This window comes from Myodes glareolus, chromosome 23 (genome assembly GCF_982192425.1).
Source record: "Myodes glareolus chromosome 23, mMyoGla1.1, whole genome shotgun sequence".
In the NCBI taxonomy this organism is placed as follows: domain Eukaryota; kingdom Metazoa; phylum Chordata; class Mammalia; order Rodentia; family Cricetidae; genus Myodes; species Myodes glareolus.
Window position 1 is genome coordinate 45651545 of NC_142048.1, and position 144179 is coordinate 45795723.

Consider the following 144179-nt stretch of genomic DNA (forward strand, 5'->3'; position numbering starts at 1 on the left):
GAAAAACAACTGTGTTTAACCCTTGTAGGCTGGCCTGGCCTCATTCCTACAATCCACTGGCACACACCACCCTTAACCATGCTGAAATTTGACCATTTTCCCCACCATCAGGCTGCTATCAGTTCCCGTGACTGCTACTGAGCTGTGTCCCATACTGCTCCCTTTGTTTGCCTGAGCCTTTTGGATATGCTACATCCAGTCTGACTGACTGAGAAGCCAGCAGGGATTGTTAGATTTTCATGGAACCAAGAATAAGGGGCCTTGAGCAAGAGTTTGGGTCCTCCAGTTAAGCAAGGCGGCCCAGGCAGCTGGTAGAGAGCTTTGCAAGATTTACTTTAAATACCCAGAGATTTCCCTGCTTGCACACCTCGGAACGTACTAGAAGCCAGACTTCCAGTTAAGTAGGGGTGCTGCTGCAGTGGGTTTGAAGAGCTGTCCAAGCACTTTCCCCTGACTGTTCATTTTCAAGAATGTCATGTGTCTTACCCAACTAGCTGGCTCCCTGCATCGGATGTGTTATTGCCGTCACCTGCCAGACTACCTGTCACTGGGGTTTTTTTTGTCTGCGGGTTTCATGAATCCGGACCTTGTCTGACAGAGAACCCTCCCACGCCGAGAGGAATGAAGATCAAAAGCCCTTTCAGGAATATGTCCAGGTCCTCAGACTGAGATACGGAGCCCTGGTTTGAAGAGCTGTCAGGCTCAGACAGATGCAGTGACATTTGGAAAATAATTTGAATTACCAGAGGACCATGGATATTGGATGGTTGCTAAAGATGTCTCCCTCGCACCTGCTGTCAGAACCAATCAACGCCAGTCCAGCGCTCTCCAGAGAGGTACCTTGTCCTTACCTAAACTTTGGTGTCCGGTTGAGTTTTGTCATTGGGCCTGGCAAACCCCATGTATTTCCAGCCTACAGCTGGGATTATAGGCAGGCAAGGTTGTAGGGTATAGAAGGATGGCTCTGATGGGTTTTGTTCCCAGTAAAAGTTGGGGCGTGAGTATTTCCTTGAAGACCATCTCTACCATGTGGTGTTCCCCGTGCTCATCGTATGTCAACAAAATAAAAAGGGGCATTACCATCCTGTGTGACAGACCAGACAAGGTGTCTTTTCTGAGGTCATGAAGCTGGAAAGAGATATGGCTGTGGTTAGAACTTGGGGTAAAAGTCACACTGAAGATACCGTCTTCCTCTTCAGTCACCAGGCCCGGCTGCCCCTCCCTGTGCCATGGTCATTTTTTATAGTCAGAGTCCCACTCTCTCTCTCGGGAAGCATCAAAAGAGGGACACCTGATGCTTGCGGGGATGATGACAGGCCATGAAGGGCAGAGTCAAGACTAATGTTCCTCCTAAATGGACCAGACAGCCCCTTCCACAGTGTGTTGGGCTCTCATGGGCCCCAATTACTCTGGAAATACTATGGCTCACTCACTTCCTTCAGGTTATCTGAATCCCCCAAACTAGAGCTGGACTCCCCAGCTTCCGGCCCTTTTCAGGGCACAAAGATACAAATCGCTTTGCAATGATCCACTTCATGCTGTATCCGTTTGTTTGTCTGCTGTTTGGAGAAAATGACTCTCAAATATTTTTTGTGAGGGTATATTTTTTTTCCTGTTGGGAAGGAGAACAGGGAAGTGTGGACACTCTCAGGGGACATGTCCTCTGGTTCACAGAGAGAGGGAAGGTGTGCAGAGCAGCCACTGAGGTCAGCTGCATCTGGAATTCATTTGGGGATAACCATGAGGTTAGCAATCAAATGATCAGAAAGTAAATAGTCAGCATCTCCCAGAGCTTAGGAGACGCTGCAATAGATGTAGTCCTGGGATTCAGGCAATAGTTGGTGATTCCAGAGCCATAAACATTAATCATGACCATGTCGTCTTGATCAGTTCCTATTCTCAGACCAATTGCCATCTCTTTGGAACTTAAATCATCCAGCGTTTGGCAGCATTGCACACAAAGTCAGACTCAGTACATGCTAAGTCAGTATTAAAGATGCAACCAAGGCAGGCTGGGAACTCCAAGTATGTTTAAATATAGTGTTCAGCATGTGACTGGTGTAGCCTGTCCTGGCAGCTGCTTCCAAATAACCACTCTGAGGCTTGTATTAATTTGAAATGCTTGGCCAATAGCTCAGGTTTCTTACTAACTAACTCTTACATTTCAAGTCAACCTATGTTCCTTATTTATGCTCTGCCAGTTGGCTGTGCCTTTATTAAAACAGCACATTCATCTCCTGCCCACTCTGCTTCTGCTGGCGACTCCTCTGACTGTGCCCTTCCTCATCCCATCATTCTCAGTTTGGCTTTCCTGCCTAACTCTATCCTGCTCAGCGATTGGTCAGTCTGCTTGTTGATTAAACCAATCACAGTGACATATATTTGCACAATGTAAGGAAATATTCCACAGCAGACCGGTGAGAGGAAACACCCTCTGTTGACCCCAATGTCTTTGCAAACCAATGCAGCAGTCAGCAGGTAGGTTCACATGGCCCTCCGGCAGAGCTAAGCCGGCCATTCTGACACCTTCAATTCCAAAGCAAATGTCTACTTCTCTCCGCCCTCTAAAGAAGAAGAAACCAAATGACTCTAAAGTCTCACGTATGTCTTCGGCACCATGCCACATGTAGTGATTAATTGTTGTCAGATGGATTAGATTATGAAACACCCAGGGGACTAGTAAGACAGACGTGTGTCTGAGATGGTGTTTCCTACCATGTACTGAAGGGTCTAACCTAACACATAGACCAAGCTCTTGATGGGTTCATAACATAATGGAGCTATTAAGAATGGGCTCAAGCTAGGAGGTAAGAGAGCGATCAGGAGTGTGTTTCTGAGGCTATAGCTTTCCTCCCAGCTGACATGATAAGGGTATCGCCCTCTCCCAAAGACTCCTGTCTACAATTCTTTGTCTGAGTCCATGCAGCCAAATAGCCAGGCTGAATCCTCTGAAACCACGAGCTGAATTGCATCCCGTGTTCCATGTTTGTTAGCGTAGCAAAGAATAATCAATAACCACACCATTGCCAGCTCCTCCTCAGAGACCCTAAACTGGTTCTCTGCCTGGCTTTTCTGTGTCACCAACCTCTCTGCCTACTATATCCCTCGAGTACAGTTGAACCGGCCTCCTATTTCTGAGCTCACCTATGAATCTGTGGCTGTTTATCCTTGTAAAGCTCTCTCAGCCTGGAGGATGCTTACCCTGGCAGAGCTGCACCCCTGCGAAGGTCACAGCCTCATGATTGGTCTCTTTTCTGAAATGGTACAGTACTGGTGGGTTGTACCCGTCACTAGTACCTAGGGGGTGCTCACTGGTTTGATTGTTCTGAGAACAAGGTCTACATCTCACGTATTTCCTCTGAGCTATATAGCAAGGCACCTGGGCCGATCATGTTGTAACAGACACAGCAGTGTGGCAGGATGTCCTCCTTAGCAGAAACCTTGGATTTTAGATCATCTGGTGGGGCTTATGAAATATAGGTTCACTGATCAGATGGTAGGAAACCGCTAACTTAATTAAGCCCACCTCTGTTCGGCAGAACTTCTCAGCACCTATGAAGCATACAGAGTTAGCCGTTTGTTTATTTGATCATGAGACCTTTCTTAAGTGCCAGTTTACCTTGTCACATGGTCAGTAGTGGGGTGGAAGCAGTTTGTGCCACTTTATGAGAGACAGTCGTTACATTTCCAGGACGTTCACCAACTAGTGTCACGTGGGTGCTTTGTGAGCGGATGCATGTCACCATGGGAACTGCTAAACACTACAAATCAGAATTCTTCGACCCCACCGAATTCTGAGGACTCCAGCTCGGGAGATCCTCGCTCACAGGACCGAGAAGGTGGTGGCATAGGCCAGAGAAAGGAAGCGCACGGACAGATTGTCTGATAGCCAGAGGGGGCTCACGATCCTTCTAAGCTTTCCCTGGGGAGCTGTGTGCAGCATGGCTGGCGGGCCACCGAGGTGATAATGAAGATGATCAAACCTAACGGATGTGTTTTTCCACCCAACTTAATTTGTTCCTCGCTGCTTTACTGAGCCCGCTGCCAATTAACCAATTAGTAGCTAATTTAATTTCCTCATCAGGGTCGCAGCAGCAGGTTTTCTGATTCGAGTGTGAGGCATGCCAGGGCAGGTGCAGGCTCGCTTCTGGTCTGCTGGAGACAGGACTTGGTCTGGCCAGAGACTGTACAGCCCTGGGGAGACAGAAAACAGAGATGTTCATTTCCAATCCCACTACCGTCGGGCCGAGTGACCTTGGACAAATCATATCCTCTCTGGGATGAGTTCCTTGGCTGCAAAATAAGGTTACACCTGACAGTTCTCAGGTTGATCTTCATTTCAGGGCTTTATGAATTGTGCCCTTTACTTTCCCCGTCTCTCTCACTTGTAGCATTCTGAGAGAGCCAGGCCCAGCCCCACCCATGTTTTCTAAGACATGATGCCCACTGAGTGCGCGCGCGCGCGCACACACACACACACACACACACACACACACACACCTCAGAAATAACCACGTGAATGTGAGCCCATAGTTCCTCCTACAGGTAAGTGGGAGCCTTCCCTGAGTGCCACCTGCCTGTCCTATGGCAACTGAGTGGACCTGGCTCTCAGTGCATAGATTTTTCTCCTTAAACCATGGAGAATATTGATACATTATTCTGACTGGGAAAAAATCTTTTAAAAGAAACATAGACAGAGAGAGACAGAGACAGAGAGAGAGAGAGAGAGAGAGAGAGAGAGAGAGAGAGAGAGAGAGAGAGATAGTGATACTTCATTTGTATTTTGATAAATAAAGTTTGCCTGAAGATTAGAGAGTAAAACACCCCCACTGGTCAGTCTTACAGACCAGGCAGTGGTGACTCACACCTTTAATCCCAGTAGCCACACTAGTTGCCATAGAAACTGGGCGATGCATACCTTTAATCCCAGTGGGGCATGTCTGTAATCCCAGCACTAGAGAGGAATGTAAAACAGGAGGAGACAGCTCACAGTCTCATTCTGCAATTCCTGGAGGCAGGATAACCATTTCAGACTGAAGTAGAGGTAAAAAGCCAGTAGCTGGCTGTTTTACAAATTTTTCTGACCTTCAGGATAAACCCCTATGTTGCAGGAGTATCTTCCGCTGCCTCAGCCAACAGTCGCTGAAGCACAAGCCCACAGTGCGGCGGGGAGCGCCTTCCGCTCCGTCAGCCAATAGCCGCTGAAATACCAGCCCACTGGGGCGTGGTATATTTCTCTTTTAAAAAGAGCCACAGATCGCGGATCAGGCTCTCTTGGTTCCGGTGCTTGGTCCCGGCTCCTGCTCCAGCGACTAGGCTCTCTTCCTGACGGTTTATGGTGTATGTAAGTTTTACCCCCCCAAAATAAATAACCCCTTAAAACATAACTGGTGTGGGGTTGATTCGCCGATACCCCTATTTCTGACTCTAGGTTTTTATTAGTCATGCTACAGAGAGAGAGAGAGAGAGAGAGAGAGAGAGAGAGAGAGAGAGAGAGAGAGAGAGAATGAATCAACGATCTTAGGTAGGGTTATTCATTCTAGAAAAATGATGCTTGATGATGAAACCCTCCCCAGTGAGGTTAAAGCAGAAGGCAGTTTTGAATGCATGGTTGAGTGTGTCTCCTTTCTTTTGATCATTAACCACTAGTGACTGGTGGAATCCGACCATGTTCTCTCCTGACTAATTCTTCCTGGTGGGGACCTTCTTGTTTGTTCTGTTTCCTGACTGGTTTCCCTGCAGCCATGCCTCATGTCCAGTTTGCCTTCTCCAGGACCTGCCTGCTCACAATTACATTCAGATGCACACTAGCCCACACCCTGGTTCCTCTGTGCGTGCCTGACCCTTTGTAGATCTCACTTTGAGGACTGGGAATAGCTCTGCAACAAGAGGTTGAACCACTCCATGTCAAGGGGAGATTCCACAAAGGTCAGGCACAGGCATCTGAGGAGTAAGGGTCTGAGGACCAGAACAGCTACTTCCAGAGTGCACCAGGACACCGGCTTGCAAAGGCAGAGATCTCTGTTGTGAATAGTTCTCTAAAGTAGAAACTGCTTTTCATAGGAAAACACACACACACACACACACACACACGGACACGGACACACTTGCTTTGAAAGTTCTCAAATCTTAAAGGCTGAGTTAGACCTTTTGCTATGTTCTCATAGACTTTTATGTCATAATATTTTTACTGAAGAATATGTAATTCATGGTTTATAGAGATTACTTAGGGAGCATACAGTGGGTATTTTTAAATATATTCACACTGTTGAAAACAATTAAAATCAAGTTTAGAACATTTTAAAACTCTCAAAGGAAATCCAGACCCTATTAATGATCACAGCTGATTCATGACCCCATCCCATCAGCCCTAAGCAGCTGCACATCTTTCTGTATCAGCCATGAAGATTCGTCTTTTAGGGTTGTAATTATAAGAATTTCCTCCAGACTTTCAACTCTATTCCATTTACTATTGTCTATTCTTAACAAGTACCACATTAGCTTCATGACTAGAGACATACAGCTTTGAAGTCAAGATATAAAAATAATTTAACTTTCGTTTTCCTTTTTAAAGATTGTCTGGATTGTTTTATAGACACTGAAATTTTATATACATTTTAGAATCTGATTGCCAGTTTCCTCACAAAAGGCTGATCTTTATGTACATGTTTCGTTGAGACTCTAGATTCCTACATGGAATAATGTGATCTTAATAATAGTTGCCTTCCAATCCATAAAATGACATTTTCCATTTATTCTTCAATTTATTAAAAACAAATTTCCTGGAAGTGGAGACACTTTAATCCCAGCACTTGGGAGGCAGAGGCAGATGTATCTCCAAATTTGATCTATAAAGTGAGTTTCAGGACAGTCAGGGCTACTCAGAGAGACTCTGTCTCAAAAAAGAAAAAGAAAGAAAAAAGAAAGAAGGAAGGAAGGAAAAGGAAAAAATGTAGTTGTAGTTGGTGCTCAAAGTTGAAATTTTTTGTTAAGCTCACTTCCTCTGAATATTATCCTTTCATTACCATTATAGATGAAATTGTTTTCTTAATTTTATTTCTAGTTATTCAATGTTAGTTATAGAAGCAGAATGATTCTTAAAAGATTGCATTTTTATTTTTTTAATGGTTTATTTATTCTTTGAAAGTTTCATGCATCTGAATGCTGTATTTTGATCATCTCTACGTACCATTGCTTCCTTACAATCCTCTGTGGCCCCCATCCTGCCGTCCTTCCAAGTTCACACCCCCCCTTATTTGGTTGTTATTAATAACATGAGTCCAATTATATCTACCCATATGACTGACATGGGTGTAGGGTCATCCACCGGGGCATGGGAAATATACTGGCAGCCACATCCCCAAAAGAGAATGCCTCAGCAACGCTCAATCGCCAGTAGCTCCTCCGCCAAGGCTGAGGCCTCAGAGCCCCTCAACCACCCATGCTGGAATTCTGACTGGTTGGATCTGTGCAGGTAACCACAGCTGCTGTGATTGACGTGTGTAGCAGCTATGTCAAGCCCCAAAGTCCACAGCACCCATTTCTCTCATCCACCAGTTCTCACATTCTTTCCTTTCATTTCCCCACAACGTTCCCTGAGCCTTGGAGGGAGTGGTGAATACGGATGACCCATTCCCAGCTGAACACTCATGGTTTCCTGTACTTGGCACCTTGACCAGCTATAAATACAAATCTCTGTATTAACTGCTACTTACTACAAAAAGAGCTTGCTCTGACCAAAGTTGAGAGCAATGCAAATCTGTGGATATAAACAAATCCTTAGCAGTCAGTTTGATAGAATGGCCATTTAACATAACAGTAGGCTTCCCCACCTTGGCCTCCCAGACCTGTGATATCCTGGGTCATGAGCTTTTGACCAGGCTTACAGTACCAGAAATAAAGACATGGCATACAGTCAGTTCACAGTTTCCTGTATAATTATTTGATTCCTATTAAGTCAGTATTAATATTTCATGAATATATGAAATCCTATGTATCATGACTCAGAACCAATCAGAAAGTGGTTGGTTACTCTATAGTCTTCATGCCCACTATTGTACCAGTAGGCAGGTTGGTCCTAAAACACGCAGCGTTCCACACAGAGATCATTAATTTATCCACCCACCCACCCACCAGACACCTAAATAGCACCTAAAATTATTTTTTATATTGATCTTTCAATCCTGGGAAACTCATTTATTGGTTCCAATAGATTTTTAGTAGATTTCATGGGATTTTCTATGAGATTCTATTGACTAAAAATAAAAATAATTGCTCTGAAATCTAGATGGCCTTTGCTCCATCATTGCCTTGTCTAGAGTCTCTAGTACGATGTTGAATAGAAGCAGTGAAGGGTGAATGACATACTCGTCTCCGTCTTTAGGGGAAAATTTTCAGTGTTCGTTGCTGAAAATTATATCAGCTGTGGGCTTTTATGATGCCCTTTTTCAGTATGAAAAAGAGTTTTATTCCCAGTTTTCTGAATGCCTTTTATCTTGAAATGATACTGGATTTTGTCAGATGCTTTTACTGACCTTCCTGGGACGTTCCTGGGGAATTTGTTTTCATTCTGTTAGCATGGTCTTATTCCATTGATGCTTTTCAGATGTTAAACCAGCCTTAAAATCCCAACAGAAACAGAATTGGCCATGGTTCAGAACTCATCTACCTTACATGTTACTGGGGTTTGGAGAGGAATCCTGTATCTCTTTCACAAAGAATACTGGTCTGTTGTTTTGTTGTTTTAATTTGTTTTGTTTTTGTAACATCTTTGGTGTATAGTTTTTGTTTGTTTGCTTCTTGCTTTGCTTTGCTTTTGTAACATCTTTGCCTGGTTTTGGCATCAATGCAACACAAGTTCAAAAGAACAAGACCAAGCTTGGAAGTTGTTTTGTTTTCTTGTCTTGTTTATTTTTGTTTTTGTTTTGTTTTTTCATTACAAAGAATTTGCCATTAGTTCTTTCAACATTTGGTGAGATCTCACCGAGGAATACATCTACCTGGGCCTGATATTTTCTCTGAGGGAAGCTTCTGGATGCCATTCAACCCCTTCATGTGTCACCCTACCACATTTTGTCTGACTCGATTGCTCTAGTCTGTGTTTCTAGGGATTTCTCCATTCTGTCTACACTATCTATCCTGCTGGCATACAGTCACTTCACAGTTTCCTGAATAATTCTCTGGTTCTTATGAAGTCAATATTAGTATTTTATCATTTACTATAAATTTTCCTTTATTTTTCTCTCAGTTTTATTGGTAAGTCTGGGCTAAAGTTTTGCCATATTTGTTGACCTTTTAAAAACAAGTAACTTCATTTTCAGGTTTTCTCTCTATTTTATTGGTCTGTTTAATTTATCTTCATTGTAACTTTATATTTTCTCCTTCCTTGATTGATTTTCATTTAACTTTTCTCCCATTCTTAATTTCTTATATTTTTAAGAGGAAATTGCTCATTTTCTTTAAAGTATTTGTAGCTATTTCCATATGAGGATTACCTTAAAGACATTTAACAAATTTTGGCTGTGATTTATTTTTCAATCTATTGGTCACCTAAGAGTGTAATATTTAACTTCTACATACTTATTAATTTTTAAATTTTTCCTGTGCTGTGCCGTCCGTGCTACTATGCGCAGAGCCTCCACTATGGGATGGTTCACAAGTCTAGGGCAAGGGCCTGGAGATTTAAACACACAAAGACACACAGATACAGACAGGGACACAGGTCATCCTTGAAGCAAGAATGCCACCTTTATTGTGCTCAGGGGCAGCTTATATAGGGCTCTGGCCATGCCCCAGCTCTCGGAATCTTTCAGCCACAGACTCATCAGAAACCACTCCCCTGCCATCAGGGTCTTGTGCTCGGAGCAGCTGCAGGCTCCTCAGAGCAGAGGAAAATAAGTTGTTTACAGGAAATTCAGGGTCTGGTGGGCCACAGTCCCCAACAATGTACTATTGATTTCTGATTTAATTCCATCATGGCCAAAGAATACACTCTTATGATTACAGTCATTTTAAGTTTGAGGTTTTTAAATATTCCCTTTTTAAATTAAAATGTAATTATATGTTTTCCCTCAATCCTCTTTGCTTTCTCTATCTCCCCCATGATTCTCTCACCCCCTTGAAATTTCTGGTCCCTTCTTCTTTAATTATGTTAGCTACAAATAAATATGTATGAATAACTATATAAATACAACCACATGAGTCTATTCAGTATTGCTGGTATGTGCAGGACATCAAGACTGAACACTTAGTACTGGATAACCCCGGGACCTTAGCCCTAGGAGAGGCTAATTCTTCCTCTCTCTGCAGTCTGTAGTCATTTATAGTTCTTTGTCCAGGGGTGGGACCATGTAAGACTTTCCCCTTCCATTCTACAAAGCTTCTCCATCTGTAGTTTAAGAACCTGAACGTCCACATGTAGAAGAATGAAATTAGATGCCTATCTATCAACTGTCAGAAAAATTAACTCCAAATGGATCAAAGGCCTCAGTGTGAATCTCTGAAACCACTGAAAGAAAACCTAGGCAACACCCTACAAAATACAGGTGTGGGAAATGAGTTTCTCTGAGTAGGACTCTGTTCAGGAATTAAGGCCAATGATTGACAAGCAGGACATCATAAAACCAAAAGGCTTCTCTATGGCTAAGGAAACAATCACGGGATGAATAGATGCTTGCTCATCAATGTTTATTATTGCCCCATTCACAATAGCTAGGAAATGGGAACAAACATCCTACAACAGATGAATGGATGAGAATGGGATGCATACACACTATGGAAAATACTCAGCTGTGAAGAAGATGAGGTCATGAAACTGGCAGGCAAATGGATAATATTAGGAGATATTATACAGCACAAGATAACCCAGACCCAGAAAGACAAACGCTGTATACCCTCTCCCATCTGTGATTCTGAGCTCCAAATTCCTAGATGTGCATATGTAACACCTGAAGTGACTGAGGAAACCAGGACAGTAAAAATGCACCAGGCAGTGGGTAGGAAGTGCTGGAGCTTGGAAGGGCAGGATACAGCGGTATGAAGAGAGAAACAGGGGCAACTGAAGGTGGGCTTCAAGTGGGATGGAGGTCAATACAGAAGGAGAGGGAGGGAGGAGGGGGAATAATATTAAGGATGTTTGGAAAAGCCATAAGGAATCATTTTACTTTTCATGCAAAATTACATATAATTGTATGTGTATGTGTATATCTATACCTACACATATATAGATATAGTTTAAGTGAAGTTATCACACTTGGGCTTTCCACAAGAGCTGTAGACTATCTAACGAAAACCCTGGTATCTAAATTACCAGGCATGAGAACCCTTTAGAGTTGCTGGCCAGAGGAATCTGAGACTTCCAAACCAACACAGGCTATTTCTGTTGCCCTTGGTAGCCTCCCGGAGAAGGTAAGCTCCTGTTACTAAAGATACTTCTGAAACAGGATCCAGGAGTTACAAATTTCAGGATCTGATATGAAATTTGAGATTTTGAACAACATTTTACTACTGACTGTTAATTGTACAATAACAGTCCAGTTATAACAATTGTATAACTGGATTTTGAAAGACTGGTGTGCATGTACACAATTCACCCTGATCACCTTCATTCCCACTGCCCCCTCATAGGAACTCACATGCAGCTCTCTCCCTCTCTCCCAGCCTCCCCACCCCTTTGATGTATTGAGGGAAATTTATCAAACACAATTTATTTCCATGTGTTCTAAGAAATTTATTTCACTATAATACCCCTTTTCCTTCCTTTTTGGGCTATTTTGATACAGACTATATCCTCAGAATTACTGCCTTCTGACATTGTCTTCTACATTAAATAGAGGAAGAATGGTATAGGAAGAGCACATGTATTCCATCTTACATACTTATCCATGAACTTACTCTTTTAGCCTGAAGGAAACCCTTTATATTTCTTGTAGATCAAGTCTCCTTAGGAAACTGCTCCAAATGTCTTGTGACAAGGGGTTGGATTAAGTGGGTTCAGTGAGGTCTTTGATGGTAGCTATAGTTTCCTTGACTTCATGGCAGGAGAGTCCTGGATCATCCATCCCATGTTTCTTGGGCTTCTCACTGACTCCCCAAATAGCTGCTGTCAATGTCCCTCAGTTGCGGGTTTTCTTCTTTTCTTGCGCTAGAAGAGAGAAGACTCTTTGGATCTCTAGGTATACTGTAAGACTTCAAATGTACCACTGTCCTGAAGGTGCCTCTTGGTTTGAGACCTGAAGGACCTTCTTCTTGCTGGGTCCTTTAACTCAGAAGCCTCCTGCTAGATGGGGACACTCTGTGTCAGCCCTGGCCTTGACCCTGATGATTCCTAAGTCACTGACTACAGATGATGCTTGAGCAGGTAAATCCTTCTACATGCACTTGCTCCGATTGTCTCTTTGATGTGGAGGTTGACCATATTCTTCCCCCTGATCCAATGGACTTCAACATTTGGTGACTGTGATAGCTAACCTTGTCTTTCAACTTGACACACCTAGCAAGAGGGAGCCTCAGCTGAAGAACAGTCTCTATTGGATAGGTCTATGTCTGTGTCTGTGAGACTTTTCTTAATGGCTAATTGTGTTAGGAGGCCCTATCCCGTCGTGGGCCATACCATCCCTAAGCAGGTAGGTCCCCACTGTTTAAGAAAGTAGCTGAGCAAGCTAGAGAAAGCAAGCCAATGAGTAGCGTTCCTCCATGTCTCTGCTTGAGTTCCTGCCTTGGCTCTCCTGATGATGGGCTGGAAGGTATAAGGCAAAATATCCCTTTCCTCCCCCAAGTTTCTTTCGGTCATGATGTTTGCCCCAGCAACACAAGCCAAACTAGAACAACAGCTGTATAGACTTCCGGCCTTCTGGATTTCTGAAGAACAGGTTTCCTTTTCCTGATGGTGAACTGGCCTTTTCCTAGAGGACTTAGAAAGGCACAGGGGGCGGTTTGGTTTTCACAGGCCCATTGGGGAGAGTGTGGGTCCTCTCTGTGCTGTGTCATTCACTACAATGAATGACTCATTGGGATGAATGTGTATCCCCTTTATTTCCAAAACAGGGTTCACATTTAACCCTGCAAGGAGTCTGCCCACTTTGAGGGGCTTCCTCTGCGAGGTGCCCAGAGATCAGTACAATGGTCCATCAACAAGTATTTTCCTGATGAATGAATGATTTAAGTTTATTATGTACAGAAAAGCACACAGACATATGCCACCTGTGAATCACATTTAACAGACGCTTCCGACTCTAGCCATGGTCAAGATAAATTTAGACAGTGGAGATGTGTGCTTATATAAGGAATTCATACCATGGCATGGTGGAGATAATATAGAATTTTGAAAAAGAAGACTTTTTAAAGTTCAGTGGGGTAAAGATAGAAATTCACTTTTTCCTTCCTGGCATTAAGTCTTCCTAATGCAAATCATTTAAATATGCAGATCCTCAAGCCCTGCGATTTGCAGTCTTTATATAGAGAGCTCAGGGGGAAGGTGGGGGGGGGGGGGCGGGAAGGGATGACTCCCTGCTGTGTGGCTACAGAACACGGGTGGAGAATGGCCCTGATTGGAGCCCATTAGGATGACCAGTCTAGGGGAAGAATCAACAGAGAAACCAGAAATATCTCTGTCCAACCCATCCCGCCATGTTTCCTTTCATCACATTTTCTTTTCTCTGGCTGTCTTCACTCCAGTTCTGGGTGCCAACGAAAAGGTGTGCTTTCTAAATTAGGGCTCATAGGCAAAGACTTTGAATACGTACCTCCCCCCCCCTCAAGTCCCAGGGAAAGATTTTCATATAAGAACTTTCACATTTCATTAAATATAGTATATTTTCATAACAAGCATTTGTCGAGGTGGAGTCTCATGGGTCTGCGGCACATGCTCGTCCTGAACAAAACACCCTCCAGGCTTCACTCCCATCCACTCACCTAAGGAAATGGCTGGCCGTCCAGCCTACTCCCTCAGTGAGCAACAGCAAGATGGGCGCTTCCGGATGTTCTCCCCTTTTGATGTTCCACAGTTGGACATCCAAAGTCCTGCCTGCCTTCTCCATGTTCTTGTTTCTGCTCCTGCCACACCCCTGAGACATTCTGGTACTTACTCTGGATGCAGAGGGCACTCTGTGCTTCTGCCACCCGCACCTGTCCTCCTCTGTCAACTCTGGTCACTCTCATTCTGTTTCCTTTTCACAGCCCATTAACCATAGCTCTCAGAAGCTTTCGAGGTTACCCACAGCCCTGACCCCTGGCCCTAGGTATCATGTAGAAAGAGACCAAGACTTGACAAAAAAGAATGAGCCAACCTTTGCCTCTCTCCGTCCCCTGTCACCTTTCCAAGAGATGATTCTTGAAAGGGTGGAAAACCCCAAGACATTTCATACATATATATTTTTAAGTTAATTCTGCAGACTGCTGTGTTGGTGACATTTCCTTCAAACCGCAATAACTAACCTGTCACAGCCCTACAAATGCTGACAATACAGCACCATGTGGGGTTGACTTAATAAACCTCATTTACATTCATTTTGATTCGCTCAGGCGTTGAAAAACATTTCACGGGAAAAACTAGGAACCTCTCCAAGGCGACATGATGTTTTGCTGATACTATATGAACAGACTTAATAGGCAGCATATATGAAAACATGCATTTCTTAGGTTATTAGCAAACTCAGCTCTTACTTTTTTTTTAAAGCACTTAAAAAATTATTCCTTTGAATGCTAGACTTCTAAGCTGTGAAAAGTGTCAACATTTACAGTTTTCTTGTTGAATAGGTAGATAAGAACATGGTTAACTCTTTCCTTCGATCTGTGAATGTGGACAAATGTTTGTCCTCTCTGTATCTCAATTGCTGTATGTGTTTCATGGAGAACTTAATAATGCCTGTTTACCTAAGTGTATTAGTAATTATTGCAATGATGCTGAATAACAAATATCTTCTCAAATTAAAGTGACATAATTACAAGTACTTATTTCTAGGTTACAGATACCTTTCAGCTGTAGGTTGGGAATAAGTCTCATTCTCCTTGAGTCAGTAGGTTCTTAGTCATGTAACTCTAGAAACAGATGATGAAAACATAGGAGACAAACCAAATTACAGACGCATACAGGGAACCTCTGCATGTCTCTTTTCTAAACACTACATTGGACAAAGTAGCAAGGCCAAGGACAAAAATCAATGGACGAGAAGGTGTATTTCCTTCTACTCTGGTAGGAGCTACTTCAAGGCCACATAGGAGAAGGAAGGAATGAAGAACTGGGACTACACATCTAAGTGTCTCACTGAGTATGCTAAGCACAGATGATGTATGTGAACGCTCCATAAGTCACTGTTTGGCCGAGGGTAGACATTGTAACATCCAGGTCTGATTTCTTTACCTTCCTGTAACTGGTCTGTATGATACCTTCCTCCAGCTACCCAGACTTCTTGTGATCTTACTTCTTCCTTTCTTTCATCTGCTATGTTGTATCAGGAGAGAAGGCTCCGTCTAGAGAGGGCAATTGCCTGCTTTTTCTGCTTCAATTTCCTTGTCCTCCCTGACTTCAGATTTTCCCAATCTCTGCCTGCCCTTTCTCTTAACCAGAGGCCTCCTTGCTCCATTGATCCTAAACGCCACCCTTGGATTCTTTTCCTTAGCCTACAGCTTTCAGCACATGGCTTCTCTGTCCCAAGTCAGATAACCAAATGCAAAGGCTGAGACAGGGGCTTTTGTACAAGTGATTAACAGACAGAGGACTCTTAGGAGTCTCTTAGGGACTCTTAGAGAGGACACAGGGAAGCTTGGAAGAAAGAGACAGACATGGATAATGGTTACAAGGAGTCTAACCTTCATCTAATCCCAGAGGGAGCATAATTTATACCAAGGAAGTTGTTCTATCATGAGACAGGAGCATAGTTGCTGACTTCCCTTGCAGTGTGTCCACAGAGCATCCACTCCCAAAGCACAAGAGCATCTTGAAATGAGATTCCCTGTGTGAGTCAGTAGCAGTGTGACCTGTATCACCAGAGGAAGGGGTGAGGACTGATCTAGCAGGGAAATCTCCGTGAGGCACCAGAAGTATCTGCCACACCTTGATTATAAAAAAGTGTTCATTATTTCCTCCTAAGTGTCAGGGGGCTTACTTGTTACTTGGAATGTTCCATCCTGAACTGCCTTGCTTTTATTTCATTGGCTCCTCCCATGAAAATGTGGCTCTGACTAAATCCAAATGCTTATTGTCTCGGTCTCTCGACCTTTAATTGTGTGACTGCTCTTCCTTGAAATGTACTTCTACCCTCTCCTGTCCAGCATCAAGTTTTACATCTCTGCGGGATTTCCAGCTTCTCTGAGAGGTTCAGAGAGAGAAAATTTAAAAATGGAGGACGAGTCATCATCGTACATCATAAGAGGAAGTATGAGGACAGAAGGACACGTCTTCCTAGAGTAAGAAGACTTGCCAATTATATCTGATAGCTTAAATTTTAGAACAGCGAATGTGAAAAGAAACATCCATATCAGAAGGCTACACAGGACGTTAGAAGGCAGCCAGAAGATGGTAGCAGGAAAACACCTTAGCTCTGTGCTGTTAAATATGCAACACAATGATCAACTCCAAGATATTCAAGTGCCAAAAAGTCAGCAGACCATCAGAGAATGGATGAACAGAGAAATATGTTTGCATCCACGGGCAGCTTCTTCAATGTGTAAGACACAGAGAGGGAGGTGGGAAGCTTCGGATACATTGAGGGTAGAAGCAAGGAGAATTCAGGGGGAAAAGGAGGAGAACACTTCTGGAGTTCACATAGAATTAGGGACAAATTTAAATTCTTTCCAGCTATTTTGTCTTTGCTTTCTTTCTTTCTTTCTCTCTTTCTTTCTTTCTTTCTCTCCTTCTTTCCTTCTTCCTTCCTTCTTTCCTTCCTCCTTCCTTCCTTCCTTCTTTCCTTCCTTCCTTCCTTTCTTTAATTTATTTTTTAATGTGGTATACTCTATTGGTTTGTGCATGTGTATTTCGGTATGGAAACACGTGTGTGCACATGGGTATGGAGTGGGGAGAGGCCAAGATCTAAATAGGGTGTCTTCTTCAACCCCTCTCTACCATATATTTTGAGACTGAACCTTGAGCTCCTCCATGGAGCTCCTAGGCTGGGTGGTCATCAAGACCAAAGGATCCTTCTAGCACCTCCTTCCTCACTCTGGGGCGTATGTTGTCACTACTGACTGTCCCGGTGGGTGTTGGCAATCCGAACTCAGATCCTCATCCTCAGGTGGCGAGCGCCTTCTTGACTGAGCCGTCTTCCCAGTCTCTCTTTTCCTTTTTTGGTTGTTCTAATTTCTGAGAAACTTCTTTGAGGTCTTTTTAAATTTGCGATTATATTTTAAATTTATAGAGTCTCTTGATTGTTCTCTGTTCCTTTGAACTTGTCTCCTCCCTTTTATTATCTTGATTGAATTTGCCTAAAACTTCTTTATCTTTTAATCTTCTCTTTTAATCTTTAAGCGACAATCTTGTGTTGCTAATTTTCTCTGTTTCATTTATTTCCCTTCAATGGGTGACAGTTCATTTTTTATCAAATCTCGCTTCAGAATCCACCTTCTATTTCCCCAAGTGTGACAGATGCAGACATATACGTACCGTGGCAGCAGACATGACAGCATCTTTGTCAGTAGAGGGGGCTGAAGGGACAGGCAGGAGGAAGGGGTTTCCCTTGCTTACACCGTGCTTTGCCCTCTGATTTTGGTGACACTCAGCTGTTCTCAGGAGGACCCATCACTAAAAAGATCTGACAGGTCCTCGGCAGGGACTTCCCCTATGGCTTGTGGGTGCTCCAGCTGAATTTGAGTGAGATGTTCACCAACCACCACCCCAGACACCTTCCAGAATACTCTATGCATTTGGTAGGCAGGTTCTGCCTTACAGTTGTGGCTATTGGTAGATTCTGGGCTTTCCTGACCACCACGGGTTTAGTCCAAAGACTGCGGGGCGAGTTGTAGCTGTGGATAACCTGGCAAACTCCTGTCTGTGTGTAGGCGGAAATTTCAGCCTCTTCAACCTCTGAATTTCACATCGGAGCTCTTTGTTGATGGGCAGCCAACCAAGTCGATCTTGATGTATGGAACAGAACAACTTGGCAAAACCAGACCTCACAAATCAGAAGTTTCATTACCAGACCTAAATTCATACACATATTCCAAGCCTCTTGAAGGGGACACTGGGCCACTTGGCAAAGGACTTGCCTACATTTTCACAAGTGGATGCTGTTAATCTTCTTCCAATTTTAACTCAAAATGCTCTAGGGTCACAGAAATAGAGGAAATACAAAAAACATTTGCTAATACTAAACACTGGGCATGTCCTGACATTAACTCTGGAGAACACAAACATGTCTCTGATCTACTGGTCAAGGTAGAGCTATGGTAAACCAATAATAGCTGGAGTCTTTGCTGATATTTGAATCGCAGATGGCCTTGTTCCCCCTGCAGCTCTGCCCAGTGCATTATAATTCTTGAATGAATCACTGAATTCCGTGTTCTTGCAAACCAGAAGGATTCTCACATTAGCTCCTGGACTCATGCAATGAGGACTGTCATTGTTGGCAGGGCTAAATAGAACCTCATCGCTCCTGGAACATCTCCTCGGGTTGAGGTAGTAAATCACAGGCAACGTTGCATTTGGGGTGAAATTTTAAAGATTTATGCCACCGTTCTCGTACTCAAAGGAACGGGAGTGGTAATAGCTACCACATTCCTATTCAATTCACCTGTTTGGCCCATGTTGCAGTTGGATGGATTTGGGAGAATAAACTGACTCAGATAATGATCCAAAGGCAGCTGCCAAGTCTATTGTTGTATCTTGACTAGAGCAGATCAGCCCCATTCTTGGCATTTGGTTCATAGTATTGATGTGGGGTTGCTTTATTATTTTCCTCTGCACCAATCTGAAGGACCACTAGTTGACTTTCCTCTGGCAGCACCAACAATATATTCTTACACTGCTCCCACTACAGCTCTGCTGTGACACACTTAGCTGTGATCATGAACATCTTAACCTCCTACTGAGCATCTCTTTTGTTTGGCTTTGTTGACTCCTGTGGTGCTTTGGATGTAATCGCTCTCTCCCCATAAATACATAGGAAGTGGTACTATTAGGAGCTGTGGCTTTGTTGGAGTAGGCATGACCATGTTAGAGGAAGTATGTCATTGTTGGGGGTGGGCTTTGAAGTCTCCTATGCTCAAGCTACACTCAGTTCAGTGTTGATATAGTTCACTTCCTGTTGCTCTGGATCAAGATGTGGTATTCTCAGCTTTTCCTTCAGCACCATGTCGGCTTGCATGCCACCATGTCCTACCATGATGATGATGGACTAAACCTCTGAAACTGTAAGCCAGCTCCAATTAAATGTTTTCCTTTATAAGAGTTGCTGTGGTCATGGTGTTTCTTCACAGCAATAGAAATCCCAACTAAGACAATTCCCTTAGTCTGACTATAAGCACAAGTACCTTAGAGAACTAGCAGGGTACAAGAGGACCAGATGTTGGGTTCACAGCACTTTCATAGGCACCAAATTCATAATTCCCTTGCTAGCTCTGAGGCCAGTTTCCCGCCTACAGCCTCAGCCTTTGTGTGTTCCTGTTTACTAATCTGACTCCTGGGTTCCATGCTTGGCAACTCTAGCTCAACATGCGAGACAACAATGGGTTCATAGAAACATAGAGAATGTCTTTAGTGTCCAATGGCCTGACTGGCACTTCTCTCTCTAATGAGGTCAGAATCCCAACTCTGGGGATGAATTCTTCTATTTTTGTGATCTCCTTGGGTGGTCTTTTTAAAACTTTAGGCACCCTCTCACTTTTCATACAGTAGGTAATTTCTTTCAAATGGCTTATAGCTATTTATATTAAGCATTCATTGCTCAAATTACTAGGATTTTTATTTCAAATGGACCACACCTAATCTTATTTTTATCAGTCTCTTTCTTATTTCTTTGGATTAATTTGATCCTTCTAACTTGGTTTCTCAATTTCTTCATTTTTGTAGCCTGCTTATTTCCTAACAAATTTATAAATTTCCTTCTAAATATTATTAATTAATACTGTAATGTTGGCAGGCAATTCCTGTATTATTTAGCTCTAAATATCTTATTCAATCTAAAAAAATTAAAAACAGTAATTATTTAGTAGTACACAATTTAGTTTTCAAACATACAGAATTTGAAAAAAATACATTGGTTTTGCTTTGTTTTCTTTAGTTTGTAATTTATTCTTTAAGAGTGTTATATCTGACTATTAGGATCATACCCATCCCTCTGTCCCCCTCCCGTTCTCCTAGACCTCTCCCATATGTCCCCTCCTGAACTCCATGCCCTCTCCTTTTAAAGATCTTTCATGTCCTTATATCCCAGTGCATCTCATTAATGCTGCCTGTCCATGGGTCTAGGATTATCTACTGGAGCATGGCCACACCCCCAAAGAAAAATTCCTGTCCTTCCTCCTGCAGCTACCAACTACAGCAGCTCCTCAGCTAAGAGCGGGACTTGATGAACTCCACCTGCCCATCCATCCATGCTAGAATTGTGAGTGGCTTGGTCTTGTGCAGGCAACCACAAATGCTGTGAGTTCCTAGGTGCCATAACTGTGGAATGTCCAGAAGACAGCACTCCACAGCATTCTTGCCCATTCGATAGCTCCTGCAGTCTCTCCGCCTCCTGTTCTGTAGCAGTTCCTGAGCTTTGGCAGGAGTAAGAGGGATTACAATAAAAATGTCCCATTTAGCACTGAGACTCATAGTTACTTATTCTCAGGACTTTGACCAGTCAGGAGCATCTGTATTAACTGCTGCCCACTGCAAAAGAAACTCTATTCTTGACCAAAGCTGAGAGCAGCCCAGGTCTATGGTCATAAACATGGTGACTTAGAAGACAGTTTGACAACATGACTGTTTAGCAATAGAACATTAGCTGGTTTTTCTGTAGGACCATGGTCTCCCCAGCCAGGAGTTTTTGACCAAGTTTACAGTACCAGGAATGAAATCCCCCCTGTAGATCAGGCCTTAGATCATTTGAATATGGAGAAGCCTTCTGCATCTGCCTCCCAAGTTCTGGGATTACAAGCAAATGGCTTATTATTGATATAATTTTTTCCAAGTCAAATTGTATCCATCTTTATTATATTTCATAAATGATAATGGTATTTGAGGCATGACATGGGCAGACAATCATTAACGATACACAAGACCTTCTAATCTCTCTTTTGTACAGATCACCAAGATCAGAGGCCACTGTAAAACCCAATGGAGTCTTCCTTTGATGCTTTGAAACAGGGACGTCCAGAGTGAGGGCTGACATTTCACACTGAGGATGCTGTTTAACTACTTTTCACAAGCTGACCCCAGCTTTCAGGACAGGAAATAAAAATGGCAGAATTGTCAGTCTGAAGAGCCACAGGCTTTTAGAAAAGGAACCATGGCTCTTTTGAGGAATACTTAACAATGTCACTGCTAAGTCCAGAGGGGCTCACATACCGGCAAAACCAGTGTTAGGGAGTCAGATTCCATCGGGTTTCTGATTATAAGGGAGTTAAGTCTATGTTGATAGAGAGGGCTTGGGGGATATGCAAATGAGAATGCTTGCATATGTTCACTCCACAAGGCATTTTGTGCCATGGTGGCCTTGTGTGTCAACATCAGGAAGTCCCTTCTGTGAGCCAAGAGGGGTCTTTCGAAGTCATGGGGAAAGGTGTTTGCCCCTCACCAATCCTGCTTGGGAGATATTTTGTTAATGATGCATGTTCCTTCTCAGAACAATGAAGTACACTGTGTGCTAACAGCACAGGTTTTAAAAGGAAAACAAATCTGTGCACTTGCATAAGACTTAATAAAAGGTAGCTTTTCAAACTGTATGTCACCAGAAGCACACAGCTGTCAAAAGGGCACAGTTCACTTGGCGTCTCAAGCACCCCGAGTTTTCTCTACCTGGTCTGCTTCGACATCTACATTCTCTGCGGGATCGTTCACATCCCTCCAGCATCAGCCTCCCCCACTCCCCTTGGGTACTTTGTTAGAACCACTGTTGTTGTGACTGTAGAGCATGACCGAAAGCAACTTGGGGAGGAAAATGCTTATTTGGCTTACTCTTTCACATCGCTGCTAATGGCTGAGAGAAGTCAGGATAGGAACTCAAAGCAAAGCAGGAACCTAGAGGCAGGAGCTGATGCAGAGGCCATGGAAGAGTGCTGCTTAGTGGTGTGTTCCTGCTGGCTTGTTCAACCTACTTTCTTATAGAACCCAGGACCACTTGCCCAGGCAGGGCCTCACCCACGAAGGGCTGGGTCCTTCCACATCAATCGCTGATTAAGAAAATAACCCACAGGCCTGCTTGGTGGATCTTATTGAGGCATTTTCTCAATTGGCGCTCCCTCCTCCCGACGATGCTAGCTCGTACTAAGCTGGTGTAAAGGTAGCCAGCACAGGTACCTGTCTGCCAGCAAAGGCAGAGACCTTGGGTTCTGGCTGCGGAGGAGCGGGTTTAACCTACAGTCTTACAGATCCTCCCTGTGGCTCAACCTTCACCTTGACTTTATCTTCTTTAGCATCTCCTCAGCCTTTCTTTGGGGCCTAACAGCTGCAGCAGGAGGATGCAGGAACTGGATGCCAGGATACACCAGCACATGACTTTTGTCAGTTCTGGAGTCAAGGGGGAGGGTCCATTTTCCCTTCTTCATACTGCGACTGATTTAAAAATAATAATAATTTTTTTGAGACAGGGTTTCTCTGTGTAACAGTCCGGTTATTCTGGAACTCACTTTGTAGACCAGGCTGGCTTTGAACTCAGAATATGACTGCCTCTGCCTCCCAAGTGCTGGCATTAAAGGTGTGTGCCACTGCCACCCAGAAAAAAAAAATAATGTATGATCACTTTAAAACGTAACTAATATAATAGGAAAGAAATTGAAGTTTATTAGGTTTACTCTATGGTTCGATACACAATTTAGATTTATAAACATTCTGCCTGAAACAACGATTCAACTGCTCATTTGCTGTGGAGTTCTGTGAGTGCTTAGCCTTACAGTCTCCATCATTGGGATGCACTGTATTCTCCATCCATGCCATTTGTATCCTTGGCTTAATTGTGGTCAAATAAAACAAAATAAAACTAATAAAGCCTTCAACTTCATTTGGTATGTCTCTTTCTCTAATCTCTGTCAGTTGTTGCTTTTAATATTTTTAGAGTGACTGTTACATATGTTTTGCTGTTGTTGTTGTTTAAAGTGCTTAGTGCGGGCCCAGGACCCAGCAGTGGTGGCAGACATCTTTAATCCCAGCACTTGGTAGGCAGAGGCAGGCGGGTCTCTCTGAGTTCAAGGCCAGCCTGGTCTGCAGAGTGAGTACCAGGAGAGTCAGGGCTACAGGGAGAAATCCTGTCTCAAAAAAACCCAAACTAATAATAATAATAATAAAGAGCTTAGCATATGACACTGATTTTGATCCCTTGATGTTTCATGGATAGATTTTATTTACTTGAGTTCTTCACTGACAGCTTTATAGTAAGTTCTACTATCGAGGCATTTTTTTTTTCATTTTTCACGTTTTTAACCTTGCTTTGTTGCTGTTGTTCTGAGTATGCTTTTAATAGAGAATGCATTACTGAGTCAGTGTTCAAATTCAACACGAAACTTAAAAGTTTAAACTGAAAAGGATAAAAATTCCTCTGGTTGGTGGGCTAAACCTACTTCCATTCGAGGCCCTGCCTATCATGTGTCGATCTGTTGCGTCTTGCTTCAGATTTTCCAAGGCTCTGTTGGATTCCATATGAGGTCTTTTATATCTTTTAATAGCAGAAATTCATCATTTGTGGTTTTTATTGTAAAGTACAGCATACTTATGTATAAACTCATGAAAAGCATATATGTATAGTTTGAAGACAACAAAAACAATCTTCCCTTAGGCACTCCCCACCTGGATCACAAAATAGAATATCAATGACTCCCAAGCTCCACAAGAGGATCTTCCCAACATGCCCCATTCTCCCTCTTCCTAGAAATGATCGCACCTTTAATTACGTTTGAATTATTTGTTTTTATACTTTTAAAGCATCTTATCTGCATCCACAATACCATTTATTAAGTTTTAATAAATTTAAAAAATTTAGTTTTGCTTATTTTTGACCTTGATATAAACGGGCTAATACTGTAATATTTTCCTTAAAATAAGTACTTAAAACCCTATGTATTTGAAAGCTGCTTGTGTGAAAATTCCGCCTGTACTCAACTTTTCCCACTGCTGTCTACTCTGTGACAAGCCCACCGTTTATTGACTCATTGCCCTGCTGATAGGTGTTCAGTTGGCCAGGCTTTCCCTCATTTCCTCGTGTGCATGCCTGGCTTTTCTATAGTAGACGACAAGAGACCATGGCTAAAACGTAGCTTACACGCACACTGTACTTTGATCTGTCTAGTGCCAAAGCATTTTCCACAGTAGTTGTACCAGCTTAGAGCCCACCGTTTGCATATATGGTCGTGCACTGTTTCACATCCCAAGCAGCACCTGAAGTGATGTTAAACTTGTTTCAGGTCTTCGTCATCATTCAGGTTTCTCCCTATGTTATTCATGGGTCGGTCCCTCGTCCCCATTACTGGCCACTTCTCTTAAACAAGTTTCTTAGAGTTGAAAATACAATTTTCCAGCTCATCTTTTCTAAAAAGGGTTTTGTTTTGTTTTTTTTTAAATTAAGTCTCACAACTTTTCAATTAATTTCAGAAGGAACCCTTGTAAATTATTTCATATATTTAATTCTTATATATTTAATTCTTTATTTTGCTCTTGTATTTCCAGACACACTCAGGCCATTTCTACTTTTTCTCAGTCCCCATGCCAACAGCACTTTGGCACTGTCCTGATTTGTGTGGACACACGGGGGGGGGGGGGGTCATCTTTCACTGTCTTTCGTGATTTCCAGTGTGATTGAAATAGTGAGAGCCACTGAGTTTCTCATGTCTGCAGGTTGTGTGTGTGTGTGTATGTGTGTGTGTGTGTATGTGTTCATATGTATATGTACTGTGTGTGTGTGTGTGTGCGTGTGTGTGTGTGTGTGTGCTTGAAGGGAAGGGTGTAACAGTCTGAGCTGGTTGCTGACTTGGTGAGAACTGGAAATTTATATCAATCTCTAGGACAATGGTTTCACAACGCCCACAAGGGTCCCATATCAGACGTCCTACATGTCAGATATTTACATTATGCCTTATAATAGTAGCAAAATTACAGTTATGAAGCAGCAGCAAAATGACGTTATGGTTGAGGACAGCACAACACGAGGGCCACGGCATTAGGAAGGTTGAGAACCGCTGTGTTAGAGAGTAGCTAACCTAGTTTATGACTATTCTGAGAAAGGAAAACTGGAGACCAACTTAGACAAAATCCTAAAAGTAGGAGTAACCACTGCAATTTGGGGAGCTGATACAACGCTCTTCGCGGTGCCGCCCATCACCTTCTTCCACATCGGCCCCCGAGTTTTCAGTTACTGCTATGTCCCTACCAGGTGTCAGCCTGCAGTGTACTCATAGAGAGGGATGATTGACACCACAGCTGCCGATCCCATCCCAGAGTCTCTAGTCCAGTTGCATTTCTGGCCAGATCTCTGGTGAGATGGACGCTGTTGGCCCTAGAGTGACCCTTCAGACCCCTGTGGCAGCAAAGGAGGTGCCACCAGGCAGCCTGGGTAGAAGAGGCCGTTGTGAGTCCTGGTTTCAAAGACTTAATCGACCCTCTCTCTTTTACCTTGGCCCTACGCCCCTGCATTGGAGGTGTTTGGTTTTCTGGTTCCTGAGCTTTTAGCGCTGCATGTGAAGCGTCCTTGTTCTTGGGGCATCTTTCCTGCCGGCACAGAGTTCAGCTTTCTCTTGTGTGGCATGCCTTTTGTCAGATATGTTTTCCTGCTTCCAGAATTTTATTGATATTCCTTGTCAGCTCAACCTCCCCTCTGGTTTTCTTCCAGGATTTGCCAAAGGTTTGTTGTTGTTCTTCTTCTTGCCATTTTAATGACATTTTCAGAATCGAGCACAATAAACTGTGCATCTCCATCATCTGCCTTTTAAAATGAATGAATGAACTTTGACACAGTGAGGATCGATCACAGAGTATGAAGTATGACACAGCTCCACCTCAGTTGAAATGTCTTGTCCCTGTGACATCACCTAAAATTTAGACACGGATGCTGAGTTACCGCTTTGAGCGTCTTTCCGAGTTTAATTAAAGGTCCAGGCTGACCGGCAGGACTTGAGACAAATCTCATTGTCTGGGGGTAAACTGGAAGGTGAATCTGAACCAAGAGAGTGAGAAAATCCTCCGAGTAGCCTATGAGTCCCTCACAGAGCTTCACTCAGACAGGAAGGGATGCACAGAATCAGAGCCCAGGGCACCTGAGTTACCTCTGTGCATGGCTGCATCCAAGAAGAAGTTGTAGAGATTTTTATCAGGCTTTTTAGGCAGAGACGTTAAACTGACTTTTTGCCCCTTTATTGACTGTTACTTCAGACGTGACTATTGGCTTTTCAGCAACTAGAATTATCTCTCAAATCTAGAATGGGGTGCGGTGGGGGGGGGGGGCAAAAACAGCTTTAAATGTGCTTATGACACTGGGTATTTCCATACAAATCAAATCAATGGGTATTTCCATACAATTTGCAATGATCAGAAAATGGAGTCATCTAATTTGCATTAAGTCAGCTCATGAAAATTTGAAATGGCAGTTTTCATAGTATGAAAATATTCAGAATTCCAGGGCACAGAATGGCCAGGATAGTTACCACTTCATCTGCCACTCCCCATACCCACATAGATGATACCTTCAAACACTACATTAATTTCCTGAGGCTACCATAAGAAAATCCTGTAGACATATGACTCACACAACCAAAGCTTACCTGGGGACCCAAGAGCCAAGATCAAGGCTTCAGCACCTTTGGTTCTCCTGAGGCCACCCCTCGGCTAGTACTCAGGCCCCTTCTCTGTGTATCCTTTCCTGGTCCTTCTTTGTGCACACCTCTTAGGTCTCTACTCTGTACATACCTCATGTCTAAATTCCCTTCTTTTAAGGACAACAGTCATGTGTGGATCAGGTCCTGGCCTCATGACCTCCCTTCAAGTTCATCATTTACTTTTCAAAGCCCCCATCTCCAAATGTAGTCACATTCAGTGGTCACAGAGGCACAGTCTGACTCTGTAGTGAGGGGCAGGGGAAGCAGAACACAGCCGTCTCACAGGCTTCATTTCAGTGATGAACACAAGTCACCTGGCTGGGGCGCCCTGACTGTCCCCTCCCTGGGGTCATCTTGGGGTAGCAAAAGACTCACTTGGAAAAAAAAATGTAGTCCATCTAGTGGAGCATCCCATGGCTGGGACCAGACAACAACCGATGAACTGGTTTTTGTATCCATTCAATGCCGTTTCTGCATCATTATCGTCGTCATCATCCTCTGAACCGACCCCTTTGGGTACCACTGCTTTCCTGGCTTTTATTCCTCGTTCTTTTGATGGAGATGGTGGCATGGGGGATGATGCATGGCTTCATGGTGCCTGTTGATTTTTCATTCCTTGAAGTGTTTTCAGTCACTTGAGTTGCCTGCTTGCACCCCCCCCACTTCCCTCTCTTCCTCCCTCCCTCCTTGTCTTTCTCTCCCTTGCCCACTCCTCCCCTCTCCAAGAAAACCAAGGGAAATTGACAAGCAGCAGGACAGGGGAAATTGAGCTATATTATTTCTCCTCTGGGAAGCTCACTTTGCTGCCTTTATCTGAAAGCTATCATTTTCTACATCTCTTGGCATGAGTTCTCATCGACCCGTGACCCCTAAATGCCTATGCTGATCAATAGTCCTAGTATCTTATTGACATGCCCATTGACAGCTCTCACTGAGCACAGGACCCGGGTCTGGCAGCCAATTGTAATCTGTTTGAGCTGCTTGAGAGGCAGGGAAGGCCTGTGCTCATATTGACACTGCAAATGGAGACGGTTTACTTAGCACTCAGGGAAGATGCATTTGTTAAAGGGGAGCAATAGATCTCATTACTATTGGAGGGCATAGGTTCTTCTGACAGTTCGGGGGCTTGCTTATATAAAAACTCTCTCTACTTACAGAGCTTGGTGAAATAAATCTCAGGTGATCTGCTTCCTTCTTACTCCCTACAAAAAAAAAATAGAAAGAAAGAAAAGAAAAGAACCAGTGCATGGAATTGCATGCAATCAAGAGCTTGGTACAGAACCAAACAGTGGAAGGCCATAGTTCGTGGTATTTTAGTTGTTGGCTAGTCAAGAACTCAGTTTCCAGGCACTAGAGGGTGGCAATTATCTGTCTAGGAGGGTTCTGGCTCCTGTATTTTCATTCAGCAAGGGCAAAATCCAGATATACAAGCGCTTCAACCAGGGAGAGACTTCAGAGCTCACCTGCCCTGGCACGCAGTAATTCCTGCATCCTCTGCCTGGGGATGTGCCTAGCTTGCATTTCTTTGGCTACTGCCAGTGACATGAAATTCAACAGTCAAGAAATACCCTGTCTCATCTTTTGGTAGCAGCAGCTGAAAAGGTCTCCCTTCCTCAGGGCTGAAATCTGTCTGCCTATAGCGTCGACTAGTTCCTGGATCGATTTCCTGTAGCCCCATTCTTCTCCTGAAGACAGAGCGTGGCATTTAGCATTCTTTCCTTGCCCTGCTGACAGCTCCTCAAGGAAGATGTGCTGCGTACCTCCTCTGTTGTATGTCTTACAGATGGGAACACCCTAGCTCGGTGAAGTTCGGTCGTTGGCGAGGCGCGGGGTTGGGGTGTGGCATCCCCCTTTCCTTTTAGCTTCTGCAGTACTGTTTGGTCTTCTCCAGCGGGTCTGTGCTGATCTCCCATCCCAGGCTTTCTCCATGAACAATAGAAATCATCTCCAGAGAGCCATATACCCCTCCCCCAATTCTCAGCAAATGATGTTTTTCTGTGGTTTGCCCCTTTTGGATCTGTTTCCAGTTCCCGACAGGAAAACACTGGGAATTTCAGGATCTCCACCTCCCCAGGGGATATTACCAAGCTAGCCCACTACTCAGAGTGCTGTGGCCAGGCCTTGCTTATTCCGGCCCTTTTCTACCTCTCTGAACAAAGGAGAAGGTGGGTGTGGCCTGTTCACCCCACTTGCTTGAGCCCGCTAGGAGGAGAAGCACATGGGGTGTGATGGTTATTTTTCTTGTCTCTGTGATGGGAGGCCTGGCAAAACCAAACCGTAGTAGAAAAGTCTTACTTTAGCTCACTGTTTCTGAGGGGTTACTCCATGGCAACCTGCCCCATGATCGTCAGCAGAACGCCATGACAACAGAGCGACTGGAAGATGAGAGTCTCACCTCATGGACAAAAAAATGGGGGCAAAACAAGAAGAAGATGATATCATGGACCCTTTCCCAGTGATTTGCTTCTTTCAGCCAAGCCCCAGCCCCTAAAGTTTCCAAACCCTTCCGAAATAGCCCCACCAGTCGGGGGTCAAGTGTCCTACTCCTGAGTGTATGGGACATTTCTTATTCAAACTGCAAGAAAAGGGGAGTTAGGGGTAGCTACTAGAAGCAAAAGCCTTCCCCACCACCCCCTGTAGTCCAAAACAAAGACACAGTAGAGCCATAATGGAGAGTCAAGGTCTCTCGAAAATCCTGGGAGACGGGCCAAGCCTTACATGAAAGATGGGGCAATAATACAGTTTGGAGGTGATTCTGTTCCATTCTCTTGCTATGATAAAACACTCTGGCCAAAAGCAATTCAGAGAACAATGGGTTTATTTCAGTGTACAGGTTACCATCCAACATTGAAAGAACTTGGGGCAGGAAATGAAGTACCACGCAGACCCTGGGTGTATAGTACTTGCTGGCTCTCTTACCAGTACATGCTTAGCTAGCTACCTGGGTTCACTAGCCCACCATGGGATGAGCTATATAGATTAGCAAGCCAAACAATTTCCCACAGGTATGCCCACAGGCCAATCCAATCTACTCAATCCCTCAATTGAGACCCCATTCTCAGGTGACTCCAAGCTGTATCAAGTTGACAATTAAAGCTAATGAGAACAGGGGATGAAGCTGAGAATCATTTGTCAGGCCACATCATTGTGGAGGCTACATGATAAAGAAATAGCTCAGGCCAGAGAGAGTTTAGAGTAGAATCCAGCTCCTTGTTGCAAATCTAAGAATCTCTTTCATGGATACATCCACCGTGACAGTCCGCAGAGGGTAGCAAAGCCCCAGGTGTCTGAGTCTCTAAGGAGGGAAGGCGTACGGAGAAGTCTGGCTGCCCAGGGGATGCTGAACAGCTCTGCCAATATGTCTGTCTTTGGACACAGCAATAAGAGGCTTTCATGAGCCCCACTGGAGCAATTGAGAAGCAGTGAGTGGGACCAGAAATAATGAACAAAAGTAGCTGAGAAGCAGGTTTTTTAAGTTAAATTATTCCCAGGTGAGGGCCCAGGAGAAGCAAATTATGAATGAGCTATGGTGGGACCACGTTCAAAGCTAACAAACTTGGGCTTAAAAGCTGCAATATTAACTTATTGTCTGCTAAAGCAACCGTAAGTAAAGAGTACCACGGACCACAGGTGACTTAAGTCACTGGAGAAGCTGGGCCCTCTACACCGGTCACCATAGCTTACCGTCCCGTCATGCTGCAGGCCAGTCTTTCAGCTTGCCTTCTGACCACACAGCTGTAACCCTGGATGCCAGCCCACCACTGGTCTAGCCCGTGTCCTGCCACAGGTCCCACACGGCCCTGGTCAATCACATTCAATCGGCTGTGTGTCCCAGAGCGTCCCAACACTCCTGGGCCCTGTGCATTCTTTCCTGCTGTTCCTTTCCTGAACAAGCTGTCTTTACTTTTTTGGCCTGATGCATTACTACTCCCCAGCTGGGATCTGCCCCCAACCATTTACTGTCTGCTCTCACCCTGACTGAGCTTGTGCTAACTCCTGAGTGTTTGATTCACCCCCATTGAACACAGATGGGCTTGGATAGCTTCAGCTACTCGTAGAAACTGAAAACTGCAATCTCATTGGTCATTTCATCTCTAACCCCCCCCCCCGACAGCTGGCTTACACACATTGTAAGTCCCCATCATGAAGAACTGAAGGCAGGCACTGGCTGATGACCCAATGATTTCTCTGAAGCTCTGTGGGTTAGAAGGGGATGCTCAGCCACGCCCACACTCTCCTCTCCTCTGGGACCTGCTGTCCACTTTCCTGAGTTCCTGGGTCTTATGAACTGGCCAGTGTGATGTGGGAAGTGAGGAGTGGATGCCCTGAAACCTTTCCCAGCAGGAGCCAATCTTTCTTCTGTATTGAAGAGAAAAGGCTTCAAGGACCTACAACTGCTGGTTTTGAGTAGAACAGTGCAGTCTCGGGATGGAAGGCACATGGGGTTCTGAAGAGCTTTGCAGTCGCAGGGGCCCTGCCTGGTAGGAGGAATAAGCACTTTTGCTGCAACAGCCAGAAATGTGACTTTTTAAAGCCAGCCCACCCCACTCCACTGACCAGTTGTCCTCACGATGCTTGGATGTGCCATGTGTGAGGAACTGGACGAAAAAGGTAGATAGAGATTTAAGTTAGGGCGGGAACCTATGGCTAAATGCAGCTGCGTAAGATAACTCATCTTCCTCCAATCTAAACACTTTCGCCTTTTCTAGTATAGTTTGCAAAGAAAGGTTTTAATTTCCCGTTATCAGGCTAGTACTTCATCCCTAGAAGAACTCTCTTGTATTTCAAAGACAATTCAAAATGCAGCCATGGAGTGGGTGGGGCCCTTGTCGTTTAGAGGAGTTGGCCTGTGTAGATTTCACTCCCGGTCTCCCCATATACCAACCACCCGGACTCGAAATTTCCTCGGTACAAAACAGGGTTAATCCATAGTCCACCCTTCATATTTCAAAGTGAAAATATGCAAACTTAAAAAGCCACAGGGAAACGGAAACATGCCACTGTGTTCCAGGTAACCCCTAGAAATTCGTAATGACTTTGTTATGGCCACATTACAGGGATCAGAACTTCTGTCATAGATGGACATCTATAAGCACAGAAAGGAAGTTTGTCACTTGTTCTGTGTAACATCCCAGCTGGAGAATAAACTTTACTTTGAGGGAGCCTTATCTACCGTCGCAGTGATGTATCTGTTACAATTTCGAAGTCATTTTCATGACGGGTTGTTGGGGGGCTTCCTCTCTGCTTCCCCTCCTTACTCAGTTCTACTTTCAAGACATTGACAGATAGGACCCCGCCATGGAGCTTTGTTTGTCCCTTTCTTGTCATTTGATTAGACTCAGTCCTTTATCCCAGCTTGTCATAGTTGTTCTGGATATTGAATCTGTCGTCAAATCTATTTATTATCCAATTTGTCTTCTCGTTGTTTGGAAATTTGATGAATTTCCCATCTATGTCTTGGTCTAAGTCATTACAAAAGTTCTAAAAAGAAAAGAACAAAGGATAGAGCCCCCAACATTCAGTTTTAGAAACCTTTAGATGCTACCTGCACTATTGAGTAAATCTTCCCGTGTTTATGGGTTCATATTGGTGTTAGGTTGACTCAGTCATTCATTTATTCATCTACTCTCTGCACTGTTTATGAAAAGGACCAAGTACTAATGATCTTTTTTGGGGGGGGAGAAATGTAATTTGTTGTAGCTATTAAACTCTGTTTAATTGTTTATGTGCCTTAGTTACTGTGCTATCACTGCAAAGAGACACGATGACCAAGGCAACTCAGAAAGGAAAGCATTTCATTGAGGGCTTACAGTTTCAGAGGGTGAGTCGATGACCATCGTGGTGGAGAGCAGACAGCATGGTCCCAGAGCAGCAGCTGGGAGCTGACATCTGATCCATAAGCAGCAGGCAGAGAAGCAGAGGTCACGGGGTGGGGACTGGCCCTGGCATGAGCTTTCTGAGACTTCAAAGTCCAAGGTGACACATCTCCTCTAACAAGGTCACACTTTCTAACCCTTCCTAGACAGTTTACCAAACACTGAAATGTAGAAGGCTATGGAGGGGGTTCTTATTCAAACCCCCATTGTGAAAGTAGTACAGATAAATATAACTATTGAGTGTATTTGTGTTCCGATAAGACTTAACATCAAAGAACAGGGTATGAGCTTGGTTTGGCTCATGGATGTGGTTTTCTGATTCCTGATCTAGGAAGTGCTGTTCACACCTCAGTGAGTTAAACGCTCAGGAGCCACCACCCATGGCTGAGAGAGAGCAGAAAAAGGTGTTATGTGTGGAAGTCAGGATGACTCATCACAACTCCAACCGCAGCCTCGCACTCCATTGGAAAGGTAGTCATTCTAAGAAATCAGCAAGTCTGCTTTCCTGTTGCTTTGACAAAACGCTCTGACCAACAGAAGCGTGGGGAGGGAAGGGTGAAGGTGTCTTACAGGTTACAATCTATCCTCTAAGGAGGCCCAGGCAGAAACCTGGAGGCAGGAACTGAAGCAGAGGCCATTGAGGAATGCTGCTGAATTGGCTTGCTCGCCATAGCTTGCCCAATTTGCTGTCTTAGAGAACTCTGGACCAACTTCCCAGGGGTGGTACTGCCCATAATTGGCTGGGTCCTCCCACATCAATCATGGATCAGGAACTTGCCCCAGAGACATGGCCACAGACCAATAGGATGAAGTCAATTCCTTAGTTGAGTTTCCTCTCCCCAGGGAACTCTAGTTTGGGTAGTAGCTGGCAGTGATGTTTCTGCAGAGGGAAGGAATACACGCACTCTGGGCATCTTAAGTCACAGCTCTCCAAGCACTGAGACAATAACAATAACAGTTCTGGCCCTGGGCCATGATGACCTACTGAACACAGTTCAGGAAGGCAGCCTCTACTTAGAAAGGAATGCTGTAGAAATCTGAGAGATGCCCAATGAAACTTTGACCCCAGCTTCTGACTTTCGAACACCCTTCTATAATATAAGAATTCCATTTTTTAGATGACTGTTGGACTTCCTTTCCTAGCCAAGCATGCTGTTAAGTGTCCCGCGCCCGTCCCTGGACACTACATGGCGCATTAGGATGCTAACAGTGTCAGCCACAGCTGAATGGGCCATTGGGAGGTACGGCCTGACTAGAGCAAGTGGGTAGCTAGGGCATGGTTTAGAAGGGTTTCTTATTCTTCTCTACTTCTCTCTGTTCCCACCTCAGGACCACCCCAAGGAGGGACAGATTTGTTCCTCCATACCCTCCCTGTCAGAATTTTCTGTTTCACCACAAGCCCACCGCAGTGGAACCCAACAACAATGCATGGAAAGCTTTGAACTGAGCCAAAGTAAACATTTCTTCCTGTATGCTGCTTTTCTGGGGAAAGTTAACACTGATTTTTATGGCCGCCCATTGTATTTCTCTTGCATCTTGCGTAAGGGAAACACAGAGAACTCTGGGATACAGTGCCATTTATATTCAACTAGCTCCAATTTAAGTAGTCAAGGGTAGTGTGTGTGTGTGTGTGTGTGTGTGTGTGTGTGTGTGTGTATGTGTATGTGTAACAATACATAAAAGGGAATACTTAACTTCCAAAGTGTCATAATTACCAAACGAGCCCATCTTCCCTGTGATGGGTCCCACTGGGATTTATTGCATACTAAGAATGGCTTTTCCATTGCAACTTAATGCATAATATTTAAGCTAATAACCCACTGGAAAAATCCAGCAACAGCAACATAACTCCCTGCACTGTAATTATTACTTTTTTTTTCTAATGTGGTGGCTTATATAAAAATACTGATTATCTTTTTACTAGGTTCTTGTGTAACTACTTGCTTTTAAAAAAAGCGGTCCCGATTAAATTGCCATCAGTCATAGCTTGTCACGTGTTAATGCTGCATGGCTTTCTCCCCATTGTATGGACCTGCATTTCCAGGCTGCCTTCGAGCCCTACAGGAGACATTACTTTTCCTTTTCTCCCCTCTGCACCCTACCCTGCCCGCCCAGCTCCTCGCAGTACCATATTTTACCCCTACCTGGAATTGATGGCATTCAGAGAAGCGGGGAAGACTCAGCTGTACAAACACAGCGCTTCTGTTTATTTTGGTAGCCTCTGAAATATTTGTTGAGAGTTATTCGAGCAGAAAGGCTGAATGGAGATCATTGCAATGTGTCAAATTAAGGAGTGCTTAATGCCTGCCTAATCTCTTGGTAATTACTGTTGTGGCAGCAGAAGGCTTCAGAACCGTGTAAGAAAGCTAATGATAGTGAGCCGCATGAGGCTGCCCGGGCATCCGAGGCATTGCCACTCAGCACAATTAGAGGCCTCACTTATCAGAGAGAGGGAGCGGCTGTCACTCCAGACCCGGACGGGTCAGACAGGAGTGTCGGCCGGGTCACTGGACAGGGGACTCCTTTAACTGGGTGTCACTTTCCTAATGGTGTTCTAACGTGTGACAGCCTCTTGGAGGGCGCGAAGGGTTGTGCCTGGAAGGAGTCTGACCTTGGGGTGTTGGGGGAGCTAGCGAGCTAGCGGACGGACGAGCAAACTGGAGTCCTGTCATGTCTGTCTTTTTGTCACTAATCTCTCCTCAGTCCCTATTCTGTAGCTCCACTTCTCCTTCGCACTCTGGGCCTCTCAGACTTTTCAGCCTTTCCCAGCCTCTCTTTCTCCCTGTGTTCTTTAAAGATAGTTTAGGAGGTCCCTTCCGCTGCTTGTGTCTTTGTATGCAGTACTATGGGTTAAGCTTGGGCCCTTGGCTACACTAAGAAAACCGTTCAAACTTTTAAAATTGGAACCAGGGTCTGAGCCTGAACTTACAATCCTCTTTCCTCTGCCCCTAGACTAGCTGAGATTAATAGGTGGGCCCCACCACACCTGCAACCCAGCAGTTTTTTTCAGGAGTAGGAAATACCAATGCGAAAGTAAGAGAGAAGAAAACACAGCATTAACAACTTTCCACACTCCAAACGGACGGAAGAAAAAGAGATTCACGACAGTCCAAGAAGAAAATTCATGCAAAAAGAAGTTGAAACCTGGTACACGCTCAAGGCTCATCCTGCGCTGTGATGGCCGGGCAGTCATCTCCAAGGGCAGGCACATCAGCCAACCAAAGCTCTATTCCCAGCTCTGCCGCTCACCAGTGCCAGGGCTCAGGCCGTTTCATACATTTCTAAAATGGAGAAATAACTGAGAAGGGTGGCGTTAGGATCATAGGAAACCTTCGAGAATGCCCTGAGAAGAATAACACGGGACAGACCAGTCAATCAATTCTCTAAGCACGCCATCAACAGAGACTGAAGTACAAATAAGGAGGGGGCGGGGAAACCGCCTGCGTGATGACGTCACTGTGCTGCGACTGTATAGGGCTGCCCTTCTTCAACAGTGAGTTCCAGACTACATGGAGCTCTCTCCTTCCATCACCTAGGCAGATCCCAAAGTGCAGCAAGTACTTATACTGCCCCAGGCAGGAAAACTCTTAGCTTGAAAAGCGAGGCTATTGGAAAGTAATTGCAGGCTTTGATGGGAGTTTAGTAGAGCCAGGGATAGGGTACAGTGTCTGGTACCTTCTAACCGAACTTAAGTTTCACAGCGGACCCATTCTGCACGTTTTTAATGCTGACATCTATTTGCTTGTGAAGGTCCTGGATGCCAAATGGAGGAGACCAATCAATTCCTAAGAATCCCGTTCTGTGTTGAGAAAACCAAGGCTGTAAACCAGTATCCTTGGGGTTGACCAATAATCTAAAACGGGACCAGGAAGAGATACTACAGCCTATAAGCTAAAATTGTGGACCCCTGAATGCGAAAGAGTCCTTCAGAGTAACTTCTTGAGTTCTCGCTTTTGGGGGGTAAGCTGAACCCCGGGGCAGGAGGGCTATATCTACAGTCCTTGCTTTCTGCCTCCAAGGAACACCTGGTCTGTCCCTGGTAAGAGCGGTGTGAATGGCGAGCTTCTAAAGCCATCCAGTCAGTCAGCTCAGAAGGAGCCGCTCCCCTCCAGCTATTTCCAGTTGCTTTGATGCCGTCCTAAGGTTGGCCCCAAAGTCAGATTTGGGAGACAGACTGACAGCTGGGCCATCTTGAACTCGAGATTTTCTGACACAGAGATCAGACCAAGTATGGCCACTCCCCTAGATGGCTGGATACTCCGTCTTCCAGACAAGACCCTGAAAGGCTGGCTATAGCCCCTGCAACAGTGTGGAGGACCTCACGCTTATGGTTTGGTGTTGACTCGGAAGCCTCCTTCAAGCCGAGAGCTCTGTTCTCTTGCCTGTGAGGTGTGACTGGACAGAAAAAGCCTGCTCCTCCACGGGGGAAGCAAGGGTAGACATGGGGTTCATACTGCCAGCTGCCAGACAGAAGGGGCAGGGGTTAGTCTAAGCCGGCCGGTTCAGTCCCAGAGCTCAGCAAGCAGAGGTTCATCACTAACTGTCAAGCTGCGGTTTTAATCAGCTCTGCTCCTCAGTGGAGATAGATTTAATATCAAGGCACATTTTCAGAGCCATTAGCTTAATTATGACAAGTGTCTGCAAACTGGACAACTCTGCTTTCGGACCTGAGTGACAACGTTTAATAATCCGGGCCCATGGGACCTCTGGGTGCTTCACAAAATGAGCCTCCATTAAAGGTCTAAGCATTTCTCCATTCTCCCTGGGTCTTGGCCCTCCAATTCCCCTCATTTTATTCTTCTGTACATGTCAAACAGAAAATCATGCTTTCGTAGAAGAAAAAAATATTTTACCTCGTCCATTAGAACTCATTTCACTGGGGCTTCGGCAGCTGAGTTCTGACACAGCCTCCATCTTTTGTCTGGGAACTGCTGCGAGCGTTTCCGCACCCGGTCCACTATAACTGCTTGTTGGCATTCTGCACTACCTTCTGGTAGAGACTTATGAAACCAAGATGGACAGACGTTCCAATGATAGCCTGCCCAGGAGTCTCAAGTCCCTAACTGCCTCTGGGATTATTTCTTCCTTCCCTGTTCCTGGGCTCCCTCTCCTGCTGTTGGCACCCCTTCCCTGCTTCTAGAATCCTTTCTCTGGAATACCTTCCCTTATAAGGTAAGGGAAGGTCCTCTGTTCATAGGATCCCTTCCTTGCTCCTCATAACCTTTCTCTGTCCCTGGTTTCCCTTCCATGGGGAGAACTGCTTGGCAAGTAAAATGTAACTCTACACATCGGGACTAGCAGAGGCCTCTGGACTGTTTGACATCCCTTCATCCATGTTGAACAGGCCCGTGGGGATGTTTCCTCAGGAACTTGAATATTGCAATCCTTCTTATCAATCTCAGATGCATGCTTGAGTGTTGAAATGCTGTGGCATTTCTTCCAAAGCAGCTGTGGAAGATTACCCCAGATCCTCCTCACTCCTTAGTACCCTGCTCCTCGTTCTCCATGCCCCGCCCTCCACAAACCTCTCCATGCAGTTCCCTACTCTTGCCCCGGTTGTTCCACACTTCTGAGCATTTGCTTCTCCACCGCTTTCTCCAAAGGCCCTGTTATTCCTCAGACTGAGTCCTGTCCTTTCTGCTAGACTGTTAACACTGCAGAATCCCGGCCAGCACCTCCCTGGTTGCTTCTGAAGCCTCCTTCCTGTGTCCGGGACGGATCTGGATTGCAAACACACCTACTAGAATTGACCAAACCTCTTCAGAAGCCCTTTTTGAACGGAGTGCTGTTTACATGCCATTTTCAAATGTTCTTTTGGTCAAATATGGCCCGATAGTAGTTTAGTGCTTTCTAGCCCCAGTCAGTCATAGGAAAAGAAGTGAATGCCATCAAACACATTGTTGACTGACAAGCAATTCAGCCAATGTCGTGTGCTCCCTGAGCGAGTGAGCATGAAGCCGGTAAATACTGTCCCCAGAGTGAAAGGGGCTTGGTACTCCAGCCACTGATAACACTATTGCTCAGTCCCAAAGCAGAGTCTCTTCGACCAAGAAAGCACGTGGGCTTACTAGAAAAGAGTATCATAGTCATGTGTTCAGGTGGGTATGTATGCCTGAGCATGTTCAGTTTGAGGTCAGAGCACACATTCAAAAACAGGTGGATGAGAATGCCTTTGTTAGGAGAAATACGTTACTTTGACAAAGGCAAGATTCTTGTGTTTTCTGTCATGTGTGCAAGTCTAGGAAGACAAAAGGGAAGAACATGAAAGTAAAAAGGAGCCAGGGGACTCAGGAGTGGGGAAGGAAAGAGAGTGGAGGAGGTTGGGATTCAAAGAGTTGCGGAAGATCCAAGCACGTTATAGACATACATGGAAATGTCACGAGAAACCTGTTGCTTTGTATCATCAATATATGCTAAAAGAAACAGCAATTTTTGATGAATGAACTATATTCCAGTTGACCTAAAAGTAGTGGGAATGACCTAGAAGCTTTATCTGACTCTTGTAAGTTTGTCTGGAAGGTCTTATTTGAAACAAACAAAAACTTTGAAGGAGTGATATAGTCATTTAAAATAGTTGCAGTTTCCCTCGCCCAGCATGGGGGATGGTCCCCAAAATATCTGCCTAGCAATTAAAGGAGTCCGTGTGGGCTTTGCATGCCCTTCTCCCTCCGTTTCCCAGAACAAAGACTTCCAGGAAACTTGAGCAAGAAGAACTTTCGGTTCCATAAATCTTCTAGACATTGTGGAATGGAACTCAGGGTTCCAAGGCCTTGGGTGAATATTAAAAAGCCTTCTTTGCATAACTGTCACGTCCTTTGCAAGGAAAATCCAGAAAGCAATTGCTTTCTTTCTTCCTCCGCTGGCTCTGTGTCTTCAGAGGAAGTATCGTGTCTGTTTTTATGACTAGACTTTTTAGAAGGGATGGATTAGTGAGTTTCATAAATTCAGAAGATGGAGCCTCTAGAACAAAGTTTACATGAGACGCCACACCGGTACTATGAAAACTTGCCATTACTAAAAGGTATTAATGACCCCAAGAGGGGAACTATAACGTCGGAGCTGAAAACCATGTGATTTCAAAGTGACTATTTGGGATTTGCTAGTAAAAACTCAAAGCTCAGAAAATGCAACATCAGATCCTAATACTGCCAAGTCACTTTGCTCCTAATTGAAACAGGCACAACAATGTTCTATAAATGGATTCTATTTTTCCCACTAACAAACGAGAGAAAAGCAGATTTTTTAAAATGCACTAATTAGCTCAGTGATTAATTAGCTGAATTAAGACCAGTCCTTTCCCCCGAAGAAGCAACAAATTACTTAAAGACAGAATTATTCCACTTGGCCAATGTGAAGATCCTCCTGTACTATGAATTTCCCACAGCGGTCAAGCTTCTGTTCAGCTCTCCCTAGATTATATTCCTAAATGGAAAAATGAAATAAAAGGAGGAGGACATGAAGACTCCTAAAGTATGGAGATTTTTATTGTAGCTCTAAGGGAGAAAACAGGCAGAGGAGAGAGTCCAGGCTGAACGTGGCTGAATGACAGAACCAGACCATGAGACGAGAAAGGGAGAGCAAGAGAGGAGCTGCTAATCAAGACCACAGCGGAGATGCCAAAATGGCTGGGGATAGGGAAGCCCCGCCCCTGGGAGTGAATGGTTTCCAGTAGTGGGCTGGATGAGAGGTGCTAGGAGGAGCCAATAGTACTGAGGGATGCTGGGAGGGCTGGCTAGCATGGCTTTGGTATGTTAATAGACACCTCTGTAAGCCATTTATTCTTAGTTTTTGAGACCTAACAGTTCCCAGGTTTCTGTCTGTGGTCTTCAGCATGTCTGGGACTCTGGGTATTGGTGTGGGAGAATTGTCTGTATTCTGTCAACCATGTATTTTAATAAAACGCTGATTGGCCAGGCAGGAAGTATAGGCGGGTCAACCAGATAGGAAGTAGAGGCAATGAGAATAGGAGAAGACTAGGGAGGAGGAAGCTCCCTCCACCATTCCTGCCCAGATCACCGAAGAAGCAACATGTGAGCTGACAGCTGAAAAAGGTACCAAGCCATATGGCTAACATAGATCAGAATAATGGGTTAATATAAGCTATAAGAATTAACAAGAAGCCTGAGCTAATGGGCCAATCAGTTTATAATCTTATGGAGTCCTGTGTGTGATTTTTACTGGGGCTTGCCAGCTGTGGGGTACCGGGCGGGATAGAAACCCCAACAAGCCAGCCCCTCATGTTACAGGGTATTTCTCCTACACTTGCAGAACCTGGGAGCTGAGTACTCCCTGGGCCTCGTGGGAATATGTGTGGTCTGCATATCCTAAACCATAATCAATAGATAGGAGGATCCAATGATCAAATGATTTTGGAAAATGCTGTGTTATTGGTCCCATGAATCTATTATATAATCTATTAACAATGTGTGTCATTAGAAATTGGTCTATTTTGTTTAACCCCATGTTTCCCAGATCTAATTGTTCAGTGCTCTCCTTTTGGGACAGGGCATTTTAACAGACACATAGCTAATTAACATCTTGGGAGCCCAACAGTTGTGTGGCTAATGGGTAAACGCTTGATTTTTCAATACTTTCCCTAACTATGCTAGTTGGCTCTCTTCAGATCTGCTTTCCCTTTTTTTATGTCTTGGCATCATGGGCCACTAGGCCCTTCTATGGCAGCCACGGGAGCTTCTTCATCTGCCCCAGTCACGGGTTGTTGATAGAAACACTTGGCAGTTTCTCAGGATCTTGAGCCCAAGCATAGGAACTTGAGACCAAGCACAGGAACTTGAGGCCAAGGGGCAAACTTCCTTCCTCAGCCTAATTAATACACTGAAATGATGAAGATAACATTTTTGAAGGCTGATGGTGATCTGTTTATGGATAATCTGAGGTGTCTTGATGTTTTAATTGAGAACAGGGAGGAGCCGATTACAAAATGCCATGCGTTCTGAAACTAATACCCGCATAACCTGCGTTGTCTCCCCTCCACTCTTCCTCTGGCTGTCCCATGTATCTAATGACAGACAACCTCACAGGATCAGGTGGTGGTGAATACACACTAACTTGTGTTCAAAACCGGAAGTGCGTTAGAGTTTCTTCTTCAGCTCTCAGACTGGCAAAAGCACACGACGGCTATGGCTGCCATTACGATTCCAAGTGTGGGTCAGTGAGACTGCCCCTTGTGGTGTGCACTTTTCTCCCCGTAAACTCTGGTAAGTCCCTGAAGCTCCAGAGTTCACAGAAGGTGGCCCTGTCCCTTGCTGAGTCCAGGCCTCTGCTGCAGAAGAGTGATCTCTTGGAACTTGCCACTGTCGTGGCTTCAAAATCATTCCTTCTCCAGCTTCCTGCTCTCACTCCCAGACCTCTTGAAGACATTTAGTCTCTCAACATTCCTGCTTTTCCCCACAGGTACCTAGGGAACCTCTGGGTAATCAGCCTGTCCCTTTCAACAACAGTTCTCAACCCGTGGGTCTCAACCCCTCTGGGGGTGAAGTGACCCTTTCACAGCGGTCACCTAAGACTATCTGAAAACATAGATATTTCCATTACAAGTCATAACAGTAGCAAAATTATAGTTATGTAGTAGCAACGAAAGTAACTTTATGGATGGGGGTCACCACAACATGAGAGACTGTATTGAAGGCTCACAGCCTTAAGAAGGTTGAGAACCACTACCCTGTAAGGAGATACCATGACATAAATGCCACAGCAGGCTCAATCTCCTAGACCTCTTCCTTGGAAGGGTCTGAGTCAGGCGGGAGGCCTGAAGGGCAGGAAGCACCAAAGCTGGTGTCCCGGGGTTTTTATAGCTCTTCTGCACTACCCAGAAGTCTCATAGTCCACCACTATGAGTTGCTTTGGGAATGATTGTTCCTGTTAGCTCTCTGTCACCGTAACAGATTTATTAAAGGGTTCCTTTGGGCTCATCTGGAGGTTTTCATCTGTGATTGATTGGCCCTGTTGCTTTGAGGCCTGTGCTGAGGCAACATATCACGACTGTGAAGTGAACAGAGATGAGGAAGGTCCTGGGGTCCCCTGATTCCCTTCAAAGACATGCACTCTGTGACCTGAAGACCTGCCACTAGGCCCCACTTAGTGGTCCTATTACCTCATAAAAGTGCCAAGCTTTGGGCCAGGCTTTTGATAACATCTCAGTGACCTTTCCAAGGACATTCCCAGATCCAAATAAACATACGTACATATACAAACAAATTCAACATGTATAGTGTTCATGTATTTATGAACATTGATACTATGAATGCAAATGACATGCTAGTTCACAGAGATTATGCCCAATCATAAAAGTGAGCTTGTATGGAAACAGCCAGGAACAGAGCAGTCAGAAAATGCCTCATATCATGCAAGAATGTTCTAGCAAAACAGTTCCACGGATTGACACCCACGGGCCTGTGTTATTGAATGTAAGAAACTCCACCACAGTGGCCTTGAGGGCAAACCTCCTTGCGCAATTGAAATTATCAGACACGGGAATCACAGGGCTCTCTCTTGCCTCCGCTCCATTTTCTAGTCATTTGAGCTAATGCTCACCTTGATAAAGCCTAAACCGGAGGGAGTCTAGGAAATGCAGCTGTTTGACCTTCAGCCTTGGCAATTTGGGCAAGTACCCAAGAAAACAGTGAGAAAGGAGCTGGCGGCCCTCAGCACCTGTGAGTGCCTCCAAGCCTGGCTGCTTAGCAGTCCCTAGTCTCATATCCCCCTTGTTTGTCCGTTCTGATCCCATTGCCTCTTCTGAGCCCAGGTGTGCTTCAACCTGGGGAGGACTTGAGATAGGCCATATAAGTTGGAGGTGCCTCAAGAGAGAAGGCTTTGCCCTTCTCAAGTCTCTATTTCCTTCTAGAAAAGACCTATTGTCCTACTCGAGAGACAATGCCCTGACACACCTTCCTCTGTCCTTCCTACCTCATGTCTTGCCAAAAGGCTTTAACCCTGCCTGTGTAAAAAGAAATGTTTGTGGCTAAGCGAACAAAGCAAAATTATTCTTTGACTCAACAAAGCAAGAGTTACAAGAAAATTTTGGTTTTATCTTTTGAGACAGGGTTTCTCTATATGGCCCTGGCTATCCTGGAACAAGCTTTATAGACCACGCTGGATAAAAACTCAGAAATCCGCCTGCCTCTGCCTCCCCAGTCCTGGGATTAAAGGCATGAGCCACCACGCCCAGCAAACTTTTCATTTAAACTGTGAATCTAAGAAACTACACAGCAACCTTGACACGGAAACTGTCCGAGACATCTAAAGCATAGAACAACCTTTCAAAGCGAGGGAGACAGGTCTAGATGAGCCAGGACCCATGGAATGCTGTTCTTCCGGGATTTTATGGGACGTCACAGTTTGCAAGTATGGGGACTGGTAGGGGTATGTGATTGGGATCCAGACAGCAGAGGGTGTAAGCAATTGTGAGCAACACTTCCTTCAGGCCTGGAGGGAGGCCAAGCACTGCCTGCTTCACTAGGCTTTAACATAGTTGTCCCAACAGAGGACCTGAGAGAGGCCATACTTGAGAGAGGTAGCTCAAACAGAAAGCCCAAGAACTCACAAATCACCATGTTAAACCTTTCATTGAACTCATGGATAGTAACGCAGGTCAAAAATGGATATGAATTTGGTAAGCTAAGTTTGTGGTTTATGATTTCAGAAACCTTAAATACCCTCAATTCATGGGAAATATACATCAGCTATTGACAATGAAGACTTATACCTGTAGGACAGTTGTATCAGCTTATGATTAAAAAAAAGGCACTCTGCAAACATTAGTTATTCTGTGCAAAAAAAATATGGAAGAACTCGATAATGAAAGGACACATCTCAGGTACCTAATCTATAGAACACATTCATTTAAAATGAAAGGTTCAGACCTAACCCAAAAGGGGATGGATGGACAAGTTATCTCACTTAGCAGTAGCTACAGCCCTTCGAAGTAAGTCTTACCTTGTGTTACTTATTTTGAGATCAAGACCCAGAGGTCACACAGCGACAGAACCTGGACTTGAATCTTTGGGTGGTCTAATCCTGGAGCTCTGTTTACCCACTCTTGTTTACATCACCATTGATCCTAATCTAGTCTGGCTTACCACCAGACTTCAACCCTAGACACCAGGTGTGTATCCTTTGTCTCTGAGTTTCCCAAATGCCGAGTGTAGCATTGGAGAACAATGTTGGGTTTTTTCACTTGCTGGTTGCTTTCTGCAAACTGATCTGAATCCAAGAAAACCTGGATAGGAACGGTGTTTCAACACAGACATTCACTAAAGATGAGCAGGTGGAATTATGTGATAGGTTGTCTCAAAGTAACGAGGTGGCCATTTGAGTCTCTAGAGGTAAGTCACTCCCAAAATGACCAAAAAACAAAAACAAAAAACCTTGTCCCCTGGGCACACTGAGAGAGGAACTTCCCTTGTGAAGTGCATTCCTTGGGACAGCCTTGAGGGGCTAGGTCGCTGCCACCAGGGTCTGCTAAGTCACAATGTATGATCTTACATTTCTACTTCTGGATTTCCCTATTGAAATCGCATTTCCTTACAATTTTTTGGTATTAAACATTTTTAATGTTTTTGATGTAAATATACATTTGCAGGTTATAAAAGAATAAGAAAAAGACCACCTAATAATAATAATTTTTAAAATATTCTGGTTTATTTCCTTCTAACTTTTCCCATATACATGTATTCAATGCACTTATTCTTTGGTTTGTTCTTGTGCATGCATGTAGTGTGTATGTACCTGTATGTGCAGTGGGAGGAACTGAACTTGGGATCTTGTGCATGCTAAGCACCTTCTCTGTTCTCAGTAGATGCAATTATTCTTTTTTTTTAGGCAAAATTAAGTTAGAATTTTATTTGTCTTTTAAAGCTGAATATCTAGAGTTACAGAAATGAATGTTAGAATATTTTTTTTAGCAATTATTCTTATACTGAACATATGGCATCCTTCTTGTAGGTATTATATCTACTGTATTTATCCATTTCAGTCACTATTCTTGAGAAGTATTATAATGAAATATCAGTACACCCTTGGAATATAGCATAAGATTTGATCACTTTCTTGTTTTGGAAAATTAAGTAGTGAGTACCTTCCATTTACATAGATAATGCTAGCATTAGCTTCTTTGCACATGTATCATTGTGCTTATATCAGATTTCCCTAAAAGTCCTTACAAGCGTTTATACCAAGAAAAATCATTAGATATTTTTGAGCCCTCAATTTTTATTATCATGAACATATATACTTTCACTAGTAGAGTATAAAAAGTTCCATCTTGGCTTTCCCATAATATTTTTCACTATCAATAAAATATAGGATTTCAGAGCCCAGAGTCCCATGAATCTTTGCATGGCATCGAGAATTTGGGCATTTTTTGGAAAGAGTGGTTGATGACAGAATTTTTAAAAATTGGATTTTTCTTATGTTCTGCTTAATTTTTCATGTCTTAGATAACAAATGAGGTTGAACACTTCTGACGCATTTATCAGCCACCTGTCTCTCTGCTGAGATTTGTCTTCTAGTGTCCTTGCTCTCGTCTCCATTGGAGTATTTGTTTCTGTGCTTCTGACTCATGAGAGCGTCTCATAAATGAGAGAAATTAATCCTTGCATGTCATATTTGTGTGGTTTTTCATGAGGAGACTCTGAAAATGACTCTGGAATCGGTGTCACGGAGGGCTGTCTGTGTTATCTGTCATTCCTATAGTTAAGGCCTTTCTCAATTAGAGATCAGTACAATATATGTGTGTAATTTCTTCCACTGTTTTATGGATTGTCAAGTATTTAACCCATCTAGAATTCAATATATTATTCATTCATTTATTAATTCCTCCCTTTAACAAACATTTATTTTGCTCTAATTATGCATCGCACTTCATGTGAGCTGAGAGTTTTAACGTGATATTCCACTCAACTGACTTAGTTATTTTTCTCCATTATTACTTATTACCTTCTCAATTGCTTTTTTATTACATTTAAAAATTTTTTTATTAAATTTATTAAATATTAACACATAGGGCATGGATGTTTATCTCATTGATACAGTTGCATATGTGTTTTTTATTAAATATTAAATAACTGCTAATTGTACTGAGTTTATTTGATAGCATGTAAATTTAATAATGAAATCTACATGATGCTTGACACTCTGAGTGCTGTTTCCTTATTCATTTGCCTTTGATTCTCCCACCAGGTTCTCACTCCCTCCAACCACCGCAGCTTTAAGATTTATTTGACTGACAGGCATTTCTTCTTCGCATTGCTCATCTAGATTTTGTTGAATCCCAAACCAATATTTGCCAGATGCAATCAGAATTATTTCATAAGGGAGTTGATATGCACAGCAGGTTAGAAACCCTGTGTGGATGTTGTTCTGTCTTCCCTGTGTGTCACAGGAAAAGATATCCACATATGCCACGCGAGCTGAATGTGATCATTTTTAGGGGTAGTCCAACAGCCCCTGTTCCTGTCCCTTTAATTTACACAGCTCAGCGCTCTTCCATTCGGGATTCAGGGCTGTTTATTAATTTGTTATGAATTATAAATTTGATCTCCAGGTCTCAGGTTTTTGTTTTGGTGATGCATAGTCACTGGCCTGGTTTCTGGTGAAATCTGGAACCACTGGGCTGTCGAGCGACTGTGCAGCAGATGAGGCACCAGCCCCTCACACGCCTCCGAAATAGGCATGGGGCCCTATAACTGGGGAGAATTGCTGCGTTAGAACTATCTCCTTTCCATCTCAAAGAACCTTTTGAATGATGCAAAATTAAGTGGATTTTGTCACTCAAGTCAATTTGGGAGTGCTTTCCTGTAAAACGGGTAACTTTTCATCCTTGGGCTCACGGATTTCCGCATTTTACCATCTGGCTTTATGCTCTCTGGGTCTGTGCTCCTTCTCGTTTTTATGCCATAATTTTTCTTGACTCTGTTACCTGGTTTTATGCTTTTGGTTTGTGCAGCTTCGCTAATTCCTCGGTTCCCCTTTGCTATATGACCTATGTTCCTATTAGCTTGTTGTTTCTCTTCTCAGTAATGTGGAAGACTGTCTCAATGGAAACAACCCCTTTTGTGCTGATCTGGGGGAAGCTCTGCCCCAGCCGATCCAGAATGCACAGGTGGGAAGCGAGACAGAGTCTGGGCTCTCAGGCCTTGCTCCATCTCTCACCCTGGTCCCAGGATCTCAGTTGTGAGGAGGTAGGAAGGAAGATTCAGTAATAATATGCAGCAATAGTTTTTCTTGGAGAATAATTTCCACCTGGAGTAGAACTCTGCACGGCTGCTTGGTTGCTGTCTATGTGTGCTATGTTTGTTTTGTTGTTTGGTTTTATTCAGCATTTTAGTAGCCCACTGAAGCTGAGATCCATCAACTGTTTGTGGTAAGTACAGAAACAAGTGCCACCACGCCCCACCTCCGTGACCCCCGCCACAAATTGGATTCATGTCGTTTGGGAAAGTTCATGGATCTTTCTTTTGTATATTCATTCAGAAATCAGGCAAAGAGAGTGGAAGTCCTCAGAAGTCCTTTGGTACCATCTTGGGAAGCATGTTCCCAACTGTGGTTTTGAGTCTGGGGCAGAGAACTAGAGAACCAACCAACAATACATTTCTCACTTGGCTCCCTCTGCCTTGGAAACTGTTCTCCCAATGCTCACAAGCTGAAGGCTTCATTTCAGCCCCAGGCAGTGGTGGGAACCTGGTGAGGGGAAGTTAGGTCACGGGGGCTTGTCCAACATGAGTTCCTCTTCTTCCACCCCCTTTGCTTCTCAGCCCCATTAGACGAGTGGATTTATTTTATCATGTTGGACAAAGGTGTGTGTGGCTTTGTCCTGCCGGGAGGTGTGGCTTTGCTAACAAGCAAGGCAGTGGGGCCACAGACCAGGACTGACGCCAAAAGAAGTCTTTTTTTTTTCTTTCTAATCTGATTTTGTAAGATGTTGTGTCATTGTGCATCCCATGGCATAGTGGCTGGCCTGGGACAGGTTTTTCTCTCAGGTTGAACACATGGTGTGATTGCAGCTTTGCCCTTCACCTTTAGCTGGGAGAAGATATGTGTTCTCTCTGTTTCATTAATCCATTCAACACTACTTACGGATTACACTAAGTCTCCCTCATGGCAGTGGGTACCTGAGTGTCCTCAGGCTCCTACCTGGCAGTGTAACCACAAGTTACAGCATTTGCGATATTCTAAAGAGACATGGTGTCCCTCCCTTTGTTTGTCAAACTATTAAAATAATAGACCCAAAGGAATGGGAATTCCCCTAGGGATCTTTTACTAGAAGAAGAGAAAGCCGAAAGCCTGGGCCAGACAGAGAAGATAGATTTCTCCAAGAAAGAGATTTGGAACTTGTTAGTGGCCTTACAGAAGAGCCAAAGATGGGGCATTGGTGGGTGGGGCCACACACTCACTGGGGATGCTTAGAAGTGTGACTCTGATTCTGGTCCTCTCCTTGAACCTTAACATCTCTTGAGGACCCCAAAAATGGACTTGAGAAAGATCACTTGGGGTCTTTGTACCTCTTTCTAGTCTGACCACATTGAATAAAACTTTCTGCTTTTCACTGATACTTTGGTATTTTAATTAGCTTATCAATGATGGTTACCAGAACCTGGCTTGTTAGGACACAGACTGTGACTCTAAACCTAAAAACAGTACCAGAATTGAAAGTAATCTCAAGTACCATTTCAAAATATCCATTGGCAGCTCATGATACACCTCTGATTATGTGATGAACCTCTGTGGTGGTTTGAAAGAAAAATGTCTCCATTGGCGCATATATTTGAACAATTGGTCCCTAGTTGGTAATTGTTTTAGTCGAGGTTACTATTGCTATGATGAAACACCATGACCAAAATGGGGAAAAGGGGGGTTCTTTGGATTATACTTGCTCATCATAGTCTATCACTGAAGGAAGCCAGGACAGGAACTCCAACTGGTCAGGATCCTGGAGGAAGGAGCTGATGCAGAGGCCATGGATGGGTACTGCTTTCTGCCTTGTTTCCCATGGCTTGCTCAGCCTGCTTTCTTGTAGAACCCAGGACCAACAGCCCAGGGATAGCACTACCTACAATGAACAGGACCCTCCAACGTCAATCACTATTAAGAAAGTGCCCTATGGCCTTGTTCACAGTCCAATCTTATGGAGACATTTTCTCATTCGAAGTTCCTTCCTCTCAGACGGCTATCGCTGGTGTCAAGTTGATATAAACTGGCCAGCAAAGCAGTGATGTTGGAGAAGGTCATGGAGGTAGTCTTGCTGCAGGAAGTACGTCACTGGAGGTAGGCTTTAAGGGTTTATAGGATCATCCTGCTTCCTACTCCTTCTCTCTGCTTCCTGTGTGTGGATGGAAATGCAACCAGGCAGCTTCCTGTTCCTGCTGGCATGCCATGCTTTTCCAGCCATGTGCCAAAACAAACGGTCTCTTCTATAACTTGCTTTTGACCGTGATATCATATTATCACAACACAAACCCTGCCAGCTGCCCTCTGCTTCCAGGGTTTCTACAGAGAAGTCTGGAATGTACTGGTGACAGTGGGAACCGCTAACGGCTTGGTAAGCAGGAATATTATATGAAGAGGAAAGGACAATGTACCCAGGGGCAGGGGATCGGATGGAACCCCTAGTACAGGGGTCAGAAGGGGAGCTGAGGCCCCTGGAACAGGCCAGCAGTGTTGGGGAAAAAAGAGAGAGGATACATTTAAGGAAGATTTAAGTAGAACTGCTTAGCGGAAGGATGAGGAAGAGGAGACACACGTGACCAGCAGACTTAGGGTATGTGTAGAGTATACAGGAGGAAGAGACTCTGTGCAGAGGCAGAGAGAGGCTGCAGGGCAGGCTCATTGACAAGGGGACAGCGGGTGGGTGGGATTAAAGAACGGTGAGCTGGAGAAAACATCTTGTTAGGATGATGATTTCCGTTCCTGTAAGGGCTGCTGATCTCAAGTCTGTTTTCTCTGAGACGGTCCTTCCCTGGGCTGCATGTGGTCCTTGTCATACAAACTCTCTTCCTGTGTCCAGCTACCACCCACCCTCTGCAGGAACAAGATCTCCTGGATGCCATATCTCAGGACTATCTTTAGACTCTATGACCATTACGTCATGTGCAAGAAAATCACCAGAATAGCAGGGCGGTGAAGAAGCATGTTGGAGATGATAGGCACTGTCGGGAGACCTTAAGAGTCAGGGCCTTGCTGTAGGCAAACCCTTGGGAATCTGGAAGCTCAAGAGGGAGACTTGCCTTCACTGATGCAGCCCCTGGCAGGAAGAAGCAAGTTCATGGATTTACTCTGTGATCTTTTTTCTGTTGTATCTGAGGAGGTGGACAGACAACACAGGCCCAGCAGGCACCCTGCTCCTGTAGGCTCCTCTATTACCTTTGTGTTTGGGGCTTCCCTTTTTCAGCTGCCATGTCACTGGGCTCTTGTAGCTCTAAAGCACAGAAGGGTCAGTGGGAGCCTGTGGTGAACCTGTCACAAATAACAGATCAAAGTGTTAGCAAGGAAGAACTGTAACTGACCAAACCAACTACAGCCGAGTGAGTCTCCGCGTGAGAGATATGTGGCAGTAAATCCTAAGTGGCAACTTGATTGGACTGAGAAAAGGTCTAGGAGATTATTGCAGCACCCTTTGGGGTATCTCAATCAGTCAGGGTGGTTCCAGCAATGAGTGGTAGGAGAGCTCTGGTATAAGCAATGCTTTAACCCGTGGCGGATTCAGAATTTGAATAGACTATGAGCAGGTGGCAGAGCAGGGTGGGAGGTGCAGCCTGGTGTAAGGGTGTAAGTCAGTGGGGCATGATGGGAAGGATGTCTACCCAACTCATCCAGCAGAAAGTGGATCCTGAGGTGTCCCTGAGACAGACGTTCCCCTCTCAGAGATCAACTGAAACCTGACAGGAGGTTGGTGACAACTGACTGACAACTCAGTCCTAAGGACCAGTCTCTAGTCTGGAAGAGGAGAGGTTGACTTTGAGTGAACCCAGGAGAGGTCACTCCAAGTTCTCAAGCAGAAAATCTGAAATGCACTGACCTCAGCAACAGCCCTTCCATGAATCTGGTGGCCAAGACACAGGGACCTCCTCAGGGGAGGACGTCACCAGGGAAAAGAAGAGTCCACAGACATGACCAGTCACTGGCAGACAGACTTGTCTGGAGGCAAGGGCGTGACTGCTTTGCTTACCTTCTGGCACGTTCTATCCGTAGATTCGGCACACACACAAAAAAAAAAACAACCCTGCTAAGGAACTTTTAAAAAGCCCTACTTGACCGAGCCAACCTTGTGATCTAGTGTGTCTGTTAGGAATGACTTTTCGGCTACAAATAACCTGAATCCCATTTAACAGTGCCTTGGTGACACGAACATTTATTATTGTCTTAGCAGGGAAGTCTGAAGCTAGCTGATTCAACAGTTTGTTGTCTAAAAAGCCAGGCTTTCCCCCACCTTTCTGCTGTGCTGCCCAAGAACACTAGCTCTCTTGAGTGTTTGTTTCACAGTTACAAGATGACCGCTGCATTGCCAACTCTCTCAGTCATGTCCAAAAGAAGTACACACCATGGCATCTTGTTCCTTCCCCATAAAACCCCATTTGTTACAATCCTTTCCCTTCACAAATTCTCTCTCTGCCTCACCTATCAATACTAAGTCTCAGTACCTGGAAGCAGAAGATGCCTTCCCCCAGGTTTAAGGAGACTTGTTTGCTAGCGCACTACAAAGACCTTTGCGAGAGGAGCAAAACAAACTATAGCTGCCTTGGACAAAAATCCATTCAAGCTTAAAATGCAAGAGCATTAGCCGCTCAGAGCCATCACCGAGGAGAGATAAAATACGTCTGCTCTCTCCAGACCTCGGAGATGCTTGCAGCGTGATTGTTTTTTTGGCTGAGAAAGCTGCTTAGCCTACAGAAAAAGGAACGTACCTGAACATTTATGAGTCGGCTTTTCAAAGACAGCAACCCATCTTCCCCTTCACCCCTCCTTTTTCCCCTTCCCTGTAAAGGAACACTTAGCAAAACTAAATAAATTATCAGTCAGGCCATGAGAAAAGGCTCTCATAGGGCGGTGCAGGGGAGTGTGTGCAGAGGTATAAGGCCATCTTCAGAGCTGAAGTCATGGGCTGGGGAGAGGGGAGGAAGTTAGGAGCTAAGAGAGGAGTGGAGAGGCTAGGGGAGAAGCAAAGAGGCAGGAGTAGGGTGGGGGAGGCTAGGAGAGGAGGGGAGAGACTAGGGGATGGGGAAGAAGTTGGAAGAGGAGCAGAGAGGCCAGGGGAGGAGGGGAGAGGCTACAGGGAGGAGGGGAGAGACTAGCAGAGGAGAAGAGAGGTTAGGGGAGGGGAGGAGAAACTAGGGGAGGAAAGGGGGTTTGAGAAGAAGGGGAGAGGCTATGGGCGAGCCAGGTAGACAGAGAAGTCAGCAGGCGTCCCTCTTCCTTGTTCTTCCTCTTGCAGCAAGCAGACCTGGAGACCTTGCACTGACTCAGAGGGCACACTGACTAAGCTCTTGTCCTGTAGTTGTTGAACAAGACACCAAGGTGCAGGAGCTGAGCTACAGCCAGCATCGCACGGCCCTGTCTCCAAAGCTTGGCTTCACAGTATTCTCCCTGGCTGACCTGTGGTTAGGTTCTGAGCTTGGCCTTCTTTGGAAACTGACTATGACATTTACCTAGGCTATGGTAATAATATCTGTCTCTGCTATAGACAAGGTTATGTCTTCCCTCTCTATTCTGCAGGGTGCAGTGTTCAATCTCCATATGACTGCAATTGAGCTGAAGCTCTCTGGAGGTAACCTGGGTCAAACCAGCTCTAAAGTGGGCCAGATCCCACTGTGCTGTTGGCTCAGGAGAAGGGAAGAGGGTTGTCTTTTGCTTCTCTGTGTCCTGGAGAGAGGCCCTGGAGAGAGGTCAGGCAAATCACCAGCTCCAAGACAGGAAGAATCTCATCATGCCCCAGGTTGGACTTCCAGCCTCCAGAGCTGTGAGAACAAATGTCTGTCAAGACCCTGATCGACTGTATTTTGTTACAACTGCTCAGGGTCTCTTTTATAGTCTGCAAAGTTGCTTGAAAGAAGCAAGCAGGAGAAAGCAGGTAGAGGTAGTAGTGAGTGGCTGTAGATGGTGCAAACCTGAGTCACCATGATGCCATATTTCCTGACCTTTGGAACTCATGAGGCATCTAGAGCCAGAAGATGCTGAGAAGCTGTCTTAGTCAATGTTCCACTGCTGTGAGCCATGACCACAACAACTCTTCACAAAGAAAGCACTTAGCTGGGGACTGGCTTACAGTTCAGAGGTTTAGTCCATCATCATGGTAACATGCAGGTAGACAGGATGCTGGAGAAGAAGCTGAGAGTTCTACACGTGGATTCACAAGCAGCAGGAAGAGAGAGAACAGCTGGGCCTGGTTCAGGCCCTTAAAACCTCAAAGCCCATCCCCTGTGACTCACTCCTTCCAATAAGACCACACCTACTCCGACAAGACCACACCTCCAAATCCCTTCCACCTAGTTCCACTTCCTGATGACCAGGTATTCAAACGTAAGAGCCTAAGAGGGCCACTCTTATTCAAAATACAAAGGCCATATAGGTGAATAGGATCAGTGCTCACAGGCCTACTTGTGTGATCCCTGCTTTAAAGGGTGTATTCCCCTCACAGACAGGCCACAGCCCTCAGGAATGGGGATTAGCTATTCCCACATCACCCTTGCCGCAACAGAAACAAGGTGTGACCTCCTGCTTCTCAGTGACAAACCACAGGGCTGAATATTTTCTGGAATAAGCAGCCATCTCCCCTGAGATGTGAATGTCCCCAAGTTTTAGGGAACAAACAGGTTAACCTTGTCCCATTGAATTCAAGATTTCAAACCCACTGGCCCTCTGGAACATTCTAGTCTTTGAGAGGAAACGGAAAAGGTCTTGGTGACAAGGTGACTTCCAAAGTCTAGCTTCCATTTGGTTGTTTAATGCATGCGAATCCTCCCTCACAGGCATAGTGCATTTCCTTTTCCACTGGGGAGGAAGAAAAGGGAAAAGGTTGCTCTCTCTACAGTGCCTACTTCCATGATGAGTCAGACCAGACGCTGCTCCTTGCGTTACTCCAAATCAGAGGTCTGAGATGCGGATACGAAGAACTGAGAGCTGTTAGGGGACCTCTCCACTCTCTCGCTGCAGCTCTGGTTTCGATCAGAAGTGTGGGGCACAAGATCTATGCATGCATGCGGGTCTTGGCTCTGTGTCCTTCTGGTTGGCTACTATGGGAGGAGCCAACCAGCTTGTCTCGCCGGGAGCCCTCCATGGCAATGAGGCGTGTCTCTGCCGGGTGCTGAGGGTGTGGCTCTGCCCCACCCAGGCAGAGCTATCGTGACAGCTCTCAGCATTTATACCCTGGACTCTTTGTGGCTTTGGACGCATTTATTGGAAAATCCAGCCTTTCATTTGTCTTTGCCATCACAGAAGCATGGGAGAGTTCTGTCTTTGTCTCCAGCTCAGTCTCTCTCTCTCTCTCTCTCTCTCTCTCTCTCTCTCTCTCTCTCTCTCTCTCTCAAACAAGCTAGGTTACCATTTTGTTCTGGGGGCAAAAGCCAGCCCTGCAAAGATCTACTAAGATGATTTCACAGGCTATGCTAATTATTTTTTAGGGCAAGCGTAATAAAACCCAGGTGACTTGCCTCCAGCCATTTCTCCTTATCTCCACACAGCCCCTGATCATTTTCCCAGTGTGGCAAGCAATTACCATGAGCAAGGCGGTTTTCACCAGACATTCTGTGTCGGAACCGCTAGTGCCCACAAAGGTTAACTTGCCTCTGCTCTGCAAAATCGAGGCGCTATCTTATGGATTGTAAGACATGCCCGTGACACTTGAGTCTAGACAATTTACAAGATCAGCAAAACAGAGGGGGGGGGGGGTCCCACCTGGCGTCTCCACTAATGATTTTCTCATCAGAACTTAGCTCAGTGTGGCATGGTGGTTGCAATACCTTTCTGTGGGGGTGCAGGTTTGGCCCATACACCAGCCCTCTAGGGGTGCTAAAGAGTTTAGGGGAGACAATCTGTTTTTGCTTGCAGAAACCTAGAGCTATATTTTCACTGAGAAAAGAAGTTATTTCATTATTTCTTGTAATTATGACACAAGTTATTTAAATTAAGAGTTAAATGTTAAATGTATCCTCCACATGCAGGGAAAATAGGAATGGCCAGGAAAGCGGAAATGAATATTTGAAGTGACTTTCTAGAAAGGAAAATTAAGTCCTAGACATTGATGGGAATGGTGAGCTTTATTATGTGCTCACTATTAAGTTGATACCATGCTTGCCCTGCATGCATGAAGACTTCCCCGAGGTTAGTCTCCAGCACTGAACATGAGGGTACATGCCTGTAACTGAAGCTCTTAGAAGGAGTGGGCAGGAGGATCATTAATTCAAGGTCATGCTCAGTTACAGAGTGAGTTTGAAGCCAGCCTAAATTATAAGGCTCTGCCAAGAAGAAAAAGGAAAAGAAGAAGAAGAGGGGGAGGAGGAAGAAGCAGAAGAAAAAGAAGAAGAGAAGGAGAAAGAGGAGGAGGAAAGAGAGGAGGTAGAAGAGGAAGGAGAACAAGAAGAAGAGAATGAGAAGGAGAAAGAAGATGAAGAAGAGGAGGAAGAGGAAGGAGAGAAAGAAGGAAGAAGGGGAAGAAGGAGGAGGAGGAGGAGGAGGAGGAGAAAGAAAGAGAAGACTCAGTGGATAAAGGAGCTTACCTCCAAGCTTGTCAACCCGAGTTTGATTCCCAGAACCCATATGATGGAAGGAGAGAATAAACTCTGAACTCCACACATGCATCACAGTAAGTGCCTGAGTAAACACACGCTTAACTGAAATGAAAAGCAAAAATAAATAACTAAACAATAGATGTCAGCCCAGCTGTGACCTGGGGGTTTTCTTCCATGCAGTCCCTGTCACTGTCACTGTCACCAGGTCCTCTCCCTCTCTTAGTTACTTTTATTAATGTTCTAGCAGAATCCCCTGAACATATATGATGTGGGAGAATTGCCTGTATTCTGTCAATCATATTTTAATAAAACGCTGATTGGCCAGGCAGGCAGTATAGGCGGGGAAAACCAGACAGGAAGTAGAGGTGATGCAATGAGAACAGGAGAATTCTGGGAAGCAGAGAGGTTCCTCCGCCACTCCTGCGCAGACCACCGAAGAGGCAGCATGTAACTTGCCCAGCTGAGAAAGGTACGGAGCCAATGTGGCTAATGTAGATAAAGATAATGGGGTAACATAAGTAATAAGAGTTAACAAGAAGCCTGACCTAATGGGCCAATCAGTTTATAACCTTATGGAGTCCTGTGTGTGATTTTCTTTGTTGCTTGCCGGCTGTTGGGGTACTGGGAGGGACAGAAACCCCAACAAGCTGGCCCCTTGTGTTACACATATAGCAACCTAAGGAAGGATGAGCGTCATTCGCTTCACAACTCAAGGGCACAGGCCATCATGGAGGGGAAGTCAAGGCTGCAGGAGCTTGAAATGTCTGACATGACACCCACAGTCAAGAAGCTGTAAGGATGTGATACTCAGTTAGCTTCACTCTTAATAGTCAAGGACCAAAGCCCAGGGTTGGAATTAACCTAATCAAAAGACTCCCCCACAGCCATGGCCAGAAGCTAACCCAACCTAGAAAACCCTTCACGCTGGTAGTTCCAGAGGCTTGTCATCTCCTAGGTGACACTAGACCCTATCTAGTTGACAATATTGACCATTGCACTCCGAACCTGGGTTTTCTCTTCTTCGCCTCAGTGCCTACTCTCTGAAATGGTTGCAGTTATTCATAAAATGGCGTAGTGGCTCTCATCCCCCTAGGATGCCAACCCCTGTGACAATGCCTAATTTTATTCACCATTTTATCACCAGAGCCCGGAGATCCTGGCCCGAGAAGCCCCTAATAAATATCTTGACACTTTCATATTTTGTCTACATTTTTCTTTGGAAGCAAAATGTGGGTGCCGTCTTTGGCATCTGTTCAATTAAAAACCCCCCACTGATGTTCTCTGATGTATTCACTCATTCGTCTATAAATATTTTAATATGTATGTGGACAGTGTGTCATAAAGTCTTCCTGTCGCGGTTAACTTTGTAGCTCAAGACTGTATTGTGTTGGAGAGATGGCTCAGTTAAGCCAAGTGATCTATGCAAACATGAGTTTGAATCTCCAGTATTCATGTGAAAGATGGCACCGTCACTCTCCGGTGCTCAGAGGAGTGAGGCAGGTAGATTAAGAGGCTTGTTGGATTGCTGGAAGCAAATCTAACCAATCAGTGAGCTCCAGGTCAGTAAAAGACACTGTCTCAAAATTAAGTAGAGAGGGTCTGAGAAAGACATGTGACATCAATTTACCTTTGTATGCATTGGTGTGTGAAGGGGTGTGTGAGGGGACACACGCACACACAATGTTATTTGGAGATCTCTCTCTCTCTCTCTCTCTCTCTCTCTCTCTCTCTCTCTCTCTCTCTCTCGGGATAGTCAGAAGTGATCTGAAACTGAGGCTATTTTGTTCTCTGAGCTAAATTATAGTGTTATTGGAGCCTGTGAGCCTTGTTGCACCCTGCCAAAGCCACTGAATGAACGGAAGGTATTGGATAGGGTCTCTGCTGAAGCTCCCCCAACAGCCCACCTCCCATTTGTTTCTTCACTACACAGATGTGGGACTCAAGGCTTTGGAAGATGAATCCACTCAAACAGTGGCCTAGTCATTAAACAGTGGAGAAAGCTTCATGGGGAGCCCTCGGTCTTGATGGATCCCATCAGTGTGTTGGCTGGTAGACTCCAGTGTAGCCTTCATGCACAGCCAAGGAGCAGGCCGCACAGACTTTCATCTGACCTGCTTTCTAGTGACAGGGAAAGCAAAATAGAAAAAGCCACAGCTGTCAGAACAATTAGAGTTGAAAGTGACTCTCGGATTGTCCACCTCCACCTTCCTAGGTGAACCCCCAAGAACAAGAGCGATAAAGTAATCTGCTCAATGTCGTAGAACCAGTAAGTGTCGATAACAAGGTCAAAATCAAAATCTGAGGGTTTCCAATCCTGACCTTCCATACAGGAGAGTCTGTGACAGGACAGAGATGCCGCTGTGCAGCTTATAGCAGAAGGAAGGATCGTGGGTCAAGCATCTTCTAGCTCTAATGTCACCTAGAGCTATGACTCACTCAGCCCTTTCTCTCTCATCTGTGTCCCCAGATGCAACTCCAGGTTGGTGTAGCAGGTGCTGTCTGGTGACAAACTTCCCAGACACACTCATCCAGCCTCTAGTTTCCTGATTCTGCAAAAGCTCCTGCTCTGTAGAGACTATATGATCTGCCTGGTTTTCGACACACTCCCCAACCCACTCTGCCACTGGTCCTGTTGGCTCCTTTCTCTTCTCTGTCTCTCATAACACTTGTGTTTGTTCACTTTGTACCACTTCCCAACAAGCACAAGTGTGTGGGTCTCCAGCTTTTCCAATCCTGCAGCCCTCTTGGCTCTCCCTCTTCCAAATCCCACCCAGTCCTCTCTTAAGCTTCAGAACCCCTTACACTGTTTCCAGTCATGTCAGGTGGGGCTGACTCATTTCCCCAGTCAGATGGAGAGCCCAGAGCTGATGCTTTAGATTGGCTGAAATAGAGATTTTTGTTGTTTTATTCTTTAAACAAATAGCAAGTTTTAAAATAATGAGGTTTTTAGTGGTCAGGTGAGACGAGCAAAATGATCCTGTGTTGGTATCAGATTGCATTCTCTGGATCCTAACACTGCCCACAGTTAGACCAGGGTATCTAAGGGTAGGTTTCACTCAGCAGTACTTCCTCCCCCACCCCCAGCCATTCTATGACTTCCTATGAATTAGTCACTGCTCACACCCATTCCTGGCCTGGAAGTATTATGACTTCTTTCCACCCCTTTTCTTCCTGAAAGGAAGTTGACTCTGAGTTCCAGGCATCATTCTGATGATGATGTCAACAGTCTTTGATGTCACCGGTCCCTGGTTATGATTTTGTTGCTGGAAGTGGTCAACAGAGAAACCGGGCTGTTTGGAAGGCAACGTTAATCCCGCTCCCCTCAAAACAGAATCAAACCCGCCCTGACATCAAAACAGGTCCCCGGGAAATATTCGTCTGAGTGATTTCTGCTTTTATCAACCTTCTCTGCAAACTTCCTCCAGTTTCAGCACCTTGACAAATCTGTCGAAGACAGACCTGACCCTGTGAAGGCTTCAGGAAGACCGTTGGACACGGACAAAGCAAGAGTCAGAGCTTTATGTCACAAAAATAACAGCTGGGGACACTTGAATGGAAGAGGTTTTAGGCAGGCCCAAGAAAGAGTATGTTTGTGCGCATGTGTGCACACCCCACAGATCTGTTTGGACACATCCCCTCATTGTCTACTTAAAATGTATAAAGAGAAAAAAAATCTTGAAAAAAGGAGTTTTAAAAGGAGAGACAAAATTGGACTGTGCCCCTCACTGCAAGGCGCCTTTTCCTTGCCATTTCCACCCAGCCACCATTCCTCTAGTTTGCCCCTGAACAAGTCATTTACAAGAGATGGCTGTCGTGGAGCATAAAAAAATAATTTAAAAAATCTTCAAAAGGCTGGCAGCATAAAACCCCCTGGCTCTGTCGTTTCTCTGTTTCTGCAAGCAGCAAAAGATCCATAATTCTCACACTTAATGTAATTCCAAGGCATCTAAAGTGATTTACAGTCGGTTTACTCAATACTTTCAGCTTTATTTAATGTAACAGTTATGGCACATAAAAAGTTTATTGACAATCCTTTGGGAGTGCGATTGAGTAAGAAAGAGTCATTGCTAATACCATTACAGAAACAGAAAGCAGGAGGCTCAGCCCGTTTCCTCTGTGACCTTTGTGATTCCTCAAGTAAGGGTTACACAGGGAAGGGTCTGTCTCCACCTCTGCAGGCCTCTGGACCTGCGAGCAGTCCAGCCTGCCTGCTAGAGCCGCCATCTTGGCTGGCTCGGGCGTCTCTTTTCAAGCCTGCCCCAACTGTGTCCCTTAGAAAAGCGTCTTTGGTTTAGATTGCTCTGGAGTCTCCATTACCATGCAGGGTCCTGATTCAGCAAGGTCTGCTATGGGGAAAAGAAAAAATGAGTTGTTACTTTCCCTTCCCATGCTGCTTTGTTCTCTGTCCATTTGACCCCCCCCCCCCCCCGCCCCCTCAGCCAGAGTTCCGCTCCACCCCTTTCCATCCTGGAGGAAGAGGACACTGAGAAATAGGAAGATGCTTTCCAGGCAAAGTTTTGTCGCTGGCCTGGAGCTGTCAGCTCTTTTGTTTCCCACGGTTTCTGTTGGACAGAAAGGAGGTGATTAAAATAGAACCTGGCCACCAGGTGTGTCTCCAATGCTTGGCATTCGCCAGGCATCTGTCCCGTGGCATAAAGACAGAGAGGTCTCCCAAAGACAAGGAAGGCTAGAACAAGTCAAGGAGTCAAAATTCTTTCTGTGAATTCAACAAAACGGCAAGTTTTCTCTCAAATACCGCACCACCTGAATCCTGGGCCACTGGACGGGGGCTTCTGAGCACCAGGTGCTGAGTGAGCGGCCTGCTGAGCAGAACTAACCTGAGATTTACTCTTCTTGACCAAAGGACCACTCCAGTTCCTGCTACAAGACATGAACTGCTTCCTACTTCAAAGCAAAGCCTTGTGCTTTGGGGGATGATACATTTTACACTTGAAGGGTTTTTTTGGTTGGTTTGTTTGTTTGTTTGTTTGTTTGTTTTTACAATCAAAGTGTTTTGATTTTTTTTCCTCTTTCATACACAAACTTAAAAACCCTAGGTCAAACATTCTCTATGATTTCAAAGGCAATTACTCAGCTTTTCTTTCCTTCTAAACAAAGTACCCCACACTGAAAGAACTGAAAGTTCCCCACATTGTATAAAAGTTACTGTGTGACAGCCATTTCATTGGCTGATGCTTTTAGGTTCTTGCAGCTCTTCAATTGCTTGTTCTGACTCCACAAGGCTTCAACCTTCTGAGCTCACAAATGATTTACACACATACCACACACAGAGAGAGAAAGGAATGTGTCTTCCCCCTCCTTGTTTTAATTTCCATTCTTTCTCTAAGATAGATACTAAATACATTCTATAACCACTCATCAGAAATGTAATTTTATGATATGTAAGTTAATTTTTGTGTGGTCCTCTCCTCCTTGCCTCCTGAGTCTTTCATATGCTGGTATTTACTGTAATTATTTAAGCTTTAAGCAAAAATGTGATATATGGAAAGAGTGTGTTATGGACATATATTTATATATGCTTACATGTTAGTTTTTCAACTTTTGCTGTGGGACAATGATCTTGTATTGTTTTAATAAAATGCTGATTTACCAGTAGCCAGGCAGGAAGTATAGGTAGGATCACCAAAAAGGAAATAGAGACAGATGACAGGAACAGAAGAATTCTGAAAAGAGGAAAGGGTCAGTTTGCAATTGTCACCCAGACACAGAGGAAGCAAGATGAGAATGCCTCATTGATAAAAGGTACCAAGCCATGTGGTTAACTCAGACAAGAATTATGGGCTAATATAAGATGTAAGAACTAGTTAATAAGAAACCTGAGCTAATAGACCAACCAGTTATGATCAATGTAGAACTCTGTGTGTTTCTTTGGGACTGAATGGCTGCAGGACTGGGCCTTTTTGAATGCTGTCACGTGCATCCAGAGAACAGTTTGTGTGGCAGGTTGAGATCTGTAGTTTTCAGTCACTGCTGTCCTTATGCCATGGGGGATGACATTTGAGGATTCTTGAAACTCATATGTGATACTAATAAGCTCTCAGATTAAAAAAAAAAAAACAGTACTTTGCCATGTGCCTTGGAAGGTACACCGAAGTCAGTGTTTTGCAAACAAGTTGTTTAGTAGGTACTAGAACATTCCACAAGCACAGAAGCCAGTCCTTCGATAAGAGATTCCACCAGTTCTACACAAGCAGCAAGTTCCAGAGCTAAGGCCTGAAATCAGACTCAGTAGAAAGCCTTTTGCTCTTGTATTTGGGCTACTAGGTACAACTTCCGAGGCAAGGAAGGCCAGCCCTTGAAGTTTGGTCGGCTCTAGGCCATGTGTGTCTCACTTGAGTCTTCTCTACTCTCATGACTCACCCACTCCTCGCTGAAAGATCTTGCTCTCACAAGACCATACCAAGGAAATACTCAATAATGTTTTTGCTAGACTCAAGTGTGTTTTCGTCAAAAACCTAAAGACCCTTGAAAATCTTCAAGATAGAAACAAATGAAAGTCTGTTTAATGTCAGAATTTAATTTTCAGACTGAAAAGGTAGAAGAAAACACAAGAAAAGAAACAAACAAAAGATCAATAAGAAATCTTTCAGTACAGGAACATGTCAGCTTGACACGTTTGTTAGAATGACATGTTTGTTAGAATGAACCAACGCCCTGACTCATAGGGCTCAAAGGGGCCTTCCTGGTTGGGGTAGTTGTACCAGTAGCCACCAGAGGGCAGCAGAGGGTCAGAACAGCTGGTGAGAGTAACTAAGTCAATTTCTCAGGAAAAGGTTGAGAAATGAAGAGACACCCCAGGGGATTGCTACCTGCGGTGAGTCCTAGGATGCTTTTACCACGCAGATCTTTTTCTTCGGGACCAATGCATTTGTCCCCGGATGCTGGGACACTGGCTGCTGAAAGTTGCAGACGCAGTAGCAGAGACTTGCCTGCCCAGGGAACGGCCCAAAGTTATGCCCTCTCAAGGGAGACACATAAAGATTGGCCAGTGTAGGGATTGGGAGCCCGGGCTCTTTGCCTCCGTGTGTGATAACTCTTAAGGGCCATTCAAGATCCAGAGTCTCAGGAGTGGCTGCGGCTTTGAGAATTCTAACCAGCTCTGTCTCTCTAAATTCACCGACGTGTCTCCAGCAGTCACCTCTTGAGGGACTCATCTCCTGCCGTCAGCCTCCAGAATCCGCTCTTCCAGCAACAGCTATTCGGTGTGGAGAAACCCAGCCAGTGCACCAAAACCTAGCCACAAGAGACACAGACAGGCTGAGGGAGAGGGTAAAATCCCTTTACTGGCTCCTCAACAAACCTTATTTTCTGGGGACTCATGTAAAAGAGCCCTTGGATCCATAGGACCTTCCCTCACCTACATCCCTTCCCCATGTCCTCACATCACTGGGATGACAGCGCCCCTCCCCTTCCGAGCCCCACCTAAACACTGTTTACACTGTTGACTGCAGTTGTCCTTTTCTGGGATGGTGCCCAGTCCCTAAGACCGGCTCCCACAACACATCCAATCACACATCCTATCAGGGCGTGGCCAAAGGAGTCCAGCAAAGAAACGAAATACTCTGGCTCGCTCCCCGTTTTCCCTGAAATTATTTTTAACCCTGGACCACGTTGGCCCTTGCCTGTTTTTTAAGTCCTCGGTAGGATCTTTCCATCTAAATAATACAGGACCCGTGCCTTTCATTAGCATCAGGAAGAAGCCTGCTATCAAACGCCCCGTGGTTAAGGAAAAGGACTCCTACAATGGTGTACTGCAAATCCAGCATTTTGGAGCATGCACAGAGACTAGGGCCTCCACGGGGAGATGGCTGAACGGCCTATGGATTAATGTACTATTATTACATTACTCTTTAAGCTTCAAAGGTCTGCCAGGAGGGCTCAACTCGCTATCTATTCCATGACATTTTAAGAACAAATAATACATTAATATATTTAATTTGAGAATAAACACATACATTACAGGCAGGGGATTTTGTCTACGCTGATAAAGGCACTGAGTGACCTTTCCGGAGCAATCCCAGCACGCAGAGCTGAAAGGGACGTGTTCCAAAAGCCCGTTTCTATCCGCTGCAATATGAAGACTCCCATGCATGTTTGACCTGGGAAAGGCTGCAGCTCCCAGGCTCGTCGAAGATGGGAGCCATGGCTATAATTACTCCTCGGACACTAATCTGTAGGAACACTAAATCTTGTTGCCTCAAATTAGTTAATCAATTAAGTGTCAAACCACAAAATGTTGGAGATTTGGGCTTGTATTTATTATCTTGGCAGGCACTTCCCCTCGCAGCCTCTTGGCTTCCTCTCTCTCCTCCTTGCAGGGGAGCTGGCTTTTAAAAACGACCGGTCACTCATTGTTTATTTCTGGCTTGTTAGCAAAACAGTTGAAATTACATAAGCCTGAAGCCTGGGCCCAACCAAATCCACCATGAGATTGACAGGTTGGCTACCGTTCAAGCCGGGCTGGGTGTTCTTTAGTGCCTTTCTCGGGATTAACTTAAAAGAGAGCATAGCTGATGTGCCAGCGGCCTCTTCGGTGTCTGCTAAGGTCAGCCATTTTGGAGCTGCATTAATTGATTGGGAGTCTTGTTTATTGTTCTGTTACTCTCACCAGGTGCGTACAATACAGGCAGTGATGAGTTTTAGAATTCCCTGTTCAGAATTTCTATTTTCTCTGCTCTCCTTGGCTCTACAGCAGGTGTGTCCAGCTTGCTGCAGAATGGGCTGCAGGGATCCAGGCACAAGGTGCCTAGGGACTATGCCCATACTCACTGCTTACTCACCGTCCCTGTGCATCTCGTGGGCTTCCCTGACGTCACCCCCCTACCCTATACTTTCCAACTTCAGCTTACTTCTGCCTTCTGCTCTGTTTACCTACCAAAACAGTGCCATACTTGGATCTCAAGTAGACACAAACAAATGACTGAACTAATTCTACCTAGTGATGAAGAGGTAAGAAGCAGTCCCAGTATTTAAGGATTATATAGTTTGTTGGCAGGACAGAGATGTGTATACCCAACAGTTCAGACCACAGGAAAATGCACATACATTAAGTAGCTGACCTATGAACTGTAGGTGTTGGGAGCCTGAGCTATCACCACCCTCTCTCGGAAGATCTCTCGGAGGCAACATCCCGTTTCAAGGGATGGGCGAAGAGGCTAATAGAGCAGTTCTGAGCAGCAGCGGTCTGTGGACCTGGACCTGCTCTAGCAATTGCTTCTTTCTAAGTTTGGCCATCAAGGTGTCCTTCTGGTCAGGGTGATGTCTTTGGGCTTTTGATCTTCACTGGTGGTTCCAGAAGGGACAGTGATGATCACATCTGAGGGAAATTTTAGACATTTCAGCGGCGACTCCTTTCGTTTAGAGTCAAGGAACCCAAGACTGAGAAAGGTGGAGGGGCTGCCTGAAGAGGAATGACTTTTCTGCCCCCCCAGTTGGGAATGAGCCTCTTGTCTTAGATCCGTGGCTCTTATGCTATATCTATTAGCTGGTGGCAGACCCCTGGGTCCTTTGTGTCTCTTGAACTTTGAACTTTCATTGTGAAACCTGTGACAAGAAATTGGTGGCTCTGAGGATGGAGAAGGAGATTGTTCTCTTGGATCAGATCCAAGCACGGGTTCCTTTGGGGCTCCCTTATCTGTATCAGTTGATTCCTGAGGACAAATTAGCATTAATGTCTGAATTTGGAGTCAGGTACATGACAATTTAATAGTCCTTGAAATAGAGGTGCGAAACTGACCTTGGTAGGTTGTTGTAAGACCAGCACAGTGGTTGTCTATCAATGGCAAATGCAGACCAGTACTCACAAGTGTGAATCCTGCCCTCAGCCCTCAGCCAAAGCGAGTCTTAATTCAAATTAGCAGTGAGAAGGAAGGGAGGCATGATCATCTCCTTATAGGGTCTCAAGGTCCTCTTACAGGGTTTGTGGGTATGGACACACTACCCTGAAGTTCTGAGGTACTCCAGTACTTTAAACCAAAGGAAATAGACAACCTGCTGTAACCCTTACTGAACACCAGGTTTTGAAATGTGTATGTGTTCTCGTTTAGCCTTGAGTAAGTGTAATTAGATACAGGCATAGATGAAGAGGAATGGGGAATCCCTCTGACTTTCACGACCAACCTCACTTGCATCCACGCAGCTTCACAATTCTTACCCTGCCTCTCCTTGCTAGAAGCATCCACAGCAGGCAAGAGGCCCATGAACCTGACGCACCCACAGATCTACAGATTTAATAAGCCAGTCAGCTCCAGGCTTATTTGCCTGGTCAGTTTTACGCGCCTGCTGGTCTTCAACTCAGCCTTCTCTCCTTTGACCCACACTTCAACGTCTCTCGATTTAATTTTGCCTGCACACAAATTAAAGCAAGGCTGAGGAATCCCTGGGCGTCCGCATGTGCCTCCTCCAACAATGCTGGCAGTGGGTGAGTCCCTCTGCCTTCCTCCTTGCCGGCCTGTTTGGCAGAGAGGCTACTAGGCCAGGCTTTTGTTTCCCTGGGTTATGATTTACGCAAGTGGACCCAGAGCAGGGAAGAGCTGAGTATCAATTTCTCTGGGTTACCGTGTTAAATGACCGATGCACGGATGGTTATTGCTGCCTCGGGAGCGAATGAAAGCCCTTTGCTTCCCTGACACTGCCACCCGCCCCCCCACCCGCTGATGATCAGTTAAAAATGTAAATAAAAAGACTGCACTTTGGAGAGAGTCAGCTCCGGAGGGGGGCGGGGGAGGGAATTGCAAAAGCGAAGTTTATTGATCCCCTGGTCAAGATTGATGGTACAATAAGAGCAGGAGGCGAAGAGTGATTTTGCTTTTGAAAACGTTGATGAATAAGCACAGAGGGGCAACAAATAGCCGGGCTCAGCCAGTGATGGACGGCGGCGGGGGAACAAGATGCATTTTTATAAATGGGTGAAAGGAGAGGAGGACTTATTAAAAAAATGAATGACCACATGTGGCAGGGAGATGCCAGTAGGGAGAAGCAAGTCATTGATTTATGTGTACTACTGGCATTTGAAAATTCAATAATAACATTGACAAATGAGACGCAAACCTGGCCACAGGACAGCGCCGAGCCAAGGAATGGAGAAAGAAAATGCCAAGGTCAGAAAGAAGGAACAGAAAAACATGCTTGTGTTGGAAAGCTTTACATTAGCTGGTCTCTATAAAGACATTAAGAAAAAGAAATCCCTCTGCTCTCAGTGGGCGGCTCTGTGAATCCAGCCAGTGAGGAGGCCCTGAATGTCCAGCAGCCTAGGGGAGGGAGATGATGGCTGCCCCAAGTCTCTGGTACCTTCAGTACCAGCTTTAAACACCCTGGCAGTCAGAAAGGTCCTGTGCTGAGCTATTGCCAGGGTCCTGTTGCCCACACTTTGTTGTGTGGTGCTGTCCCTCTGAGCATGCTTCCTGTGCTGACTGAGGATGGGGAAGTGGTATCCATGGAGCTCCTTGTCGTTTGCCTCTGCATAAGCGGCGTCAGACGCCTCAAGTGTTTCCAGTTTCCCTGCCCCTTCTTCAGGTCCTTTCTCCCTCTCTACTGCATCTGATTCGGGAATGGTCCTTGCACTGAGGCATCCTTCTCTAGAATCCCATTCACTCACCCACTCACTCATTCATTTATTCACATACTAGGTGACCGCCCTTCTAGGAAGTCTTTGTGGGCAAAGTTGAATTGCCCTGGAGGCTATCAGCTGGACGATCCTGGAGTGAAGTGTAACTCTGAAGCAGTGCCCCTTGACTGCACAGATATGCATGGGAGTGTGTGCGCACCCTCTCCTGTTGAGCCGAACTCTCAGGAAGAGAAAGCCAGTGACCTCTGGCTGGTGCTAACCTCATGGGTTTCAGGGAAGCTGCACCCAGCTCTCTGCCTTGAAGCACAGACTGAGAGCATAATCCCCGGATTGTAACATTTCAGCCACCTGCAGCATTCTCTTTGTTTCCTGGCTCTGCCTTAAATGGCATAGGAGAGTGTGTGTGTGTGTGTGTGTGTGTGTGTGTGTGTGTGTGTGTGTGTGTAAGAAACCCTCCGGGGGAGATGGCTGGTTACCTGTCACCAGGCTCTCTTTGTCTTTTCCCCCCATTCTGCTGCTATTTCCCTGGGGCTTGGCTGGCTGTTTGATGTCTTCTCCAAATGTTAGAAGGTGAGTAGGGGCTTGAGCAGAAACATAAATCCCCGCTAATGTTCCCCTGAAAAAGCCAGGAGGCACTGTCTCCCCCCCACCCCCCGGAGGGCCCGTCTGTTCGCTTGATCCAACATTTGGGATGGCCACGAAGTCCCAGGTGTGCACCTGTCTGTTTAGGGTTCCTACAGGCCTCACTAGCTCATCAAATTTTCAAGTGGAAATGTTTTATTAACTCCCGCCATACACAAAGTCTTCTCTTCTTTGTTTCTCTTCCCTGGTAACCCTCAGGAATTTTCTTTCCCTGCCTCCGTTCCCCGTGGCAGGCAGGTAATAGATAGAGGCATTGAACTGAAATGTAGCTAGTGAAATAGGGTTGGGTAGGAGAGAGTTCCCAGTCCCTTGTGGATGCCCAAGCCAGTTTTGAAGAAGACTCATACATGGCCACTCTTGAGGCTCTACTGACCAGAGCCAGCAGATCTCTTGGGCATCCATTCTTCAGGGACGCTCATGGACTTGTGGCTACGAGCCACTTAATGGACTGGCAACATAAGGTCCTCCTCTTCCACCGCATAGTGGCTGAGGGGAAAGAGAATGGTGGTCAAACACACAAATTGCCGGGTGTCACTGATGAGTCGGTCCCCAGAACCCGAAGCAGGGTTTGACATTCGGTTCCTAGTTTCCGGATAAACGAAGGAATTCAACGTACGAGACGTGTGCCCTGAGACTATGGAAGCTTCGCTTTGTTTCTGAGAACTCTGGATGCCTGAGTAAAGGAGACGGCATGGAAATCTGCTCTTTAAGCCTGAATAAGGATGTGAAAGGATCCTTCTTGTCAAAACACAAGAGGGCGTGGAGGGGGTGAGGTCCCCATTTGTAGAAAGCTGAGGTAAGTCAGATGGGAGGACAGTGCTTCATGTTCACGACCCTGGTGCCAGCATGCCCAGAAACAAGGCTTGGGAAGAAGGGAGCCTGGGCAGGAGGCTAGGGAAGTCTGACCCCAAACGCCGATGACTGCGGTATCACCGTGAATCAGCCAGTGGCTGTGCCCACAGCTGTTTCCCAGTAGATACCTGAATGAGCCAGCCATAGGTCATCATGCAGTCTTGGAGACTGAGAGGCCCAGCCCTGCCATTCCTTCTCAATGGCAATACCAGGAGAGGGGTCAGGAACATTTGGGGAAGATCTTGCTGATCGTTAAAGTGGGTACCAAGCCTACTCAAGTGGACCTGCCGTCATAGGAAACAGCCATATCACAATATTGGAGCTGGAAAGTGCCAATCCAATGTGCTCTGAGAGAATGGCTTCCGTTTTACAGGGAAGCCATCTCTCTGAATCCAATGTCATGGCTTGTAGGGGAAAAGCCCAAGATGTAGGTTAGGCCGCTCTGTCTGGTTAGTGTGGGGTGTACAGGTAGAAGGCCCAAAGCCCTTCTGTCAGTCAGCCTTCCTGCTGCCCTGGGAGACTTCAATGTACCCCTGTAGACATCCCCCCCAGGGCAACTCCAAATACCATACAAAGCCCTCCATCTAGGCCAAGCCCCAAAGGAAAGGGATTAGTGGACAAGGCTGGAGGCTGTAGCACTGTGAACTGGGAAGTGACTTTGTCAAGTCATTGGCCTTATGGGCCATAGTCATTATTGGTAAGGTAAATCGGGCTACAAGAAAAGGTATTCCATCAGGGATTAGGGTCATTCTTGCCCAACAATACAGAGAGGGTCCTTTAAAGCTGTGGACTTTGGTCTCTGTATTCTGCTGCTAGGAGTTACAGTTCCAAGGTGGAGTATAAGTCTGCCCAGGGCGCATGTGTGATGACTTTTCCTCTCTGCCAGTGTCCTCAACCTTCCTAACGCGTGACCCTTTAATACAGTCCCTCAAGTTGTGGGCATCCCCAACCGTAAAATCATTTTCGTTGCCACTTCACAACTGCAATTTTGCTGCTGTTATGAATCATAATGTAAATATCAGAGATGCAGGATATCTGACATGTGACCCCTGTGAAAGGGTCGTTGGAACCCCAGGTTGAGAACCGATGGTGGAAAGAAGAAACTTGCCCATCATTTTCTTCCTCTGTCGTTGCCGAGTTAAAGCTCTTACGCGTTGAACAACAACGACGACCAACATTGTTTGGGTTTAAGCTGTCACTTGCCGTGAACAACAACGACGACCAACATTGTTTGGGTTTAAGCTGTCACTTGCCGTGACGTTTCTGTCGGCTCTGTTGTGCTAAGACAGGTCTTCTGGTTTTCAGTACTTTTCTCTCCAAAAACTAAAGAGGTTTCTTGTCTTTTGCTTTAATGAAATTAGCCTTAACTCATTGCGGTGTGAGTCGGGATGGGGTAAAGAGCTACGCCAGCGGCAAGGAAACGGAAGAGGTTGTCACATCTACGGGAGCCTCTGCTGCTCTGTGGATAACAAAACAATGCCCAGATGCAAGCTTGACGCCCCTCCCCCATGTCCAGATAAAGCTTTACAACACAGCTCATACTGGCCTTAAACTCCTGGTCCCCAGGACTGGAATTACAGTCACACACACACACACATCCAGTGTACCACATTTCTTTAGTTAATAACTTAACAATAGGGACCTAAAAATGAACATCTTCCAACAACTTCCCTTCAGGAGAGACCTGCAGGCCCCCGGGAACTTCTATTGAGGCTTATCTTGTTGGGCTGCCTTCATCCTCTGACCCTAGACGGTCACTGGACAGCACACAGCAGAGGGAAAAGCAGTCTCCACAGGCAGGCTGGCTAGGGCCCTCTCATCTCCTCCCTTGACCGTTCAGGGAAAACCATTGTGATTAGACTTGAGAGGGTCAGCTATGCGTTTTGACCAATTTGCTATTTCTCCCAAAGAGCCATGGGAGCTCTTTCAGTGGGAACAGATCATCCCTGCAAGAAGCCCAGGTTTCCTTCTCTTCAAAGTGACGACACCACGAATGTCATAAAATTGTTGCAAGGGTTGATCATCGTGATGGCTATGAACATGCTGTGTGGCTGTCACATTAATGGAGAAGTTCTTTATTATCACAATTATTGCAAAAGGGAGTTTTCTCTCTCCTTACCACACCACGTGTAAAAAATCCTAAGAACCACAGACAAATTTCAGAGCCAATGGCATTCCTTGTGGAAAACCCAGGAAGGTCAGGAAGGATAGGATGACGAGCGTTCTCCAGCTCAGAGTGTTCGCGTTTTATTTGTTGTTTCTGTGCAGGTGGGGCCTCTCGTAAATGTATTTGCCTCTTTCCTGATGTGTGGGGCTGTGGTTCCATGGGGTGGGAGGAAATGCCTGCTTTAACTTAGCCCACTTCTGGCCTAATCACATTTTTTGGCAAAGGCACTGTTGTTTGTCACCAAGAGCCGCTACATTTCCTGGAGTCTGTCAGATGCTAGGAAGTGGTAGAACGGAGACAGACAGACACGCGGACACATCCATCTGGCAAGCCTCCAGTGAGTCTGAGAAAACATTTCTCTGTAATAGAAAGATCGTTATGACGATGAGGTCACACTCACATGCGTGTTTAACTGCCGTGACCCCCGAAGACAAAGACATGAGGATCTCTGAGTCATGCAGTCTGGCCCTCTTGTGCTATGGTGAGAACAGAGATGCAGGGCCAGTCACAAGGGTAGTCAGAGCCATGGAAAAAAGTCATTTCCTGTTGCTCTGTTTTCTCAAGGTTTTCTTTTTCTTTTTTTCTTTGGTTTTGGTTTAGTTCGGTTTTGGGTTTGTTTTTGTTTTTCAAGACAGGTTTTCTCTGTATAGCTTTGGAGCCTGTCCTAGAACTTGCTCTGTAGACAAGGCTGACCTCGAACTCACAGAGATCTGCCTACCTCTGTCTCCTGAGTGCTGGGATTAAAGCCGTGCAGCGGCACCACCACCTGGCTCAGAATATATATATATATATATATATATATATATATATATATATATATATATGCCATGATCTTGATACTAATAGCTGATTGAGAATATGTTTATGGGAAAGATGAATAAGCATTACCATCTTCCTTTATCCTCCATGAAACACCTATTTCAGATGCTGAATTTTAAAAAGTCCAGTCGGGCCTTATACTGAGTAACAGTCAATGCTTACGGCATGGTAAGTACTTACTGTTAATATTATTGCCTTTCTATTCACATTTTCCTAACCTATAGGATCTTCACACCATGAATTCTATCTGGTAAACATGTAGGATTGCCTCTTGAATGCTGGATAAAAAAGGTTAATGAAATAGTTTTCTTTGGGTTTAGGTCTTGGCGTCAATTTATGACATCTTAAACATGGGCCCTATTTTTCCTTCTCCAAATGTCCTACACAAAGCACTTGACCTCTGCCTTCTCCTTTTCCTCCATCTGTACAATGGAGACCCTGTGGACAATCATTCTTACTATGATGGCAATTAAACTATATTTATATAGCTGAATAGTTCTCAACATGTAGTAAATCACCAACAAATGTGAGTTATCATTGTTCCAATGGAAACACCATTTAGCGGCGGGCTCCACGAACCAGGGCTGTAGCTGTATACCCTCAATGTTTAGACCCTCAATGTTTAGCACAGTACTCAGCATCTAACAGACCTCTAGTGAATATTTGTTGACTGGACAATTGTTCAAGTATGGCTCACAGAGACTATCCAAATTGCTGACTTCATAAAGCCTGATAAAACGTCATCTTTTATCGTAAAGATAAAATCAGTTCCTCCTTGCCTCGAGCAGTTTCTCTAGCCCACCAAACGGCCGAGCAGCTAAAGAGAGGCCTAGGATTTCATGCGTGAGACTCAGACCAAGGAGGTCAACAGTCACTTTCACCAGGGCAGTGGCTACACACGGGTGAGGCTTAGGATGATGTGCAAGTATCAGCTAAAGAGATTTCAGACCTGTGCCCGTGGTGGTATCGCAGACCTACAGTGCGTACCCACACAGGAACCAGCCTCCAGCCTCCCAAACCCAGGCTCACAATATTTATAGGCACATTGCTGCCGTGAGGGCCAATGGCTGGGGGAACGGGAGCTGCCGTGGGATCTGGGGCTGATGGGAAACAAAGTGTCTCTCTCTGAGGCAGCCGGGCTCATTTTAATGGGCAAGGTCAGCAATGAAATGACCAAGAAGAGAAATTGCTGCCATCATGCATCAGTTACAATCCTTTATCAATTATTCCCTGTACCATTCCCTTTGCCACGGGCTGAAGCAAACATGGCCCCTAATCAGTTTTACATCTCCCTTTAATTTTATTGGAAAGAAGAGCTGGCAATGCATCACAGAGGCCGAGTGTGACACGAAAGGTGACCCCCCTGCCAACTTAATGGCACAATACATAACCCTTAATGAAGTCGCTATCTTGTCCCTCTTTTGCTGTCTGGGCCCCATGATTTACAGCGGCACCGTTGTGCTTTGCCCCCTCTTCATTTCGGCTTTGACAAAGTGGATGAAACAATTATCTTCGTTATCGGCCAGAGTGGCGGAAATGTGATAGTTGGGGGGCTGCTGCAGGTGGACAGCCTTGGCTGGGCATCAAAACCCACAGTGACACATCCTCAGGAATTTCTCTCTCTCTCTCTCTCTCTCTCTCTCTCTCTCTCTCTCGTCTGTGACTATGAGCCTCCAGAGATGGATTGTGTATCCCAGTGAGCAGTGTGAGCCCTATATCATTGTGGCAAGAAGTCATTTCTGGAGAAGGGGAAGCTGTTCACAGACCAGAGCTTGGAATTTTGAGGGGTATTCTCCGGGGAACCCCCTAATGTTCGTTTTCTGTACACGCCTAGGCTGTGTTCTCCCTCACGCCATCTTGCATTCACCGGTGGGGAATTGCACCTGCGTTTTCTGCGTTATAAATGATATCTTGTATTTATCTATCATAATTAGGAGTAATTTATTTATTAGCTTATCTACATAACATTTGTTAGGTACCTTGTAGACAGTAGAGAAAATTAAGTGAATGGTTATGGATGTTTTCTTCAAGAAATGAAATATTCTACGAGTGTAAAGGTGAGCAGACTCCTAAGTAAATGTAGCATGACGTAGAGAAAGATAGGTGAAACAAAATAAGCAAAAGGAACATACAGTTCTCCGAAGAAGTTACTTTAAAATTAGAGAGATAGAATCTGACCCATTAAAAAGGGAAATGCTAGCCGCGTGTGATAGCACGTGCCTGTGATCCCAGCACTGGGGGGGCATCACGAGTTTGAAGGCAGCCTGGGTAGTACTATTCTGTCCAACAAAGAAAAGAGCCCTCCTCCTTACAAAACGCATTGCTATTTGTTATCTAGCAGGATCTGTTTTGATACAGAGCCATGATGAGTGGGTATTCCAGTCTGCGGCTCTGGATGTCCAACGGGGAGTAGGACCATATCAGACCTTGCTGGGGTGTCAGAGAGCGTGACTGGGCAGACTATGAGAACGGAGCCTACAAAGGCTGAGACAGCTACTTAACTGCATTTGGTCCTGTTGCTTAGGCTGGCTGGGAAAGGCACGATGAGATCTTAGACATTCTTGCTAGGGGCTCTGACCTGTGGTGTTTTTTGCCTGGGAGACGTATGGCTGTGCACACGTAAGTACATGCTGTTGTTGACTACATTGCCCTGTATTTAGCTATATATTTTACCAAACAGATAAGCTTGCAAAATCCGATCAAGTATCTTCTTTTGCGCTCTATAGGCTCAGGAAGAATTGCAATTGGTTTTTACTAACTTCTAACTTCCAGGTTCTGTGAAGAACAAAAATAATAGGTTGGAGGTTCATTAATCAATGAGATTCTCTTTGCAAATACCACCTGAATGTGGTCCATGTTCTCAAAGGGATTTTTCAAAGCGATGACAGTTTGTTCCATGGCATTCTTCTCAGGCAGATGGAACCTATAATGTTGACATGATTAATCTATTATGTATCCTTCATACAAGTCTGCATGTAAGTAAACTTAGAATGACTACATCCTATCAATTGACATAAATACGTACAGAGAAGTCATCCCTGGAAAAGTCAATATGCATTCGTTCAGTCTCTGCCTTCATTACCCTTCTGTGTATGGAAAGGAGAGGGAACAGCTTGGTACTCTAACTGGATTTTCCCAAAGTAGCCCGTACTCACTTTAAACAAGTATGTCACCAGGTTGGTTGTTGAAACACTGTGACAGTAAGGGTCACATTCAATATTCAACCCAAGTACTAATGGCTGGAATTCCTTTGCTTGAAAGATCATTGTTTCAAGACTCCTGCCCCACAACCAAACTGTCCTATCTGCTTCCCTCGCGCCCCGATTAGCCCCTTCCCTGCCCTCAGAGGCACATCCCTTGCCTTTGATATTAAATCCTGCCTGCTATCCTGTCGCTGATGGGTACCTTGTAGAATCAGAAGATTGAAATAATAGCAGCAGCAAAGCGGAGGAGAGAGGATGCTGTGTGCCTTCTCCCAGTGTAGCATCCTTGAGTTGGAAGTTTTATTTCATCTGTTTGTGCTGCAAAGTAGGAAGTGGAAGAGGTGAAGAGGCTTGGTGCAATGACCTGAATATAGCTTGTACCTGGCGTGAAGTGCTACAGACCATCCCTGGTCCTCCCAGCTGGGCAGGCAGAGGTGGGTGATGGGCTAATCTCTGGGAAATAAAACAAGACTCTTTTTTTTTTTTTTTTTTTTTTTTTTTTTTTTTGGCTGGAGTTGGAGAAAACGGAGGCAGGAGAGGGAACCCCGCCGTTCAATCTCAGTAAATTGGAAAGGTTTTCCCTGGTGCCTGCTGATATTTCCTGATGGAAATTTCTTCCATTGACAGAGGTACAGATGGAGTTTACCGACATGGGACTGTAGACACACTCTGGGATAATGAAGGAAATGCCCCTGGTAGCCATATGCTCTGTGGCAGTTTGCTAGAAGGAACTCCAGTTGGGTGAATACAAAATAGCAGTTTTGGCAGCCCTGACTAAGGGGAGCCTCTGTAATTCCATGCCTTAAAAAAAAAGTCTTTTGGTCTGATTTATGTGAATTTTTAAGTCTTCTTTTTATTTTTATTTTTCTAGATGTCCTTATGAAACGCTCTTGCCTCTGATCTTCAGATTTATTAAGGGAGATTGCAGTGACCGGGACAAGGGTATACTCAGAGCGTGGGCACTCTTCTCTGTTCCATTTCCCTCGAGTGCCTACTGTGTCCCTTCTCTCTTCTACTTTGGGGGGGCTGCTTTGAGACTGATATGGCTGCAGCCCCCTTGTGTTTAGCGCTTCCAGTTCTACCGCCATCGCTCTCCTTGCCACATTCTTCAGAAGCCAAAAACCTCCGAAGCTTTTGCCCCGTGTAGAACTTACCAGATCCATGCTTAGAACCCAAGTCAGCCTTGTTCGAAAGCTTCTGAAGCTCATATTCTCAGAGTACTACAAGATTGTCTCAACTTGGGGCTCAGGAAGGGTTCTGAGAGTAGTTCCATTTGTTTGTAAAACACCCAGCACTGTATTTTGCCTTGAGGGTCAGGGCTCATTTAATATGGGGTTGCCAAGAACATTTTCTTGCAAAACTTTTTTTTTAATGTACATAGCTTTATGGGACCTTACAAAGAGATAACCTAGGTTTAGGTCCGCCTCAAATATGATTTAACTCTGTATACTTACTCCTGGAGTGTTGTTGTGACCCAGTAAAATTGAGCAGACCAAGGCTTATTTGTCTCTCCATTGACCCGACTTGTTTTGCGTGAGGTCAATTTGCATGCATGGCAGAAACATTACCACAACACTTTTAGGTGTGAGAATTTGTACAGAGAAAGGCGCCTGAGTGAAGGCGAAATTTTACGACCCATGACTAAGCCAGGGATAATTAGAACCACTGTTTTGAACCCAGTGTGCACAGCAAATAATTTCCCTGAGGCTTTTTGATATAGGTGTAAAGAGAAAATGTGTTCAGAGCCTTACAAAGTGTGCTCCAGACTGAGGCCAAAGGAGCGGAGTGGTGTGATTTTTCTTCTTCTCCAGCCCTGTTAGGACAACACCTTCCATGCATCATGCAGCCAGCACCAGGCTAAGGGGCGGCTAGAGGACCACATTGTCAAGGCAAGCAGGGCAGCTCATCGGGTCAAAGGTGATCACTCATTTCCTGGATAAATGCTTCCTTCTTTATGAAATATGATAAAAGATCACATGCCCTGTTAGAAAGACTTTCTATCCTCATTACGTTTTCATCCATAGCATCCCTGCCCTTCCTTCCTGGGCCTAGCTCCATTTTCTTAACTTGGTCAGCCTTGCTCATCCCTGAGTTATATAGAGCATATGTAAACTCTTCCTCTATGACCAAGATTTTGGTTTCCTAGAGCTTTATTGCTCCTGTATGAGGTTGTTCCCTCCCCCCTCTCTCTCTCTTTCTCTCTGCTCCCAGTGTCTCCCCAGCGCGCACGTGTGTATGTGTCTGTGTGTGTGTGTTTGTGTGTATGTCTGTGTGTGTCTCTGTGTGTGTGTGTATGTCTATATATGTGTGTGCGTGCACACATCCCAATTACTGATACACCTGACTGACAGAGCTGGGGTTGGAGTGGGAAATAGGAAAGGAAAACTAACCTGAAGGGAACTTAAACAGTTAAGTCCTTGACTTTTGGGGGTCCCTATCTGATCAGAGGTATCAGAAGCAAGTAGAGGAGGCAGCTAACCACTTCTGCCCCTGTAGCCCACTTGCTCAGATCCCACTGTGGAATACCAGCTGCTTGCTAGAAAGGGCCCCAAGGATGAATTCCAAGGCCGGGGTGGCAGACCTGAGATATCCTGATTTATCCAAGAGGTTCAGCTAGCGAAGGTGATAACTCTGCAAAAAACAAGGGTGTAAGTATGTAAAACGGACCCTTGCTCTCTCTCTCATGGGCCTCGATTTCCTCTGCATTGACATCAGAAACCAATTGCATACCTAAGGGCTTCATGTACATTGTGGCTAAAGTACACCAGGGCCATGATAGCACAAATTGGTCCTCAGTACCTACTTCCTCTATGACTTTATTGGGGTAGATTTTGCTTTAATTGCCCATGGCATGATTGATTTCCAAGCTTTCATCTATCTATCTATCTATCTATCTATCTATCTATCTATCTATCTATCTATCTATCTATCTATCTCAGAGAATCGACGTCAGGGCTTAACTCAACTGAAGAGTTTGTCCTCAGAGAAACAAAGCAAGTCTGCTCCCTTGGCAGAGGAAGGAAGCCACGGCTTGTGACAATCCCCTGATAATCCTGCCAGGCCACAGCAGCCAGCCTACCTTCAGGGGGTGAACATCATATATGTAAATAGAAATTGCTCCCCTATAGGAAGCGGTTTACACTGACGCCATTTGTCGCATCTGAGAAATGCAAGTCATGTGACAGATTCTGCTCTGGTGTGGAAGCAGGAGGGAGAGTTACAAGTGCTTCTTTCTGAAAAAAAAAATTAATAGGAGGAAAATCTAAGCTATGGAGGACCAAAGGGCTACAGTCAGAGCCTGGATGCAGAGGAGTCACCAGCAAGAGATCTTGGGGTCTCTCTAGTGCTCACCATAGGTGGAGGTGCTCCCATCAAGTGAGTGTATCTGTAATGTATCAGGAATTCCCAACTCCAATATCTTCTAACTAGGTAGACACATCATCATCATTGTCAAACAAATGGTAAATGAGTTCCAGGCTCTGGAAGTAGTCGTAGCAGTAGAGAACTGGTGTGCAGAGTCAGCATCCTCGGTGGTATGTCCTGCTCTAGGCCGGTTCCAACAGATCAGCCGTGGACCCTAGGAGCCTTGCAGAGGCACTTCTGGCCCTGGGAAACCTGGACAGAAAGCAGCAGGACTGATGCCTCCTTAGGCAAAAGACCGTGTAGTAAGGAGGCCGCTAGTTACTTCCTGGCTGCTTAGCCCTGAAATAATCACACAGAAACCTTATTATTTAAATCACTGCTTGGCCCATTAGCTCTAGCTTCTTATTTGCAAACTCTTACATATTAATTTAACCCATCTCCATTAATCTGTTCATCGGCACATGGCTGTGGCCTACTGGCTAAAGTTCTAGCCTCTGTCTCCGGTGAGGCTACATGGCTTCTCTCAGACTCTGCCTTCCTTCTCCCAGCATTCAGTTTAGTTTTCCCTGCCTAGCTCTGTTCCCCTATAGCTCTGCTATAGGCCCAAAGCAGTTACTTCATTAGCCAATGATATTTACAGCATTCAGAGGGGAATCCCACATCAGGACCAAAGGGCTGGTGAGACCTGGCCTGGATCCATGTCTCGTGCAAGTTCTGGGCCACTGAGACAGGTTCAGGAGCTGGGGTGGCGCCATCCAAGCATCCTTCTGGAAAAAGCGCATGGTAAAGAATACAGCAAACAAACACACAGCTATGAACTGTGTAGTCTGGGCTAGCTACTTAATTTGAATTTAGGATCTGCTTCTGTCAAATAAGCTTAACAATGTCTACCTACCAGGGTTCTTTTAACACTGGAAAAGAAAAAATATAAGGAAAGGGTCTAAAGAACTACCCTGGCCATTTTAGTGCCCCAGACACCTGCATATCTTATACTTCCCAATTTCTACCAACACCCTCTCTTGGGGTGATCACCTTCATCTGCTGGCTTTCTAGAGAGATTGGGAGTCTTGGGGACTAATTAAAAGTGTAGCAACATAGGCAACGATAATAAAAAGACAAACATCCGTGACAGGATGCCCAGCACTGCATATCACAGAGAACTACAAACTACATGCCAAGCACTGACACAACCAGATACTGGCGAGGATGAGGGACAGTATGAAGCCTCATTCATTGCAAAGGGCAGATGTCTGGGGAGCTGGGCTAACAAGTCCTTCTGGTATGAACCAGCAACCATGCTCTAAGACATTGACCAGCTGCGCTTAAAAACTAACACACACACACACACACACACAAACCTGTGTGTGACTGCTTCTAGCAACTTTACTCATAACTGCCCAAACACAGAAACAACCAAAATACTTCTCAGTGGCTGACCATAAAGTCGCATTCAATGATAGGGGACAATGAGCTATCAAGACATAGAAAATACAGCAACTAAATGCGTTTCACAAAGTGAAAGTCGTTTGCGTGGGAAAGCCATGCAGGAGCCAGTAGCTTGGGAAGACTCCACAACAGAACTTTCTGAAAAAGAATGTTGCCTATGCGTGCAACGTTCAAAGGAAAAATTGCATTCTTAGAAAAAGTACTGTCTACTGTAAGGCTATTCTAAAGAGTCGGTGGTGGTCACTTCGGGGTAAGAGAACAGAGAGGGTTGTTAGTGGTAAAGTGATTCTGACACTAATTGTATACACATGTGGTCACACCTCTAGCACATATGAAGTGTGGACTGTCGTGTAAGCTGCATACTTGCCTTAATAATCAAGTGTCGATAACCACTTATCAAATTCAACAAATTCACTGCACTGCTACAAGGCAAGGGAGCTAGAGAAAGGGTTACATGGTTGATGGGTAGTCTCTGTACTTTTTGATCTTTTTTTTTTTAAAAAAAAAAAACAAACAAACCAGGAACTTCTCAAGAAAAAAAAAATCTATTTAAAAAGGCACGAAGCAGCAAAATAAAAATCAAACATAGCCCAAGCCTCAGTCCCTGGAACCGTAGCAGGGGCCTCGTTGGACCTGTTATGGGACAGGACGCACATCAGATCTCAGACGGTAAAAGGACTGAAGGAACAGGAGACAACTGTGAGGTCAGGGGAAAGCATTGCCTGCAGAGTTCGGTCTCGCAGATGAGTTGGAGACACCGGTTTTTCAAGTGTTGAGGTTTGGGTGAAGCCCTTCCCGCATCTTCTCGTCCCAGGAGTCAGGGCTTCAAAACTTCATTCTCAACTGTTACCAGACCCATGGATACTACAGAGAGAATGAAGGAAAGGGAGCTGTGGGAAGGAAGAGAAGTAAGGGAGAGAAAGGGGGATGGAGAGAGAATGGGAACGGTAGGGGAGGGAGATGGTAGAAGGCTGTGTGGAGACAGAAGGGAGGAAGGGGAGGGGGAGGGAGAAATTTAAAAAGAATTTACTGCTTGACTTTGCTACAGCCAGAACCGAAGTCTCTTGAAAGAGAACTATTCATGCCTGCAGCAGCTAGCTTAATCTCCCAAACACTATTATTGTTATGAAAATTGTTCCCCTTAAGACAGGGCTGCTCTCCATATGTATCATAAACATCTAGACCCTAAAGAATGCGTAAGATGTTCAAAGCTGCCTCAGCTGACTTTTCTCCGGGGTTAAGTGACAAAGGCATCTCACCTCGTGATGATGGACTCTACCTGAGTCTAGTAACGGCACCTTTCCTCGGGTAGCATAGGCTAGCTCACAGTCTAGGGCTAAAAGCAGAATATTACGTCACTGTTAATATCAAGTTTCAGTGTTTTCAGAAAGTTGGAGAAACAGGATGTGGTGATGCCAGCCTGTGGTCCCATCTACTGGGGAGGCTGGCGTGGGACCATCAGTGGAGTTCGCAGGTTTGACACCAGCCTGAGCAGAACAGTGAAGTCCTGCCTCAAAAGGATTAAAAGAAGTGTGACGGGAGATTTAAACCATCTTATTCCCCCAGAGGCGGCATTCCCATAGGGTTAAAGACTACAATTAAAAGTTTTTCTTTAATTTAAAAAAAAAAAAAAAGGTTTGTGATTTTTGAGGTGAGGTTTCACTGCGCAGTCCAGGCTGGCCTTGAACTTGTATTTTACCTGCTTCAGTCTCCTGGGTGCTCAGATGACACAGCAGACCGCCGCCCCCAGTATGTCCCCCTCTTTAGTTGTTGGTTGTTTATTTATTTCTACCTTTGGAGTTCTTTGTTATAATTAGAATTTTTCTTCCCTCTGCCTACTCAGGCAGGGACAGCTGAGAGCCAGGAGTGTGGTAGTGGCGATAAACTCAGTGAGACAAGAATGCAAAAGGCATACTGGAGACCAGCCCAAGGGACAAGAGGAATTCCTGGATGCCTCCTCTGCCCTTGGTTCTCCACCGCTGCCCTTTTTTTTTTAAAAGGCACCCAAACAGAAACCTCAGAAAACAAGGATGAACAACCGCCAGTGAGCTTAATCCATTATCTAATAGGCACCAAACAGAGAATTCTTTCTAATTGGGCTTATTTTAGAGCACCATCATTTTAGAGGCTTGATATAGGAGTTCTGTTGACAGAAGCCTAAAGCAGCCATCACTCAACCCTGAACCAAATAAAATAAAAATAGAGAGAAATAAATAAATAAGAGAGATTCGGCCAAAAATAGAGAAAAGGGAAGAGGGGGGGATAAAAGAAAGAAAGGGAGCTCACATTATCAACCAATAAACCCAATAATCCATTAGCAACCAAGGTTGCTGCATAATATAGTACTTCCCTTGTGCTATAATTTATACTGCAGACTAGAGAATAGACATGGTTATTAGAGTGAGGGCTACTGGATGACACATGATGCATGACCGCGCGGCATTGATCTTCACACAACAGGAAGGTGTCTAGACCGGGAGATGTATGGCTGTGTGATTCGGAGCAGGGCATATTTCACAGGAGGCCTAATGGAGTGGTGGAGCCGTGATGGATGGGCTCGCCCAGTTTCAGTAGCAGAGCGGTTATAGCTGTGCTAATGCCTGACCTCTTCCAGCCTCGTGTCCTTCAGGCAGTCAGGGTGACCTCAGCTAAAGGGACAGAAAGTGAGACGGGGAGCTGGGAGAGGAAGGAGAGAGGTGGGGCCTTCGAGGGGGTGGAGGAGAGAGGGTTGCTCTGAGCGAATTAGACAGGGGTGAGTATGCAGGAGGAATTTCAAAGGGGGAGAAGGGAAGGAGAGAGGGGAGGCAAGAATCAGGCGAGAGGCAACGCTACCTTCCAGGTCTGAAGCAATTTGTTGATAAAGTAAAAAAAAAAAAAAAAAAAGGGCCCTGCCATGTTTTCTCAAGCCCCCCCCCCCGCACCCCGCCCCAAGCCAGCAGCACAGAGGAGCCCAGCCTGGCTGTTATGAAAAGCCCAGGGCTCTCTCTCCTAAGCTGTAGGTCTCCATCCCCAGAGGAAAACCCAAGGAAGAGGTGAAACACTGAGCCAGGCCTTGTGCTAATGGAATGAGGAGATTCTGCAAGTAATCCACATCGATTATGCAATAATGCAGGGAAAGGAGCGAGCTTCCTTCCTACACGCACCCTCTGCTAGATGATGCTCAATGCGACCTAATGACGCTCTTGATCATTCCTGGGCAAATTAATGATTCATGCTGCAGCCAGTCCAAACCTATCAGGCTCCCACACACACACACTCCCTTCCTCTCCCTCCCTTTCTTCCTCTCTCCCTCCCTCCTTCCCCTCATATTTTTTTTCCTCTCTGTCAGTGTTTTGTGATAGGCAGGACTCGAGTCTTCTTAGCTGCTAATTAACTAAGTAAAAACCATGCATCACCTCTTAGCCTTCATTTCCGTGTTCTCCGTCACGTCTGCGTCACTCCTTCTAGATGTTGCAGTGACGCCTCGGGTACATCTTGGACACTGTCCTTTGAGGAAACTGTTACAGTTGCTCGTTTCTCTTTTAGACTTTCCCATGGCCACCCAGCCATTCCTGAGACATAGTAAATAAGCCTCTCTTTCCATACGAGATAAGCCTATTCCTTCTTGAATTCAGCAAGATCTTCACAGGTGAACTTATGACTCCGTGGGGTTCTTAACTCCGAAAGGGTTATATGGGTTGAGTGGATATTTGCTGGGTTAGTTCAAGTGTCATGTTATGCCTTATGAGGGTGCAAAGGAGTCTCCTTGCTAGAAATTTCTGGAAGCTTCCCACACACACACTTTCAGCCTTTGTTATAATTCTAAAATTGTGAATAAAATTATACCAATTCTATAATAAGCCTGTTTTCTGGGTCTTTTTGTTAATTCAATGAAGTGCCTGGCAGTGGGAAATTTGTAAAGAATACATATTGACTTGTCTTAGTTCTGGGGGGTGCAAGGGTGCCTCTGCAACTTGTGACATCCTCTAGTGAGGAGGGTATTTGAAAAGGACTAGAGGGGCAAACGCTGCTGAAACCTTCTTCTTGTTTTATTTATATCTGTATTTTTTATTTATGTGTATGGGTATTTTGCCTGCCTGTGTTTCTTCACCATGTACTTGCAATCTCTAGGGAGCCAGAAGAGGGCCTCAGATTCTCCAGGAACTATAGTTATAAATGTAAAAGGAACGGAGGGCTGTGTTTTGCCACCCGGATCCCCAGCTAGTTTACAGCCAAAATAATTACATGGAAACTGTATTCTTTTAAACACTGCCTGGCCCATTATCTGTAGCCTCTTATTGGCTAACTCTTACATACTGATCTAACCCATTTTTAATAATCTGTGTAGCATCACGAGGTCGGGGCTTACTGGGAAGATTCTAACCCACCTCCATCTTGGAGAGGAGAGCCATGGGGTCTGCCTCATTGCCTTCTTCCCAGCATTCTGTTCTGTCTACTCCACCCACCTATGTTCTGACCAATCAGGCCAAGCAGTTTCTTTATTAATTAACCAATGAAAGCAACACATAGAAACAAGACCCACCTACATCATATAAACAGTTGTGAGATGCTGTATGGGTGCTGGGAATTGAACACTGGTTCTCTGGAAAAGCAGCCAGTGCTCTTAACCAAGGAACTATCTCTCCAGCACCTTGAAGCCTCTCTAGTAAGGGCCCCTAAACCTATTTGGGATAAAGGAGGCTTCATGGCCTAATCATTTCGTGAAGGCCTGGCTTTGATGCCCTTCCATTGGTGGCATCTGGATTTTAAAGTGGACACATTCACACTATTTGCAAGGTATCCTGGTGGTCATTAAAGTGTCTGTTAGCTGGCAGAGATGACTATTGGGAATACATATATTTTATAAAGAGCCTGGGCCCTTTTAATAATGATAATTAATTAATTAATTAATTAAAATTGAGTAAGTAAGTAATTAAAATGTGCTATTTTGGCATCTTAAGAAGGCAAACATTAAGCAAAATGCCATAAAGTAAATGTCTTACAAAGAATCCATATTGTTGGAAGTTGAGCAGAAGAGAGAGAAGACATAGTTTCTATGTACCATACCTGACACTGTATTGAAGTGATATGAATTATTTCATTTAGGTAATAATACAGTGTAAACCTGTATTATTATATAGTTTTATGTCAACTTGACACAAACTAAAGTCATCAGAGAGGAGGGAACCTCAGCTGAGAAAATGCCTCCATAAGAGACAGTTGTAAGGCATTATCTCAATTAGTGATTGATGTGGGAGAGAGCCCAACCCATGGTGGGTGGTGCTATTCCCTGGGATCATGGTCCTGGGTTCTATAAGAAAGCAGGTTGAGCAAGCCATGGGGAGCAAGCCGGTAAGCAGCACCCTTCACGGCCTCTGCATCAGCTTCTGCCTCCAGGTCCCTTCCCGGTTTGGGTTTCTGCTCTGACTTCCTTCAGTGAAGTCAGATAAGCCTTTTCCTTCCCAGCTAGTTTTTTGGTGATGGTGCTTCACTGCAGCAATAGAAACCCTAAGTGGGTAGAGATTATTGGTCTGATTTGAACCAATGGGAACACTGGGCCTCAGAGAAGGGCAGAAACCACTATGCTCCCAAGGTAGAACAGAGGCAAAATGAGAGTGCTCTCAGATTTTATGTACACAAAACTACTCATGAACTCAGAAAGCTGTTCCTGTAATGGAATGAAATCTTGGAGGGCAGAGAGTAGAATTGAATTGCTAAGTCAAGACATCAATTGCATAGCCAAAGCTTACTACATCTCGTCACGTCAAATGTGAACCTCACAGGCTTTGCTTCCACCCAAAATAGAGGAACAGAGATAAAACTTAAAGTCTTACCAGAAACTACTAAAAAATTAGACAAAATAAATACAAAAATGGGTCTCTAGGTGCCGACCATCTGGAAAATGATCCCCGAGAGGAACGACACAATGAGTAACGTGAGTAGACCTATGCATTTGGCCTGGAGGGCATTGCTAAATTAGGGCAGAGTTGTTGATTTTGTCTGCCACCAAGACTGGGCTACGTGGTGACCAGACTTCACAGTAATTCTGAGTGTGCCATTGAGGACATAAGGATGGGACGAGTATTTGAATCAGTGGTCTCAGTAAACCACCTTTGCCCTCTTGATGGTGGTGAGAATGTAAATCACCATAGCCTCTATGGAATTCTGTCTGAAGGGCCTTAAAAACCTAAAATACATCAACACTAGACCCAGCGTTGCCAGTCCCAGGTACACACGCAAAAGAGTTAGTGTATTATGGAGGAGCATCCAGGCTTATTGCTGCATAATTCATAATAGCCCAGTTATAGAATCAGTTTAGATGTGTGTCCACATATAAAGGGCAGTGTAAATGTGGTACATGCAGACAGAGGAGTTTTATTTGTCCATGAGGGATGAAATCATGTTTTTAAGGAAAATGGATAGAATTAGATCACCACGTTAAATAAAATAAGCCCGACTCAGAAAACAAAGAGTACGTTTTCTCCATACACATAACGCAGATTGAACGCACATACATGTATGACATGAGAATAGAAATGAACCATGTGGAAAAGGGCTATATACCAACACGGGGAAGCAGAAGAGAGATGAGAACAGGTCACTGAGACATGAGTAAGACCAGAGTATATAGTGTACATATACGAAAGTTATCATAATGAAACGCATCATTTTTACAATAAATGTATGTAATATTTTAAAATAATCTACAACCATGAGAGTCATCACCCAGTAGTATTATTTCAATGTCTTTCCTTCCTAATCTTAGTACCAAGGTAATGCTCACCTCTTCCCATAGTCAGACGTTTTCCATCCGATCTCCAGGGAAAGATTACACTCATTCCCTTTTCTTTCTCTCATAAAATGGATTTGGTTGAATTGACTGCTGAAATAGTCCAAACACGGAGATTATTTTTAAACAGCTCTTGGTTATTGGCACAACTTCTTTAACAGACACTGTTTTCGGAAATAAATAACATTTTAGGACATCTTTTGATTTACAGAAGATTACAAAGACAACATCAATATTTTCTATCTATTTCATACCCAGTTCTCCTTATTATTAAAATCTCTCTTCAGCTCAGTACATTTGCTCCAGTTAACAAGACAAGCTTATATTTCACTCAGCTTTCCTTAGTTTTTGCCTAATTCCCATTCGTGCTCCCAGAACCCACCATATATGTTTACATCTTGTTACATTTGCCTAAGTATCTCTGAGTATCTTTCAGTGATATTGCAAATGATACCATCCTTACATTTTAAATCCCAACTGTTCAGCGCTACTGTAACAGAAAGCAGTGGACTTTTGTATATTTCCCTTGTATCTTGTAACCTTGTTAGGCTTATTCATCAGTTCTATTTTAGAGAGGATGGATTTGAGAGATTAGCTTCACATATACACATATATATATAATCTACATATCTATATATATTCACATATTTCTTTTGAGAACAATAGCATTTTCTTTTCTCCTCTTCTATGCTCTTCTCTTTAGATTTATTGGATAAGGCCTACCCACAAGAAGCAGGACATTCCACAAAATTTGATGAAATAAATGTAAATCTTATTCAAAAACACTTTTCAAATTAACATCTAAGATTAATCATTGTCCATTCACGGCATATCATTTATCACCTTGACACCTGCCAGTCTGAGTGACTGTAGTAGAATCATAGACTGGGCAGCTTAAGCAGCAGGCATTCATTCCTTACAAATCCAATGGCTGAGAAGTCCACAATCGAGGGGCTGTCATTAGTGCTTCTGGATGCCCCTCTTTTCCTTGCATCTGATTGTACACAACGATGCAATGGCATCTCCTCCTTTTCTTCTTGAAGTGCCCATCCTAAAGCCTGCACAGGGTTATAGTGCCTGCACTATGGGACACAGGAACTAGACTGGAGATTTAAAACACCTAAAGACACAGGCAGAGACACGGGGACACTGGTCATCCTTGATACAAAAAATGCCAGCTTTATTGTGCTCCAGGGAAACATATATTGGGATCCTTAACTGATAGCCACGCCCCAGCTCTTGGGATTTCCAGCTGTAAAACCCACCAGAAACCACTCCCCTGCCATCAGGAACTCATGAGGGTCCCGTGCTCAGAGCAGCTGCAGGCACAGGTAAACAAGTTGTTCTGCTCAGTTCACTCCAGCAGGCAAAGGGTCTGAGGCAGGCAAAGAAAGTCAAGGGGCCAGGGGTCTGCAGTCCCCAATACAGGGTGAAATATCTGAGCATGTCAATTCTCAATTCGCTGTTTGAAATCCTAATCCCCCAGATGATGCTATCAGAAGGAGGGTTTGGGGAGAAAACAGATGAAGCAGGTGCAATTCTCATGGAAAGATTGATGTGCCTGTAGGAGATGCTGCGTTGTGACCTCTTGTTCCTTCTGCCACACAAGGATATAGTAAGAAGATGTTCCTTGGCCATCACCAGCTACCTCGGCTTCCTATATCTTAATCCTGAGCTTTCCAGCCTCCATATGTAGAAAAAATAAATTTCTGTTGTTTGTAGATCACCTGGTTTGTGGTATCTTGTTATAACATCCCAAATAGATGGACAGTACCTTACCTCACCTAATTTTCTCCGAAGTCCCTAAAGCCAATCAACATTCCATTGGAATTAAGGCTTCAGTATATGAATTTTGGAAGGACATGGTCCTCCAGTCTGTAATAGTACCCATGCATATCTCCTTAAGCCTTAGATAATCTAATTAAGCCCTAATTAATCTCCAAAGACATGCAATTACAAAGTCATGCTTACCTAACATGGTAACAGTGTAAAGTCACTAACTCCCAAGACGAGGATGCAAAGTCCTTAGGAAACCCTGATTCACTTCTTCCGCATCCTGTAAGTTAAATATTGTGATATATAGTGAATATGCCACTTGATAGAGAGTTAAGAAAAGGATGGAAGAAAGAGAGACATCTGATCTACACAGTCACATGACCAAAATTAGGAGGAAGGACTCGGCAAGTCCAGTTCTCATGTCTAACTTGTCACATGGTCATGGCTGGCATTGATAACTGTCTTCCTCTACTGTCCTTTGGCCTTATTCCCTTTCCCTCAGCTACCAGCTCAGCTGGTGTGGTTCTTCGCATGAAATGGTGACTTTTAGAGCGTCTGGGGCATTGGTGGTCCTACCCGAATCAAGTTACTGACTTTCCATTGCCTCTTGAGCATGATGGAAGTAGAAGACCCGCTAGAAGGATCGTTCAATTACAGACACAGTCTTCCTTTCTCTCCACCGTAGAGAGGCAGCTCAGTGTCTCCCTGGCAGTCAGGATTAGTCACTGCACGCTTTACAGTAAATCTCTGTTTACTCCGAGGTACAAAGAGCTGAAAGTAGTTGAGTGATGGTCTTCTAGTTTAATATGATCGTTGGCATGTTTCCTCGTGGAAAGTCTTCCCTTGGGAACCACAGAACATGGCCGTGGGAACAAGAAGCAAATATTCCTCTAGTGCTTACTGGCACTGATAGTGAGTTGTTTCACTCCCACTTTTACCCCTCAGGGTCCAGACCTCTGAGCCCTGGCTCTAAGACAAGTGCCACCGTATGTTAGCCACCAATTCAGAGCGTGGACACCCTCCTGGAAAACAATGCCCCAGGCTGATGTTGTAACTAGTGTGTTACATCTCATGATTTGTCAAAACAATTGCTTCAGGCTGATGGATGTGGGGTAAAAAGTACAAGTATGAAAACCCATCACCAAAACATACCAATCCCTGTGTTCACCCCAAGCTCAGGATTTGAAATTCTACCAATCACTATCCTGGAAATCCCTACCTTGGATAACTCCTACCCCATGAAGCCCTACTATAAGCCTGTCTCCCACTGAATTCTCTCGTGCCCCTCACCTGAACATTTGTATCTCTCCCAGTGAATCTCTTGTGTGAGGTTTGCTGTGCAGTGTGACTTGGTGGTATTCCTTGGCTTGACTGCCAGGAATCCTTTCCTCTCAGAGCTGCAACAGTTGCATTGGGGAATGCTTTCCTCTCTAAACTGCAACAGTTGCATTGGGGAATCCTTTCCTCTCAGAGCTGCAACACTTGCACTGGGTGTGAAGTGAGCTCCTTAATCAAAGCAGTGTTGAGTGTGTAAGATGATGGTGGATGAGGATACCAGAGTCCACGGATGGAGTCTTTGGCAGACCATTGTTTTCAAGAAAAGCAAATCCTTATCAACTGTTTGTTCTACTGACAGGAAAAACTGTCCTTTCCTTGAAGGAAGCAGTCCAGGGAAATCAGCCTTCAGTGTAGGAGTTACTTTTCTCAACACACAGCACCAGATAGAAACACCTTGAAGGAGGAAGGATTCATTCTGACTCATGGCTAGTCTGTCGTGGTAGAAACAGCTCACGGCTGTGGCAACAGAAGCCTGAGGCAGCTGCTTACATCCTGGCCGCTGTCAAAAAGCAGAGGCACTGAGGCTGTGTTCCGTGCAGTTTTCTCCATGATTGTAATATTCTGTCCAGCAGATAAGCTCTTTAAGACAGAAGGTAAACAACGCAAAATAGCTTCCAAAGTCACTGAAAGTCACCGGTTCACTAGGCCCCTCTCTCCTGAGAGCAGAAAGGAAGACTACGGAGAGTCATTCTCAGACAAGTTTAGCTGCAAAGACTCTCGGATCAGCCAAACTTGAAGGAAGACTTTGGGACCAAGCCAGCTGCCTGGAAGATTCAAAAGCTCAGGCAAGCTCCTTAAAAGAGGCTCAGACCAACGGAGTCCCTGGAAAGGACACTCTCCCACCTGCTGAGCTGCCTGCAGGCTGTGCAGTGTGCTCCAGGTTCCTAGCTTTAGTGAGCTGTCAACCATGCTGGCTTTGGCCATGCAGCTGTCTTTGAGTCATTGATGCGTCTGCAGTAACCCCAATAAAACTCACTGGTTCACTTGGTTTTGTTGCGAGCTTCTTCCCGGGGTAAATGGACGCATATGTTGCAAGTCCCCAGAAAAAGTCTGTCACACAACAGTTGGAGAGAAGAGCCAGTCTTAGACCCCTAAGTCCTGCTTCATTGACCATAAACCTGCTCCATGTCTAAACGGTTCCACATCTTCCGCAAGAAATCACCATCAGCTGGGGTCCAAAGGATCGAATGCACGTGAGAAGGGGCCAGGGAAAACTAACCCACTGGAGAAGGCTGCTTTAATAGCAGGCATGTTGAGAAGCTGGCAACGTTATTTGTTTTGTAGGTCAGTCTCTCACGGGATGAGATTCAAGGCTTGGTGCTCATCACTCTAAACTCTGATTACAGCCCATCAGGATCTCGCCAGAGCAGACAAAGAAGCTGTCAAGTCATTTATGTGTTGCTTGAATTGGAAACTTGAATCCCTGAGTTCATCCTTCCCTTTGTCCATTTAGCCCAGCAACATGAGCAGCAGCCAGTCAATCTCCCGTATCTATTTGTGTGACAGAAGAAGCTTGAGAGTGTCCTATACACATCCACTCCAGTCCTTGCTTGAGCACTTGGTTAGGAATATCTGCTTGCCGTGTTTTGTACAGCTGTGCTCTCTGATCCCAGCAATGCTGCCCTTCCTACATGAATGAAAAATGAAATTTATGCCCTGGCAGTGCTGAAGCATGCGTGGGCAGCCCGTATATGGCAGTTCTGTTGAACTTGTCTACACTGGGTCTCATGGTCTTAGTTGATGAGGAGGAATTGAACTCAGGACATTTGAAAGAGCTAGCAGTGCTCTTAACTGCTGAGCCATCTCTCCTGCCCTCCATAGTCACCAGAATCTTTAAATAAACCAGCTCCAAAAAACTCCAAAAACAATTCTGTTCTTAAGATTCTGCTTCTCTGCTGTCTATAGCAAAATCTATATTGATTGAGTATCTTCACAGAAACAGAACTCACAGTGCTTTAGAGTGTGTGTGTGTGTGTGTGTGTGTGTGTGTGTGTGTTCATACAGCACAGATTTACTGCATGCCATTGTCTCCCAAGATTATGAAACCTAGCAAATTCAAAGCCTGCCATGTGGTTTAGCAGGCTGGTGACCCAGGAGAGCTGATACTGCGGTTTGTGAAGGCTCAACAATACTGAGAGTGGAGAGGGACTCTGGTAGAATTGCACCTTCCTGGAGAAAACCAGCCATTTGTTTAGTGCTGCCCTTGTCCTGACAGAATGAGGCTCATCCACATTATTGGAAGCCTTTTGCCTTTCCAGAGTTTGCCAATTTAAATGTTAATCTCATCCAAAGAGACGGATACAATTCTCACAGTCCTTATTTTACAATTGGCGTGAGTATGTGTGAACGTTGACACAGTTTTAATATTTTGTATGCTTATAATTGCTTCCCATATTTAAAATTTTTATCTGTTTTTATTTTATGCATATATGTGGCTAATTGCTTGAAGTGCCCTTAGAGGCCAGAAGAGGGCATAGGATCACCTGAAACCGGAATTGCATGTGGTTGTGAGATACTGTGTGGGTGCTGGGAATGGAGCCCCATTTTTCTGCACCAGCAGCAGGTGCTCTTGTCTTCTGAGCTCTCTCTTTAACCTCCCCTTTATTTATCCCTTGATTCTCCCTTGTTTTTCTGATTCCTGGGATCTTATTCAAGCACTTTGTATAATTCCACTTTATTCTCTCTTTTTATTAATAAAATTAACATTATTTTTTCTTTTTGGTAGGGTTTTGCTAAATTTGCAATGTACCTTTTTAGGTAATGTAAATTTGTGTTCAAATATCAGAGCACTGCTTCATGGACTGTGTGTGTGTACCATTAGTAGACTATTGCCGATCCTTCTTCTGTTTTCTTTGGAGATGCCATACATACCCATATGCTGTCATCACCTAGTACAGTTTTGCTATGTCTTGTATTGTATTTAGATTTAGTGCCAGTGTCTGCGCTGCTAGGATGGTTTCATTACCATTCTTGAAGTACTTTCTGATATTTCATATAGCCTTTATTTTTATTCATTAGTTATAAGTATGGCATTTAATTTGCAGGGCTTTTTATATTTATGAGCTGGTTTTGTATGTCTTATTCTGTTGCTTTTCTGAAGAATGTATTTTACTTATGGATGATAATACTGTCTTCTGCATCTTTGCTGCTCTTCTGTATGCCTGTAACTTTGGCTACTGACAGAGAACTGTCAGAAGTTCTAACTGTGGTTGTGGATTTGTCTATTTTTCCTTCCACTTCTGATAGGGTTTTCCTTATAGCTTTGGAAGCACTGTTTTGGCATACAAAAGAGTTCGGCAGTAGCCCGGAATAGAGTATAACAAAGGTTTATTTATTTGGGAATAAACTCACAGAAAGAGTAGCGATCTGCAGTCCTCTACGAGCACTGGGAACTGGAACCAAATCAGCAGCCAAGAGGCCTGCACACACTTTTTATCTACATTTATAGCTTGTAAGACCATGCCCAAAGTGGGCTCTTATCTTAAAGGCTATTGGCTGAAGGAGTTCCCACAGCACCTCCCCCTTTTGTCTAAATAAGTGAGCTATAAACCTAATACAAAACCATATACAATAAAACAAATATCAAGTATTGTCCAGGGAAAAGAAGAGGCAAAAACATATATAAAAATTAGAATTACAACCAGCATAAGCAACATCAAACAAGAAACATATGCTGAATGTTTCAATAGTTATCCTATCCTAAGGAGTCTAAGTCTTATATTAAAAATAACTTGCTAAGTTATGAGAAGAAAGTAACTATGACTTTGACCCCATCAAAGATCTGAGAAGGGAAATAATATTACCTAAGTAAACAGGAAGTGCAATCAAGCAACATCCAAAAGGTGCAAGAAATGACAGAGATTACCTGGGCAATCACCAAAAGCCTCATTTGCAACATTGGAGCAAACAACTTTGGTTAAGGCATAGAGTAACTGACAGATCATTTTCAGAGGTATGAAAATTTGAAAAACTGTCTTACTCTGTCTTGGCAAGATTTGGCAGTCTTTTGGCTTGTATCCTGCTTGTCCAGTCTAGACACAGTGCATTTTGTTAGCTGTCGAGGCAGGAACAGTTGTTTGCCCAAAGGCCAGTTTTGCCAAGAAGAAAACAAGCTCCAAGTAGAGCATCTTCAGTACCCAACATTTTCTTGGAAATATATCAGTGCTGCTGGAAGCAATCATGTCTCACATCAACAGAATCCTAAGTTATTCTATGGTTCTTTGAAGAGTTTGAAGATTATCTATCTATGCGAAATACAATCTCTACGCCTCTAAAGAATCTGATTAGTCTAACTATAAGTATGTCAAACATGGATGACTATGACCTATAATTATTAATACCAATATAGCTTAAAAATTAAGGCTTTATTTTAAAAAATATTAAACAATCTTTAAACAAATGTGCAGCAAATGAGGACAATGGCCTCAAAATGTAAGCAATATATAAGAATCTTGATCAGAGGTAGAAATGTATAGTGCAGTATGATAAACATATCCTAAAATTGCATCAATATACAAAATATCTTAAACAGAGGTAGAAACATGCATGCATACAATATGACAAAATAACTTTGCATAGGTACACAAATATTGTAAACAGAAATAGGAGCATATTCAATATAACAAATATAATTGAAATTTGTATTAATACACAAGAATCTATACCAATGTAAAGTGTCTATAAATAATAGCTCACAAGTAATAATCTAATCTACTTATTATCTCATCCCATCCAATCCTTTTTTTCTTTACCAAAAGAGACCCCTGAGCTTACTTCATTTCCACACCCAACCATATACTATATAACCAACCCTAACCCTGAGGACAAACTTTGTTGGTAGAGGGGACATCATTTTCTAGAATTACTTCCAGCTGTCATATGAATGATGTTATCTCTATGGGATCCTTTAAAAACTAAATTGATGGTTAAGTTTCAAGATTACTGTCTGGTATAATTGCAGATAGTCCCTGAGTGTTTGGTAGGGTTTTTCTGAAGTTCTTATTTGAAGTTCTAGCCAGAACATTGTAAGAAGGTGCACTGTGTCAGCTAGCCAAATTGGAATTATCTCGAGAAGTTTGTAACCCAAAATCAATCTTAAAGTGGTGCTATCAGCATAATGACATCATACCAACCAGGTAGAATCATTGTTGTGGGACCCCATCTTCTTCCTGGAAACTTAGAAGATTACTGCAGGAAAATTTATTCTCCATTTTGGAAAACTTAAACATTATTCATATAGACATCTATTCAACAAAAGGTACCATCAAGACAAAAATAGGTATGGGGAGAAGTAAAAATATTTGAAAGCAGAGTTTTGATAATAGTAGTCCCTAAATTTTATATTACTTCTGTCCCACACCAGGTGGCTTCTGATATGAGACAAAAACTCTGACTTTTTCTTTTGATAATATGCTTGGATTTATAGTATAGACACTGTCCAGTTCCAAAGTCAGCTTTGATTTTTAAGTGAGTCATGACTATAATTACACTGAGAAGTAGGGAGATGTGTATGTTTAGGAAGTGAAATTTTACTCTACAGAGGATATTTGTCCCATAAATCAGATTTCTCTTTGCTTAGTAATCCTTTCTGGATAGCTATCTTTTCTTCCTTAGGCATCTAGATATCCAAGGTCTCTCGATTTTTTGAAGATAGGTATTTTCCTGCAAAGACAAGACCAGAACCCTGCCCCAACCCTTATGAGGTTTTCTTACAACCTGTAGGGTTGTCACCTCTGTGAATGAGCTGTCATTTCTCTTTCCCAAGAGGTTTCTCTTTTTCAAGCCAAATCTTTATTAATTTTGATGGTATCCATAGCTTTTCTTCTCCTGTGGAAACAAGAGCAAAAACCCTTCCCTAGCATAGCACATCTCCTGGTTTCCATTATGAGGTCAAAACATCCTTGAAATACACCATCTGATTTAATTCAGAAGGTTTTTTTCTATTATTCAATGTCTCTCTGCTGCCATTGTTCCTTTCTCATTAGCATTAAGAAAATTCAAGGTTAATAAAGCATTATGCCATCTATTTCTGGGGGCATTTTTCATCCCTTTATATTTTGATTTGATCTTTCTAAAACTTCCTGACCTATAGGATTGTGTGGTATACCTGTAATATGTTTTATATTATAATAATAAAAAACTGTTTCATTTTCTTAGAGACATATGCTGAACCATTGTTTGCTTTTATTTGTGTAGGTGTACTCATGATGGCCATAACTTCTAGTAAATGTGTAGTATACATACTTTAATTTTCAAAATTCTACAAAGTGGAATGCATCCATCTCCCATATTTCATTACTTTGAGTGCCCTTTGGGTTACTTCCTATAGGTAGTGGTGTTTGGTTATGTAAAGAATAAGTAGGCCATCTCTTTATAATCTTCTTGTTGCCATGTAATATAAAACTCTTTCTTTAAACTTTTGCTATTGACATGATTTTTTTATGAAGTTCTGAGGCCTTCAGCACACTTCCAATCAATAATCGATCAGTTACTGCATTACCTTGTGCTAGAGGACCTGGAAGACCCATATGGGATCAGATGTGTGTTATATATATGGGACAATGCCTATTCCTGACTACCTCTTGGACCTGGGTAAATAATGAAGTCAATTCTGTATCATCTGGTATAAATTCAGTGGTTTCTATATGCAAAACAACTCTTTCTCCATATTGCAAATCAGTAACTATACTGAAAGGTTCTTTAAAATCTCTCAGTACCATGAGAACAGGATATAATTCTGACTTTTGGACAGAATCACAACGGCTTTACTCCAGTTTACTTAAATCTTCAGAGAGTAACCTGCATTTTCTGATTTATTTGCATCAGTATAGAATATAGGGGCTCCAGCTATTCATGTGTCACATAAAATGCAGGGAAAGATCTAATTAGCTTTCTTTATAAAGTTAATTTTATCTATTTCGGAATAGTTGTTACTAATCTCTCCCAAAAAGTACAAGCTCTTTGCCAGGATTCATTGCCTTCCTCTATTTTTTTTTAATTTTGTCTTTGGGAAAAGGTATTATAATTTCAGCTGAGTCTATTCCTGTTAATTAATGAAGTCTCAATTTTCTTCTTGTAATTAATTCAAAGACCTTTTTTACATAAGAGTTTAATTTTTTACTCAGTAAAAAGATCCATTCTAACATAATATCTTACCTCTGCATTAAAATTCCTGTAGGGGAATATTTGGAGGTTAATATGACCAGAATCCAGTTAAGATTTGGATCCACATGATCCATACATGAGTTCTGTAATTTCTCTTCAATCAAAGTCAATTTTTTCTCAGGTTCAGCTGAGCTTGTCTAGATTCTGGATCTGTTACCCCTATTGTACATCTTTAGCTAGTATTTGTAAAAAGTCACTAAAGGGTTCTCTTAGGCTTTGTATGACCTTAGTATATGATTCAATTTTTATTCCTAGTTCTTGCATCCTGTCCCAAGCATTTGAGGCTGATGTATGGCATAGGGGCAAGACGTGTTCATTATAAATAGCTTGACTCTGTGGCTCAGCATAATGGCCCTCACCAAGAATTTGATCTTGGGAAATCTCAAATTCTTTGACTCTTTCTTGATACTCCAGGACTCTAGCCTCCACTCTCAAATAGCATTTCTGCTGTAACTGCATCCCATCTTCTAGCACCACTGAGACTAATTGAAGCCAATTATATGAAGTAACTCTATTGATTGAAGCCCATGTCTTTACCCTCTCCCTAACAAATGGTGAATGCATACCATAAGATACTACTACTTGATTAATTTCTTTTAGAGCTTTCATACCTATAGGTTTCCATTTATATTTTTTGTATCTACTTGGGTATTGAGTATTTACTGGCTTTTCAGAGGTAATAACAAGATAAGTCATCTCTGACTCTAAGAGGAACTGGCAATATTAAATACTTTGCCTGTACCTCTTCTCCTTGCTTATCAGTTCTAACATGTTCCTCAGAAGATTCAAATCTTTTTACCACTGTCTTTTGTAAAGACTGAATCCTCTGACCTGTGAATATTTCTAATTAATTTCTAGTTCTCATTCTGCACATATGGTTCCAAGGTTTTAAATTTTTCCATTAATGATATCTTCTCATCCTTAGATATTATTTGAATGAAATGTAGATTGTGATGTTCTATCTTCCATCTTATCAAAACATTTTACAGATTTTGATTGTCAATTTCACCAGTATGAATCCTTTCAGATAATCTCTCAGTACCCTTTTGAAAGGTTTCATAATCCATTGACATGAATTGAATTTTGCCTGTCAAATTAAGGTTATTGTTTCCAATAGTATGAATCATTTCAGCTAAAGATTTTATCCTTCTTAACAGTTTCTCATTCTTGACTCTGCTATCAAACCATTTCTTTAAGGATATAATATTAAGAACAAAGTTAATAGCTGCCATGATCACAAAAATATAGATTAAAGGTAACTCATATGGTTCTTGCAGAATTCTAACCATAGTAGAAACAAAAAAGGTTGTTAAATTCCTGCATAGTGATATTGTCTGCAATTTTTTGGGATTGATTTATAATTTTCAAATTTATTTATTAATTAATTAAATTAACTTACCTCTGTTATAATTTTCAGAAAATTTTTGTAGGTATAAAAATCTTGAATGGCCAGCAGGTATTCCAGTTGCTGCAGTAAGGTAGGTCCTAGGTCAGTATCTGAATTACCTGAGACTTAGAAATACTAACAAATTTACTTAATTACATAAAAGCAGCATATCCTCAGAGGTTTGAGTTGGGCAGAATATCAGGAACCCAGAGCTTGCAGGCAGTTGTGAGCCACGAGGTTACTGGCTGAATCTTGGACCACGCACCCGAAACACAGGCTAGCTGTCCCAGTTCATATCCATGAATGCGTGGGAAAAAGCCAGAGAAGCAGCAGAGGAGTTGTGGCAGAAAGCAGTGGGTGGCAGTAGCAGGCTGAACCAAGTCAGGTGGGCATGGACTGTGGGCAGCAGTAGGTGGGACCAAGCTACATGGGCACATGTCAATGGAAAATTGCCAAATCACCATGGCATGCCAGGCAAGCCAAGCCTTGTCTTGCTGCCCAGAGGGGTAGTTCAGCTGTGTGGGGTGGGAGAAGGCTATAGGTACCTAGTCAGGACCTGGCAGTGATATGGATCCAGACCATGTTGGAATCAATTTGTTCGCATACAAAAGAGTTCCACAACAGCCCGGAATAGAGTATAACAAAGGTTTGTTGATCTAGAGATAAACTCACAGAAAGAGTAGCAATCTGCTGTCCTCTGCACACACTGGGAACTGAAATCAAATCCAACAGCCAAGAGGCCCACACATGCTTTTCTTCTGCATTTATAGTACATAAGACCATGCCCAAAGTGGGCTGGTATCTTAAAGGCTATTGGCTGAAGGAGTTTCCACAGCACCACAAGGAACCAGGCGGTTGGACACTATTATGGTAAGTGAATATATGGTGGGATATGAGAAAGAGAGAGAGAGAGAGAGAGAGAGAGAGAGAGAGAGAGAGAGAGAGAGATTGATTCATGTTCAGTGGAGAGAGGCAGATCTAAGGAGGCAAAGGTGGTGAGGAGTGGAACTATGGTGATGTTGATCCAGGCCTGGGCTACTGCCAGGAGCCATGTCTGGGTCCAAGACCCTGTTGGCCCCACCCCTCACTGGCTGCAAAGCAGGAGAACTGGGCCTGCCCCTCACCAACTGCAGCACTCGGGGAGTGAGCCCCTGGGCAGCAGAGTGGTGCTGACTCTGCCGGCAGGGGCTCGAGGGAGCCTGCTCTGAGATCATAAGAGTGGTAGACCCCACATCTGCCCTGAGGTGCTGAGAGTGAGGCAGAGATGCCCTTCCCCCCACCCCACATTGCCCCTCTCCACCTGCAGCAGGCAAGAGAGCTGCCTCTGCCCCTCACCAGATGCAGCACTTGGGAGAGTGGACATTGCACCTCACCTGGACAGCACAGCAGAGCTGACCCTGTTGGCCAGGGGCATGGGTGAGCCAGTTCTGAGGGTATGAGAGTCAGAGAACTGGCTCCACCCTCTTTGTTTGCCATATGGGGCAAGGGCAAGCTACAGAAACTCCCCCACCCCAACTCCCACCCCTTGCCACCTGTGGCAGGTGGGAAAGCTGGTCCTGAGGTCACAAAATCGAGAGAGCTGGCTCTACCTCTCACCAGCTGCAGTTCTCAGGAGACTGGTCCCTGCATCCTGCTTGGGCAGCACAGTAGAGCTAGCAGTGTAGGGACGGGACATGAGAGCAGGCCAACAGGCCCTGTGCCTTGCTACTTCCTGGGTGGTGCTGGAGAGCTCACCCTGGTGGTGAGAATGAAAGGAAACTGGCTGGCTGATCAACACAGCAATCATCCAGGCCCAGGATCGGGACTGTGAGTTGGCCCATCCCAACATCCCCATCTATGATCTGCTGGAACACATGAAGGGGCTAGGTCTGTGGACCCAATGATTCATTGCAATGAACTTTGCAAGTAAATATGTGTGGACTAAAGAGCATACAATGCACTTCACTGTCACACTACAGCTTCCACGATGCAATTCTTCTTTCCTATTATTTCTTTCTTTTCTTTTAAATTTCATTTTGTTTTATCTTGGGGAGATTGCAATGGCAGAGGGCAGTTAAAAAGGGATGGGGAGATGAGTGGGGTCGAGATGCATGTTGTGAAACCCACAAAGAATCAATTAAAAGTTAAGTAAGAAAAAAACACAAAGCAAACAAAAAAACAACAAAATTACTATAAGATACACATATTTTTCAATGATAACTTTAAATATTAATAGTCTTGGTGCTCCAATCAAAAGACACAGGTCATCTTAACAAATTATGCAACATGCTTCATCTTTGTGTTGTATACAATAAACCCATCTTAGCTTTAAAGACCAGAACCACCTTAAAGAGAAAGGATGGAAAAACTACTCCAAGCAACGGGATCAGGAAGCAAGCAGGCATTACCTTAATGTCTTCCAACTACAGCTAATCAGAAAAGACAGAGACAAGTACTTTATTCAAATCAAGAGATATATTAATCAAGAAAATATTAAAATAACAAATATATGTGCACCAAAATCTGGCACACGCAGCTTCATAAAAAGCATACTAATGAAATTAAAGACACAGATGAACATAAAACCAATAATATTAGACATTTTAAACATCCGACTTTCCAAAAGACAGATCATCTGGACAAATAACAAGCAGAGAAACCTCAAAGTTAAATGGCATATCATGTCAAATGGACCTGACAGATATCTACAGACAAAAATCAAATACTTTCACGACAAAAGTCTTAGATAGCAGAACTGGATGGAACATTATCGCAACACAATAAGGTTGTACATGACTAACACACAGTCACATTATCCTGAATGGAGAAAAATTCAACACAGCTCCATTAAGATCAGGAATGGTAGGGGGCTCTCTGTTATTATCACCATTCTATGTAAACATAGAGCTGGAAGCACAATCCAGAACAGAAAGGCGAGAGACCAGAGGGGTACGAAGAGGAACAGAAGGAGTCGTCATCCCTATTAGCAAATGATATACAGAAAATTTGACTAGGTATTGGTTAGATCTGGTTCTATCATAGAATATCTTGTTTTCTCCATCTATGGTGATTGAAAGTTTTTCTTGGTATAGTAGTCTGAGCTAGCATTCATGTTCTTTTAACATCTGCATAATGCTTGACCAGGACCTTCTGGCTTTCATTATTTACATTGAGAAGTCTGATGTAATTCTAACAGGTCTGACTTTATATGTTACTTGGTCTTTTTCTTTACAGCGCACAGTTATTCTTTCTTTATTCTGTATGTTTAGTGTTTTGATTATTATGTGACGAGGGGACTTTTTTTGTTTTTGATCCAATCTATTTGGTGTTCTATAAGCCTCTTGTATTTTCTTAGGCATATTCTTCTTTAGGTTGAGAAAGTTTCTTCTATAATTTTATTGAAAACATTTCTGTACCTTTGAGTTGGATTTCTTCTCCTTCTATCCTTATTATTCTTAGGTTTGTTTTTTTAATGGGGTCCCAGATTTCCTGGATATTTTGTGTTAAACTTTTGTTAGATTTAACATTTTCTTTGACCAATGAGTCTATTTTCTCAATCATATCTTCAACACCCAAAATTCTCTCTTCCATCTCTTGTATTCTGCCATTTATGCTTACATTTGTGGTTCCTGAGCATTTACCTTTATTTCTTGTTTTGAAAATTCCCTCAGTTTATGTTTTCAGTTTCCGGGTCTTGAATTGTTTCTTTTACCTGTTTGTTTGCTTTTTCTTGATTTTCTTTAAGGGTTTTGTTGATTTCTTCCAATTTTTGTTTATCTTTTCCTCTACTTCTTTGAGGGAGTTTTTCATTTCCTCTTTAAGGACCTCAAATATTTCCTTAAAGTTATTTTTAAGGTTGTTTTCTCCTGCTTCATCTGTGTTGGGGTGTTCAAGTCTTGCTGTTGTAGAATCACTACTTTTTGGTGATGTCGTGTTGCTCTTTGCATTGTTGAATGTGTTCTTACCTTGTTGTCTACCTGTCTTTTCCTCCAACTGGTGTCGTTGAGGCTGTTTCTCTGGTGATCACTCCTCCCAGTGCCAGAGGGTTCAAGGCTCGGTTGGTTGCTCCTCGAGGTGGAGTCAGGACCTGTTTCTGATTGCTCGGCACTCCCAGAGGTGACTCAGGCCTTCCTACCTGCTCTCGGAGTTCACTTGGGCATTGCTTGCCTACTCCTGGCGGTCACTCGGGCCTTCCAGGGTCAGCACATAGAAGCTGATGATGCCCTTGGTCCAAGGAGGTTAGACCCCACTGCAAGCTGGAACTGTGATGAGATGAACAAGAACTGACATCACTGTCTTGTGGTGCTAGTTTAGTTGTTGTGAAAGACTCAGCATTAAGAGTATTAAGGTAAGCTGGGAGGTGATGGTGCACACCTTCAATCCCAGCACTCGAAAGGCAGAGGCAGGCGGCTCTCTATGAGTTCAATGCCAGCCTTGTCTACAAGAGCTAGTTCCAGCATAGGCTCCAAAGCTACAGAGAAACCCTGTCTTGAAACACAAGAAGGAAGGAAGGGAAGGAGGGAGGGAGGGAGGGAGGGAGGGAGGAAAGAAAGAGAAAGAGAGAGAGAGAGAGAGAGAGAGAGAGAGAGAGGGAGGGAGGGAGGGAGGGAGGGAGGAAGGGAGGAAGGAAGAAAGAAAGAAAGAATTGTTCCAGAGAGATGCTGAGGCCAGACAGCATATAGCAGTGTTGGAATCCCTGTGAGAAAACCATGAGATGCCACTGTGTAAAACTGTAAACACGAATCCCAAGTTTCAGAGGAGACTGCAGAATGTTACAGATGCCATAATCATGGCTGTCCACCGAGGAAAGTCGCCCAACAGAAAGGCTAATTGTACTTCAGGTAGCAGGGAGGGGTGGTGGCCACCTAAGCCCCCTGTGGACCCCAAATCTAGGAAGAGCCTGATGTCAGATCTGAAGCTGAAGGATTTGCCATTCTTCCTGCTTGGTTTAGGTCTTTGTTTGGCTTAGTAACTGCTTGATTTGCCCCATTCCTTTCTAGAATAAGGATGCTTATTCTGTGCCATTATGTATTATGAATAAGTAAGTTATTTTTTCATTTTACAGGGACTCACAGTTAAGAGATTGGTTTGAGTTGCAGAAGAAACTCTGGACTTTTAGATAGTGTTCAAATTGTTAGTCTTCAGGACTTTAAAAGTTGGGCTAATGCACTTTGTAGTATGAGATGGCTACAAGCATGTGGGAACAAAAGACAGAAGACTTTGTCTTAAAAGTGGTGTGTTTGGATGACATGTGGTCAAGGGATGCAACTCTGATGGTTAAGATTTATTGTCTAGCTGAAGGGATGCAGACTTGGTGTAGAAAAGTGTCCCTGAGTATGTCTGTGAAGGGTATTCTAGACTACATGAACTGAGTTGGGAATAGCCTCCCCAGCTGTGGGCAGTACCATTTCATGAACTGGAGTTCCAGACAGAAGAAAAAGAGCTCATCACAATGACAACAGAACGAGAATGGAAACACATTGGATTCAACGAGTTTTAAAAGCTAAAAGGAGGACGCCACATTGGAAGGCATGGAGAGGTCATAGGGGTGGATCTAAGAGGAGCTGGGATCGGGGTGAATATGATCAAATATATTATATGAGCATTTCAAAGAATTAATAAAATTAATTTTTAAAACAGGAAACAAAGAAAAAAACAAAAAGAGTTTTCATAAATCCTGAAGTTTCTATATTTTTGTTATGCCTTCAAAATTAAGATCTTTGATGAATCAGTAGTTAATCTTGTGTTAATTCTAGCAAATTTCCTTCTTTACCTTTCTGAGAATCAGTTTTGGGCAAGAGCTCCAGCCCTGAGGTTTGGGGGGTTTTTTTGTGTAGTTTTTTTTTTTATTTCAGATGCTACATATTTTAAAATTAGTTTTCTTACTTCTCATTATGCTCATGTTTTTCTATCAGTGCTGGATCAATTTTAACAAAATCGTCTGTTTACTCTTTTTAATATTGTGCTACTGATATTGCTCTCTATTGCTGGTCCTATTCCCTTCTTTATACATCCAGTCATTCTTATCAGTGTTGGACATTCAACTTTTTGCAGTGTGAAGTGTCTGAATTTAATTTTTATCCTTTCAGTTTTATCCTACTTTATTTTACTTATGGATCCTTGGGAGACTTACTTGCAAGCGTTTTTGTTTGTTTCTTTGTTTATTTTATTTTGATGTATCTTATATTTTAGTTTTTTGTTTGCTTGTTTGTTTTTTGAGACAGGGTTTTTCTGTAGCTTTGGAGCCTGTCCTGGAACTAGCTCTTTAGACCAGGCTGGCCTCAAACTAACAGAGATCTGCCTGCTTCTGCCTCCTAGTGCTGGGATTAAAGGCGTGCTCCACCACCGCCCAGCTTTGTTCTTATTTAAATGGAGTTCTTAACCTTTATACGAAGGCTAATGCAGCCCTGGGAGTCTTGCATTTCTGACATCTTTTCAGTATCCAAGTCATTCTCCCTTATTTGGGTCGATTCTTTCTTCTGGTGGATCGTCACATCTCTCTTTCATTTGTGAATGTCAGTAGCCATTCAGATTCACATCCCAGATCTGCATCCTGTACCGGCCGTGCATACTCACCTAGAAATGTGCAGCTTGGTGTGAACCAAAGGCTCTATTCTCCTTGCGCTGGTTTTACTTTTGTGTGGCTCCTTGCTATTCTTCCTAATAAATGAAGCCTTTTAGATTCTGAACTCAAGTCTCATTTTCCTTAACTTGATGCTGTGGTGGTTTTTCTTGTGCTTCTTTCCTCTGACTGGTGTTTAATGCTAAGGTTTCTGGGTAGCACAGAGGTGGAAAAGGCTCATCACATGGGTTTCTCTTCTTCCTGGGTAAACAGATATTACCGCCTGCTAGACAGCATCTGAAGATGGTTATTCTTACATGTTGCTCAATTTTTTTGTTTTTGTAGGTAGTAAAATCAGTTCATCCAATGGCTTCACTATGGGCACAAAGGGAAATTCTTCCCATCCTTTCTTAATACCACTCAATTTGGAGGAAAACTGTGGTACAGCAATGCTGTAGGAAGTCTTACAGCTAGTGGTTACCCGCCCACTGGGGTGTGGCCTCTTATACTATATATGCTGATGTAGAGCCTGCATCTGCCCTCTTTTCCAACCTCTCTGTTCCAGTTGCGGATAGTTCAAGCAGAGGATTCTGATTTGTGAGTCTACCCCTAAATAAATAACTGTCTATTTCTCAATTCTGAGCTAGTGTGGGATTTCTTTTAAGCATCCTTATTCACAGCAAAGAGATAGTACTTAGTCTAAAACAGTCCTTGCGCTCCCCACCCAGTAACTTTGGCATCGGTAAGGAACCACATACGTGACAGCAATTCTGTAAGAGTATATTGCTTACCAATGCTGCAGTTGTCTTAGTGATATTCACACTCGGGGGGCTCACTCAAACATGAACCATCCTTCCCTTAATCTTTCATGACATCTTTCAATTAAAGACATCTTGCTGAGTATTCATCCTGGTGTTAAGTGAGGTGTGACTGTAAATCTAGGCTCATCTCAAGGAATGTACAAAACCAGAGCTGCTCTTTCTTTGACTGTGACAATGTTGACACTATCTGGGATCTGGGATCTTCTTCTTCTTTTTTAATCTGTCTGAATTTGCTGTTTACTTTTACTTTTTTCTTGTGTCCTTTGCAGGTGAGAGAGTCAAAGGCTAGAGAGTCTGCAGAGCATAATAATATTTCCATAAATTACAGATAGCCAAGTATCACCCTTGGCACTTGTTAAAAATACTGCATTCTTTCCAGACATCTTCCCTATATTTCCTGATATCTAAGGTATTAGGAGAAACCTATATTGTAGGAAGAATGGGTTGCATCCTGCCGCCTGGCTAGCTTACACCCAAAATAACCACACAGAAATTGTATTAATTAAATTACTGCCTGGCCCATCAGCTCTAGCCTCTTATTGGCTAACTCTCACATCTTGATTAACTTATTTCTATTAAATCTGTGTATCACCACTTTTACCAGCAAGAGTCTAACCTACATCCAGCTCAGGCAGGAGATTCATGGCATCTGCCACACTTCCCTTCTTCCCAGCATTCTGTTCTGTCTACTCTGCCCACCTAAGGGCTGCCCTATCAAAAGGCCAAGGCAGCTTCTTTATTCGACCAATGAAAGCAACACAAATACAGAAGGACCTCCTACACCAAACCTAGAAATTTCTATTTCAAGATATAATTCAATTATATATTCATCAAGTAGATGTGGGAACATGGTTGTGTTTGGATACTGATGTGCTGTCTAGTAGCCCTGTTGTCTTAGTGTGGTACATCCTCCATTTCCTCCAGAGTCCTTGCAGGTGACTGCATACTTTGTGTCTCAACAGGAGGCAGGCAAACAACGGCTGGAATCCAGCATTCTATCTGTGAAGTCAGAGAAAATGGAGTGTTTGTATAAGTGTCTGCCTGGTTATTCTTCTCACCTTCTCACCGCCATATAGGAATAGCAGTCACTATTTTCCTTGTCCTTGGAATAAGCCCAATAGCAGCAGAGTTAGTATATTAGTCCCTTTTTGTTGCTGTAATAAAATCTCATGACCAAGGCAACTTAGAGAAGAGTTTATTTGGCATCACGGTCCATAGAGTTAGAGACCATGAAGGCAGGAACAGCATAGTAACAAGTAGCTGGTGGCCACAGGCATTTAGGAAGGAATGGGAAGCTGAGAGTGCACACCCTGAACTGCAAGTACAATGCAGACAGCAAACTGGAAATGCAAGTCTCTGAACTTCCAAAGACCGCCTCTGGTGACTGTCTCCAACAAGACTGGACCTCCTAAAATTTCTCAAACTGCTCCATCAAGTGGGGACCAAGTATTCAAGTGCATGAGCCTAAGGAGAACATTCCCTCTTTCTCCTCCCTTCCTCCCCATCTCTCTCCCCTTTTTCCTAAGTCATTTCATTTGTAATACTTACTGGCCAGGGGTGGGAGAGCAGGTGTCTGAAAATCCAACATGGAGGTGTAGAATAGTGGCGTAGTGGGACCTAGCATGTGCCAAGGCTCCAGACAGCTTCCAGCACGGACTCCCTATCCTACCAGATTTTACTTACAGCTGACAAAATTTCAACAAGGCACTCACAAAGTATAAACTGTAAAGAAGAGCTCCCCTCCTCACGCCACTGTGCGTGGTGTCTTGAGAAACATCATGTCTTGCACACTCATGACTACTGTCTTTGTACACTCATGACTACTAACTCTCTTTGCACACTCATGACTACTAACTCTCTTTGGTGTGTGAAATATGGTAAACACTGAAAGATGGCAGTTGTGATTTTTGCAATATGTTCTTCCTAGAAGTTCAATCTGGTCCAGGCTCAGAGGACTTAACCTAGCAACTGGATCATGGCCCCAGTTCCACAACACATTAGTTTCCCAAGAGGCAGTACCTGCAGCCTTAATGAAGCTTGCAGCTTAATGAAGAATGGAGACAACTCCAGAATAAGGGAGTAGCGCCAAAGTCTACCTGGAGTCCAGAGAAGCTTGTAGGACATTGTCATACCCTGAGATGGGAAGTGACGTTCACGCTTTGAAGACAAGTGCGACTAAAAGGGGTAAGGAATATTTTCTAAACTCTGCATAGAAGGTCTGAAGACTCTACAGCAAAAATGAGAGGAAAATAAACCATGAGAGTTGAGCTCTGGCTGTGAAAAGGAGAGAGGCAGACAGCAGCCCCAGAACTCAGGGTCATTTTAAGAAGAGGAGAGGAAAGAATTAGGAACGGAGCATGGAAATGGGATATTTTCGATGCTTGTGGGGGGGGAGGTTTTATTACAACAATGTTTGCATTTTAGAAAGATTTCTGTGGGGACTTCTACAGGAAAAATTTTATGATTATGGATGTCTAATTTCTGCCGCCGTGAATACCATAAAAATTGCCGAATAAGTTTTAAAATATATAAAAGGTTTAGTAGTACCAGAGACTAGGAAAGATATTGTCTACAGTCCAGCATGTAAGTGCAATAAAGTTTGGGTAAATAATGACATCAGATCTAATAAAACATATATTATCTCTCCTAATATATACAGAATCATGTTCTCCATAAATAGAAATACATCTTTTTTGAAACATTTATGCTATATTTGTGAAAGTTAATCCTACTCTTGGCTATAAAACAATCTTCAATAAATTTCAAAGACTCTAAATTTTACAGAACCTAGTGTCTGATCATGATGTAAAATTTTTTAATTTTAATATTTAATACTCTAAAGTATATACATAAATAGTCATATTACTTGGGTATTAGTAGAAAAAGAAACACATAAAATTAAAAAGCAAACAAGCTATAATTATCATCTACTTAGAAAGACACTAATAAACAACGGATGCTTGTAAAAATTAATAAAAAATTATTTTCCAAAAAAATCTTCCATAAAAGAGTTGAAGAAACAATCTTATATATTTTTTAAGATTTATTTATTTATGTACTTTGTGTATATGGGTGTTTGGTCTGCATGTACATTTACACCCCAGAAGAGAACATCAGATCCCATAAATTTACGGTAATAGATGGTTGTGAGCCACCATGCGGGTGCTGGGAATTGAACTCAGGAAGAGCAAACAGTGCTCTTAACCACTGAGCCATCCTTTCAGACCTGAAACAACCTTGTTTTATTTAAATCATTTGAAAAGATGTAAAGTCTCACAGTTGACCATCTTCAAAAACCTCAACTCAAAATAGCACAATTAGTACTTTACATATAAATAGTATAGGCCATCCCCTTGTGGGTATGAGAGGAAAAGTCTGTACTAAAATATTCACAAGTTAGACTCCACGGAATAGTTAAAGATTGGTACATAACACTAAGAAAGAATTATTCCAGGATGCAAAGATGTTTTATATACATCTATCATTTTTTTTTTAAAAAAAAAAGAGTAACCATTACAAATAGCCAAACAGGGGCTGGAGAGATGGTTCTGCAGTTATGAGCACTGATTGCTCTTCCAAAGGACCCTGGTTCAATTCCCAGCAACCACATGGCAGCTCACAACTGTCTGTAAATCGAGTTCCAGGGGCTCTGATACCTTCACACCAATACACATAAAATCATGTTAAATAAATTATAAAAATTATAAAAACAAACAAACAAATTAAAGATTATTTTGAGAGTTGTCCCAAGGGAATTTATAAAATTTGCTTTTAATCCCTGCTGAGTTAAAAACATAATTATTACTGAAATATAAAAGTACTCTGACACAATTACTGATATGTATATCAAGTCAAAAGCCATAACTACATTTAAACAATACAGCATGGGAGACAATGACATTAAAGTCTAGAACAAAATACATGTATTAGTTACCAGCATTATCATTTAATAGATTTTGAGACTCTTAGAAATGTAAAAACACAAGAATCTTTAAATCTTGGAATATGTAAATCTTAAATATTGGAAAGGAAAAGAAAAGAATTAATAATTTTGATACGACATTTTTGATCACCTGGAATATGCACAAGAAGTGTTTGGAAATTGGCTATCGTTGGAGTATTTAATAATATGGCTAGTTATAGAATAAATGTACAAGGATTAATAGTTTTAATCTATATTAAATACACATTATGGGAATAATAATCATATTCATATAGCATTAGAAGTGTGCTTCAGCAAATAGGCCTATACCCTTGCTCATGTAAGCAATCTTACTTAAATGCAGTGGGTCATTAAAATAGAAAAGAAGATATGAAAACAGAAAAGGGAAGAAGAAGAAATTGAGGGGGGTGAGGGAGAGGATAGAGAAGATGATGGGAGTGAATATGACCAGACTGCAGTATGTACATACATGAAACTACCAAACCTAGTAAGAGGGCCCAGCAACTGAAGATGCCTGCTGCCAACCTCCATGAGCTGAGTCCCAGCCCCAGGACCCATACAGTGGAAGGAGAGAACCAATGACCACAAGCTGTACTCCGAGCTCCATATGTGTGTCATGTCACACCCACAACAGCCCTCTGAAATAAATAGATATAATTTTTTAAAAACTTAAATAGGTTTTAATTAAAATGACCAGTCTACATATTTAAGACACTACCAATTAAATTCCCACAATATTCTTCACAGAAATAGAAAAAAATAATAAAATTCATATAGAACCACAAATGATCCCATATATCCAAAAGAGCATTTCAGAAGCAGGCGAAACACAATGCTAGAGAGACTAACATTCGATTTCAATATAGAAAAACAATATGGCACTGACATAGCATATTATATGTAGACATGTAGACCAATGGGACAGAACAGAAGACACAAACATGACTACACATAACCACAACCATCTGATATTTGACAAAGATGCAAAAAATATACACTAGATAAAAGACAACATCTCCAACAAATGGGACTTCAAAAATTAAATAATGATGAGCCAAAGGATGAAATTAGACACATATTTATCACCTTGCATAAAAACTAGCTCCAAGAGAACCAAAGATCTCAATGTGAAACCAGAAACTGCTAGAAGAAAGGATAGGAAGTGCCTACAGGATGTGTATGTGTGTGTGTGTGTGTGTGTGTGTGCATGCGTGCACACACATGCATGCACATGTGTGTATAGAACGGAATTTTCTGAATAGAATCCCATTTGCCCAGGAATTGGACTCGTCAATTAACAAATGTGACTTCATAAAGTTAGGAGACTTCTACACGAAGCACAGGAAAAAATAAATCAAGTAAGAAGGGGGAAGGAACCTTTGTCAACTACTCATCTATCAGAGAATTACTCTCCAGAAAGAAAAACAAAGAATCAAGAAAACAAACAACCCAACTTTTAAAAATGGGCAATGGATCAGAACAGGGAGTTCTCGATAGAAGAAATATAAATGACTAAGAAACATCTCAAAGAAATGTTCATCACCCCTGACGGTAGGGAAAGGCAAACTGAAGCAACCTTGAGATTTCATCGTATCCCCATCAGAATGGCTAAGACCAACAACAAATGTTGAGGATGTGTAGTAGATCCTTCTCTTGGTAGAACTGCAAACTGGTGCAGCCACTCTGGGAATAGGGTAGAAAATTATCAAAAAAAACTGAAAATAAATTTGCCATATGATTCAGCTATCCCAATCCTTGAACTATATCCAAAGGACTCAGCATCTTACTCCTCAGATACTTGCTTGACCATGTTCCTTACCTCCGTGTTCATAATAGCTAGGAAATGGAAACACCCTGTGGTAGTATCTTACTCAGGGTTTCTATTGCGTCAACAAAACACTGTAACCGAAAGGCAAGTTGGGGAGGAAAGGAGTTATTTGGCTTATACTTCAGCATTGCTGTTCATCACTAGAGGAAGTCAGGACAGGAACTCAAATAGGGCAAGGACCTGGAGGCTGGAACTAATGCAGAGACCATGGAAGGGCACTGCTTACTGATTTGTTCCTCATGGCTTTATCAGCCCACCTTCTTATAGAGATCAGGACCAGCAGTCCAGGGATGACACCACCCATAATGGGCTGGGCCCTCCCACACTGAACACTAATAGAGAAAATGCCTTACAGCTGGATCTCATCAAGGCAGTTTCTCAACTAAAGCTCCTTCCTCTGACTCTAACTTGTGTCAAGTTGACACACAAACCAACCAGTATAGATATTTGAATGTAATTTGGCCCCCATAAGCTCATAGAGAATGGCACTATTGGGTGGTTTTGTTGGAGTAGCTATGTCCTAGCTGGAGGAAGTGTGTCACTGTGGGAATGGACTTTGAAGTCTTATATATGCTCAAGTCATGCCTAGTATCTCAAGTCACTTCTTGTTGCCTTTAGATCAGGTTGAATTCCCAGCTCCTTCTCTAGCACTATGCCTGAATACCGCCATGCACCCAGTCACCATGCTCACAACCATGGTGATTGTAATAAGGATGCTCTAGTTTGTTCCCAACCGTTTAGCCCCAAAATAACCACACAGAAACTGTGTTAATTAAATCACTGCTTGCTCCATTAGCTCTAGTTTCTTATTAGCCAACTCTTACATCTTAATTTAACCCATTTCCATTAATCTGTGCATCACCATGAATTGTAGCCTACCAACAAAGTTTTAGCATATCTGTTTCCTGCGGCTCCATGGCTTCTCCTTGACTCCACCCTTCTTTCTTCCAGCATTCAGCCTAGCTCTCCATGCCTAACCAAGTTCTGCCCTGCTATAGGTCCAAACCAGTTTCTTTATTAATCAATGGTAATCACAGCATACAGAGGGAAATCCCACATCAGATAATAGTGGACAAAACCTCTGAAACTGTAAGACACCACCTCAATCAACTTTTTCCTGATGGCTCAGCGGTTGGGAGAACTGGCTGTTCTCCTAGAGGACCCGAGTTCAATTCTCAGCACCCACATGACAGCTCATAACTGTTTGTAACTCCAAGATCTGACACCTTCACGTAGACATACATCCACACCAATGCACACAAAATAAAAATAAATTATTTAAATTTTTTTTCTTTATAAGGGTTCCCACGGTCATAGTGTCTCTTCATAAAAATAGAAACCCTAAGACAGAAATTGGTACCAGGTCAGTGCTATGTTTTTGTTTGGAGGAATTTGAACTTTGATACTTTGGATTAGAAAAGTAATGGAATAATTTAGGCACTGCCTAATGGGCCATACTAGTAGGATCATGGAAGCCCGTAGTACTGAAAATGTTATGAACTATGGGGGGCTAGATCAAGAGGTTTAAGATGAGAAGAACATCAGTAGCTCTCTCTTCTAGAGATGTTTCTTGTGATATTTTGGTGAAAAAAGTTGTTTACCCTTGTCTGAAGAGTCTATCTATGGATAAAGTGAAGTGACTAGGATTAATTTCATTTTCAAAGGAAATCTCAAAACAGTCTAGTATAGACTTTTTTGTGCGGTTATTAATATTCATGCTTATAAAGATTTATAATGAAAAAGAGCAAATTGAGCAAGGAAAAATGCAAAATGTACAGTTTGAGGAGAAAAGGAGAACCAGGGAGTGCTCAAGGAAACACATAGATTTAGAAATGTGGTAATGGGAGTGGTGACCTCAGGTCAAGATCCCACCCAGTTAAATTTCCAACTTGTGTAAAGGAACTAAAGAAAAGTTTAGAGCTAGATATGATGGTGCACACCTTTAGTCCCAGCACTCCAAAAGCAGGCAAACCTTTGAGTTTGAGGCCATCCTGGTCTACACAGCAATTTTAAGGACAACCAAGTTTAGTCACTGTAAACAGAACGCTGGTGAAGCTGTAACCAAATGAAGGGGCCTTGTTCCAGTCCCAGTAAGCAGCAGAACTTGTCAATTTTATCCATGAGGTTCTGGCTTTAAAGACATAACAAAGGAGTTATGGAATATTCTTCTACTGCTAAGGAAAGCCACTGAGGCTGCTGAGGGGTGTGCCTGAATGGAGGCCTAGAAAGGCCATTGCTTGAAGCTGTGAATTTGAAGCCTGTATTGCCTTGGAGACCCTAAAATGTTGGAGATGCCAGCACTGTAGGATACCTGCCCAGAAAAGCTGCTAACAGAAAATAGAATCAGCCCAGGAGAAAGAAGTATGTTGCAGCCAACAAAGATGAAAAGAGTTGGAAATCTGAAGAGTATTTTGACATCAAACCTGGAGGTACAGAATTTGGAGTTTGTCCAGCTGTTTTTTGGTCTTGCTTTGGTTCAGTATGCCCCCACTATGCTCCCTTCCCTGTGTTTTGGAATGGTAATATATATCCTGTGCAATTATATGTTAGAAATATGTGATCCATTTTTTTTAATTTTGATTTTATAGGGGATTACATTTAAGAGATTACATGAATCTCAAAAGAGACATTGAATTTTGGACTTTTAATCATTGTTGAGACTGTGCTAGACTGTGGGGACTTTTGAAGTTAGACTAATTGCATTTGTATTATATTATTGTTACAAGCTTATGTGGGCCAGGGAGTGGGATGTGGTAGTTTGAATGCAACTGGCTCCCTTAAGTTCATAGGGAATGGCACTATTGGGAGGTGTGGCTTTGCTGGAGTAGGTATGGCCTTGTTGAAGGAAGTTTATCACTGTGGAGGTAAGTTTTGAGGTCTCATATATGCTCAAGGCATATCTTGTTCTCAGCATCTCAGTTCACTTTCTGATACCTTTGGATCAAGTTGAATTAGTAACTCCTTCTCCAAAATCACATCTGCCTTAATTTTAGCCAGGATGATAATGGACTAAACCTCTGAAACTGTAAGCTACCACCTCAGTTAAATGCTTTCCCCTATAAGCATTGTCTTGGTCATAATGTCTCTTCACAATAGAAACCTTAATTGCCTTTCAACAGATGAAAGAATAATGCAAATGTGGTACATATATGAAATGGAATACTATTCAGCTCTAAAGAAAGGTAAACAATTAAATGTTCAGGTAAATGGATGGACTTGGAAAGAGTTATACTGAATGAAGTAACTCAGACACAGAAAGAAAAATGCCACAAGTCCTCCCTCATGTGCAGTTTCTAGCTCCAAATCTTCAGATACATGTGATTCTCTCACCTTCATCAAAGAACCCTTCATACAAAGACCATTGCAGAAATACACAACTGCAGAAATGCAGAAAACCACTAATAATGAGGTTCCCAACCCCAGGAGCTAAATCCACAGCCCAATCCCTGTATATAAGGTCGGGAAACATTAAGGAAGACATGGCAGAACAACTATAAGAGTCAGGGGACTGGAAAGCCTGCTGCAAGATTCTATCTTCTGACTATGAGAGAGAACCCACACCCATGAGATCTCAACAGAAAGGCAACACAACTTGACATGCCAATGTGGATGAAGGACATAGTTCAGGGCCCCACCCCTAGATGAAGAACTACAGGCAATTAAAAGCTGCTGGGAAAGGGAGACTTGGTCTTCTCTGGGCATAAGTACCCTAAATGACTAACCATTCAAGTGGTCAGTTCTAAAGGCTGTACATGCTAGCGATACTAAATAGAATCAGCAGATTGCATTTTATATTTCTTTGCATACACACACATGTGACCATGTTAATTAAAGAATAAGAGGCCATGACACTAAAAGGGAGTAAGAGGGGGTGATGCAATTATACTTAAATTAAGTAAAAAAATAAAATTAATTTAGTTCTTTTTCTTAAATGAGTAGGAAAGATCTACACAAAGAAATTGTCTTTCTTCTATGAGAACATAAAAGGTAGCTTTAATTAATATAGATTCAGTTGATATAAAATAATTATGTATTACTTTAATTATAACATAGTCTGGAAGACATCAACATATAGACAGATACAGAAATTATCTGTATTACACAGTTTCTTAACAGGGGCTGAGCACAAGACATTGGGAAAATTCATTTATGAGGTAATGTGGTGTGGGTTGAAGGAGAGGAAACCATAAAGACATCTGCGAAGAACAGAATCATGAAACCTGCAGCAAACCACATTTTGGGGTGACTTCTGTCACAGACCAGCATGATGGGTTTGTACGTTCCAGGGTAGGGGTGTGTGGATCAGAAATGTTAGCTACGAGGAACAGAGATACAAAAGAAACACAGAGACATAGAATAGTGCCAGGAGAACAGCTTAGTGGATACTGAATACTGAATTTGCCCACATTTATCCTTCATACATTTTTATACCCCAACACAAAATGGGGGAAGAAGGCAAAAGACTGCTTTAACATTACACAAAGGGAATTCAAAACAGTTATTGTTTCAATACTTGAGACATCAAGCCATTATTTCCTAAGTAAAACATTTGATGTTTTTGGGCAGGATATGCAGCGAAAACAACCTAGACAAGGTATCATGTAGGCTGCCACTCCCTGTCTCAAGCCTCCTATTTTAAAAGTTAAGGAGCAGGAATAGGCTTGAATTCTCTGACCTTTGGTCAGGGTAGAGCAGATCCACTGCTATGGGCCATCTTAATGTCCAAAACACCAAGTAACCACACCCTGGGTCAGGGTTTCTAGTTTGTAGCTACATCTATTGTCAACAACTTTGAGAGAGCAAAAATAAACTCAAACCCTCACAGTGGAACAGGCTCAAGTCTGTGAGCCCTCACGGGAACTCAAGGGAAGAGAAGATACAATAGTGTCACAATGGTGTGGGAGCAGTGACAAGCACCAAAGTATACAGTTGGTCACTGCTGGAAGGGAGCTAGGTTGGGAGATGATGTGTTTCAGGAAACAGGAAGTCAATTATCATGATAAATGCTACAATGAGACAGGAAAATAGAGCTTCAGAAGTCAGGCACTTAAGGGAGCAGTTGGGACTTAGGAAACAGCTAGGTGATGGGACTGGATGGAGGGTGGAGGTCTGACCAAGGTACACTGTACTTTGTATATTTGTGTCAATGTAAAAATATCCCTTAAACAAGAGTAGAGAAATATATACAGGATGTTGTAACGAGAATAATCTTAAATTTGTATCAATATACAAAAATTCATACCAATATAAAATATTTGAGCTTAATAGTTGCTTTTTACTTTAAAACAGACTTAATAATCTACTTTTATCCGACCCTTCCTATATCCCCTTATTTCTTTTCAGAAAAAGATCCTTGAATCTAACCTCTCCTGTTTAGTTTCTTCCCTTACCATGACCAATAGCAATTTGCAACCATCCCCTTAAATGATGGCAAACATTCATTACCCACCAAACGACCAAAAATCACCCAAACTACCTCTAGGGAATTTTTAAATACACTGTATTTAAATACATATTTTTTAAAATACACTGTAACCCATTTAGGGTTTTTTTTTTTTAATCTGGACCTGTCTTTACTACGTGCCTCTACCCTTTTCTGACTGCATGAGACAAATTTTAAACTGCTCAGTGGCTTTCCAATGGTGGCTGTCTCTGCCCCAGTCAGGTCTGTGAACACTCAGCTTTAAGCCCCGTTAGCCATTGAGAGTTGCATTCAGTCAAGAGCTGCATTCAATTGGGAGCTCTGTTTAACTGCTCCGGCTATAGGAGGCTAATACCCGCACTGTGGCAGGCATTTTTACTTAGCCTGTTGTTTCTACTTAGCTCACTGGTTGCTGTATGGCAGAGCCTCTTAATGGAACCATGCCCCTTTTATTTTTTCAGCTTTCTCAGGCCCTATGTGGAAATTTGGACCCCACATTGGGCACCAAAATGTTGTTTTATCTTCCTAGCAGTCACTGCACTTTAAACACTAGTGGCCCAGCTACTAAGACTGCAGCCTGGGGGAGAATTCTGTTTCCCCAGACAATGGCTCTGTGCTGCTGCGAAAGGTAGTTCTAACTATATCTCTATCATTCTAATAAAACTCAAGATTCAAAGGCTAGGGTAAAAACCTACACACTCAGAAAGTTAGAGTAGCAGCTGACTTTCTCCCTTAGCTGGTATCCCTGGAAGCTTCTCTCACACCACCCACGCTATGCTCCTCCTTTCTATTTCCTGTCAACTCGTTGCTAACTCCACCTCTCTGAGCCCAGGCTAATTTTATTTATTTAACTAATGCAAATGCAGCAGAAACACAGGTAACATAGCTTTGCCTAGTTAAACAAATATTCCACCACAGCACACTGGGGAGTGAGAGAGGTGAGGGAGTGGGAAAGGAGAGTGGAACTCCTCTGCAGAACACTGGCCATGGACAGAGTGGAAGTAGAGAGGGTAGAAGCTACAGGGACCAGAGGAGAATTTTCCTAAGTCCGTTTCCTTTATCTGCCTCTGATTCCCCTTTCCTATGTTGTTTTCTGTCTTTCTTCCTGTCTCCTGTCTTTCAGTGTCTTCCTGTGTCCTTAGGTTTGCTAGGAACGTCTATTCTTCCAACTTATCCTCCCGAATGGTGGGATTACAGACATGCACCATCAAATCTGCTTAGATCTTACTTCAATGCTCATGAGAAAAGTGTCATTAATGATGTGAGGGGCTGAATGACCATGGACTGAAACTCCAGAAAACGTGAGCCAGAATGAAGCTTATTCCCCTATGAATGGAGTATTTCAGGCAGTTTGCTACAGTGGTAAGGCTGATTAGCATACTTCCTGTTGGTAGTTGAAATAAGAAGCCCTATTAAAACCAGATTCAGTCTTTTCAAAATCTACTGGTGAGGAAAGAATATGAGTTACTCAAAGAAATAAGAGAACAGCATGGTTTCATATGACTATGCTCACACCCATTAGTGATATCCACACTAAGCATGGTATGCCAGCCCTCCTACCCATGAGTGATGCCCACACTCACTAAGCATGATATACCAGTCCTCCTACCCATGAGTAGGAGTGTACTACTAATGCTAAGCATGATATGCTGACATTCCTATCCATGAGTGATGCCCATACTAAACATGACATGCCAGCCCTTCTGCCCATGAGTAATGCCCACACTAAGCATGATATGTCATCCCTCTTCACAACTCTTCACAGCTGACTTCTCCAACACAGTGCCACCTTTCAAGGTATTTTCTCCCATAGATTAGACCTTGAACATGCCCTGCCTTCAGTCTCCATTGTGAAGAAGGTATCCTGGTGAGAAATAGAAGATGTCATACAACATGGAACTTGAGAGTGACTAAGAGGCTCTGAAGAAGAGCTGGGAAGGGGAGCTGTTGGATTGTTGAAGAAGTAGCGAACAAGCCTGGGGGACCAGACAATGGTGGGAGGGGAGTAGAAGGTGAGACCACAGAGAGAACTTAGGGTCCCATCCTAGATGCTGATGAGCTAACTTATGAGGTTATTAGTTGCAAGAGTCTGGGGAAGGATATTCTAACAGCAGAAAATGTGAGGTGGCAAGTTAGTCCTATACAAGGAATATCTTCCCCCAAATTCATCAGTGGGTGGCTTGGCTGTGAGGTCTGGGTGGCCCTGACACGGTTTGGATTTGGGAGATTTGACTTCTGGAATTTCTGCACACACTGTAAATAATGAACTATCTGGAGTGTAGGTCCTGGGCAAAATGTTCACTTATGTTCCATGCACGCGTTATACACCCAGACAGAAGGTTGTTTTATTAAACAGAGTTTTAAAGTATGGAGTTTTCCATTGTGGTGTCCTTGCAATCAGTGTTCACATTCTGGAACCTTTGGACTCAGATTTTCAGGTTCAGAATTGTCAACTGTACATCAGTGTAGACACTATCAAACTAGGAGGTTTGGAAAAAGCCCACAATTTGAAAAAATATACATGAAATGGATGTAAGAGAAAAAAGAAGGGGGATAACCAGAATGCATTATAGTCATGTATAAAATCATCAAAAGAACAACATTTATTAATCAATGACTTTTAAAACTGAAGTAACTGAAGTAACACACAACCCTGACGTGTGTGTGTATTGTGTGACTATTTTCAGGCCTAGATTTTTTTTGTTCTTACACTATTTTTATGATACATTTTTAAGTATTTCCAGAAAATAGAAAGTGATGAGGAAAATGGCCTGTTTTTCTGGGTAGAGTGGGGACTCCAGGTCACACCACCTAACACATCTGCAGATACTAAAGCCATGGAAGCACTCCTGACTTCCCCCAGTGAGTCCTTAGATTTTGTGAGACTTTAAAGATGGAAGACTGGTGAGGGAGCGGTGTTGAGGGGAGAGCCAGTGAGATGGAATTTGGACTCCATGTTGGCCAGACGGTGGAAAGAGAAAGGGGTAGGCACTTTCCCAATACACTTTGGCTACCAAATACAGTTGACAGAAGGCTTGTCGTTCCTCCCCAAAGACCCAACATGGGCTCCCTCTGTGAGGCTGTCCTGTTGGAGACGGGATGAACAGACTCCTTCTCTTACATTCATTGTCTTTGATCTGAACTCTAGATCTTTCTCTGCAGCAGTATGTGGACTGCAGGGCCTGGAGGACCATTCCAAACCCTTGAGTATAGATGCTTCAGGTCTCACCAACGGCCCCAGGCTGCTCCTCTCAAGTTGTCACCTCTCAGATCGCACTCTGAGATAGCAGCTCCTTGTATGTTCTGAAAACCGTGTACACTTTGGCTTTGGGGTCCACCATCTGGCCTATTTTCGAAAGTCGAGTGGTGGAGGAGAAACGGAAAAGATCTGGGAAGTGACCAGAGTGGCCAACAAAAGTCTAATTACACGTTCAAAAAGTGGGCTGGCCATCTGGCGTAGCAAAGACACTTTACATTTCTACTGGCCTATGACTGAAATCTTTTACCATTAAGTTCTGTTTGAATGAAACGCTAGTAGACATTTAGGTAATATTACAGGGCAATAAATGTTTAAGAGCCTACGGGATATGAGCTTTCCAGAAGTAGTCCAGATCCAGATGCTAAAAATACTGTGTGTGTGTGTGCATGTTGCGTGTCTGTGCATGTGTGTGTGCATGTGTGCGTCTATGCGCATGTGAGCATGTGTGCGGGTGTGTGCATGTATGTGCATGTCTGTGTGCATGTGAGCATGTGTGCGCATTGTGCATGTCTGTGCATGTATGTGTATGGGAGTTTTCTTCCCCTCTCCCTTTCCTTTCACCCTCTGAATTCACATTCTGAACTGTTTAAGACGTGCTTGGCTATGGTCTCCTCTGCCTCCCCCTCCCCTTTCCCCTTTAATTCTTTTTAACACCGGGTAGAAGAAGCATGAGGGAAGTGTAGTTAAAATTCAAAATGCTTCCCCTTTATCATTACCATGAATCAACACAATAAATGAGCCCCTTCAGAGCTCGGTAATAAGAATTTGATAAATCATCAGCCAAAAATTAACTAGATGTCAAAACAATCTTTGGGAAGTGTGATGGATTAGGGGTGATAGCAGCAATTAATCTCCCAGCATGAGTTCACCAGACAGACACAATGTAGGGAGATGGATGGGGGGGGGGGGATTCAGGCCTTGCAAGGTCAGGACACTCCTGCAAAGAGGGAGTGGAAGGGGAGGAGAGAGAGAGAGAGAGAGAGAGAGAGAGAGAGAGAGAGAGAGAGAGAGAGAGAGAGAAGAGGAGGGGAGAGAAGAAGAGAGGAGAGCAAAACAGAGAGGAGCAGAGGGGAGATCTTGATCTGAGGCTGCAGCTGTGGGCACCCAGCCGCTAAGCCAGAGGTCCCTGGATGCCTTTGAAAACTCCCATCTCCAGCTGCTCTCTGATGAGCCAAGCTCCTTCCCTCCTGGGCTAATAAATGCCACAAGTCTGTTCATGGGACTCCACGTGGCTTCCAACCAAGCGGCAGACACCTTGCAGGGCTTCATTTAGAAAGCTGGGTTGGGTAGTAAACCTCAGCCTGAAGGAAGAGGGCAGAAGCGGGAGGGGTGGTGTGGAGGGGAGGGAACTAGAGCTGTAACTGGTGCAGAAATGCAAGACTGGGCATGGAGGCCCCAGGGCCCAGCTGGGGCACATGAAAAGCCGTGCGCAAAGAGGAGGAGGACCCTTCAAGCACGAAGCTCATAAATCTCTCTCTCTCTCTCTCTCTCTCTCTCTCTCTCTCTCTCTCTCTCTCTCTCTCTCTTGGATGAGACTGCCTTTTTGTTTTATTAATTTGGCTGATTTTTTAAAACAGGTTTATATTATTGGGAGGAATCAAAATTGGCAGAGGATGGAGAAAGGGCCCTTGTGTGCCCCGCACTGCCTGGGACCCTCAAGTGAGACTGACTAGTCTGGAGATGTCGGCTTGAATGGGAGAGGGTGGGTTGAGGGTCAGAGTGGCAGAAAGATACTCAAAGCACCCTTAGCTGGGCAGAGGATGTGAACCCTTCCTCTTGGGATAAGTGACTGGGGGTGGGGGGTGGTCCTGTGTAGTGGCTACAGCATTGCCAGACACTGGTGGGGCCCTGAGAGTTGTGCCCCACCCCGCACGCACACAACCCCAACAGTTCTTTATTGGTTAAAAAATAGAAATTCCCGTAGGATTTGCCTAGCAAGAGATCTGGTGCCACTCCTATGAACAATGGTTGGTGCTTCTTGGCTTTATAATAATCTTAAAGCAAGGCTAATACCTGGTAACTACCCAAGGCTTTACTATTTACAAAGCTCCGTGGGAGTCCAAGGTCTTCCTCGGGGGAGCTGACGCTTTTATGGCATAGTTTCTCAGTGCACAGCACAGTACTAGGGTTGGTCATTGGTAGTACGGTAATACAGTTGATTTCAATACCTCCATTTGCAGTGAAGGTAACTTGAACTAGGGTTGTGCCTACTGTGCACACATCTAAAAGTGCCGTCTCCTTCCGCGATCCTGTGCTGTGTAGCGCCCTCTGCTGTCAGAAAGAAGTAAAGAAGTATGGCAAATGTTTGGGTTAACTAGAGCCCTCAGATGCCACTCTTGTTTTCTTCCTAAACTGACCTCATTGCGAACATGAACTGTCACCCACTGGAATCCCGCATTTTGCTAAGTTCTATAAAGTGGCTGTCATTGTGTATTCCATCGGTTTAGAGAAAGTTGCTAACAACAAGGGTTATTCTGCTGTCTTCGGTTGCTCTCTCCAAAGCTTCCTGCCGCCCTGGTACTGGGGAGGGAGGACAGGAGAGCAGAAATCAGCGAACACTCGTCATAATTTATAAAGAGGAGCTCAAAATAGGGCCGCGACTTCAGGACCAACTATGGTTTTTCTAAAATTCCCTATTTAGTCCTGAATTCACTCCTCCAGGTGATTTGTTTATACTCGATATTGTTTATAATTTGTTTATATTCTCTCCAAATTATCCTCCTCATTTATGAAAACACATTATTCTTTAATATTTTTCTGTTGTCGTTTGGTTTGGTTTGATTTGGTTGTGTGTGTGTGTGTGTGTGTGTGTGTGTGTGTTTCTGAGACAGCGTCTCACTGTGTAGCCGAGGCTGGCTTGAACTTGTGATCCTCCTATCCCAGCCTCTTGAGTGCTTAGGAACACAGGTGTGTGCCACCATGCACAACTTTTGTGGCCACTATTTATTGATTCTTACATTTGTCTGTGCACGTGTGCATGCCAAGTCCCACATGCGGCGACCACAGGATACCTTGAGAGAGTTCATTCTCTCCTCCCACCATGTGGGGCCTGGCGATAGAACTCAGATTATCAGTCTTGACAGCAAGTGCATTGACCAGATGAACCAACTGCTGGGCCCACTGGAAACACTTTTTAAAATTATTCCATCCCAAGACAAAGAAACGCATAGAAGTTATAGAAACTTTGGAACTCAGAGCTCGGTTTAACACTGTAGAGCTCACCCCCTGGGCTATGTTGCCTTCAGTTTTCAGATCTGGAGAAACCAAAACACAAACCCTGCATCCACTCTGCAAGATCACTCTGAAGATAAATGAGAAGACAAAACTACAATTCCTGTCCTAATTCCTGATCTCATAAACATCACTTAAATACACTTTAAAGGTCTGTCATTTGTGAATAAGTAAGAAGAGGGGAGAGAAGGAGGAAGACAGAGACAGCCACAGGAACACAAGGTTTTTATTGTTCTGTGCATTGCTGCTCAGGATGCTAACCTGGAGAACCATGGGCTGAACCATGCCAAAATGTACAATTCTTTACTGAGACGTAACACAGCTACTCAAGTGAAAGGTAAAGAATCTGACAGAGAAGTATAAGAGGAATTGGGATTTATTATGTTTCTCAAAATTATTCTTGACTCCAAAACATCAGAAATGAGTGGTATCAGCTCAGTTCCACTAGCAAGCTAAGACAACTAACGTTTGTACTTTTCTTTCCCAGGACTGAGAAGCTTTCACACAAACTAGAGCAGCATCGTTGTCAGCATTCCCCTTCTACTCACAGGGACCAAATGGGACTTCCTGTCAAGCACGCAGAGCCTTTTGCCCACCTGTTCCCGCGTCCTGAAGACTCCTTTGCAGAACAAGATGCATCCTCTTTGGAAGATTCTTGATTATTATTTAGAATTAAAACTTTTTAACACATCTGACAACCCTAGGAAGTTCTTTCCCCCTTGAAGTTGAGGATCTCTAACTGTGTACAATCTTATTTGTTCCCAGCATGGGGGACCTAAGGTATTTTCTGGTGCCTGGAAATGGGGGGTCCAAGTAAAATTATTTTAGTGCCGTGAATCCTAAATTTTTCTGATATTTCAACATTCCTACTAGAGTTATGGAAGTAAGGTGAAAATGGGCAGGTGAGGCAAGGAGGATCATTCAACTCCAGCCATATTCACCCTTCAACCCTCTTAAACCAAAAATGAAAGCAACAGCTAATCTTTGACAGGGAGTTTTATACCCTGCTGTAATTCTCCAGTGACATACAGAAGAAACATGGGTTTTTGTAAATGGAGGCTGGAAGTGAAACTCAGTGGGGGAGCATATGTTTTGTTTCGTTCCTAGCACCCCCAAAAGAAACTACTTATGGGTAAGTAGGATTGCATTGATATAATCAATTCATGAGAAATATCTATAAAATTAGTTCTACTACTAAATAAAATTTCCCACACGTTAAATGTCTGCTGAAGTCAGCCTGTGAGTACACAGTCTGTCTCCACTTTTAAGGACAACATACATCTTGTATTGAACTAAATCAACAATTTGACTTACTTGGATTCAAATTGCTGCTGTGCAAGCTTATGGTGTGTCTTCGAGTGTCTATCTCTGTGAAGAGACACCATGACCACAGCAGTTCTTATATAGGAAGACACCTAACTGAGGCTTGCTTACGGTCCAGAGATTCAGTCCATTATCATCGAGGTGGAGAGCATGGCAGCCTACAGGCAGACATAGTGCTGGAAAAGGAGCCCAGAATCCTACATCTGGATTCACAGGCAGCAGGAGGAGTGACATTGGGCTGGGCTTGAGCATTTGAAACCTCAAACACCACCCCCAGTGTGACACTTCCTCCAACAAGACCACATCTACACCAACAGGCCAATTAGGCCACAGCTCCTAATAATGCTGCTCCCTCTGAGCCTATGGGAGCCATTTTCATTCAAACCACCACAGTGTGGCTATAAACATTATATATCCAATCTTTATAACTACTTACTGTGTTTCATGTCTTGTAATGAAGGTGTGTGTTAGAGTTGTACATGTATAGAAACATAACTGACCATGATTCCCATATTGTCTAGCAGGAGGCACAGAAGAGCGAGCTGAGTTACATTCTAAGATCACTGAGTTAGTTCATTGATCAGAGATTAATTCCCTGGAGGGTGACATTTGACCTGCATCCTTAAGAAAACAGTCAAAGCTAGCTAAGCATGAACCACGCTCATGGAAACATGTGGGGAATGTCATGATGTCAGAGCCTTGGTACAGCACAACCCCAAAGACAGCTGTGTATGGAAGATAGGTGAGCAAAGATATGAAGCGGCTGCTAGAGAGGTATTGAAGGTGTAAGCAAATCGATAGGTAGAATTCTCTACCCATTGTACATTCTCAGGGTGATGGAGACATTTTGGCACATCTTAAAAAGTGTAAAGAGTTTTTTATTTTCCTGAGGTCCCTGTTGTGTAGCAAGATTGTTCCTGGGGAGATGCAACACTGTCATGCCCGCCTCACCAGCAAGGAATACGCAACACAGACTCTTATAACTGAGGTTTATTCAGGAACCTTGAACAATCTTCTGACCTCTCGCCCCAGGGAAAGCCAGCCCACAGCTTAAATAACCTCTGGGTAGCCAACCCCAGCAAGCCACGTGGGAAATGCAGATAGGTCCAGAAACGCAGAAGCAAGCCAGATCCTTAGCATTAGCCATATATGGAGTTGTTTACGACTGAGAGCACTCGCCATCGGGAAGGTGGAAGGCGGAAACCAGCACCATCTTTAAGGCGCGGCATTATGCAGCTCTCTACAGGTCCCCCTTTTTGTTTTAGACACAACAGGCAAAAGTAGAGGCCTGATCTCTGAATATAGAGAGACATTGGGACCTTGTACTGATCCTCACTCAGGTGTCATCCACCCGAAGAGTATCAGACCAGTCCGATACCTTTTTTCAGAGGTGGGATCTAGGGTATCAACCCACATGCAATCAGGCATGCCTTCTCTGGGCCCAAAGCAGCTGACCCCGAGTGCAGTGCTTAGCCTTGCATCCTGAGCGTAACAATTTCATGGTCGCCAACCATGCGTGGGGGCCTGTCCTGCTTCCATGGCCGTAAAGGCTTGAATAATCATGGCTGCATTGGGTTGCTGAAAACACCTGATCTTGCATATACACCACAAGCAGGCCAGGGAGACCAACACCAAGAGGCTTACTAATGTTCTCATGCCCGCCCACTCCTTTAGATGATTCATGGCAGTGGAGATCCAGGACGAGAGTCCTTCAGCCATTCCAGCATCCACTCAGGTAGAGTTCACGGTGATGATGGCCACCCTCAGCTGTTCTATCACGGCATCAAACTCTCCAGTCCCATTACCTAGGAGATGACTAGACAATTGCTTAGACAAGTTCCTACAAGTAACCCAACTGTACCTGGATCAAGGGGTCCCTTAAAGTCTGACTCTACCAGTCGGACCCCCATTTGGGGAGTTAATATGAGAGTGCCCAAACTTCCTCTTTTATTCTGAGTCAGCTGTACTACACCCACTGCCAGACCAGCATTAGTTAATGGTCCCCCCAGTTCTCTGCAGACCTCCATCCATGCCTCCAATCCTTTACTCTTGTAAGGTGTTATGGCAGCCCTACATTTTTTTGTGCACTGCTCATAAACAAGTTGTTTAATCAAAGGCATGGCTGCATCTGGGTCCCCAAAGGTTCTGCCCGTGGCTTCAACCATACGAGCGACAAAATCTGAAAATGGATCCATGGGGCCCTGCAAGATCTTAGTGAGGTTACCGCTCACTTCCCCTTTATTAGGCAAGCTTTTATACCAATCTTATTAATCTGTTCAAAAACTTGTACTGGGTATCTTGTCTGCTGATTGGCAAAACGGCCCTGTCTGAGCAGCATATCTCTGTCCCACGCTGGATTTCCAGCTGCCTGATTAGCCGCAGCCTGCTTGCTGGCAAACTCAATCAAAAAGGCTCTCCAATCTAAGTACTGTCCAGGGCTCAGGCATGCCGAGCAAGCCCACTCCAGTCACCAGGTGTCATGCAGTATCTATTCAAGGCTTTCACCTGTGCACAGCAAAAGAGGCTGTAAATTCTCACAGATTTAGCCAAGGACTTAATCACCTTAATATCCAGGGGCTCTTCATACCAATATAAGGGTTTTAACTCATGATTTGGTAACTTCAAATAACATCTAATCTGGGTGTTCACAGCAACCTTTCAGGAGGATGTGGTCTATCATACCATATTGGGATAGAAACAATCCACAGGGTCTCATCCTTTGCAAAAACAAAAGAAGACCCTCTCCAAAGCATCATATCCTTAGACCCAAATTCTAAAGTCATTATACCCTTACGATATCCATTCTGGTTTAGCTTGGCAGCCCATATGATGAAATGTCTCTCTGTACTTAGCTCCTTCACAATCAAAAATTTTAAAGAAAACACAATGTACATAATCCAGACTCTCTGTGAATTTTCCATTTTTACATAGCTTATTTTCCTTTATTTCTTCTAATCTATAACTATCTGCAATTTGTCTCTTTAAAGTCTTTACCCTTTTTTTAAGGCATTACCTTTATTCTATATATTCTTTTTCTTCTCTCTCCCAAGCCTACGTACAGTCATCCAACATTGTGACCCATTTATAGTTCTTGTATGACTGAATCTGTCCTATTGTGAATCTGTAATTTTATTAGTATCCAGGAGCACTTCTTAATATGCTAAGCAGTTCTTTAAAACTTAAGTTGCACCATGTAGAGGCAATACGGTATTGCCTGTTTACTGCCAGTCTAACCCTTAATTGCGCTTATATTATGATAATTACGATCAGTCCTGCCTGAGGTCAGCACAGTTTAGCATGGCCAAGTGGAGCCGGAGCCACTCCAGCCTCAGAGACCCTCACAGTTCCAGGCTCACAGAAGGTCTTTCAGTTTGACAGCTTGTGGCACCGCTCTTACTTTCGGTTTGATAGCTTGCAAACTCTCCCTGTTCATTCTCTATCTACAGAGCAGAGCAGACTACCCGCTTTTGTCGTGGTCACTAACCCCGCTCTTGTTGCGGTCACTAAACCCGCTTTTGTCGAGGTCACTAACCCCGCTTTTGTTGTGGTCACTAACCCTGCTCTTGTCATGGTCATTAAAACCCACTCTTATCGTGGTCATTAACCCCGCTCTTGTCGCAGATTCCCACCTTACCTGGGAATTTACCAGTGCACTACCCTGCCCGCAGAAAGTTCTGAGTCCAGACGAGAGGTTGTGTCCCTGTAGGAGAGGTTTTCTGTACGAGAGGTTTTCCGTATGGGCCACCACTTGTCACGTCCGCCTCGCCAGCAAGGAATACGCAACACAGACTCTTATAACTGAGGTTTATTCAGGAACCTTGAACAATCTTCTGACCTCTCGCCCCGGGGAAAGTCAGCCCACAGCTTAAATAACCTCTGGGTAGCCAACCCCAGCAAGTCACGTGGGAAATGCAGATAGGTCCAGAAACGCGGAAACAAGCCAGGTCCTTAGCGTTAGCCATATATGGAGTTGTTTACAACCGAGAGCACTCACAGTTGGGAAGGTGGAAGGCGGAAATCAGTGCCATCTTTAAGGTGCGGCATTACGCAGCTCTCTACACAACACATACATCTACTTGCCCTAGATGGGAGCTCACGACAGACCAAAGTATGGATACCACCAAAGTTCAACTTGGGGAATCAATGAGTTTTATCAGAGTTACAAAACTTACAGGAATATTACAGGGGTCATTTACAGGAGAGAGAAATGACTCAAGAACAGCTGTGTCACCAAAGCCAGCATGAGTGACTGTAGTTGGAATTTTTGTTGGGCTACCAACCAGCTCCCAAATAAAAACATGAAGACTTACTATTAATTATGAATGCCGCCTTATCTTATGCTTGTTCCACTAGCTCTTTTAACTTAGTTTAACATATTTATATTCATCTATGTTTGCTTTAGGACTTTGTATCTTTCATTTATTCTGTGTGTCCTACTTTCCTGCTTCCTCTGTGTCTGGATGGCCTTTGGTGTCTCCCTGTTGTCTCTTTTTCTTTATCCCTCCAGCCTAAATTCCTCCTCCTATTTACTTTCCCTGCCCAGAAGTTCTGCCTATACCTCCTGCCTTACTATTAACCATTTGGCTTTTTATCAGACCAACCAGGTGCCTTAGGCAGGCAAGGTAAAACAGCAACACATCTTGACATAATTAAACAGGTAAAACACATATTTACACAGTTAAACAAATACTCTGCAGCAAGTGACTGCTCACAAAAGCTAGGAGTGTGGAACATACTGTACAGCATGTAGGCAGCTCAAACAGCCGGAGAGTGCCACATGGCTCAGTTGGTCTAAGCTTCTTCTAGGCAGATGGAGTAGTCTCAGAGACATCTTTGTAGTTTGGCTCTTCTGAGAGTCTTCTTTGCAGCTTGGCTAGTCTGAGATTGATACTCAGATGCTTTATTGTTCACTCTCAGGAGGGAGGGGCCTAGTGAATCTGGTCAGTTTCAGGGACTTCCTGAAGATGTTTGGAGCTGCTTACCTTCTGTCTTAAAGATAGTCCCTGCAGGCTGCAGAGTGGAATGTTTCCTTCAGGGAAGAACCTGCTATACAGAAGTACCATTTATTAATTATTGATCTTAATGCCTGTGGCATTAGGGTCCTGCTCAGAAAGTCCTTTCTGTACATATGAGTTCGAGTGTGTTCCCTATTTTCTCTTCTATCAGATTCAGGGAATTGGGTCTCATGTTGAGGTCCACGACCTATTTGGAGTTAAGTTTTGTGTAGGGTAAGAGATGACGATCATGTTTCATCTCTCTACATGTAGCTATCCAGCTCCATCAGCACCATTTGTTGAAGATGGTATCTCTTCAGCAGTGTGTACTGTTGACATCTGTGGTCATTTGAATGACATGTCCGCCTGTGGACTCATATATTTGAATGCTTGGTTTCTGTTTTTTGGAACTGGGAAAGAGTAGGAGGTATAGCCTAGTTGGAGGAGAAGATGTATCACTAGACTTCGGGATTTAAAATGGCATGCCATTTCTAATTAGCTCTCTCTTCCTTCTTCATGCTTGTGAGTCAGATGTAAGCTCTCAGCTTCTGTTTCAGCACCATACCTTGATTGCCTGGTCTCATGTTCTGCCCCTCCCTCATAATGGTTATGGACTATTACCTGCTGGAATCATGAGTCCCAAATTAAATAATGTTTTATAAGTTGTCTCGATCATGGTGTTTTGTCACTAAGACAACTTCTTTGTCAAAAATCATGTAGCTATAAAGAATATGGATTTAAATGTGGGTCCTCAATTTTATTCCATTGATCAACAATTCTGTTTTATGCCAGCACCATACTGTTTTTGATAAGTCTTGAATCCCTGGCTACTGAAAATCTGCCACTGCCAATTTTAACCACTGATGACAACTTTTGTTGGAGAGGATGTTGGGTAGGGAACACTCCTCCATTGCTAGTGGGAGTATAAACTGATAGAACCTCTTTGGATATCAGTATGGAAATCTCTCAGAAAATTAGGAAACAACCTCCCTCAAGACCCAGCAATAACACTTTTGGGTATATACCCAAAGGATGCTCAATCATACCACAAGAACATGTGCTCAACTATGTTCATAGCAGCATTGTTTGTCATAGCCAGAATGTGGAAACAACCTTTGGTCCCTCGACCAAAAAATGGATAAGGAAAATGTGGTACATTTACACAATGGAGTACTACACAGCAGAAAAAAATAATAACATCTTGAAATTTTCAGACAAATGGATGAATCTAGAAAACATCATATTGAGTGAGGTAACCCAGACCCAGAAAGACAAATATCATATGTACTCACTCATAAGTGACTTTTAGACATAAAGCAAAGAAAACCAGCCTACAATACACAATCCCAGAGAAACTAGACAATAAAGAAGACCCTAAAAGAGACATGCATGGATCTAATCTATATGGGAAGTAAAAAAAGACAAGATCTCCTGAGTAAATTGGGAGCATGGGGACCATGGAAGAAGGTTGAAGGGGAAGGGAGAGGAAGGAAGGGGAGCAGAGGAAAATGTGTAGCTCAATAAAATCAATAAAAATAAGGTAAAAAAAATCCAGCTTTAATGAACAGAGCAAAGCAACTCCTGGGTAATCCTTAGGAGGGCAGGAGAGAAATCACAAACAAATATGGCTACCAGGTCTTAAGAAAACTATAGGCATGGTCTTGGGCAGCCCCAAGGAGGGACTGACTTTCACAAGCTTTCTCATGGGCAGAGTTTGAAGAGGGCATCTCCAGAGGAGAGGCCACCACTTAGGGCACTGAGGGTGGGTTTTGGAATGGGAGGAGTGAGACCTGAGAATGGAATGGGGCCCCAAGCTGGAGATCCCAAACATTCCAACCCTTTTGGGTATATTTGGGCACAAGTAGGGCCTCCACTTAAGCAGCTGTCATTCCTATTACTCTGTAGTATAATGTGAAATTTGGGACAATGACAACTATAGCATGTTTTTAAAATGCTGTTATTCAGGATTATTTGGACTATCCTGAATCTTTTGTATTTCCATATAAATTTTTTTCAGTTTTTGTGAAGAATTGAACTGGAATATTGATGAGGACTGTGTTGAATCTGTTGATTATTTTTGGTAGGATGAGCATTTTCATGTTTAGTCCTGTCAATCCATGAACACAAGAAGTCTTTTCAACTTATGGTATCTTCTTCAATGTTTTTCAGCATCTTAACTTTTTCAGTATACAAGTCATTCACTTCCTTGGTTAGACTTATCTCGATATATATATATATATATATATATATATATATATATATATATATATATATATGTAAGTTATTGAGAATGGTGTGTTTCTTTGACTTTGTAGTGTGTTTGTCATTTGTATGTAGGAAAACTACTAATGTTTGTCTGAATTTTGTATCCTACTACTTTAATGAATGCATTTTATCAGATAGAGGAGCTTTCTGATGCAGTCTTGGGGTTTTTACATACAGAATTATATCATCTGCACATATAGATGCTTTGGATTCTTCCTTTCCTATTTGTAGCTCCTTTATCTTCGTCATTGCCTTATTGCTCCAACTGAGATTTCATGTACTACATTGAACAGGAATGGGAAAAGTGAACATCCTTGGCTTGCCCCTGACTTTAGTGGCAATGCTATGAGTTTTTTAAAATTTATTTTATATTTATATAACATCATATTTAGTATGATGTTAGCTGTTGGATTCCTATATTTTGCTTTTATTATGTTGAGATGTATTCTCTGTATCTCTATTCTCTCCAGGACTTTTATCATGAATAAATAGTATATCTGATCAAAGGCCTTTTCTGTAACTAATGAGATTAATGTGTAGTTTCTGTCTTTTAGTCTATTTATGTGGTGGGTTATATTTATTGATTGACATATACTTAACCACCCCTGCATCTCCAGGATGAACCCAACTTGATCATGGTGGATGATCTTTTAGATATGTGCTTGAATTTGGTTTTCAAGAAGCCATGAGTAAGTTTTCATCCATGTTCATCAGATATATTGGCTTACAATTTTCTTTTTAACAGAGTCCTATCTGATTATCATGGTAATGCTGGCTTCATAAAAGAAAAAGATACTATCATTGGAGTAAAGAAGCAGCCTACAGAATGGAAAAAAAACTATTTACCAGCTAGCTATACAGCTGATATAGGGTTAGAATCTAGAATATATTTTTTTAAAAAAAAATTAAAAATCAAACTAAAAAATAAGTAACCCAATTAAAAAGTGAGGCATGTACCCCGTCCTGGAAAAAGAAAAAGAAAAGGAAGAAAGGAAGGAAAAAGAGTTCTCAAAAGATGAAATAAAAAAGGCTAAGAACCTTTTAGAATGCTAATCTTCCTTAGCTATCAAAACAATGCAAATTAAAACATTAATTTCCATCCTCACCTAGTCAGAATGACAAAAATGAAAAAACAAATAATGACAAATATTGGCCCCTGAGGAAGTAAGAACACTTCTTCATTGCTGATGAGAGGGCAAACTGGGGAAGGCTCTATGAAAATCAGTGTGGAGAGACTCAAAAGCGAAGGACAGATCTACCGTGTAGTTGAGCTATATCATTGTTAGGAGGACACCCAAAATGGCTCCAAATCCGATTACCAGGACACCTGCTCACCCACAATCATTGCTGCTCTGTCCACAATAGCCGAAAAATGGGAACAGAATAGATTTCCATCAACTGGTGAATGAAAATGTGCTGAATTTACTCAATGGAATATCATCATCTATTAAGAAAAGTAGAATTACGAAGTTTGCAGGTAAATAGGTGGAGCTATAATGAGGCACCCTAAATTGCAAAGACAAGCGAAACTTATTTTCTCTCAGCTGTGAATGGGATCTTTGAATTAATACATACACTTACTACTGTAGAATTCCATATAGATATACGGGTGTGTGTCTGTGTGTGTCTGTGTGTGTGGTGTCCATCCATAAAAAGAGTTAAAATGTACTTTCTCCAGATGGACAATAATGTTGCCACTGAACACCAGAACAAATAAGCTCAGTGACAGAAATGTGTTACCTTTTGGGGAATTGTAGGCTAGTGAGGTCCCATAGCACCCCAAACACTCCAGGCTACTGCCATTGCTCTTGATTGCTCTCCAGAACTTGACAATAAGATTGCATTGCTGAAGACACCACATACCTGTGTCATAGAACATGGCAAAAAAAATTAAGCTGGCACAGAACTGGAAGCTTCATCCCCACTGACTAGCGTTCTCGGTGCTGGAAGGTGCTATACGACCTACTAAAAAAGTGTGATCATCAGTGATACCCAGATGTGATCCCTTTACAATAATCACTGGCCTGGCAAGATATATGTGGTACCCATAGTGGCATTAAACTCATAGATTAGATTTAATCCTGCTCCATAAAATGAAACCCACACCCAGCACCATTATCAGGCAAGAACTCATGGCTAAACATGACACAGGTCCTAGGGAGAACTTACCACTATTCTGTTACCAAATGGACATAGTATTAAACCAGTGCCTAATAGCTTATACTTAGAGATCAATGCATCTCTCAACCCTCATCTGGAAAGCTTCTGTTTGTAGTACACGGGGACCAACGAAGAGACCCACAGCTGCCAACGTGCAGAGGATGCAAGGCTACAGAATGCTCAGCCATAAAGGGAATATTCTTTCAAGGATTAGGGATCATTGTGAAAGAGCGGTCAGAAAGAGGGTCAGAGGCAGGAGATGACTCTGAGGAAACACTATCTTCTGTACACAGCAGGGCGGCTGCATATAAGAACACGTGGAAGTTACAACAGCAGGCATAAAATCTATGCATGTACAAGCAATGTTGACCAAGGTTTCTCTCCTGCCAGTCCCACAATCATTAAGTCCTAAAGAAATACACAGAGGTCTGCATTACTTATAAACAGATTGGCCCATTAGCTCAGGTTTCTTATTAACTCTTATATTTTATATTAGCCCATAACTCTTGTCTGTGCTAGCCATTTTCTTTCAAACCACCACAAACCCCAAGAAGTTTGTTTTTCACGTATTTAAGTACAGTACAACTTTAGAAAGAAGTTTCCTAGAGTCGATTATCACAGCAAAGCTTAAGGCATGGCTACATTGAAACTCCTTTGCAAAGTGCATCTTAAGCAAAGTACCTGTGGCCTCTTCCATAAGAATGGCTTCTATTGACTGAGACACAATGTTCAGGAATCCGGGATAAACATAATCGTCTGGAGGATTCAGTGAGACCTGACTCTAAAGATAGCACAGATAACCACCATATCAGTAAGTACATCCAGCCCTGCTTCCTGGGCAGTAACAGGTATAAACCCCTTCTATTGAAGAGAAAAGTTGCAAGTCTAATGTTCCTGGTTTCCCTAGTGCTATCTGTGAGGCCAAGGACTTTTTGTGCCCTCTCCAGTGCTCGAGGCTGAGAGTGGTGTGTGTTGGGGGTGGGGGATCTAAGGCCAGCCAGGGGCTCATAGGGGGTGTATGGGGAAGGAGGTACAGGTGAATAAAACAGGCAGGAACAGTGAGTCAGGACCCTGGGAAGAGAGGAGCCATGACAGCAAGATGTTCAAAGTATAACATCAGACACTACCCATGGTCAAGTGGGTAATAATTAATAAGATGCCATCTGGTAAGCTGAGACCGCTGATGGAAACTGTTGTCTGCATTTTCTGCACCAGGTCAGGGGAGCTGAGGTTGAGAGCAAAGGTGGCCATCAGGCAAACAGATATTGGAAGCATCCACACCCCCAATTTGGCCCTAGATTTTTCTGAAGCTAAAGGATAGCCCCAATACACTCTCCAGCTTCGCTTACTTTTAACTCATTTTAAACTAAGTGGTGTAGCTTTGCTGTAGACAACACCTCAGTCATATGGGTCACCATAGTAACCATTGCCTGACTTGATTTTTTTTTATGAATTAGGGGATTCTTTTTATCTATATCAAACTACTTGAAGCCATTTTGACCCTCGCTGCTCCCGGTGCTAGTGGCAAAGGGGTTTCCTTTTCACACCTGAGGTCCAAAGGTCCATCCCTCTTCCCCTTTCTGAACACTCATCCTGTGAAGAGGTGAAGTCTGATTACCCATGTGCAGACTCCAAATTGATTCCCTCTGCCTCCTATCATCTTCCTGCATACCGTAGACCACCTGTTCTTTATCCTGTACCAGATAAACCCTGCCCTTGGGAGAAGCATTCAAGAGTTGGGCTGCTATCACCTCACATTTGACTGCCTCACAAATTAAACTCTCCTCTCTCTCTTTCTCTCTCTCTCTCTCTCTCTCTCTTTCTCTCTCTCTCTCTCTGTCTCTCTCTCTATGTCTGTCTCTCTGTCTGTCTGTCTCTCTCTCTCTCTGTCTCTCTCTCTGTCTCTCTCTCTCTCTCTCTCTCTCTCTGCAAGCCCCTTGGAGATGTTTGCTTTTCTCCCTGTTGTCAGAAAAAAAAAAAACCCTCCTTCCCTTTGTGAATTATTAAAGGGGTTAAAATCTGCCTTTCCCTTTTCAGGCAGTTGAAAAGCTCCACAGTCTCGAGGGAGAACGCCAGATTCTACGTCTTAAAGCTGAGAAGTAGGAAAGGGGAGGTAGCATTATGCCATAGCCTGAACTGTCAGCCCTCAAAAGCTCACGTATTACATACATACTTCATTTCCAAAGTCATATGCCAATGGTGCTGGGAGGCGAGGCTTTTGGGAAGTAACCAGGATTGGATGTGGTCATGGGAGTGGGGAGCTGGGATAGAACTGGGGCTCCACGTGTAGGAACCTTGCAGGTTCCTTTGTTCTGTGCTGCCTTGTGGTGCCTCCACCACATGCAGATGCAACCCAGTCAAGCTAGAACCTCCAGAACCGCGATCCAAATGGGCCTTTTTTGGTGTTGTTTATAATTACCCAGTTGGTGCTGTTCTGTTGTAGCAACACGAAATGGACGAAGACAATTTATTTACTCAGTTCTGCAGAGCAAAGCAAACAATACACGGCGATCACAGTTTCTCCAAGCAAGGCTGTAAGTGCTATTATCCCTCTGTGATTATTTTGACTTGGTTTGAAATGTTTAGTCAAATACTTGGGCGAATGACTAATCAAAGGGATTGTTCAAAGTGCCTCGCAAATGTGAAACACCTTCCCAATAATAACAAGGTTCGGAGGGAATTTGTATTATGCTTTTAATCGCTTTTGTCAGTCAAAACTATCAGCAGAGCCTCCACTTGAAGCTGAATGGCGCATTCGAGCTGGGAGTTGGCAATACAAAGCGAGCACAGAAAGCCCCTGATTAACTGGAACGCTGGAGCATGTGTGCGTGATTAATTAGGGTTTCAGGTGAGCTGCTGAACCCTTTATGAACTGTAATGATTTTTTTTTTTCTTTTTTGTGTTTCAACTCTTAAAATTCTGTCTAGGCTTTAACAAAAAAAAAAAAAAAAAAAAAAGGTGGCCCTCGTACAGGGGCTAACACTGCTCTGGCAGGTTCTAATTGAAACAGTCAGAACACCGAATGGCCAAGAGAACCCTAAATGGATGTGGGAAACAGAGGAGGGAAGTCATTCACAGAGAGGCTTGGGTGTACCGGACACAGCTCAGGAGAGTTGGGGCTGCGGCTGGAAGCAGGAACTGTGGGGGCAGATGATGACAGTATACCTCAACTCCATCAGCACCCAAGCCACCAGGCCTGAACTTGGCCCTGCTGGACACTGAGCGTTGTTACACAGGAAGTGTGATTTCTGAGGCAAACGATCCCCAGCACCCACATTACCCCCAAGAATCCAGGAGACCATAGTGGTTGTGACATGGGCCGTGGAGAGGGACGGCATGGTTTCTGCCGCAGGCCACCTAAGTCCGAGACTCAGACTGACTATCCCTGTGTGTCAGTCTGAACGAACCAATCCCTTTCTAAGCCTCAGCTTTCTTAACTCATCCTCCAAAGTGGAATAATAGTCCCTACCTCCCAGACAGGAGGAAAGACTAAATTAGACGGACCAGAGAAAAGTGTCTGGCATGAGAATTTGTTTCTGTGGGCTGTGTTTGTTTGTTTGTTTGGGCTGTGTGAGATAGACTCTCACACAGGGCAAGATGGCCTTAAACTCCTGATCCTCCTACCTCTGCTTCCCAAGTCCTGGAATTACAGAAATGTATCACATGCCCTGTCTGTGCAGTCCTGGGGATGAAACCCAGGGATTCCTGCATATTTAGCAATAAGCCTCTCAACTGAGGTATATTCCAGCCCAATCCTACATGTTTTTATATATAGTTTAACTTTATTGACACACAATAGCACATATTTGTGACACATGGTAAATTATTTTGATACATGTACACGGAATATAATGGTCAAATCAGAATAATCAGATTTTCTATCATTTCCAATATTTGTTATTTCAGTATGATAAGAGCATTTAAAATCCTTTCTCCTAGCTGCTTTGAAATGCACTGTAACTGTTGCTAATTATCGTCACCCGACTGTACTATACACTAAAACTCACTCCTTCTAAGCAACTATGATTTTTATACCCATTAACCAACCTCTCCCTATCCCAGCCTCCTCCTGCTCCCGCTTCTTCCCCAACTCTGGTAACCACCATTCTGTGCTACTTCTGCACCTTCAGCCGTGATAGTTTCCACAGATGAGTGAGACCATGTGGTTCTGATCTTTCTGGGTCTGGCTTGTTTCACTTAACATAATTCCCTCTGGAATCATCTTGTTGCCACAGCTGACATAATTTTTTATGACTCAATCATATTCCACTGTGAGTAGCACACTTTAGTCATTCAACTATTAGGTAATTATTCAGAACAAGTTTTTTGTTACCATTACTGTTACAATAAACACGGGCATGCATGTATCGCTTCAACATGCTAATTCTATCTGCTTGTAGTTTATATCTAGTAGTATAAGTCTATTATTCTTATCATCACCATCACATTCATAACTATTCAGATACCAAAGGAATATACCAACAGATTTGTAATTTTACTGATGCAAATAATCATATATGTCCCTACAAATTCTATCTAAAATGAGAAAAAAATCCACACTGTGTATATGCATGTATATGCATACATATGTGTTTATGTATGTATTGTTAATAAGGGCAGTATGGATGTACATATGAAACCTATTTGCACATATGTGAGAAGAAGGTGATGTAGTGATTAAGAAAGTAGATAAGAGGCCTCCGGTTGGATTCCCACATCATGGGAACTGTAGATGCTGTTTTGACCAAACGGAAACAGTCAGATTGTTCAGGTAAGAATCCTCTCAGCTTGCACTAAAACAACCAATCAAAGATACCTGGCAAACTAGTTAGTAAGACTATACCAACTGGTCCTGGAGACAGTGCTAGCAGCCATCTGGGTCCCATGGAGAGCGATATTTACCTCCCGACTTCAGGCGCTTCAAAACACTTCAGTGAGAGCTCTGTCTCCTAAGGTTATGGGAAATAGCTCCGCATCTCCCTACTTCTGCGACTCCACGTTCTCCTTCCCTTGCCTGCCATCCTGGAGTATAGTCTGAGAGGTTGATGAACATGCTCTTTGCATCGCTGTGGCAAGGACCTGGTAGAGCAACCTAAGAAGGATTCATTTGAGGTCACAGTTTGAAAGGTGCAGCCCATTACCATGGGGAAGGCATGGCAGATGGGGCTGTCTGTTGGATGGGTTGGTCACGGGAACACTGGCACTCGCCTTGCTACCTTCTTTTACTCTATTGAGAATTCAGCCTACCTACTTTCGGAGTAGATTTTTCACCTTTCAGGCTCAGTTGCTGCCCTCCAGAAATTTACCCTCACAGACACACTCAGAGGTGGGCCTCACCCATCCCTTAGGTGATCTTAAATACAATAAAATGAAAATGAAAATTGACCATACAGCCTTACCTCCAAGCTGATTGGAAAGAAGTTTCCAGACACATCTAGTATGAGGCAGAAAGGGAAACAATTTTCATCCATACCTATGAGAAAAAGAAAAGGGTTTTTAAAAAAATATATGACTGAATGTTTTTCAGGCAAACGGAAGGTGTACACCTTTCACCTTTTTTCTGTGTGTGGGGGGAATATAATTAATAATAGTGATAATGATAATAATAATATAACAAAATCAATGCTAAAATATAAATATTAATTTACCAGACACTACGCAAATCCTTTTGTTTCCAAGTTTATTCAATGCTTTAAAACTCGGGCAGGATCTGTTTCGGCTTCTGAAGCAGTGTCGATACTTGCAGGCTACATCAACTCTACCTAATCTCACAAAGAATATGAAGGAGCCACCGGGCAGAGGAGCGCTAGAGAGAGTCCCCGTGTAAAACCACCGATTGCCATCTGTTGGAATCCATGGCGGGTCTGCCTCCTTTTGGGTTGGCCACGCACGACTCTGTGGTCCTGAGGTCTTACAACAAGTCATCTTCAGGGGTGTGAACACACACTTCTTCCTTTGAAAAGGGAAGAAAAGGAGATTCTTCTGTATAGCCCTGTCTGTGCTCTTCACTGAGTCGCATACAAGCCTTACACCCCGTAGAGAGACTGCGGTCAGGCCTTGTTTCGTAATGATCACCAGATACTTAGGTTTCCAGAAACACAGAACCTTCTGGCATGACCAGGTGTGACACCATTCCTCCTCTCTCTCCTTGCACTTAAAATGGTAGGCAATGGAGTTTCATGGTGGGGTCCTGGCTACAGACATCTTCCAGATGGCATCCTGGAGATCCGACAAAAGGATCCCTGTGTGGGCCAGCCTGCGCCCTGCTAGGCCTTGTTGCCCATGCTCTTTCTTGTGGCCTATATGTCTTTTCCTCTTTGAGAATTTTTCCCTCCTAAGTCAAAAGTGCTTCTAACACCTTCCCAAGATTATCACCTCCCTCTTTCAGGTCTTTACATTTTTATTATCGCCTTCAACTCTGACTCCCTGTTCAGGACCTGATCTCAGTCTTCTCATTTTGAAAATAAGCCCGGGCAAAGATGGAAAACGAAACAGCTGCGAACCCATTTTTAAGCAACTTTTAAGTCACCTAAAAAATCGCTACTGCACCTCTTTAATTTTGGGAGATCTAGTTGTAGAAATTATACCCCAAATCAGCAGTTTCCCTGACCTCAACTTCCTTCAATCACTTCTTCAAAGACTCCATTGCAGAAAATCTCCTGTGTCCAGGTGGCTGTGGGAGGCCCCGTGACTGGCGTGATCCCCCAGTGAGGACTTCGGTGGCTGTGGGAGGTCCTATGAGAGGCATGATCCCCCAGGGAGGTCTTCTTTTGACAGAAACGTTTGAGAAGTCGAGTCAATATAACGAAGTCTAGAATTTCCCAGACCTCTGTTAATAGAGCCAACCCGTCTGGCCTCGTCATTGACATACTGACTCTCATGTTCTGATTTAAGTTGTCAGTCTTGGTCAAATCGCCCCAACAGTAATAGCACACGTGACAGAGCATTGACAAGATGTTACTTACACCTAATTAAGGCCGAGAGCATAATAAACATTCCTGCAGCCTAGCAACTCCTTTTCCTCTGGTTCTGGGTCTTCTGGATGTTGACCTCAGTCTTTGGAATTCAGAGTATTTGATACAGGGGAGATGTTCAGGGCACCGTAGTTGCTGTTCTTTGATTTCAATATCAACTTGGAATTTGAGTGGCACAAAGATGAATTGAATGGAGAGATGGGAAAACATTCCACGGGGTGGGCGGGGAGGGTTAATGATAAAATCTGACCTAATAGGAGTAAGTGTTGCAGAAGGGCAGTTTGGGGTTCCTTCCAATAGTCTAACAGTCTTTGAAGATGGGACTAAATCCAGATGGATAGGCAGGAGGTGGCAGGAAATCAAGAGGGGAAAATGAACCCTTGGCTTAGCACACTGTGTGCCGCCTGTGCTAAGCTGTCACCAGCAATTGTCCAGCCATTATGGAACAGGCCCCAGACGCTCTCCAGAGGGAACAGAGGATCTGTGCTCTGGCCTCTTCAAAGATCTCCCCACAGTCCTCTGCGGTCATGTGGATGGAATCTCTCTAATTTGGCCTGGGCTGAGAACTTGGGGTCACCGTGTCCTAACTCTTTCCTCTCTATCTCTGTCTTAGGGTGCCACAGACCTCTCTAAAGGAACAGCCTTCCCCTCACATGGCAACGAGGTCACTTAATCTCAGTGAATGGAACCTGTCTTGGCCTCTTCACTCTGCTCCCCTCATCCCTCTGATGACAAATTCTGTTAAGGGTGAAATTGTGCCATTTCCTCTGTGGAACAGAGCTTTGTGTGCTGACAAGTGGATGGGTTTCTTTGCTGCAGTCTCTGATTCTGAAGCAGTTGCCAGGGGTAGAAAAAAAGATCTACACTTGGGCAAAAATAAACAGCCTTTAGCCTTCAAACGTGGTTCCAGTTTCCCTCCTCCCTGCCTTAGGAAAACAATCCTTCAGTATGTGCATGGGAAGAGGGTAGTATTTCATTTCCTTTTGCATGGTAGACTGTGTGTGTGTGTGTGTGTGTGTGTGTGTGTGTGTGTGTGTGTACACATACCTCATATATATATGGTAGGTTTGTTCGGGACAGGCACAGAAGAGGAGAAGGGCTTCATCACAGAGCTAGAGGTTTTGTTTACTTCCTCATGGAAAGGCTTCAGTTTTCTCATTTGAATAAATGAGAGAGAGAATATATAAAAATAATTTATTCAAGTAAAATAGATTAAGTTGACATTAGAATGGCTTTACCTTGCCACAGTGACACTGAAGCCTGAGCTTCTGGTGCCACTGACCCTCGCTGACTAGAGAATCCTGGTCCACAGTTTTCCTCCCCTCCCCTCAAGCTGGAACATAAGAGAGTTCATTTCCAATCATAGCTGAGTTGTGTGGCGCAGCTGGCCAGCTGTGTGACCCAGAGGGGTCATATGAACTGCCCAAGGCTTGCATGGTGACTCTGACCAGAGGGTTCTTCTCTGCCTGCGCCCAGGAATTCATACTACCATTCCTGACCCATCTCTACCACCATTTCCCAAAGTATGTTCTGTGGAATAACACCGATTCTCCGGCACTTCAATAAATTTTAGGTGAAGTGGGAGAGAGAGAGAAGATGAGGAGAGAGAAGAGGGAGGGAAAAGGAAGAAGAAAGTTTGGCAGAAAGAGAGAGGGAGAGAACAGTTGATTTGCCATTGAACTTGAAAACTCTTGGGTTATATGTGAAATAAGTTTGTTTATGTTTTTCCCTCATGTAATCGTTTAAAGTAACTGCTGCTGGAGATTTTAACCGCACCTGTGCCTTTGCAGTCTTCAACTACCAGGGAAGATATTCTCCTTCAAAATGAGCATCATTCTAGGGACATGAGCCCTGGGTCTGACAGCAGCTCTGTGAGAGCTGTGTCAATCCCCTTAAGTCAACCGTTCATCTCTCTAGATCTTAGCAGCCACATACGTAAAACGGCAGTATGGACTTGTGTGTTTCTCTTGTCCCTCTAAGTTTGGAACGGGGTTGTTCTGACTGTGTCTGGAAGAAATGTGAGAAGCAAGATCTACCCTCGTCCTGCTCAGGGGGTTGATGTCAACTGCTCAAGATTTAAGTTTTATTCATGAAGGTTATTCTAATCAGACCCAGAATCCCATGGGAATATAAGAATCCTTCATAATTGATAGTTTCAAATGGAATAAACAAAAAGCAATTTGAAAAGTGTTTGTTCCCCAGGTGTCTGCGCTCCATGGTGGAAAACCAAGGCCCTTGGAATGGTGAAGTCCACATTACAACTCGCCTTCCCTGTTTCACATCCAAAATCTCTCATCAGGATGCTCAGTGTGACGTTGTCTTCTGGGCTATGATCCTTGAGGTCACCTGGCAAGCAGAGA